The sequence below is a fragment of the Peromyscus eremicus genome, chromosome 4 (assembly GCF_949786415.1).
Source record: "Peromyscus eremicus chromosome 4, PerEre_H2_v1, whole genome shotgun sequence".
Classification (NCBI taxonomy): Eukaryota; Metazoa; Chordata; class Mammalia; order Rodentia; family Cricetidae; genus Peromyscus; species Peromyscus eremicus.
Genome location: NC_081419.1, coordinates 93,703,433 through 93,825,328, shown reverse-complemented (window position 1 = coordinate 93,825,328; position 121,896 = coordinate 93,703,433). Strand labels below are relative to the sequence as shown.

The 121,896-nt window shown below is 51.8% G+C and overlaps 4 protein-coding genes across 6 annotated transcripts; 1 reads left to right on the top strand and 3 right to left on the bottom strand.

Annotated features, from left to right (window-relative positions):
• Nucleotides 1-3,375: 3,375 nt before the first annotated feature.
• Nucleotides 3,376-48,279, top strand: Sptbn5 (spectrin beta, non-erythrocytic 5). The gene is given in 66 exon segments (XM_059261180.1): nucleotides 3,376-3,495; nucleotides 3,655-3,822; nucleotides 6,489-6,605; nucleotides 8,215-8,372; nucleotides 8,778-9,006; nucleotides 9,822-10,453; nucleotides 12,047-12,185; nucleotides 12,302-12,534; nucleotides 12,785-12,938; nucleotides 13,040-13,240; nucleotides 13,351-13,608; nucleotides 14,735-14,861; nucleotides 15,734-15,822; nucleotides 15,905-16,048; nucleotides 16,764-16,916; nucleotides 17,211-17,341; nucleotides 17,572-17,811; nucleotides 18,143-18,430; nucleotides 19,347-19,587; nucleotides 19,713-19,852; nucleotides 19,987-20,086; nucleotides 20,617-20,787; nucleotides 21,078-21,242; nucleotides 21,633-21,847; nucleotides 22,111-22,297; nucleotides 22,531-22,731; nucleotides 22,960-23,076; nucleotides 24,151-24,296; nucleotides 24,680-24,815; nucleotides 25,024-25,169; nucleotides 26,387-26,501; nucleotides 26,583-26,693; nucleotides 26,904-27,086; nucleotides 27,385-27,588; nucleotides 27,732-27,881; nucleotides 28,312-28,416; nucleotides 28,787-28,954; nucleotides 29,411-29,560; nucleotides 29,654-29,845; nucleotides 30,072-30,152; nucleotides 32,535-32,650; nucleotides 32,748-32,862; nucleotides 33,600-33,713; nucleotides 33,841-33,959; nucleotides 34,172-34,337; nucleotides 34,512-34,700; nucleotides 34,938-35,015; nucleotides 35,546-35,718; nucleotides 38,449-38,539; nucleotides 38,638-38,784; nucleotides 39,592-39,729; nucleotides 39,818-40,074; nucleotides 40,258-40,444; nucleotides 40,677-40,889; nucleotides 41,772-41,968; nucleotides 42,098-42,302; nucleotides 42,552-42,746; nucleotides 42,824-42,976; nucleotides 43,255-43,472; nucleotides 43,606-43,750; nucleotides 43,931-44,107; nucleotides 44,211-44,315; nucleotides 44,939-45,007; nucleotides 45,231-45,332; nucleotides 45,444-45,517; nucleotides 47,594-48,279. Coding segments are annotated over 66 exon segments (10,752 nt in total). The 5' UTR covers nucleotides 3,376-3,384; the 3' UTR covers nucleotides 47,607-48,279.
• Pla2g4b (phospholipase A2 group IVB) lies at nucleotides 47,968-57,302 on the bottom strand. Its single transcript, XM_059261184.1, has 20 exons — nucleotides 56,024-57,302; nucleotides 55,305-55,371; nucleotides 54,905-55,041; nucleotides 54,634-54,765; nucleotides 54,305-54,345; nucleotides 54,115-54,157; nucleotides 53,793-53,847; nucleotides 53,416-53,546; nucleotides 53,127-53,210; nucleotides 52,840-52,877; nucleotides 52,025-52,160; nucleotides 51,301-51,437; nucleotides 50,830-51,052; nucleotides 50,574-50,691; nucleotides 50,166-50,303; nucleotides 49,938-50,042; nucleotides 49,582-49,761; nucleotides 49,231-49,397; nucleotides 48,653-48,839; nucleotides 47,968-48,557 (listed from the first exon to the last, which is right to left on the bottom strand). Exons 1-20 carry the CDS (start codon nucleotides 56,087-56,089, stop codon nucleotides 48,346-48,348), a joined length of 2,397 nt encoding a protein of 798 aa, XP_059117167.1. The 5' UTR covers nucleotides 56,090-57,302; the 3' UTR covers nucleotides 47,968-48,345.
• A 133-nt stretch (nucleotides 57,303-57,435) lies between these two features.
• Nucleotides 57,436-63,624, bottom strand: Jmjd7 (jumonji domain containing 7). 2 transcript variants are annotated; one of them, XM_059261185.1, is made up of 8 exons: nucleotides 63,547-63,624; nucleotides 59,814-59,967; nucleotides 59,480-59,733; nucleotides 59,117-59,173; nucleotides 58,611-58,706; nucleotides 58,345-58,421; nucleotides 58,000-58,159; nucleotides 57,436-57,896 (listed from the first exon to the last, which is right to left on the bottom strand). In XM_059261185.1, exons 1-8 carry the CDS (start codon nucleotides 63,608-63,610, stop codon nucleotides 57,808-57,810), a joined length of 951 nt encoding a protein of 316 aa, XP_059117168.1. In that variant the 5' UTR covers nucleotides 63,611-63,624; the 3' UTR covers nucleotides 57,436-57,807. The 2 variants fall into 2 exon arrangements, with proteins under 2 accessions (XP_059117168.1, XP_059117169.1); XM_059261186.1 differs by having other exon boundaries at nucleotides 59,141-59,173.
• Nucleotides 63,625-63,737: 113 nt separating this feature from the next.
• Nucleotides 63,738-119,130, bottom strand: Mapkbp1 (mitogen-activated protein kinase binding protein 1). Of its 2 annotated transcripts, XM_059261182.1 has the most exons (30): nucleotides 118,336-119,128; nucleotides 92,209-92,300; nucleotides 80,113-80,175; nucleotides 79,760-79,817; nucleotides 78,793-78,963; nucleotides 78,300-78,437; nucleotides 77,921-78,103; nucleotides 77,257-77,417; nucleotides 76,218-76,407; nucleotides 75,572-75,718; nucleotides 75,181-75,356; nucleotides 74,406-74,497; nucleotides 73,686-73,811; nucleotides 73,298-73,368; nucleotides 73,040-73,161; nucleotides 72,495-72,570; nucleotides 72,271-72,382; nucleotides 71,881-71,944; nucleotides 71,517-71,651; nucleotides 71,211-71,347; nucleotides 70,987-71,042; nucleotides 69,594-69,830; nucleotides 69,248-69,414; nucleotides 68,925-69,070; nucleotides 68,640-68,834; nucleotides 68,386-68,470; nucleotides 67,859-68,142; nucleotides 67,036-67,632; nucleotides 66,540-66,625; nucleotides 63,738-65,959 (listed from the first exon to the last, which is right to left on the bottom strand). In XM_059261182.1, exons 1-30 carry the CDS (start codon nucleotides 118,450-118,452, stop codon nucleotides 65,732-65,734), a joined length of 4,512 nt encoding a protein of 1,503 aa, XP_059117165.1. In that variant the 5' UTR covers nucleotides 118,453-119,128; the 3' UTR covers nucleotides 63,738-65,731. The 2 variants fall into 2 exon arrangements, with proteins under 2 accessions (XP_059117165.1, XP_059117166.1); XM_059261183.1 differs by lacking the exon at nucleotides 67,036-67,632 and having other exon boundaries at nucleotides 118,336-119,130.
• Nucleotides 119,131-121,896: the final 2,766 nt, after the last annotated feature.

The window sequence follows — 121,896 nt, the reverse complement described above, 5'->3', positions numbered from 1 at the left end:
AGTGACCTGCTTCCTCATCATCCGTTCATCTTCATCCATGATAAATTCAGAACCTTATGGTCCAATCACCTCTCTGTCGACCAAGCCTTCAGTCCATTTCATATCCAAACCACGTGCCACATCAGCCCAGTTTTCAAAGACGCCATCTCAGAGTGTTTACATACAGGAGGAAAGGCAGAAGTATGTCATCTGCGACTACACAACTACTTCATGCTCTCCCTGATTCCAAAGACCATGTTTGGAACCACCACATGGCATCGGATCACAGGAGCCTCTGCAGGTGAGGGGAAGTGAGCACTTCAGCTAGGTCCTGCCATCCTCACCTGCCAGTGGAGTCCTGCTGAGCCCAAGGAGGAAGAAACTGCCCTTGGCCATGTGGACATGCCCCAGATCGTGGAGTAGGCAGATGGCCCGACAGTATCACCTCATGCTTCAACATAACAGCAAGACCCCAGAACGGGGAGCCTGAGTTTATTCAAGTAACCCTGGGCCCAGTTCAAGAGCATATCAGATTACGTAGTATTTAGCAACAGTAAATACACAATGCCTCTATTTTTTTAAATCTGTTTTAAAAGTGTCAATCCACACTGGCTCTGGCTTCTTGTAACTGTGCCCACTTTTCAAGAGGAAAGAGATCCCTTGGTCCATTTGAAAGGAGATGGAAGAGTCCAGAGAGTATGCCTCTTCTCCATGCCATCCCTGTGACCCCAATTCCTCGTGCACCCTCTCTGGGGAAGAGGTCTCACAGAGTCACATCACTGGACAAAGACCCCACATCACACCTCACCTGAGAAAGATTATTGAAAGCCCAGGCTGAAGGGACTGTGGGGACGGGTGCTGCTGGGCTGTGTGGTGAGGCAATGCTGAGCACATTCCTGAGATGCAGCCCTCTCTCCCACATGCATTTCAGGTGGGCACCACCTGTGCAGACATTGGGCGTTTCCCACTGTCACCCTGTACCCTTGTGATGATGCCAACCTGGGCTATCATTCAGCACAGCGTATTCCTTTTCATTATCACCCAGAACCATGAGGTTTGGGTACAGTAGACCCCTCCCCTCTTTCCAGGATGGATCCTGTCTAGCTTAAGCCAATTAAAGTATTTCATCCCTCTAGTCAGAGACACCAGTTCAAAAATATATTCACTTTTCCTAACTCAATTGTGAAGAGCCACCACCCCAACACTTAGAAAGATGTCCCATCTTCCCTCTTCTCTAGAACTATAATGTAAAGCAGGGGCCTTATTGGTACAAGGCTATAAATGGCATTGAGAAGAGGGGGATAGGGAGGGCGTTGGGCTGGCCGAAAGGAGGCATTGAGCAAGGCATAGGAAACCCAGATCTGCAGTGATGTCATTGGGGATGCTGGATCAAACAGCACCTGAAGGCTTGTTCCTGCTAGATTATTCTTCAATACACTCCATCTATATCACTCGATTCAGCTCAGATAGAAAATTCAGTCACTTGGAAAGGATTCCAAACCACACTGTCCTTTCACCAAGGGCTTAATCATTCACAGCCAAAGAGGAGTTGGTCCTTGTACAATCAGGGGTGGTTCTGGCTGCCACTGGGGCAGGGGGAGGTGTGGGGATGAGAGCAGTCCTCTAGTCCCAATCCAAGAACTTCTTTATTATTTTTAAAGATTTATTTCTTTTTATTTTATGTGTCCAAGTGCTTGCCTGTATATATGTGCGCTGTAGGAGTGCCTGGTGCCTGCATAAGCGAGAATAGTTCAGATGCCCTGGAACTGGAGTTTCAGGTGGCTGTAAGTTGCATGTGCTGGAAAGTGAACCCAGGTCCTCTGGAAGAGCACCCTTAACCACTGAGCCCCAGCCCCACATCCAACAACTGAGCAGTTGTTCTTTTCAAACCTATCAACAAGGAGTCATATAGCTCTGTCTGGCCTCAGACCTCACATCACACAAACCCGGAGGGGCCGAGGATGGATCCCTCAGACCCGGAAGGCTTTTCTGAAAGCTTTCCCTTACAGATGAGACTGGGCACCTTCAGGGTGGAATGCCTGAAGACGAGGCTTCCCTACAAAACAGGGATTGGACCTGAAAGGCTGTGCATCTCCTCCAGAGTCTTCCTTGGAGCTGACCGTGGTCAGAGGAAGCATGCACACCTGCCCTGGGGTTGCATACAACTAACTAAACTTGGGCCCACAGTCTCTGAGATGGAGGCTCCGGGAGGGGGTACAGGGAGGTGTCCCTGTGGCCAAGGCTTATGAAAAGAGAGAGCAGGGCCTCTGGCAGACAGCATCTGGGAAGGGGTTGTTGGTTACAGGGGAGCAGTAAGCGGGAGCTGCCCCCCCCCCCCCCAGAAGCTGTTTTCCCCGGTCCTCTTCCTGTCACAATTCAACAGTCACCGGCTGCCTTCTCAATACTTGGCTGAGCTGAGCTTGTCCCCCAGATCTGGTCAGAGCCTGAGAAGCTGAGCACAGGATGTCACAGCTCCCTGTGGCTGTTCTCAGGTTAGGGAGGGGCTGTCAGTCAGTTCGTTCCTCCCGTCATCCTAGGATGGGGTGCAAAGAGGAGGTGCATCACAGCTTTCATCCAGAAGCCCTGACCATTGATGCCTCCTTCAGACTTCAGCATCCTGCAATGTTCTCACCAGAGCCAACAAGACCATCGCACCGGCACCTGCTAAGCAGGGAAGCAGCCAGGGGGTGGGGTAAAGAATGAAGGAGACCCCCTTCCAATAAGCCAAGCACATTCTTGAGCCAACCTCCTCCTGTCTGGGCTCCGCCCTGTGGCAGGTGGGAGGACAATGCTGCCTGTGTGCCATTACCCCTGACAGGCTGGCAAAGGGGAGGTTCAGACTGTGGCCCCAGCTCCAGCCTGACCTTTCTGGTCGTCTCTCTCCCTCGCTCCCCAGGCCCTGCTATCTTGTATCTCCATCCGACAGTGGGGCCTCCTAGCGAGGACCCAGACATCAACTGCCAAGGTGAGCTGCCCACCTTCCTTCTCCCTGCCAAAATTAAGCCAAAGAAAGGCGGCCAATGGCTGTGGCATAGGACTAGCGGCAGGGGTTCGGAGAAGAATCTGGAAAGTTGGGGGTGGGGTGGCTCTGGGTCATTCAAGTGCAGGCTACCAGTCAGGCTTCTTACCTGCTTAGGTTCCGACATAATTCCTACCCTTCATGGGGACCTTGGCAGGACGGGGCCCCAGACTTCTGGCAGGAGGTTCATCAGTACCCACAGTGCTCCCGAGCCTCCATGCCCCCACCACCTCCAGACACGGGGAAATGTCCAGTAGCCATTCACCCTCAAAGAGCTATAGGTTCAGAGGCTAGTTGTCCCCTCAACCCTCCAGCTCCTTAGCAGCACTGTCCCTGAGGAGGAGGCCCAGGCCCGCAGCTCAGCCCTGCTGAGTCCAAGTTTGGCAATGGACTCTGAGTATGAGATTGGCCATGTCCGCAAGCTCCAGGCTCAGCACGCACAGATGCAGGAGAAGACCTTTACCAAATGGATCAACAACATCTTCCGACTGGGCCGGGTAAGTATGGCCTGGGTGCCTCCAGTTCTGGCCAGTGACCTGGGGGCCTGCTGTGGGATCCCTGGCCCGTAGCTGCCCTGGCCTGACCTCCTGCGCTTTAAAACGGAGTGAGCAGGAGATGCTGGGCTGACCCCACATCTGCCCCAATCCATTCCCCAGGTGGGCATCAGGATCCAGAACCTGTACACAGAGCTTGCTGACGGTGCCCACCTACTGCGGCTGTTGGAGCTTATCTCTGGGGAGGCCCTGCCAACGCCCAGCCCAGGCCGCCTGCGTGTGCACTTCCTTGAGAACAGCAGCCACGCACTGGCCTTCCTCAGGGCCAAGGTTTGTTCTGGGAAGGGGGTTCTGTGTGGACAGCTGGGTGAGCAGCAACCAGAGGTCATCATATGAGGGCTAGGCCTCGGGCCGAGCAGGAGATCTGGGCCTGAATACCGGAGGTGCAGCCGAGGCTCAAGAGCCAGCAGCAAAGCTGTCCTTGCACGGTGCACTTGACTTAGCCGGCCACCAGCTGGCCACAGCAGGAACAATCTATAGCCCTATCAGGACTGAAAACATCCCCGTCTGATAAGGGAGGATTGCAGCGTTCTTGGCTGAAAGTGTCTGAGTGTTCTTAATCTTCTCATTTCTTAATCCTGGACATATAGATCCAGAGTGATTTATCAGGCAGGATCCATGGTCAGCCAAGTAGCCGGGCCCAGGTGTGCCCACAGGAGGTTGGCATGGAGAAGGGTTTCAGGAGGGTACCAGAGTCACCTGGGAAAGACACAAATCAAAGAGAGGGTCATTAAAAAGAGGCAGGAGTTCCCACGGCACAGAGGGGCCCTCGTGACAGCGCCACTGGGCTATGCAGGACCCTTTTATATTGACGAACTGGCCTTGGGAGCTGAAGATGGGAGGTAGCTGGCCCAGAAGTTGTGAAGCCATGGAGTTGGCCCAAGCTGGGCTGAGCCGAGGTATGCCTGGCTCCTGTGTCCTGATGGAAGTGACATGCAGCACCCTAGAGCCGAAAGCAAGGGAGACTAAAGCCGCTGGAGTGGGAGAACTGTGGTTCCCCAGCACCTAGAGCAGCAGAAAGCCGGGCCCTGTTCAGATCCAGCGACAATGGCCCTATGGGCCAGCCGTCCCCTCCAGGAATCCAGATGGATGTGAGGCCTGCAGCTCTTCTTGAGCTGGTGGTGGCGGCGGTGGTGTTTTAGACAGGTCACATGTGCAGCCTAGGCTACTCAAAACTCCTGTGTCATGCTGGCCTGGAACTCTTGACCCACCTACCTCCACAACCCAAATGCTGGGGTTACAGGAATGTACCTCCACACCCAGCTTCCTTATGAGTTTGTTATACAGCAGGCCATTGACCCTTGTGGAGGTGATATCCTCGACTCTCTAGCCATCCGAGGCGACTGTAGTCAAGACTGGATGAAGGAGTTGCCCCAAGCCCAGCTCAACCACAGCTTTAATTCCCCTAGAGTCAGTTGTTGAGTAATTCCTAGGCTGGGTATGGTGGTTCCCATCATTAGTCCCAGCACTAAAGAAGCTGAGACAGGAGGATTTCAAGTTGGGGCTACCCTGGGTAACACAGAATAATAACATCTCAACACCCATATGCACAGACACCACCACCACCACCACCACACCAAAGTCTGTATATTTGCTGGTTTCCTCCCATCACGATCAAGTTCATTGATCAGCTGATATCGCTAAACCTGAAGCTGGGAGAATTGATGCTGGCGAGCTGGAACAGACACGCTCTCCTTTAGCCGGGTGTCACACCTCCACGCTAAGGTGAATACAGAGGGATGAGTGGGCCAGGGAGAGGGGGAGGTGCAGGCTGCATTCCTCAGAGACCTGTGAGGTACAGCGGAGTGCACCCACAAGGTACAGTGCTAGTGAAGATCCTCTCGCAGGCCTGGTGAACCGCTCACAGCTGTTCTGGTCTTACAGGGCGTCTCTCCTTTGTTCGTTCAGGTCATCGTTGTGACCTGGTATATGCCAGTAATAAAATTCTACGAAGAACTGAGGATGTAGTGGGGAGCGAAACCAGCACCCCCACCGTGGGAGTAGTAGTGTATATTGGGTGTCTGTTTATGTAGTAGGAGACGGAGCAGGTGCGTGTGTCTAGGTAGGAGGGAAAGTCACGGTTTCAGCTTCAAATAAGATGGTTGAGATGGGCCATGTGGGCAAAGCGACACCAAACTGGAGGCTTAGAGGATGAAAGGGGAGTAATCGTGTGGACATCTGGGGGGTCATATTTTCAGACAGCTGAGACAGCCAGCCTGTGCCAGGACTCTAAGGCCTGTGTTAGAATCAGGCACCGGGGTTGCCACAAGCAAAGCCAGAGTCCTGATCTCAGAATTCTTCTGCCTTGGTGCCATATGATTCGGTAGAGAAGATGGAGCCAGAGGGTACCAGGCAGATCCTGTGAGTCCCTGCTCTATCTGTCCTGAATTAACCAGCCCTCTCCTCTAAGGAACAAGATCTAGACCAGAGGTTTCACCCTTATGCTCACAGAGCCATCCACTGTTTGCTCAAATGCAGATTCCAGGGCCCGGGCTCTAGAGAATCTGGATGGACGGAGTTGGGGACCCTGAATTCCTAATAGTTCTGTTGGAGTTGAAATACTGACTGAAGACTGAGGTTTGGGGGTGATCCAGGGACCCAGTCACCCCCTTGAGATTCGGTGGCAATGGGAGGAGGAGGCGCAGACACTGGCTGTTGTCTACTTAGCTCACTTGAGACCCCCCCATTTCCACGTATGAGGGTCCACTGCCCAGGCTAGTTTACCTGCTTCGAGAACACCGAGGGAGACTTGGACCAATGTCCCAACTCTTCAGAAAGCTGTCCTTTTCCTGACATTGTCCACTGCCTGCTCTCCCTGGAGGACCTCTGGCTGGAGGAGGCTGGATTCTAGGACCTTCCAATCTCACAGCCTCCTGGAGTCCAGGTTTCTCAGGAACATAGGCTTCACAGCTTAGCCCAATCACCCATGCCCACAGGTGCCCATACCCTTCATCGGGCCAGAGAACATTGTGGATGGAGACCAGTCACTCATCCTGGGACTCCTCTGGGTCATCATTCTGCGTTTCCAGATTTCTCACATCTCCTTGGACAGGGTATGTCTCTTTCTCCAGTACCTCATGGCCTAGCCCAGCCCTGGCTTCACCTCAGGCCCCTCAGGACAGAGCGGTTCCACCCTTGGTGTTCATTAAATGAACGTTCACTCTTCATCTGGGGCAAAGAGCCCAGGATGTTGCCATGTGCTGACATAAGAAGTAGTCAGGACTTCATACTGACTGGGGACAAGTCACTCACTGGTGACAGGCAGAGTGGCTGGCCACCAACTGCTTCCTTTCCTGGTTTGTTGTTTGGCACTGAATCCCTGCCTTCACTACACCGTAATGCACCAGCAGAGGAGATTAGATATACAAAGGGGCCCTAGCTCAGAGGTTTATGAAGTCCCCAGGATCTTGAAGACCACTGAGGCAGTATTTTCTATGTCTCTATCTTTTGCTATCTCTCCTTTCCCCCTCCACCTGAGTCAGAAAATACAAGCAGAATGTCCTTATATCATCAAGTTTCTGTTTTATGATTTCCAAAGCACCACCCCCAACTCCATGCCAGTGAGTTGGACAAGCCAAGCTGGAGAGTGAGACCCTAATAAAAAAGTCATGGGTCTGAGACTTCTGGGAGGCCTCTCAAACTCACCATGAATTGGCTCAGTGGGTAAAGGCACTTGCTGCTAAGCCTGACAACCTGAGTTCAGTTCCCAGCGCCCTCTGCAGCCACCTCAGGCCCTCTCCCTGATTAGCTGGGATCCCGGACAGTGTCCTGTTACACACTTCACCGGCCCCACCAGAGGAAATGGAATATATAAAGAGACTCCACCTCAGTGGTGTATGGAGGTGTAGAAGTACTAACAGTGGCCACAGAGGACAGAGAGCTGAGGTAAAAAGGCTTGTGCCTGGGGTGACAGGAGTGTAGTGAGACCCACCTTCTCTTCCGTGAGGCCTCAGGTCAGTTAGCTTCATGGCTGGCCCATCAGAAGACTTGTTGGTTAGTGAAAGGAGCTGACACATAGTTACTCTTCAGGAATTAGCTTTATTAGGAAGGGCCTTGAGGTGGGGAAGTATGAGAAAGAAATATACTAAATATAGTACTAAACATAGTACATTACACTAAAAATACAACGATAGGGAACTAAAGGGGGAAAAAGAGACTTTCTTTTAAAACCTGGAGTGGTAGACCATAGGCCTCCTCCTTAGACTTGATCTCATACCCTGAATTGGATCACACCTCCCTGCCGCTCCGTCTGGGACAGTTATGGAACAATCCTGGCCGCATATGCTATACTGAACTAAGTCACCTGCTGCCAATCTTCCCACCATCCCTAAAAGGTTATATATATATTTAAAAACCAGGTTTTCCCTTTGTCCTGGGGATCTGTCCGAGATCTGTCCAAGGGATCCCCTTGGGAAGACTGCTTGAGCGTTTAGTCCAGAGATGAAGGCTGCTATCTGAAGAGGTTCCTTTGGCCTTTCCTCATCATCCCTTCCATGGGGAGTCTCGGTGTGCCCCTGCCCCCCCCAATCTCTCCCTATCACTCGCATTTTCACTCTTAATAAAGCCCCATCCAGGCTTCAAAGCCTCGCCCTTGCTGCGGCCTGCAGGCTCTGATACCTTCCGCCCACCCAGCACATTGACCACACGACCCTGTCCCGCCAGGAGGAGTTCGGGGCCGGTGCCGCTTGGCTGTCTGCTAAGGAAGCCCTGCTGGTGTGGTGCCAGCGCAAGACGGGCAGCTACCCCAACGTGAACATCACTGACTTCTCCCGCAGCTGGAGCGACGGGCTTGGCTTCAGTGCCCTCCTCCACGCTCACAGGTGCATCCGCACACCCTCTGCACCCCTGGGCCTGGAGAGAGAAGGACAAGTGGTGCCATAAATGGAAAGTACCTGGGTTCGATCCCTGCTCTAGACCTGCCCCTGCTCCTTCCCTTAGGGGCCAGAGCCAGGAGCTTTGCCTTTGACCCTCGCCTTCTCTACGTCCTGTGCTTTGTTTCTTCCCTGTCCTCTCTCTAGCTAAGGTCTGCCCTTTGGGGATGCCCTACCACATCCTGGGTCCTAGCCCCTCTGCTACATTAACTCTCCCTCCCATCAAGCTTTCCTGTACTCCAGCCTGAGGCTCACAGAACCATCCGAGGAAAACACTGTCATAATAAGCAGTGGATGGTTGATGTAAGCCAAAACATGCCGTTCTTCTGAGGAACCTTCCTGCTCTCTGCCCAGGCCAGACCTGCTGGATTACGGCTCACTGAGTCTGGATCACCCTCTGCACAATCTCTCCTCCGCCTTCCGAGTGGCTGAGCAGGAGCTAGGCATTGTTCAGCTGCTGGACCCTGAGGATGTGGCAGCCCCGCACCCAGATGAGCGCTCCATCATGACCTATGTGTCCCTGTATTACCACTACTTCTCCCGGCTGCACCAGGGCCAGATGGCCCAGAGGAGGCTGGCTAAGGTTGGTGATTGGGGGCGGGGGTCAGGTCTGTCTGACTGGCTGTCCCTATGCCTTATTGTCTTCATGGCCCTGGCCAAATTGCCTCACTTCTCTGTGCTCCATCTGTGACATTGTAGTTACCACTCCTGACTGATGGAGGCTGTTCTGAGTGTCCAAGGGAGTGTTAGTAAAGTACCTAGCATGATTCCTGCCATACATGAGAAGCCAGGGGAGCAGTGGCCCTGTCTGGCCCTCTGCCTCCACTGCCCTCAAAAGCTGTTCAGCTTCTAATGGGATTAAAAGGCTTAGAGAACTAAATCTTGGAGGACGGGCGTAGCAGAGGCTCTGTTGAGCAGGTGCGGCACGGAGTCCATGCTTTTGGGGGGCTCTCTCACACTATGGAGGCGATGGCAGAGTCTGAGACCCGGAAGGGCGGTGCTCAGGGTTAGTGTCCTAATGTTGGTGTGGGGTCAAGAACTGGGAGCTGGTTTAGGGGGTGGGGGCACAGGGAAGAAGGGACAAAAAGGCTGAGTGGGGGGAACGGCCTGTAGGGTCTCAACCTGCACATGAGGCTGAAGGAGCAAAATCAGATGGAGGAGTGCAAGATGTGGTCTCAGTCCAGTTGTCGAGCGAGTATTGCAGACTCCTGGGTCTGAGTGTACAATGTCCCTGACACTCTGCGGGCTGCGAGGGGGCATATTTTTGTGCATCCTCAGCCGACAGAAGGAGCGCCAGCCTACCTGGACGGCTCTGCCTGGCACTTCGCGCCCAGCAGTGGGGTTTTCGATCTGAGGCCCGCCCCAGGTGCGGCTGACCAGTGCTCTGCCCCTCCCCAGATCCTGCTGCAGCTTCAGGAGACAGAGGCACTACAGGCTGAATACGAGCAGCTGGTGGCTGACCTGCTCTACTGGATTGCAGAGAGGCAGATGCAGCTGGAGGCGCGGGACTTCCCAGACTCACTGCCTGCCATGCGCCAACTCCTGGCAGCCTTTGCCTCCTTCCGTACCCAGGAAAAGGCACCTCGGCTGCAGCAGCGAGGAGCCATAGAGGCCCTGCTCTTCCAGCTGCAGACAACACTCCGAGCCCAAAACCGAAGGCCGTTCCTACCTCGCGAGGGCCTGGGCCCTGCAGACCTGGCTCAGCGCTGGGCGGAACTAGAGAGGGCAGAGGCCTCCAGGAGCCAGGCCATGCAGCACAGGCTGCTACAGCTAGAGCGACTGGACACTCTGGCCCGCCGCTTCCGGTGCAAGGCAGCCCTCCGGGAAAGCTTTTTAAATGAGTCAGAGCAGATGCTAGACCAGGCCAGAGCCTCCCTCATGGAGCCAACCACAGGGGAGGCAGCCACTCAGAGGCTGAGCATGTTAGAGGCTAGCATCCTGCCCCAGGAAGGGCGCTTCCAAGCCTTAGGCGAGATTGCAGATATCCTGCAGCAGGAACAGTATCACAACTGGGCAGATGTGGCCCACAGGTGAGCTCCAAGCAGGAGAACCCATCCTCACAGCAAGCCAAAGCCTCCCCACCACCTACAGAAGAGTGGGGTGGTCTGTGGTTTCTGGGTTCCTGCTAAAGAGATAATCCCATGGATGCACAGATTCACACCAGGTGCCACTTACACTCTGCTCTTTCTGGCTAGCCTCTCAGCAGTCAGCACACTCACCAAACAGGCATTTATTTAGTGTCCACTGTATCCTACACGCCATTATCAAACATTTAGCAGTGCCACGGGCAAGCAAAAAATCCCTCCTGCCGCTTACAGCATCCTCACGGAAAGCAAGAAAGAAAATAAATCAATTAAGTATGCGAGCGCAGTTTAAAATATAGGGGCTGGGCCAGGTGTGGTGGGGCACGCCTTTAATCCCAGCACTGGGGGGGGGGGCAGAGGCAGGAGGATCTCTGTGAGTTGCAAGGCCAGAATTCTCTACAGAGCAGGTTCTAGGCCAGCCAGGGGGCTACCTACTGAGACCCTGTCTCAAAAAACAAACAAACAAAAAATTAGGGTCTAGAGTCTACCTCAGTTGGTAGCATATGTGTAGGATGCACAAGGCCCTTGGTTCAGTCCTCAGAAAATAAATGGAAGGAAAGAAGGAAGGAAGGAAGGAAGGAAGGAAGGAAGGAAGGAAGGAAGGAAGGAAGGGAGAAAGCAACCACGGGACTATGAGAGGCCAAGGCAGGAGGATGTGAGTTGACTTTTGAGTAAAGACTGGAGAGAAGTGAGCATGCTGGTTGTGTATATATGGGGGGACAGACTGTCCTGAGCAGAGGGAATGGCAAGAACAGCACCCCAAGGTAGTTACACACCTTTCAAGATTGAAAAGTGGGGGTGGGGCAAATGACCAGTCACAGGAGATGAGGGAGAGGAATGGAGGTTAAGCTGGGCCTTAACTAGTAAAGCAAAAGCATTTTGGTTGATTTTTTTTCTTTTCCTGAGTCCTGAGCAGAGGGGTGCCACACTCTAAGTGTTGGCCTGTAATCACCTGCAGGCTGTGCTAGGGCGGGTTGAAGGGGTAAGGGCTGAAGTAAAGAGCCCATTATGAAGCTGGTGTAGAGTCCTGGGTGGAAGGCATCAGGATGATGAAAAGTGATGGCATTCTGAATACCGCTTTCTAGTTTGCTTTTGAGGCCAGGTTTCACAGAGGCAGAACTCACTATATAGACTAGGCTGGCCTCATAAAACTGTGGCAATTCGACCTCTCCTCCTGTGTCCCGGGATTACAAGTGTGATAGCCCAGATCAATGGATATATTTGGAAGATAGGGCCAAACAGGATTTGCAGACAGATCCAGGGTTAAGAAACAGAGCTGTCATAGTTTCAGTCCATGTGCCTGGAAAGATAGTTTTCATCCATAGAGATGGGGGCTAGACGTGAGGGAGGTGAGGGTCTGCACATCTGAACCTCCCAGGCTCCCTCTGACTGTGAACACTCTCCCAACCATCTGTGACATCTGTGTCAAGCTGTTCACACCCATACCCTACCCTGGCTCCCCAGGTGCCGCTGTTCCAGGCCAGCCAAGCTCCCTTGCCCCCAGCCTGCTGGAGCTTGCCCTTTCCTCCTGTTATCTAGGCAGAAGGAGATTGCCCGGCGCTGGCAGAAGATCCTGCAGTGTCTACAGGAGCACAGGAAACAGATGGCAGGCTCACGGGCTGTGCTGAGCCTACTAGAGGAGGTGGAGGCTGCCACTGGCCAGCTTGGGGAGCTGCAGGTGGGCAGATCAGCCAAACTCTGGGAGTCTCCCCCCACCCACCCTACCCCACCCCGCACTGGTGCTGCTCACAGGTTGGGTACCTAGATGTGCACTGACCACTCGTCTCTGACCAGGTGCTGGCCAGCTCCACAGTCTATGGGCAACAGCCAGCAGAAGTAGTGTTACTGCTGCAGAGGCATGACCTGCTGGAGGCCCAGGTCTCAGCCCACAGGACGCAAGTGAACCGTCTTGCCCACCAGATGGCACAGCTGGACTCCTCCCAGGGCACCAGTGTGCAGATACTTCAGACTAAAGCCCTGGCACTGGCCGAGCTTCACCAGAGCCTCGTGTCTCTTGTCAGAGCCCGGTAAGAGGCCGCTCCAACTCCTCACCCATCTGTAGAACTTTCCTTGAAACTTTAATTATCTCCTGCCAAAGCAGAAATCCTGGTCTGGCAGCTTCCTCTACACTGCTCCTGAGCTCCCAAGCATCAGTCTTAACTTGTTAAGCCATTCTAGGGGAAATCCTGCCTAAGGGGCGTGTCTGATGCAGGTGGGCAGACCCTCCTCGTATTCTGCTCTTCCCCAAACCCTTATCATGGCCCTTCTGACCCTCAGACGCGGCCGACTGGAGCAGACTCTGCAGCTGGCACAGTTCCTGCACAGCTGTGAGGAGGAGGAGGCCTGGTTGAGGGAGCACAGACAGATCATGGAGAAGGCAGCCCTGGGCCGGGACCTCACTCAGATCTCTACCGCTCTGCAGAAACACAAGGTGTCCACTCTGTGACATCCCGACCTCCTTGCTTGTCAGGCTTGGAACTCTGGGCGTCATCCTCTCTCTCCCTTCACAACCCACACCCCTAACCCTGCTAGGTTCTGGAAACCGAACTCCATCGCCACCAGTCTGTGTGTGCAGATCTCATGCAGAGGGGACGCAACCTCAGTGTCAGAGGGGCCCCGACACAGCCAGATCCTCTGGAAAGGGCAGAAGCTGTGCAGGGAACTTGGCAGTTGCTCTGGACGGGAGCCACAAGGAGGCGCGCCCGGCTGCAAAGTGCACTGTTGGTTGGACAGGTAGAACGTGTGGGGCGGGTTCGTGGGGCGGGTTCGTGGGGCGGGGCGCGTGGGGCGGGGCGCGCGGGCACCTGCTCTCTCTCTCTCAACCCTTCCCCACCTCCCCACAGTACTTTTCTGACTCAGCCGAGGCAGCTTCTTGGCTTCTCCTATGGCAGAAGCAACTGGAAAGCGCATCCTGCGGGAAGGACCAGGCAGAGGCCGAGGCCCTGTTGCAGCGCCACCTGCTCCTGGAGCAAGACGTGCGCGCCTTCGGGGCGGAGCTGCGCGAGCTAGAGGATCGGGCGCGGGCTGCTGCAGCCCTGGTGTCACTCAAGGTGCGTTCCTGAACCTGGAAAGGACTCAGACTCATGACTCCTACACTAAATGTGAGGCACACGCTCCTCCCTCAATGAGGGTCTTTGTGGTCCTGCCCAGAACTGGTCGTGCACTCCACCCCCCACTCAACCCCACCCCTGCTCCCATCCCCAGTCTCAGGTGATTTGGAATTCTGTCTGTGTACACCAGTCAAAGGCATCAAGAATAGCTGGGCTTGGCTCAGTCTGCCCAGCACAGTTCAAGAAAGTTCTCCCCCAAAGCCTTATTTTCACGACCCTTCACCCTGAAGTCCCTTTTGGGTCTCTGATTTGACAACCCTAAAGATGCCCCACATCCCTCTCCCCTTCTCTGCCCAGCCCTGCCCCATGCACTTTTTAAGCTGCATTTAGGGCCTCCAAATTGCTTCACCTAACCTGACCATAAAATTGGTAGATGGATGCAGGAAAGACCTTGGCCCAGCCTGCACATAGTGCCTCACACTCCCAGACCTTCCTGACCCATGTCTCCCTATTCCTTTGTGTTTACTCCCAGATTGCATGATTAATAATTTTAAAGACAGATCTCTGTGTTAGCAAGTTTCTAGACCACCACCACTCTTTACAAATAAGCTAATCAAGGTGAGATGGGGCAGGCGGCTCCCTGAGGACCCAGTGATCCCTGGCAAAGAGCCCTTTTGATCCTTCGTCCAAGGCTGCTTCTAAACACACACACCCTCCGGACCCCTGCGCCTGTGAATCTTCACTCCTAGTACTTACATTACACCAACACAATGCTTTTGGTACAGGGGATAGTGGTTTCTTCCTGCTCTGTGAATCCTGCCTTTCCAGTGTGTCACTTATTAATTGATGGGAGCTATCCCATCCCTTTTGTGTGTTCTCTGTCCCCATCTGGTGCAGGCAAAGACAGAGATCCCAGGCTCGGCGTTCTGGCTTTGCTTTTCTCACTATGGCAGGAGAGGTTTAGAGTCCGCCCTTCTGCCTGGTGGGGAGCCACTTGGTCGCCTAAGCAGAGCCTTTGCCCCTCTCTACAGGAGGACCCCCCCTTTGCCCCTCTCTACAGGAGGACCCCCCCTTTGCCCCTCTCTACAGGAGGACCCCCCCTTTGCCCCTCTCTACAGGAGGACCCCCCCTTTGCCCCTCTCTACAGGAGGACCCCCCCCTTTGCCCCTCTCTACAGGAGGACCCCCCAGAAGACCGGAAGAAGCTTGACAGAGACGCAGCTGGAGAACCTCGGGGTGGGACCCGAGTTTTAGCAGCAACAGGCAGCCGATATTCACACCAGCAGACCCCCCTCTCCTCCGGAGGTACAAGGTCATGACCTTTGTGTGATCCTGAAGTCTATCAGCAATGAGGGCAAGCATCTTCCGCACCCCAAAACGAAATGGAAGGAGTTCAGGGGAGGCCGTTTTGAGCTCTGCAGAGAGAAGTAACTGGAGCTATCCAGAAACACGCTGCGTTGCTCAGAGCAGCACGTTCCTGCTTCTAGACAGCCACAGGAAGGCAACTTTCACACCAGCAAAGCTTGGATGAGATGGTCACCTCTGCTCCGTGGAGCTTGAAATTCTCTGGGTCCTCCTCTGATTTTTTGGTTTCTTCCTTTTTCTGTACCTACTCTTTTACAGTGTCCATGACCCATTGCTGAGTAGTCTGCTTGCTGCTGCCGCTACCCACACTTGCCCAGGGACAAAGAACAGAAATAGAGAGATGGGGCACTCCTCTACTCACAGGGAGGGGTGCTAGCCCGTGCTTCCTCTCTGCCTAGCTGCTGGCCACCACAGTGCTTTGCAAATGCTCCTTCTTGGGCAGACTCCAGCGGGCCTTGTCTTGCCCTCTTTAAATACCCAGACCGTCTGGCCTTTCTTCCCCCTGGACACCCATGGTACTTATTTCACATGACAACATATCTTGCCTACTTAAATATATCCTTGGATAGTGTTCTACCTGCTCTGGGTCTGCGAGCTTTGCAGTCCTGAGAGACTCATGAGCCCCAATGGGAAGGTCCAGTCTCAGTCCTTTTAGCCTCTACAAGCTCTTCACATAGGACCAGGCACAGGGAAGCAGTGGGTACCGAACCACCTTGGGCTACCTTGTAGTGAGCCTGAGTAGGGAAGAGGAGGGCCCCAAGCAGCCCTTGAATCCTGTCCTCTCATAACAGTGTGTGTCTCTTGACTTCCAGAAGAGGCCCTGAATACTTGGGAGACGAAAGACTTGGGGAACAGCCAGAGCAGGGCACCCATCATCTGCAGCATAGAGCAGAACCCCCAGGTATGACCACAGGCCCAATCTTGGTGGAGATCTGCTACTTGGTAGGAGCTGGGTGTGGACACACTGCCTTCCTTCTGCACAGGTGGAGTCTGCCCTGAGCCTTCTGGGGGAAGGCCCAAGGATGACTCTCCAGAATGAATATGACTTTGATGTAGACTCCAGCACCATACTCCAGGCACAGGCTCACTTGAGCCAGAACTATGAGAACCTACAGGCCCTGGCAAAGGTAATGCTCTTTGGTCAAGAAATGTCCATAGCTAAGCATGTGGCATACGTCTTTATTCCCAGTTGCTTCCAAGGTAGGAAGATTGTGTAAATCCAGGTGTCCATGGCCAGCCTGGGAAACACAACAAGATGAAAAACTCAAAAAAGTGAAATCATGCTTGCCTGGCATACTTGAGGTCCTAGGGTTCAATCCCTCTACCAGAAGAGAGAGAAGGGATGGGAGGTTAATCATACCTCTACCATAAGCTAGAGCAATGTTCTCAACCTGTGGGTCATGACCCCTTTGGGGTCAAATGACCCTTTTACAGGGGTCACATATCAGATATCATGCCTATAAGATATTTACATTATGATTCATAACAGCAGCAAAATTACAGTTATGAAGTAGCAATGAAAATAATTTTATAATTGGGGTCTCCACGACATGAGGAACTGTAGTAAAGGGTCACAGTATTAGGAAGGTTGAGAACCAGTGAACCAGAGCCTGTCCATGATCCCAGGAAAAAGCAGTGACTGACCTGTTCCCTGCTCTAAAGGAGCTTACATTATGACCAAGATGTCAACAAACCTTTAAATGGATGTGGTATGGTTGTGGAGTAAAGACTTGCTCCTCCTAGTGGCTTGGGATAGGCAAAGGGACACCCAGGACCTCTCTGAGTGCCCTCCCTCCTGAGGGGGCGCTGACCCTTCACCCTGACCCTGGGCTGCCTCTTCAGCTTCACAGGGCCCAACTGGAGGAGACAGCAGCCCTGTTTAGCTTCTACAGCTCCTGTAGGGAGCTCCAGTCCTGGCTGGAGGAGCAGACAGCCCTGTTCCAAACATTGCAGCCCCAGGGTGACAACTTAGAGGTCACACAGCTCAAATGTGAGGTAAGCCGCTGAGCTAATGGAGACTGAAGTTTCCACCACCCTGGCATTGCTTCCGCCTCCCTATTACTCAGTGTTTTGCTCCATTCTCCACACTTGCTCTGGTCCTGTCTGGGGGGGGGGGGGTCCCAAGGCAGCAGGCCTGACTCTGAGAGCTCGGGACTCAGATGCTTTCCGTCTCAAGGCGAGCAGGATGAGTGTCTTAGAGCCAAGCATCCCAAGGCCCTTTGTGGTCCAAAGGAAGGATGGAGTGAGCAGAGCCTGCCTCCCAGGGGTCTGGGTCCTCCTTCTCCTCAGAACTTTCTCATGACCTTGGCCATTGGAAAAGGCCACTGGACTGAGGTCCTCTGCACTGCTGAACAGCTGAAACAGAGATGTCCAGGGCACGCCTTGAAAATCCAGGAACAGGAGGAAGACCTGAACCAGAGGTGACAATGAGGGGTGGGGATGCAGGTAGGGCAGGGCCCTTGCTTGGTGCCTCCTACCCTACCAGGTGGAGAGGCTGGATGGTGTCAGAGACAGTGAGGAGCGGGCAGAGGACCACCAGCCTAGAAGCCTCTGTCCTGCTGGGCTCTGTCTAAGGCCTCAGATGGGTAGGTGTCATTGGATGGATGGGAGGTGTCCTTGTGATGGATACATCCCTGTATCCTCTGCTCAGGTGGCAGCAGCTGGAGGCCCTGAAGGAAGAGAAAGGCCTGCAGCTGACGCACAGCGCGGAGGTGTGCCATCTTCTACAGGAGGCTGAACCCACACGAGCCCAGCTGCTAAATGTGATAGGCAGGCTGGAGGTTCTGGGGCCAGGAGGCTCTGAAGACAGCCATCGTACCCTGCAGCAGATTCAGCAGAAGGTCTTGGGACTGGAGAAGAGGATCTCCTACCTCCAAAGAGCATCCGTAGAGTACGGCCAGCTTTAGGATGGCGATGGTGGCCGGGGAGGCAGTGAGGGCAGCGGGAAGCCCGCGTAACATGAGGAAGGGGCAGGAACTGGGGTGGGGAGAAGACAGCCAAGATGGGCTGTTGGAAGAGGGTTGGCAGAGGCATTCTCCTTGTCCTTCCTTCAGAACCTGAGAAAGCTTTGGATTGGGTGTGGCTCCCAACTCTCAGAGAAAGGGAGAGATCCCCAGATCATGCTGCTTCTAGCTAGGGGTGGGGTGGACGTTCAGAATTGTCACCCCTTTCCCAGGAGACACAGGCCTGGGGTACTGACTGCAGTGGTTAACCTCCTGCAGGGTGATGGAGTCAGGCCCCCTGGAGGGCCACCTGCTTCAGGAGCAGGTGCTGATGCTGCGGGCTCTGCTAACACAAGTACAAGGGCGAGTGGCCCGGCAGGTCCAGGTCCAGACTGAGGCTCGGGGCCAGCGCGGCATCCTCCAAGAGAGCCAGAAGTTGCTTCTGTGGGCGGAGGGCATCCGGGCTCAACTGTGCAGCGAAGGGGAGCTGGAGGATGTGGCCTCAGCCCGGGAGCTGCTGAGGAAGCATGGAGGTCTACAGGAAGAGACCTGCCTGTGGCAAGAGAGGTCAGGACAGGCCTGGGGGGGGGGGGGGAGTGAGTTTATAAAAGGAAGGTCAAAAGCAATGGGATCTCCAGGGTCACGAGCCGGGCTGGTATCTAGCATGGCACTGCAGACAGGTTTTCAGGAGATACCCTGGCCTACGTCAGGCAACTTGCACGCTTTGGGAAGGGCCCCCAGACACTCTCCTTCAGGTGTGACAATGGTGCCCCCCAATCTAGCTTCCTATTCTGAGCAGCGCATACCCTGCTGGCCTCAATAGTCAAAGGGCCCAGTACCCACCAATGGGACTAAGATTTCTACCTCCTCACTTCCTTCAGAAGTGATGTACAGCCCCACGAGCAAACAGAGGCACCATGTACAATCCTCAGGCTGCCTGCCCTCTGCTCCAGGGAGCCTGACAGGTATCAAGTGGGCCCTGAGAGACGGACACGTGCCTTCCCCTTGTCACACACACACACACACACACACACACACACACACACACACACACACACACACAGAACTACTTTCGGGTTGCAGCGCAGAGGAAACGCTAGCTTTTCCTGCCTCCCACAGTCCGGCCACCTGTCTCCAAAATGCGGGGGCAGCATCCAGCCCGAAGGGGCACCTGTTCTGCTGGGTCAAAGGTTCCAGTGGCCCTGCCAGCAGGCATGTGTGGATTGAGAGATTTTTGTTGAGTTGTATCGTCCCAGCATGCCACTCGCCATCTACAAAGAGTGTGATGTGGGTCCTGGGCAGTCCACTGGGCCCGCTGCATTCCATCCTATTCACAGGCCAGGACACAGCTGTTGGGTGAAAAAGCGAACCAATAGGACTAACCGGCCCGCCACCCTCACTTCAGAGCTCTGTGATGAAGGGCTGGAGGAGCTGGTGAGGAGGGCCAGCTGTGTTCTGATGCTGTGTCTGTTGTTTTACACAGGCTGCGGCAGCTGGAGGCTCGGGGCCAGCTGGTGGCAGTCTCAGACTCCCCACAGGCCCAAGAGGCAGCCAGTGCCCTAAGGCTCCTAGGCCGGCAGGGCCAGCAGCTCAAGGCTGTGTGGAGGCAGAGGCAGCAGAAGCTTCGGGACAGGCTGGAGCTGCAGAGGTTTGGCCAGGAAGTGGATCGTTTCATTGACACCTGTGCCAGCCACGAGGCCTTCCTGCACCTGGACAGTCTGGGGGTAAGGAGTTGGGGAAGTAGAACTGTCATCCTACTGCCGCTAGAGGGAGCTGGCCTCCTTGGGTCTAGAAGCCAGGGTGGGCAGGAAGGCCCGGAGGATGAGCTGACCTCAGGTCTCTGCACCAGGAGGACCTAAGGGTGGCCCAGAGCCTGCTGCAGCAGCACCAAGGTTTTGGGTGGCTCCGGAGCACCCTGGGATCTCGGGCTGAGGCCCTGCGGGCCTGTGGAGAAAAGCTGCTTCTGAGCCAGCACCCGGCTGAGCACAAGTGAGCCATCTGCTGCTGCAGTCTCTCTGCACCCGGACAGACTGCTGCCCCAGGCCCGGTGGGGCGGTGTTCCCTTGGGCTGGGGGGCAGGGGGCTCAGGCAGGGAAGAGCCTTCTCCTCCCCCTGTTCTCCAGGATCAGAGAGCTGCTGCACAGTGCCCAGACACAGTGGACCAGGGTCCAGGAGAGGAGTGAGCAGAGAAGGGAGCAGCTGCTGGCCTCCCTCCGATTGCAAGTGAGTCCCTAGGCTGCAGGAGACCAGTCCACAGCTGCACTGAGGCAGGAGGATCCTGTCTACTGGGCACTTTCCCAACCCTTGGGTGTTTCCAAGAGGACGCTGGAGCTGTGGTCACTGGGCTTCTCAAAGGACCCCTTGACCACCTGCCCCTCTCATCCTACTACATACCCGCCCTCACTTCTGACACGCCAGGGTTTGCATGGGTGAAGGGAAGGAGCTACAGAGCAGCTTTGATGCTTGTTCAGGCCCTAGGGCCAGACCAGGCCTCCAAAAACCTCAAACCATTTAGATCAAGAACCACATGAGATCTGGTGTCGTCTGTGGGGTGGGACCTGATAGGCATTTCTCTTTCTGGGCACAGTGTCCTTGCCCCATTTGGGGATCAGCAAAATCCAAGCTCTACCGCTCCTGTACCCAAGAATTGGCTCAGGGTCCTGTTTTTCCCCACAGTGCCCTGCTCTCTAGAGGTAAGTGTACCATCCCTCCCCCTGGACCCTGAGACCCACCATCTCCTGGTTCTCGGGCAGGAATGGAAGCAGGCTGTGGCGGAGTTAATGCTGTGGATGCAGGAGAAGTGGCCCACGGTGGCTGATGAACCCTCCCAAGCATGCAGCAACATTCTGAAGGAACTCAAGTGGCACGAAATGACGAAGCGTGAGCTATCAGCTACCCGTGGGTACATGCAGGACCTACAGCAGGTGAGGATGCTTGAAAGAAGTGCAGGGCCCTCTTGTCTTCTGATTCCCAGCTCTGCCTACTTCTATGGAGCACAGTCGCTGGAAGAAGGGTCCCCTCTGCCTCCTTCACTTAGCTGGGTGTCCCCCTAGATAGGCACCTAAATCAGCTCAGAAAGCCGCCACTATTCCAGGGAGCTAGTAGAAGACAGTTGTAGCCAGCAACCTGCTTTTCGCCCCTGGGTGCAGCATGCTGTGGTTGGTGGTGGTCCTGGCAGCTCAGCAAATAGCCCGGGCCTTTGTCTCCACTCCAGGCTGGGAGAGAGCTGTTGCACGGCCACCCGCATGCACAGGAGGACATACAGGCCAGACTCCAGGGCCTGAGTCACAAGTGGGAAGAGTTGGACCACAGGATGGCAGAGCAAGGGGACAGGCTGCTGCAGACCAGACGGCAGGGGCAGCTCCTGGAGCTACTGCAGGTCCCTGGGGAATGTGAGATGGGGGCGAGGACACAGAGGGAAGACCAGGCTTGCCTGGGAACAGGCAGAACAGAAAGAGCTGGAAGAGTGCCCCCCCCCACACACACACACCATGAAGTCCTGTACAGAGCTCTGGCCCAGAGTAAAGCATGGCTTTGCCCAGCAGCAGGCCACCACCAGAGTAACTTCCGTGTGTCTAGCATGTGATTATCACAACTTCCTCCAGAGAGGAAGGTGCACAAGGAGATGGTTTGCACACTACGAGCTCGGAGGACATGATGGGTCCCTGGTGAATCTGGGGCTAGGAGCACTGTAGACTTCGAGCCCCGGCAGGGTTGCCTGCTGAGCTGCAGTGGAAAGGTGAATGCAGCCTCTTGCCACCCTCTCCAGGATGTCAGGGAGATGCTGGAGCATCTGGAGGGAGCCCTGCAGACAGCAGAAACGGGACAGGACCTGTACTCCAGCCTGAGGCTGCAGAAACAGCACTGCCAACTGGAGGACAAGAGCCAGGCGCTGGCCAGCAAGATGGCTGCCCTCATCTCTCAGACCCACAATGCGTTCACTTCCCTGACCATCCTGGAGGAGAGCCAGAAGTGTCACCAGAGGTGGCCATTCCATCTTCATCTCGAGGGCCATGCTTCCCCCTCCACACACGCCTTGGGAACCTAAGGACTGAGTGGCCCCTAAAGGACCTGAGCGCATCCAAACCTCCTTCCCTTCTGAGTAGTCATTCTGGGGTGGGGCGGCCTCACAGGTTTCCCTCTGTTCCCTGGTTGTTCTTCATGGGTCCCTGGTGGGGATGAGGAAAGGACCATGACCTTGTCTTTATCCTTTCCCCCAGCCTCTTCATCTTTTCTCCTTCTACCAGGTTCAAGGCCCTGCAGAGCAGGCTGGCCACCCGGCGCATGCAGCTGCAGGCCTCAATTGAGCTGCACCAATTCAACCGCCTTAGCAACCTGGAACTCACATGGGTGGCTGAGCACGTGCCCAGTACCAGTCCCACCTGCCCTGCCCATTGCTGGCGCGATGTCCAGCCCCTTCAACGCAAGCACAAGGTAGTGTCACCTGTTCCCTCCCAGGGCCCCAGTATCTCATCCCCAGAACTTAGAACCCCCCCCCCCCCCCCGTCACTACTCAGGGTATCCTGGCCTCAAAATCCTTCTTCCTGGGTGTCCTGATTTCCAGATCCACTTTGCTCCACTTGTCCTTAGCCTGGTGAACCTAGCGACACATCGACGATTCTAATCTGGACATGTGTGGCTGAGAGAATCCCATTGCTCTGTGGCAGGTGCTCCAGGCTGAGGTGAAAGCTCACGTGGGACATGTGCATGGAGTACTAAGTTCTGGCCAGAGTCTAGCAGCCTCTGGGCACCCCCACGCTCAGCACATTGTGGAGCAGTGCCGGAAGTTAGAAGGCCGCTGGGCAGAACTGGAGCAGGCGTGTGACGCGCGTGCCCGTTGCCTGCAGCAGGCCGTCACTGTCCAGCAGGTAGGAGACAAAGAGGGTGGGGTCTGCAGAGCAGTGGAAGCTGGACCAGATGTGGGAGAGAGGAGTTGTGGGACCTTCGTGGAGGGAGGCCAGTGATGGGAGCTCTGTGCCAAGTTAGCTGGTTCCAATAAGGGTCCAGAAGCCTCTCTGCTGGCTGCTGGCGACCAGGACAGGTGATGAAGGGTCCCAGCTAAGATCACTATGGTAAGTCAACATCATTCTTTGCAGTACTTTCTGACTCTGTCAGAAATAGAGACCTGGGTGGAGGAAAAGTGGCCTCTGGCGAGCAGTCAGGAATTTGGCGGTGATGAGACAGCTACCTTTGGGCTCGTTAGGAAACACCAGGTACTGTGTCCCGATCATCCCCATGTGAGTAAGCAGACCACAAGGAAGTCGGCCACACTCCAAAGGGCGCATCCTGCTTCCTGAGACACAGAGCCCTGCTGTTTCCTTCCTGAACACATGGCTAGCCCCATCCGCCACCCACCCAAGTCCTTATTCACTCTCATCCCCTGAGCACACACTTCTGCCAGTACACCCCAGCCTTGTGACTCAGGAGTGTGTTTACCTTCTGTGGCCTTCCTGGACTTGCCTCTCCATGCAGACTTCGGGTGCCTCTGTCTCCTCATGCTTCATCTCCTTCCCAGGACCTTCCTACTCCTCAGAGTCACCCGCTTCAGCCTGCCCCTTGTCCTTCATATGTGTCCTGCTATAGGGCTCTGAACATCATCCTTTTGTTAAACCACTCGCCACCCTTAAACCTGTCTCCTCCCACAAGCATCCCTGGTAGGAAATAGGGAGGCCAGAGTGGATTCCTACAACCATCAAGCTTCAAAGCCTCAGCCCCTCTGCATTCCTGCTTCTTGTCATGGAAATGTCCTCCTGTCTGGATACTTTCCTGCATGTTCCAGTGGTCACTGTTTTGTGGTGTCTTGGGGCTGAGGATCTTCAGTGAGCTATTCCTGAAGGGTATGCCTGCAGGCTTGGCCTCATGTAGCCTCCCTGTGCCAAGCATGCAGAGAGGCTTGCTCAGTTCTGTATATTTTTACATTTTGATATTGGGGTCCAGCATGATGCCTCCTGGACCCCCCTTTCCTTGGCCCAATCTTCCCACCGTTACTCTTTCTGGCTAAGTAGTGAGTCTTCTGAGGGTGGAGACCATATCTTCATTTTGTAAAACAGTAAGTGTGCCATCAGTATTGGGTAAGTGGGTAATGTGTGGTGGGTGAAGCTGAGTGGGTGGAACATGGATAGGTATATAGATGGACGAGTTTATTGGGAAGTCAGTGAGTTGAGAGGTAAACAGATGAGTGTGTGAGTTGTTGAACGAATGCCTGGGGGGATGAATGTGTAGGTTGTGTAGGGGGTAGATGTATAGAGAGATGAAGAACCACCCGGTCTGGATTCTTACATTGGCAGATGCTGCAGCAGGAGTTAGCTCTTTATTGGAGCTCTGTGGAGGATCTTGAGCAGAGATTCCAGACTCTCACTGGATCTGAGGCCTCTGAGCAGCTGGGTATGGTACGGGAGCGATTGCAGGCATTACAGACGCTGGCAGATGCACGGTGAGGAACACTATGGACCCTCATCAGTAGGCACAGGGGCCCTAACCATAGCTGACAGTCCCCTGCCATGGCCCTGTGATGGCAGGAACCCAGGCCTTTAGGATGCCCCAGGAAAAGGCTGAGTTTTTGTGTTACTTGCCTCTCTATAAGCTCTTCAGTAAAGGCTCCCATAGCAGGAACTTGGGCCCTCAATTCCCAGCTCTCCATCTCTTGCCAACACCCTCTGTCCCCTACCCTGGCCTTACTATGTCTTCTTCCCAAGTCAAAGGCTTGGGCAAAGATCATGAACAACCCCATTCTTCAGCACCCGCACCCTCACCCTCAGGTCCCCAGGGAGACGAGCAGACAGCTAACATCTGGGGAACCCCTGGCTGTCACCATAGGGGCCGGGAGCTGCACGGGACCCTGAAGCTACATGAATTCATGAGAGAAGCCGAGGACCTGCAGAGCTGGCTGGCTAGCTGGAAACAGGTGGCCAGAGGAGGGGACAACTTTGGAGAAGACCATGAGCGTGTGCTGGTGAGGGGCTAGAAGCAGGGAAGACACAGGAGGCAGGTGATGGGTGATGGCAGGGGCTAGTCCTGCTGGGCTGGAGGGAGAATGCACAGTGGAATCATGGAGTATGCCTTCGGGGTGGAGTGTGCCGGGACTGTGGCCACACAACCCCACACTGTCCCTGAGTACCTGGACTAGGGCCACCCTGTCATCTACTCCCCTCTCTCCTCAGCAACTCTGCACTAAGTTTACAGAGTTTCAGAACCAGATTGAAACCGGTGCCCTGCGAGTAGAGACCTGCCAGCAGCTGGCAGAGAGCCTCCTGGAGTGTGGGCACAGTGCCGCACCCAAGGCCCACCAGCGGCAGCAGGATCTACGGTGAGTGCGATGGCCCAGGCAAGGGTCTAGGTTTGGAGGAGGGTCTAGGGAGGTAACACAGGGTGCACACTCTGCGGGTCACAGGGCCCTGCTTGCTCTGCTAGAGAGGGCGAGGTCCCTGCAATGTCAAAGCCTCCACTGTGGTCTGTGGTGGAAGATGAGGCTGGGGTTACCAACCAGATACTCCCAGCCCCCCAGGGACAGTTTCCCCAATTACTGCTGCCTTAGACATGGAGGAGGAACTGTGGAAAGAACCTACCTGAGCTAGAGAGGAGACCTTCCATGAGCTCCGAGCTCCAAATTCCCATGCTCACAGGCCTTCCATTCACTATTCTAGGTGTCCACCACCTGCTGGTATGGGTCCTTTTCTAGCCTGTGAGCTTACAGCAAGGTCAAATCTTCTCCTGACCCTCAGCATAAAGTCTAGCCTGGAAGAAGCCTTTGAGTACAGGCAGAACATGGAAAGGGGGAAATGGAGGGAAGATAGGGACTCTCTGCCCAAGGATTTGTAGTGGTGTCTTATTTAGGATTTCTATTGCTGTAAAGAGACACCATGACTGTGGCAACTCTTATAAAGGAAAGCATTTAATTGAGGCTGGCTTACAGTTTCAGAGGTTTAGTCCATTATTATCATGGTGGGACATGGCAGCATGCAGGCAGACATGGTGCTGGAGAAGGAGCTGAGAGTTCTTACATCTTGATCCCAGGCAGAAGGAAGTGAACTGTCCCACACTGGGCATAGCTGGAGCATATATAAGACCTCAAAGCCCGCCCCCACAGTGACACTTCCTCCAACAAAGCCACACATACTCCAGCAAGGCAACGCCTTCTAATAGTGCCACTCCCTATGGGCCAAACATTCAAACACCTGAGTCTATGGGGGCCATTCCTAATCAGATCTCCACAAATGGGATTGATCGACATACTGAAAATCAGACATGAAAGATGGGGGCAGAGTTAGACCAGAGAGAGCTGTGATAGGCTGAGCCCGGCAGGACAGCGCACACGGCTACACTCCCTGTGAAACTAGAGAGGCTCAGGGGAAGGGAACAAGGTTTGTAGGAAGGGGGAGCCAGAAGCAGGAGGCTCGAAAGACAGGCCCCCCCCCCCATCATGAGCTTTGGGCAATCCATGGGTTCCACCCAGAGAGGAGAGAGCTGATCAGACAGACCAGACAGGGATGCAGGCTGACCCATGGCTGCTCTTCTGTGTGGTAGGGCTGCTTGGTCTGAACTGTGGCAGCTGACCTGTGCCCAAAACCGCCTGCTCCATGACACAGAAACCACCCTCCGAGTCCACAGAGACCTTCTAGAAGTTTTTACTCAGATTCAGGTATGAACTCTAGAGGTGGATCTCCCAGGCTCAGTGCCCCACCCTCCCTTCCTACCCTGCTCTGACCCTTTTCTACCCTAGGAGAAAGCTACAAGCCTCCCTAATGATGTGGCCCAGGACCTGCATGGGGTAGAGAACCAGCTGCAGAGACATGAGAGGCTGGAACGTGAGCTGGCAGGCCTGGAGCAGCAGGTAGGTAGGCTGCTAGCATAGCCCTTCAGGCCCCTACAGGCCGTCCAGCCTGGCGCGTTTGTTCTTCCCGTTGGGCCTGCCCTGCATGGCAGAGCATGGCCCAAGAAGTTCCCCGGCTTGAGTACTCAGACAGGGAACGTACCTTGGGATGCTCAGGTCCTTCCACCTCTGTGAAGAAACCGTTCTCCTCTCCTACCCCTTACCTGCTAGCTGCAGGAACTGTTGAAGGCTGGAAGCGGGGTACAGAAGCTGTGCCCAGGTCCTCGGGCCCTCGCCACTGTCCGGCAGAAGCAGCAAGCTGTGACACTCTCCTGGGAGGCCCTCCAGCTGCGTGTGGAGCAGCGCAGGGTCCAGTTGGAGCGAGCACACCTCCTGGTCCGCTTCCACACAGCGGTGAGGGCTTTCTCCTCTTGGGAGGGGCTCAGGTGTGCACAGATGTGTACACGTACCGAGGCCCTCCGGTTCTAGAGGGAAAATAAGTGTGGCCAGAAAGGGCAAGAGCAAGGGTCTGTAACCCTGGAAGGACTGGGTTGGGTGATGACAGAGAATCCGAGTGACAGAGACCTGCAAGTCTCACCAGAAGCCCTGTCTCAGACAGCTTGATGTCTCTGTGTGTCCATGGGTTCAGGCAGGCTACAGTTCTGTGCCACCAGCCCCGTCTCAATGGGGCCTCGTTGTCTCCCGGGGTCAGGTGAAGGACTACACCTCCTGGGCGGCCAGCATACATCAGGAGCTGCAGAGGGAGGAGGGCTCCAGGGAACCCAGCAACACCCTGCTCAGGCTCAGAGCCCACCAATGGCTGCGGGCAGAACTGGAAGCCAGAGAAGAGCTGCAGCAGCGGGCCGCTAAGCTGGGCCAGCAGGCACTTCTGGCTGCGGGGACACCCACTAAGGAGGTGGGCGCTTTGCCCATGCTCCCAGCCCACCCTGTCCTCCCTTGGGCTGCCTCCTGCCCACCCCACCGCCTCTTCCCCAAGGCTTCCCTGGGGATGTATTAGTGGCCCTCCCCAACCGCACCTTTCCACATCCTCATCTTCAGGTCCAGGATGCGCTTCAAGCCCTACAGGAGGAACGTGACCAGGTGTTCAAGGCCTGGGCACTCAAGCAAGAGAAGCTGCAGGCCACGCTTCAAGAACAGCGCCTCCTCAGACAGTGTGATCACCTGGCGACGATCCTCACAGCCCAGGAGGCAGGTCTCACAGCCCCGACTCGAACCCTCCTCCTCCTCTTCCGTACCTCTGTCTGTTCCTCCCTTTCTTCCTGAGTCGTTGGCTTTTTCCTGGACATGGAGCCTAGGGGCTGTGGGTGAGTCCTCCGGTGGCTAGTGTAGATCACCAGGGCACCATGGCCTCCACTAGCACCCCCAGGCCAGATCTAGCCCCGCTCTTGCCCAGCCTAGACACTGGACTGAGACCCATGAGTTGGATAGAGACGGCCGATCATCTCCACTTCGTCAGAGGTTGAAGTGTTGCCGGCCTCCCACCTGGGCTCCTGTTCCCCTCACCTCTCCCCTGCCCACGTGCGGTGTTCCTCTCAGCTACTGAGGCCCCAGGGGTACCGCCTCGGTAGACAGTGCTGGCAGCCTTCCGTGCCTCTGACCTTACCACATACTGATCTAGGCCTTCCTGAAAGCCGGTGGCCTGGGGAGCTCAGTGGAGGAAGTGGAGCAGTTGATTTGCCAGCATGTGATCTTCCAGAAAGTGCTTGCTCTCCAGGACGAGAAGGTGATGGGCTCAGGGAGTCCTGAACACGATGATGGGGGAGTCCTCAAGAGGGGTGCGGTGGCTGGGTGTATGCCCAGAAACAGCGCTGGTTTTTATGTCTGTGGAACTAGGGGTGGAAGTGTACATATATACGGCTCAAGAAAAGCCCCAGCCTGGGCTGCTCCACGCTGCGGGGGCCCAGGGAGCGTTCACTGAGTGTGAGGTCGCTGAACGGAGAGTGGCTCTGGCTATCGCCGGGGCCACCAGCCAGCCCTTAGCCCTGAAGAGCTGAGGGAAAGTCAACGGCCAGGTTGCCAGCATAGAGCGGCTGAGTGCCAGCATAGAGCGGCTGAGTGCCAGCATAGAGCGGCTGAGTGCCCATGTTCCACAGGAGGCAGCCCTGCGTGAGCAGTTGAAAACTACCCCGAGCCCTAAGGGGCAGCGCCTGGTTTACCGCGTGCTGGAGCATCGGGCTCAAGTGAAGGAGCTGGCAGAGAGCCGGGGGCAGGCCCTGCACGCCTCCCTGATGATGGCCAACTTCACCACGGCCGCAGCTCAGGTCAGAGGCCCATCCCCTGCCTGTTGCCTAAACCTTAGAGTACATTGTGCAGTTGGAGGTGACATTCAGACCACAACACTATGTATGAGGAGAAAAACAGGTTTGGGGAGTTAAATGGCTTCCTGGGGGCCATGGAGCCCGGAACATTTGATTTGGAGCCCCTGTGGGCTGCGACCCATCTGTGTGCTGAGCACTGGCAGAGCCAAGCAAATAAGAGTTATAGGAAGGGAACAGGTTCCTGGAAACAGACTCCCATCCAAGTTCCTTGCTCAGCCTGGCCTGGGGCGTGGCTTCCTGCCTAGAACCCTGGTTCTTGTTTACTGCATACTGCTAGCTCTGCCCCTGAGGCCAGTAGCCCACCACCTGGATTATACTAGTGTGGAGCGGGAGTGGAAGGGGGTGGGGATGGGGCTTCAGGATGGAGCATCATAGGATTTGGGCCCCCGTCCCTACCAGGTTGAGGACTGGATCCAGGAGCGGGTCCAGCAACTGAGAGCCTGGAGCCCTCTTGGAAACCTAAATGATTATCTGAAGCACCTGCAGAAACACAAGGCCTTGGAGGCTGAGGTCCGGGCCCACGAGCAGGTCATGACCTCTGTTGCCAAGGTAACCCCAGCCTCAGCCCAGCCTAAAGTGTTGATGGCCAAGCTCTCAGATAAGAAGAAAGGGGCTGAGCGCTCCCCTATTCCTGTCTCCCAGCAAGGTGAAGGGTTCCTCAGACAGAGCCGCCCTGGGACTGGAGAGGTCTCCCAGAAGCTGAAGGCCCTGTGGGAGCTCTGGGAGAAGCTGAGGCAGGCAGTGACCCTGCAGGGCCAGGCCCTGGAGGACCGACGCAGCTTCCTGGAGTTCCTGCAGAGAGTGGACCTAGCAGAGGCCTGGATCCAGGAGAAGGTGAAGGCTCTGAGCGCTGAGCAAGGCATTTGGAGGCTGGGGGCTGAGGCTGGGGATCAGGAGCCAAAGGATGGGGTGGGGAAGAGCCAGGCATGTAGTTCTCTGTCTCCCTGATGGTAAGGGCTTTAGTGGGAAGTCCCAAGCCTCCACCTGCCCTGACGCTGCCCCAGCTACAGGTGCAAGTGGCCAGCGTTGAGCGTTGCATCCCCACCCTTGGCCTCCACAGGAGAGGATGGTGAACAGCGGCGACATGGGCCTGGACCTTGAACACTGTCTACAGCTCTGCAGAGAGGTCCACGGGTTACAGGTGAGAGGCTGTGCTCGGGAGGGTTGGCACAGAGAGGTCCACGGGTTACAGGTGAGAGGCTGTGCTCGGGAGGGTTGGCACAGAGAGGTCCACGGGTTACAGGTGAGAGGCTGTGCTCGGGAGGGTTGGCACAGAGAGGTCCACGGGTTACAGGTGAGAGGCTGTGCTCGGGAGGGTTGGCACAGAGAGGTCCACGGGTTACAGGTGAGAGGCTGTGCTCGGGAGGGTTGGCACAGGATCTCCCATTGGGAAATTTGTCCGGTGGACTCCAGAATCCAGAGAAGGCTCAAGCTCAGCTTTGCACTGCTTGGACACACTTAGGCAAGTTCCCTCATCTGGCCAATCCTTAGTTTCTTCATCTCTGAAGTGAGTAGCATGTCTTCCTCAGAGGTGAGGGAATGCATGTGTGTGGTGGTGGTCACATGATTCTACACCTGTAATCTGATGCCTCTCCTGCGAAACTTGGTAGTCTGGTTTGAGTGTCATGGTAAGAAGCAGAGGTGGGCATGGATCTGCTGGGCAACTTCTGCAGTTCTGTGTTTATACAAAGTTGTGATCCTAACTTACTATTTCAAAATTACTAAAAAAGGTACAGCCTGTGCCTGGGTGTGGTAGGTAATCAATGCCTTCCTTCAGTGTGAGTAGTTCAACATCTCCTTGTTGTGGCCACATCATGAGACCCCCAAGCAAAACCACCACAGAGCCAATATCTGATGCAAGTACAAAGGGGTTTATTGATGACAAGCAAGCCCGGGCTTGGCAGGCATCCAACACACTGGCTAGCCAGGTGAAGGAGGACCGCCCTGAGCTCTCAGAATGAGGGGTTTTTAAAGGGAAAAATCGCAAACAGGGTGGTACAAGCCTTGATGTCATATGATTGGGTGAGGGTATGTAACCTTTGAATTTACTGATTAGGGGTTATAGTTATCATTTTGGGGGCAGGCCTGGACAAGTCCCAGGCCTTGTCCTTGAGCTGCCATGGAGGCTGGCTGGCCTAGCATGTATGAACTATGGGGGCTGACTCAGTGGCCCAGGCTCTGTCCTTGAGCTGCCATGGAGGCTGGCTGGTCTAGCACATTCACACTGACCCATGCACGTAGCTCTAAGTTGGTGAGGGGTCCCGGACAGTAAACAACTGGCTGAACCTTGAGTGGTCAGAGTATGTGCAGAAAGGGAGCTATTGCAAGGACTGTATCTTTTGTTCATGGCCCTCCCAGAAACTGCTTGCTCAAGTCTCGGGAAACTGAAATTGAGGCCTGATCCTGAGAGAAGACTGAGCAGCCTGTGTAGTGGGTAGCCATGGTGTCTGCTTGGTCCTTTCATCCTCACCCACACCACTGACCAGAAACACCCGGAATCTATTTCTGTAATACAGAGGGGGCCTTGGCAAACACATTCGTAAGCAGGTGTTGAAGGCGCTGCCCTCGATGCAGGTGTATGGGATTTTGGTAAAGGCTGCAGTCTTAAACCCAACACGTCCTTAGCTGCTGATGGCATTTGCTGGATGCTGTGCCATATGGTACAGCAGGAAGGGGTGCCCTGGGCCCGAGTCCTGACCTGCCATGAGTGAGCACCATGACCCTCTGAGCCCTGCTGTGCTCCGGGATCACCTCTCAGATGAGTTCAATGGTACAAATGTAGGGAGCAGGCAGCCTGTGATCCACCCTGCTGGGGCTCCCCTCCCTGAGGGCCTGTAAGCCAGCCTGTGTCCAGGCTCCATTTTTAACTTTAAACACTACCCATGGGTCTGTGTCCACCTTCGCCCTCCTACCCAGTCCTCATTCTGAGAAGCCCATTTCCCCGCCTCAAAGCTGAGGGGGTGGTCTCCAGCACCTGCCACTGCAGAGGAAGCAGCCACCTCCCACTCCCCAAATCTGCTGTGGTTGCGGAAATTCCTTCCCGGGGGAGACATAAGCAATATCTACCTCTTCTCCCAAGGCCCCAGTGACAAATCAAGACATGAGACAAAGTTCGTTCTGGGGTTTATTGGGCTTCCTTACAGAGCATAATAGAGGAATGTGGGTACTCCTCCCCCAACAAGCTGAAAAGCTTACTCAGAAGGGATGAGCGCTCTGAAGGAGCCCCTCCCAAACTCTTCCCAGTTTATACGGGCTAGCCTCTTCCCTAGCTAAGGCAGAATTACACACAGCAGATGCTATGGAGCACCTGGATATTCAGGTGAGGGTCCTGTGACCCTCCCACCCGTCCGGGAGGGAGTATAAAGGGTCAGCAAGCCCAGCTGGGATGATCCTTGGCAAGAGGCACAGCTGAACTCCTCAAGATGGTGATTGCTTTCCCAGGGGACAATCACAACAGCTATTCCAGGAGGAGGCCTTGAACAGGTGGTGCTAGTTAGTGTTCGCACCTCCCCCTTCCCCATAGGTCACAGTGGATGACACCTACATCGGGAGAATCAAAAACTTGTCACCGCAGCTCAAGAACCCGAGCCCTGAGGAATCTGAGACCATCTGCCAGCGGCAAAACCAACTCAACAATAGGCCAGTCTCAGACGGGGCGAGGGGGGCAGCCGTGGGGCTGGAAGAGGGGGCTGGGTGCCACCTCGGGCTGCAGGGTTCACCCCCATCCTCTGGTCAGGTGGAAGACTTTCCATGGCAACCTGCTCCTGTATCAGCAGCGGCTTGAAGCAGCCCTGGAGATACACACGTTGTCCAGTGAACTGGATGACCTCACTGAGCAGATCAGGGAAAAGGTAGGTAGTGAAAAGTCCCCTGTGCACAGAGTTGGGAGTGACATGGAGTCTCCCATGACCCCAATCCCTGGCCCACCTCTGCTCTTCATCTGGATCCCACCAGGAGTCCACCAGGGAATCTGAGGAGAAGCGTACTATACCCGCCCCCACACACATACCTGCAGCTCCCAAGCCAGGCCCCCTGCCTCTTTCTATCCCAGATGTGGGATGGGTCTAGAGGCCAGAGCACACCTGTTTTCCCTGGACCCTGAGCGAGTCTAGAGCCCAGAAGAGGTTTGGCCCAGGATGGTGTCAGTTCCCACAGAGATGCAGGTGGGCTAGAAGCGGTGAAAGTGCAGCTAAGGTCTCTGCAACCTGAGAAGTTCTGTGCGGGCCAGCATCCTCATCCACTGGATCCTGCCCTCACAGCTAACGCAGGCCTCTGCCCTCTGAGATCCCTCCCCAGAGGGAGAGTCAAAGAGACCGTGCCGGGAAGCGCCACACACACACACACACACACACACACACACACACACACACACACGTCTCACCAGAGGAAAGTCAAGACCCAAAGTCCTGCCCCAGAACTCCTGTTCCTCTGGTCAGGGGCAGGGCCCTGCTCCCACCCTGTCAGCAGGAAGGGATTCATGCAGGGTGCTTGCATTCTGCACTGCCACCCTTGGTGACCAGGCTCCTGTGGTGAGGGGACAGCTGAAGCTGTGGCCTAGCCTGTAATGGTTCCCCTCCCACCCTCCCAGGAATCCCTGATCCAGGCCCTGGAGAGCACAGAAGATTTGGAAAATGTACAGAGGCTATCATGGAAACAGAAAATGCTACAACAGGGAATGGGCCTCATCCAGACTCAGGTGGAGGTGTGCAGTTGGGGGACCCAGGCCCTAGGTACATCCTCGGGAGCCCTGGTGGATTCCTGAGAGCCATGTGCTAAGACCCACGTAGCCCAGGCCCCTGCCGCCTAGCCTCTGACCTTTATCCCTACAGTCTCTCGAGGGTAAGGTTGGCCGCCTCTGCAAGAGAAGACCTGAGGTTGCCCACAGCCTCAGTCATAAGCAACAAGAAATGATGGACAGCTGGTGGAAGGTCTGGAGCAGGGTCCAGAAGTGGTATGAGTCCCTGGGCCTTAGTCCCATGCCTAATGGTGCCCTCCAGTTCCCAATCTGCACTTCTCCTTGGCCCCACTTTCTCCTGAGCGTCCATACCATTTACCAGTTAATTCCCAGCCCGCAGACCTTCTGTGCTGAGGGATTAAAGGATACTGACATGAGGGAGAGGAGGCTCCATGATCCTAGAACTAACCAATGAGTCCTGTGAGCAGGAGGGAGTCACTGGATGTGGGCCATAAAGTTTGGAAGCTCCAGATGCTGCTGCGGGATCTGCAGGACTGGGCCCAGGGACTGAAGGCTCAGATGGACATGCGGGGCAGCCCCTGCAGCCCTGAGAGAGCCCTGTACATGCTGCAAGAGCACCAGGCATACAAGGTGAGCCGCAGTCCCTGTCACCCCTCACTATGCCCCCCTCTGACCCCTACTAGGACCTTTCTCTGTCTCCTGGCCAACTTCGTTCTTTTCCATCCTGCCCTCTCCTTCCTGCTGGACCTCTGGTGACCCTGGGAGGCCTCAGCCCACAGGGAACTGACCTCAGGCCTATTACAGGTCGAGCTGGACATCCAAGCGGACAGCCTTAGCCTGGCCCGAAGCATGGGCCAGCAGCTGCTTGCATCTGGATGCCAGCTGGCTTCTGGGATTCAACAATCCCTGGCTGCTGCAGAGCAGGAGTTGAGAAGCTTGGAGGAATCATGGCAGAGGCGGCGGCAGCAGCTGCAGCAGGCCCTGGAGCAGCAGGTGGGCCCCAGGCCAGCTTTCAACCTACCCCACTATCAGGACCTGTGGCGTCTCCACAGCCCTGGTCAAGGCCAAAGCTGAAAGGACTGCCTTCCTCGGGTATTCCTGCCATTCAGCCTGCTCCTGTACCATGGAGCCAGGCCCCTGGTTCTCCAACCTGAACCACCAGGAAGGTCACACACATGCCTGGGTAGTCACTGGGCCCCCTCCTGACTTTCTCTTGTCCTTTTTTACCAGTCACTTCTGAGCTCTGTGGAAAAGATGGAACGCTGGTTCGACAGTGAGGAGTCCTCTCTAGTTAGTGAGGGACTGGCGGTAGGTACCCAGCAGGGGTTGGGAAGGATGGACGAGAGTCAGCCAGAGCCATCAAGCTCTCTGGGTCAGGGTCTTCCCCACGGCTGAGCAGTTACCATCAGTGCTAAGAGTTCCTTGGCCCCTTGGGTAGGGCCCATAGGGTGTGTCTGAGGAGCCGAGGGAGTGAGCTTATGGTTAGGCCGGTCGCTGCCTCGGATCTCCCTCTTACCACTGTCTTTGCCTCTGTCCTCACTCCAACATCGTCTCAACCCCAGTAACAGGCACTCGTAACTCCCAGAGACCTGGGAGAATAATGAGGGCCGGCATAGTCTTTCTCAGAGCATAGGGGAGAGAGGGAAGCCCTCAGCCTGCCCTGGAAATGGACACAGATGGTCTGCCCCTATCCTAAAGCTAGAAGCAGCCTTGTGGGGGTTGAGTAACGCCGTTGGGAGAACAATCACTTTGTGGAAAGGGGTTCTAGAGGGAAGCAGATGGATCAGGGTGGGGTGGGGGCAACCCCGTAGTCAGCATCAGCACCCCACTTCCATCAGGATCCCTCGGCCACTGTGGAGACCCTTCTGTCGAAGTCCAAGAGGCGTGAGCAGCACCTGAAGGCAAGGGCTGAAGAGATCGGTGCGCTGGAGGCCACAGCCCTCAGCCTGCACCAGAGTGGACACCCCGAGGCCCGCAGCATCCTGGCCAGGTGCCAGGCCCTACTCCTGAGGTACCTATGGCTCTGGGATGATGGGAACTGGGGGTGAGCTGGCTTGGACATCTATTATCCAAGCTCTTCCCTTCCTGTTCAACTTCTTGGCCCAACTAGTAGCGTTTTCCAAAGCCTAGGGTCAGAGGCTGGGAGTACCCACCACTCCTGCCCTGGCAGTGGGGCTACCTGTTCTCCATTAGACAGTGGCATCCATCCTTCATCCCAGCTTCATCCACTAAGAAACTCACACTAGAACACTGAGAGGAAGTGATTGAATGACATGGAAGGGACAGGAGCATGCTAGGTCAGTCCGGCACAGCCGCGGTCCTGAGCCTCCTCTAAGTGGTGGGACCTGAGGCAGATTCCCACTGTCCTAGTTAAGTCTTAAATCTGCCTCTGAGGGCCGTGGTGTCTTAACATGGTGCCTGTCCTTCCGAGTAGGCTGAAGATCTCTTATGGAACTGAAGCTCAGCCGTAGACGTGCGTGGCCTGCCCATTTCATGACACTAGCCTTGCCTTCTCCCTCATAACACAACTCCTCTGGCTCAGCTGGCCCAGCTCCTCCAGGGTAGAGACCAAGGCGGATACAGCCAAAAGCCACGTCCCAGACTGTGGGACTACCTTCCCGCTTCTGTGGCTCCTTGTGCTGGTGCTCCAGCAGGAGCCAGTATATCTCCTCTCGTTTACTTGTTGATTTGTTTATTTATATTTCAGGTGTATGCGGGTTTTGCCTGCATGTATGTCTGTGCACCATGTGCATGCCTGGTACCTCTAGAGGCCCGAAGAGGAGATCAGGTCTCCTGGAACTGGAGTTATAAGTGATTGTGAGCTGCCATGTGGGTGCTGGGAATCGAACCCAGGTCCTCTGGTTCTGCTGAGCCGCTTTTCAGGCCCCATCCCTTTCCATTCTTGCAGGTAGATTTCCCTGGGTATCCATGGAGGTCTGAGTAGACAAACAGCAAGTTAGTTTGCCAGTTCTATTACCTTAGGTGGTTCCTGACAGGTCTAGTCAACCCCAGCATGATGGCATTGACCTCTTCCCTCTCCCCAGGCTTGGGCCATACTTGGGAGGGTGTTCGGCCTTCACTTAACCTCAGGTTTCCCCCAGCTCCATGCCCTTTGGTAACACCAGTGAAGGGAAAAGCTGATGAACTGTTCATGGGCCCCCATGGGGTGGAGGTATTAGAACTTCATTCTGTGTGCATCTGCTAATGTTTTTAATACATTATTTCAAAGGTACATATAGGGAATATATAAATTAATATATAATGTAGCTTGCATATATCAAATGTTTTAAGTATGTTAAATATTAAAGTACAGAGTGTGTGTGTGTGTGTGTGTGTGTGTGTGTGTGTGTGTGTGTGTGAAGGACTCTTGCTCACAGCAATGCATAATCAAAAGAGTGGCTAAAGTCAGGCATGGTTGCACACACCTGGAATCCAAGCACTTGTTGGAGGAGCACAGGAGGATCGAGAGTTCTGAGGCCAGCTGGGGCCGCACAGCACACTTGAAGCCTGGCTGAGCTATATAGCGAGGCCCTGTCTTAAAAAGAAACGGTGAGATTCTCAAGATGACCCAGCAGGCGAGAGAGCTTGCCGGACAAGCTTCAGTTGCTGGAACCTGTGGAGGAAGGAGAGAACCAGCTTCCAGTTGTCCTCTGACCTCCACATGCACTCTGTGGCATGCACCCCCCGACACACACACACACACACACACACACACACACACATGCACCCCCACACACACATGCACCTCCCCACCCACCCACACATATGTTTATATCAAATCAAATAAAAATGTAACAATGGCATAAAAACAAAACAGTTCTAGTTGACTCAGGCCTATAATCCCAGCTGTTTGGGAAACTAGGCTTGCCTGGGCTATGGAGTAAATTTATGGTCAGCATCGGTAAGTTAGCGAGACCCTGCCTCACAAGGTTTAAAAAGCAAAAGTAGGGCTTGGGGTGTAGCTCAGTGGTAGAGCACTGGCCTAGCAAGAATGAGGTTTTAGGTTCAATCCCCAACACATTTAAAAAAAAAAAAAAGAAAAAAGTTGCGTGGACACTACATTAGTTTGGACTATTATAACCAAGTGCTACAGGCTGGGTGATATAAACCATAACAAATTATTTTCTCACAATTCTAGAGGCAAGAAGTTCAAGATCAAGGTGTTAGAAGGGTCTGTCTGTCTTTGGATTATGGTCTTCTCCCGTGTCCTTACATGGTCATCCCTTTGAGTGTGTCCTACCTTAACTTCCTCACACATAGACACCTGTCCTCTCAGATTCCAGCTGATTTATCTCCAGACACAGTTTCGTCCTCAGATTAGGGTTAGGACATGAACATAAGTGACCCTAATATACAGGGGAAGCACATGTGTCTTGTTTCAAAGGAAACCTCTGACTCAGGGCATTGTGATATGGATCATGAAAGGCTGGGCTACACACACAGACACACTCACACACTCACACATGGGGAGGGAAGGAACATGCACTCCCTTACACACACACAGACACAGACACACCCACATACATGGGAGGGGGGTGCATGCACTCCCCCCCTCAGACACACAGACACACTCACACATGGGGAGGGGAGGAACATGCATTCCCCCCCCCAGACACACAGGCACACACACACACACACACACACACACACACACACACACACACACACGGGGAGTGGGGGCACACGCACTCTCCAGTCCTGGCAGTTGAGCCTGGGAGTCCACGAGACCCTCTTCTTGCAGGAGAGAGGCACTCACAGAGCGAGCCAGGGCACGCGGTTGCCAGCTGGAGGAGCTGCAGCAGCTTCGGACTTTCTTGCAGGATTCTGATGAGGTTCCCACTGCTTGGGCTGAGAGGGTTGTGGGGTACACCTTCCTCGGGGGCTCTCCGGAGGTTAGGGAAAGCAGAGCCCTGTTCTGTCCTTGTGTTAGGTAGCTACGTGGCTGAGGGAGAAGAACCTGGAGGCTCTGGACAAGGGTCGGCAGGACCCAACCACGATACAAACGCAGTTACAGAAGCAGCAGAATTTCCAGGCCGTGCTGGATGCCAGTGTTCCCCAGCAACAGGAGCTGCAGAAGGTGAGGTTCCGTGAGGCTGAGGGGCCACAGCCCAGCCCCCGACACCCCTGCAGCTGGCTTTGAATCATAGTAGGGACAACCGCTGTCCTTTGTATGCTTTCTATGTGCTAGGCTGTGTACAGATACGCCCTCTTCAAAAATGGCACCTTTTTGATAATTTTATAGAGAGTAGATTGAAACAGTAAGACACAGCTAGCAGCCCTGGAGCTCAAGATATCAAAACAGAGTACCATTTGTGTGTTTGTTTGTTTGGTTTGGTTTGGTTTTAAACATCTCCTTCTCTACCCCAGGCTGGTTACTCCTGATATCAAGTGCTTTGCTAAGTAATTCCATGTTAGTTACCTCATTTAACCAATGTCATTGCTACTGCATTGCACAGAAAAGGACAAAGAGACTTAGCTTAAGAGACTTGTGAAGCTGGGTGTGGTGGCACACACCCACAATGCCAGCACTGTGAGGCTGAGGCTAGACCGTAGTGAGTTAGAGGCCAGCTTGGGCAGTTTAAGCAAGACCCTGCCTCAGAAAGAAAAGGGCAGGGAGGCAAAGAGGAAGAGCCAGGCTGGTGTGCAGGCCCATCCTCCCATCACTCGGGATTACAGAAAGCACTCCACAGCAAGTCTGAGGCCAGCCTGAGCTGGTTAATGAGACCCTGTCTCCAAAAAGAAGAAGAAAAGGAAAAAGATAGACAGTGGAAGGGAAGAGGGGATGGAAATTTGTCCCACATCACACAGTCAGAATGCAGGCTGGTCGTTGGTACCAGGGTACCAGCATCCTTCATCCAGGATGTATGTATAATGTATGGTGTAGGAGGGGCAGAGGCTGCTACACAGAGGCCACCCGGCCTCAGAGACCATCCGGGGGACACTGCAAGAACTAGGAGGCCTCTGGACTGAGCTGCAGGCCAACTGCCAGAGGAAGATGGCCGGACTCCAGGGGGCCCACAAGGTAAGGATGGACTATCAAGCAACTCACTAGACAGGACTCTAGGACACACCACCCCCGCTCTCTTATACTCACTTACATTCTGTCCCAGGCTCTGCATCTGCAGAAGATGCTGGAGAGACTGGAGAGCTGGCTAGAGTCTATGGAAGCGGAGCTGAGAGCCCCTGTCAAAAGCCAGGACCTGCCGAGGGTGGGCGAGCTCCTGGGGGCGCAGGGGGAGCTGGAAGCAGCTGTTGATAGTCAGACCAGGCAAGTGCAGGAGCTGCAGGGCCAAGCCCAAGCCTGCTTCCAGGAAGGCCACTGTCCCGCCAAAGGTGTGGAAGAGCGAGCCCAGCAGCTACTTCAGAGGTAGATTACCCAGAGCCCTGGTTTGATCCCTTGCCCTCCTTTGCCTGCCACCTTGGAGGGGCATCCCCCCTGCTCCACCTTCTGGCATGTGTTCTCATAGTGAAGCGCACAGAATAGATGAGCACTGTATTATAGTCTATTTTTTAACATGGATGGCTGTGGCGCCCTCTGGTTCTCTTTCAGGTTCCAGAGCCTTCAGGAGCCGCTACAAGAGCGCAGGGCAGCCCTGGAAGCCCAGAGCCTACTCTTACAGTTCTTCAGGGATGCTGATGAGGAAATGGCCTGGATTCAGGAGAAGCTGCCCTCTGCCACAGCCCAGGACTATGGCCAGAGCCTGAGCACTGTGCGGCACCTTCAGGAGAGACACCAGGTGCTGGCCCATGCTGGGAGGTTGGAGAGGGGTTGCCTCAGAGGTGCTGGGGACACCAGGACAGGGCACTGTGATCCAGCAAAGCCTTTAGGGCTTTAGGGCTTTAGGGATGCCTAGTTTCTTTGGAAATCCTGGGATGGGAATTCCTTGTAAGTATGTAGGATCTTTAGGCCCAACTCAGGGTGTGGGTTCCCCAACTGTTAGTACAGTCCTGGTCCTTCCTCCTTTGCAGAATTTGGAGAATGAGATCAGCAGTCACAGGGCTGTGAGCCAGGCGGTGATGGGTACAGGTCACAAGCTTGTGCAGGCTGGACACTTTGCCGCTGAAGAGGTGGCTGCCCGGGTGCAGCAGCTGGAGGAGGCTCTGGACCACCTGCAGACAGAGGCAGCACAGAGGAGGAGGATGCTGCAGCAGGCCCTGGAAGCCCAGCAGGTTTTGATGGAGGTGAGAGGATGCTGTGGGATGCTGCGATGTCGGAGCTGAGAACACGGGAAGTGCATGGGACTGAAAGATGGCCCCAGGGGCAGGCCGTGCATCCTCTGCTTCCAGTACGGAGCACACTGGGCTCATTTGCTTTACCTTCACTGTTTCTTCCAAACCTGGGTTCTCAGCTAGAACTTTGTCAGAATCACCTGGAACCGTCACCTTGCAACTCCGTCTGAGCTACCCCACAAACTAAACAAGTAACAAGAAATGTGAGTCATGTGCTCTCAGCACCTAGAAGGCTGAGCCATATCGTGAGACCCTATCTCAAAAAAAAAAAAAAAAAAAAAAACACAAAACAAAAAAAAAAAAAACACAGTAATTAGAAACCAGGGACGGTGGCTCATGATTACAGTTCCAGTATCAGGAAGCAGAGGCAGGAGGTCCACTTCAAGTTCCAGGCCAACCAAAGCCTACAAAGTGAGACCCTATCTCACAAGACAAAACATAATAAGAAATGAAAAGAAACCAAGTAAAGACTGTTAGATAAAAATTTGCTTTTATTTTTTAACATGCTTTTATTAGACTAAATAGCAACCCTGTCTCTGAGAAGCAAAAATAAGTTGTCTTTATGTTACATGAGGAAAAAAGGAAAGAATCACATGGAACCCTTATAAATATTGACACTCAGGGTCCTTCAAGTACAGTGAGAATCTTCTGGAAGGTGCTAGGAGCCATGAGAGCGCTCCAATTTTCCCATGCAGCCGGCTGAGGACACCCTCCCCCAATCCCACCCCATGTCCCCTAACCCCACTCTGAACCCTGAGGCCGGGAGCCCTCTGCCCATGTCTCAGAGTGGAGTGCCAGGCCCAGGAAACTAATTCCTGCTGTTACACTGCCTAGCTCCTGGAGGCAGGGTCCTGGCTAGCCGAACGGGGCCACGTTCTGGACAGTGAAGACCTGGGCCGGGATGCTGAGGCCACACAGGTTCTTCTGCGGCGTCTGGAAGCCACCGTAAGAGACTTGGAGGGGTTCAGCAGTCGCGTTGAGCAGCTGCAGCAAACAGTGGCCCTTCTGGAGAGTGGGCAGAACCCGGGCAGGTATGTCAGAGCTACACTCCCCCTGGAGAGGAGCAGAGATGAGGGTGCCCCTGTCACAGAGGCAGGGGATGCTAGTCCAGCCTGGAGAGGGAGGGCTGTAGTCCATGCTGCCCTTTCTTCCTGTCATAGTCCTAGGGTGCTGTCCCAGCTGCAGGCTGTGAGGGAGGCCCATGCACAGCTGCTGCAGAGAGCAGAGAGCAGGGGACAAGCCCTACGTGAGCAATTGCACCTACACCAGCTGGAGCAAGAGGCCCGGCTCCTGGATGCCTGGCTGACCACCAAGGTGGCTGCTGCTGAGTCCCAGGACTACGGACAGGACCCTGAAGGCATCCAGGTGGGTTAGTCCTTAGTAGACCCAGGGGAGAGGAGGGAGAAGCTTCTTTAGGTGAAGAAGGCATGTGTTTGAGGATGGGAGGGGGTTCTGAGGGGTGAACAAGGAAGCTGGAGGGTCATCACTGCAAGAATCTGCAGTTCTAGAACTCTATGGCTGAGTGATGTTGGGGCCACTCATGCTGCCAGGCCCTTAATGAGCCTCCAAGGCTGCTGGTAGAAGCTCACAATACCTGGGCTTCCATCCTTCCAGGTGATGGAAGACATGTTTGGTGCTTTCGGCAGAGAAGTCCAGAGCCTGGGCCAGGCCAAGGTGCAGACCCTGAGGGAGCTGATGGCCCCCCTGGAAAGAGGAGCACCCAGGTTCTACCCCCAGATTCAAGCCCAGAAGTATCGTGTCCAAGCCACTTGGGAGAGGCTGAACAAGGCAATCGAAGTCCGTAGAGAGGTAGGCCGTGTCTCAGGGAGCATGGAGCCATGGAGCATGGCACAGCCCCGAGCAGGCTCTCCCTCATTCTCTCCCAGAACCTGGCTGCAGCCCGTGAGCTCCAGAGCTTCGAGCAGGCCGCCTCAGAGCTCCAAGGCTGGATGCAGGAGAAGACCACCCTGCTAGAGGGAGAGTTCCAAGTCCACAGCCTGTCACCTACGCAGCTCCTGCAGCAGCACAGATGCCTGCAGGTAAAGGCCTCACCGGGGCTGCTCACCCCAACCCCACTCTTCCAGGCAGAAGGCGGAAGACCTGTGTGCCTCAGTCCCTCATCAGATGACAGGTAATGGTCGTTCACCTGGGAGCTGCCCCTGAGCCACTTCTCCAGAATATCAGACCACTCCTCCTCAGGCCAGGGACTTGGCACAGGTTTTAGAGCAGAGCAGAAGGGTCTCCACAGGCCAGGAGCCACGGAATGGGGAGCATGCCCTCCCCAAGAGTGAGGCCTGACCTCGTGTTCTGGTTGCAGAGGGAACTGGCAGCTATGGAAAAGGAGACAGCAAGAATACAGATGGAGGCCCATCGCCTGGGCCGGCATGATCCTGTGCCTCAGGAGGGTCTGGCCGAGTGGCTCACCAAGGTGCAGGTGGCCTGGGCCAACCTGGAGGCCAAGGTCCGGGGATGGAGCCAGAAGCTGTCACAGGCTACCCAGGGCCACAGCTTTCTTGGGCGTTGTCGGGAACTGCTGTAAGAAGGGGTCCCGTCGGACTGTTAGCTTAGCTCTGTCCTCTCCTTGCTTTGGGGGGGGGGGCAGCACTTTTGCCCTTGTCCCCCAGGCTGCCTCGCCAGCTCTGCTAGCAGCTCTTCCCTTGCCCGGCAGAGCGTGGTCTCAGGAGCTGGTTTCCTCAGAGGAGCTGGCTGGGGATGTGGTGGACCACGAAATCCAGGAGTGCTGCCTTCAAGCCCAGAACACACAGCGGGAAGGGCAGCAGCTGCTAGACGAGGGCCACTTCATGTCGCTGGAGGTGTGAATGGAGGGTGGGATGAGCCTCACTGCTGAGGCCTGGGAGCCCCCAAGAAGGGTGAGGAAGAGGGAGGTGAAGGAGGAGGAGGGAGCGAAGATCTGGGTTGGCTTGGCTCTCCTGCTAGCCCCGCCAGGATGGGAGCTCTGCCCAGGCTTTGGTGGCAACAGCCCCTTCCTGCAGGTGGAAGAGTGTCTGCAGGAGCTGGAAAGACAGCTGCAGGAGCTTCAGGCAGCATGGGCCCTGCGTGGGCAACGCTTTGAGCAGAACCAGGGCCTGCAGCAGCTGCAACAGAGGCTGGAGCTGGCTGAGGCCTGGCTGGCCTCCCAGGAAGGCCTGCTGCTGGACCCCAGCTATGGGGTAAGTGGAGGCAGATCTTGCTGTTCCCTGCTCACTGGCCCCTGAGCTAAGTGTGGAGGGCTGGCACCCCAGAGCTGAGCCACATACTGACTCATTCTCTCAGCACTCAGTGACGGACGTGGAACGTCTGCTCTGCAGACACGAGGGCTTGGAAAAGCTACTGGCGGCCCGTGAGGAGACGTTCACCCAGCTTCAGACGCTGACAGAGGTTCAAGGGCTGGATGAGGGGAGGCTGGGTATAGAGAAGAGACCTCTGAGGTGGTTGGGTGGAACAGTTTCTCAGTCTCCAAGTTAGGGCTCCTCAGAGCAGTGAGGCCTCGTGGAGTCTTCCTCAGGGTTTCTCCTTCAGGAAAACCACCACCCCTGCCACCCCAGCGCCCTGGGGAGAGTGTACCCCTGAGGGCTGGCAAAGACAGAAGACTCCAAAGCTGAAACATAATCAGAGAGGAGACCAGCACTCTTGGAGTGGGAGAAAACAGGGAAAGATTAAGATTATGGTGTGTATGTGCGCACACACACACACACACACAGGAACATACAAGCTGGAACAGAGCTAGCAGTCAGAGCCTTCCCGTGGAGGTTTTCTGAACTAGGGGTTGGTTGTATGTCTGGCTGAGATGAGGGACCTACTGTAGCCTGGTGTCCCCACCAGACCACAATTATCTCCCTGGAGCATGCAGCCAGGCCACAGGGGCTCAGGGTGTCCAGGGTCCACACTCCAGAGCAGGCATAGGGGACAGGAGTGCTGGGGCACACTGGAAATGAGGAATGGGTATCTCCCTTCTCGTGTGTGCTGAGCCTGACATCTGGACCTCCATCTTGTATTTTCAGGTGAAGGGCACTTGTGTCACTGAGGGGTCTGTGGAACTGAAGCAGCAGCCCCCCACAGACGGGAGTCAGGTGAGTGCATGTCCCCACTGCAGACAACTCCAAGTTCAGTGGGCATCTGGGCCTGGCACTGTGCCAAGCAGTAGACTCCTGGGTAGCTTCCTAGGTGATCTCCGGGAAGGCCATAGTTCCTATCCACAGGAGAGAGGGTTAGGGAAGGAGTTCCCATTTCCCATGAAGACCACAGGCAGTACTTCCCAGGAGAGGTCTGAGGCCTGGGCCTTCTTCCCCACAGTCCAGCACCAGCTCCTGGAACAGTAGCCATGGGACCTTGGCAAGCAGAGCCCTGAGCCTGTTTTCAGATATGAGGAGGGCAGAAGTACCAGGTGGCACCGGGGTAAGAGACCTCGGGCAACTAGAGACCAATCTTGGGGAGTGGGGAGACAGAGGTCCCACAGGGGAAAAGCTGAGGCACCCCCTGTGACCCCTGCACCTCATCTCTCCCCAGGAGCTGGCTTCCATAGCCCCCATTGTGCCTGAGTGTGACGGACTGGAGGGCAGGAAGCATACTTTCTCCACAAGGTGAGGATTGTAGGCCAGGTCTCTTGACGGCAAGCTTGGCTGAGGGGCTGCAGGGAGGCGGGCTGAGCGGCAGAACAGAATCTGTCTGCAGCACCGTCTGAAAAGCAGGCTGCAAACTGGCGGCCAGCCCGGGTAGCATGGTGGGTGGGCTGGAGGGGAAGGAAGGAGGTAGTGGGTGGGCCCCAAGTTCCTGGTGTTGCTTGGATTTTCTGTAGTTACAGGTTTTCACAGCTGCTATCTCTAATGTCTGAAAGTGGGACTTGATGATTTTCTCTAAGAACTGAACTCTGAGAGGTTGAGAAACTTGTCCAAAGCGACACAGCTAATTAGTAGCAGAGGTAGATTGTCCTGCCCTGTCCCCTTTGGAGTCCATTGGCCCCACCCCCTCCAGCCAGGAACTTGGTGGGTTCTGTTCCTTTCCGGACTTCACAGGCTGGTAACTCTGAATGCTATATGCTGAGAGGTCTGGACCGTGGCCAAGCTCCCACTAGCAGAAAGAACGTGCAGAAAATACTCTTTGCCATTTGTGCCTTTGTGTCCGGTGGGTTCTCTGTGGAGAGTGACGGGTACCAGGGGCTCCGCCCAGTCCCTAGCGCCCCTCCTCAGTGTTATCACCTCCCCTAGTCTCCACCCGAAGCCTCTCTTCAGAATCCCAAAGGGACCCAGAGTTTCTCCAGCACCTCCCTGCTCTGGGGTCTTGGTGGGGAGACTTCAAGGAGTCTCTTGGGAGTGCTGGGTGCCCCGCCACACTGCAGGCCACAGGAGGCAGGCAGCTGAGCCTCTAGGACAGGGACACGGGCCGTGGCTTCCAGGATAACCCTCATCCTTCTGTCTGCAGCCTAGAACCCAAGGCCAGGTTCCCAGCTGTGAGTGGAAATGCTGTGATCAAGTCGGATGCTGGTGGAGTGGGTTTTCTCTTAATGCTGACAGGCCAGGACTCAAGGCCCACTCTGCTGAGTGGGCTGGAGAGGCCCCACATGGGAGACCCTTGCCCTCACACCTCCACTTAGAGGTGACGGCAGGACCCAGGCCACGAGGCTCCCTTTCCCCACACTCCATCTCCCCCCTGCCCTCCCCACCTGGGGAGTCTCTGCTGGTGATAAGTCCTGCTCTAGCTATCCCGTAGGCAAGAGGCTCCCTGGGTGTCCAACCTGCTTTTTACTGGAATGCTCCCCTGAACTGTCCACCTGTCCTCACTCTCAAACTTCCATTTTCCTTCCTCTGAGGCAGCAAAACCTCAGCCATTGCTTGTGCCTCTGCTCTTAACCTCCATCCTGTCTTGATTCTGTCCCTGATCCCGGGGGACAGACTGGGCCAAGGCATCAGCGTGTCCAGGCCAGTGACAAGAAGTATAAAGGCCGAGGGATGAAGCCGGCTGAATACGGGCCCTTCTTTGGCATCTTCAGCCTCTTGTGGATCCCGGCTCCATTTAGATGATCATCCATCTCATCCATGTCTTTCCTATCTCCAGGCTAGCAGGCTTCAGGCCTCTAAAAATGGGGCACTTGGGGCATGTGGGGGAGGATTGAACACCACCCCCATGGGTGCCCAGGTCCAGTATGACAATGCCATACATCTAGACTGATGCACAGCTGTGGGCCTGGAAGGCTCTCATGCTCTAACAGGTGACAGCCACAGACAGCTGTGGTCTCTGGCACAGCAATCCATCTCTCTTGCAGGACGACTCAAGTCCAGCTTGAGTCAGATGGTGTGAGACCAAAGAACAGGGGCTTGTACTAGAGTTTCTGGTGGTCCTGGGAGTGAACTGAGGGCATCATGCACATCCTCTACCACTGAGCTATATCCTTGGCTTTTCCTTTACAACCCACTAAGTTGTCTAGACTGGCCTTGAACTCATGATCTTCCTGCCTCAGTCTCCTGAGTAGCTGGGATTATATTTCAAGCATCCCAGCTCCATTTCCAGGGCAGGCCCTGAGAACCACTTGCCTGGCTGACAGAACTTGCTGGATCATGAGAATCAAAGTTGTTACATCCCACTCATCTCACGTGAGGAGCAGGCGGGATGTTCTAGAAGATTCTATGGTGTATGGTCCCGAATCTCTGTTCTCCCAACAGGTCTGAGCCTTGAAATGAGTCCTGAGGCAACACCAAACCTCAGGGCTACAAGTGAAGATGCATCCTGGGGAACCCCTCGGCTCCTGGCCCTAGGGCACCTTCCTGCGGCTGCTCCGGACCAGAGAACAGCTCCTGACAGGATAAGCACTGCTGTGTTGTTACCAGCTGGGCCCGAGATGAGCCTGAACCTTTTAACTGGACCATGGCCTCACCCCAAGGTCTCTGTTTGGACAAAGATGGCAGTCTGTCCATCTGGACAGGGCTGGAACTTCCACGCTAGTGGCCTCTTGGAAAGGGTGACTTGGATGTCTTGCTTTTAGAGTGGAGCTCACGTCAAGTGCCCTGTGGAACTAATAGTCTGGTACGACAGATAATTAATCTTGGGACAGCGCCACCCAAGCACCTCCCGTTTATAAGAGCCCCTATAACATGTCACAGTGTCCTGTCATGCGACCAGCACGGCCCCATCTCTAACCTCTGAAGAGCCCCAAGTCCGTCCCATGGGTGAGCTAGGTCATTCCTAGTGCTAGGCCCCAGCAGCTCTACTTCAGGTTACAGTCTGACTCTGAGGGCTGCCGACAGGCTTAGTGTCACCTCTGGAGATCCCAGACATTATCTTGTGGAGTTGTGCCTGGACATCAGAGTCCCCAGAGGCTCTGGAGCACGTGGTGGTGCTGGTCTTCGACGCCGAGCAGCAGGGAGGGAGTGGAGGGTCAAAGGCCCCCAGGTGGGAACCCGCCAGGCCACAGCTGTCACTCAGGCCTGCGCTGTCTCCGCCGCTGCACGGCCTGGCGCAGGGCCTCCCGCAGCCGGTCCTGGTTGTTGCAGATGTTGTAATGTGTCAGGCGCAGCAGCTTGTCCACGTCCTCCTGGCTGTAGGTCACGTTTGTGTAGTGGTAGGGGGAGTCGGAAGGAGACAGGTTCACCTGCCCAGCCGCCTTCTCCTCCGGTGTCCGCGGCACCCCTGTGGAGAGAGGGCAGTCTGGTAGGAGGCCTGGGAACACCCCCCCCACCCCCCCGCACTGAGGCAGGTCTGGAAGGGAGGGGGCCGAGGCTCACCGGGGGCCGAGTGGTCCTGGAAGGAGTCGTTGACCAGAGGGAAGTGCAGTACAGCTGGGGCTTCGGGCTGGGTCGGGTCACAGAACACGTGGCACTCCTGAGGCCGGCGCTGCTCCTCAGGGCTGGGCGAGATGGGTGGGAAAGGGATGGCCTGCTCCTGGCAGAACCGGCTCAAAAGCTGCAGCTGCTGCTGGGCAGGCAGAGCGGGCATTAGAGGGCCCAGTGTGCTCAGTGCAAGGCCGGCTGTGCGGAGACTGCGTGGGCCCAGAGTCCCACGGTCTGACGGTACCCTCCCTCCCAGCTCCTCTAGGGCTCCCCTGTGTTAGTGGCCAACAGCCCTCGGAAAGTGGGGGCCATCTAGAAGCATCAGGTATGCCAGGACTTCTTCAGGGTCAGGGACAGTACAGAGAACCTCCCGGCTACTCAGCACCCCACTCCCAGAGCAGAGCTAACTTTCCCCAGTAGGGGGTGCCACTACCATACCCTAATGGAAGCTGGGCCAGATACTGGATCCTAAAGCAGGTCTCATTAGGTGCCTAGAAAACAGGCTACCCTAGATGGCCCGCCATCTCCCCAACCTGGAAGGCTCCATGAAGGTTGTAGTCCAGTGACAAGATGAGGTCCACATCCCGTGTTGGCTGCAGAAGGGGTGGGCAGCTAGTGTTGATGAAGTAACCGACATCCAGGAGGCAGAGATGGGGCTCCGTGGGTGTCAGCTGGTTGGGGAACCCATCCAGTTTGGTTGCTACAAAGGTTTGGGGTGGGAGAAGCATCATGAGCTGTCACTGTGGGTCCAGACCTCTTTAGGCCCATAGAAAAAGGTCCGTGGTCCCCGCAAATCCTGCCAGAGCAGCACATCCCAGGGGGAGAGGAAAGGGGGTGGGGGTGGGGAGCCTGGACCGAGCAGGGTGAGACGGTGGAAAGGGTACCTTTCCAGGTAGAAAAGCAAGGGTGATCGAAATAGTCCTTGTGGAAATGGAGGCCGCGCATGAAATTGTGGGTGGCCTGGGCAAGTGGCCGCTTTGTCAGGAGGTCAGTGAAGAACTCGGCAATCCTGCTACTGGTCGTTGGTGGTTCTGCAATCTTCAGATGGGGGACCTGCTCTTTGTCTGCACAGGCGAGAGTGGGGTGAGGTGATGGGGTGACATTAAGGAAAGAAGGCCTCTGGTCCTTTCTCCCAGTCTCCATGGTTACCCTAGAAGGTAAGCAGTTCAAGTCCACAGTGCCTCAAAGACACCCCCAACTGGCTGCCCATCTCTCTCCTGTAGAAAGCCCAGGCACCTACCCAGGCTGGCCTGATCCTGAGCCCAGCGGTCCCAGAACTGGCTGGGTTCCGAGGCCCAGTACAAGCTGTCTTGGAGGCTGGCTGCAAACAGGTTGCTCCAGATACCTGAGAAAGGGGCGTCAAGTGAAGAGTCCTGACTGCTGTTAGTCTGAACCATCCCTCCCTCTGGCTGAAGTGGGCAAGGAGAGGGCTCCCTCTCCCAAGCCCCCCATTATCTAGCCTCCTCACCTTCCAGGAAGCAGATTCGGGACTCGGGGAGCTGCTTCACCAGCCGCCCCATGAAGAACTCGGAGCCGAAGAGCTCAGAGGGGATGAAGGCCCCATACTTGGGAAAGCCGACTTCATAGGGAGAGAACTCACACCATTCTGTGAGGACAACATACACCTCAGCCACGGAGCCTAGGGGCTTGGGCATTCCGACACCCACCAGGGACTTTATTTCAGGCCTTGTAACCAGCAGGGGACTTGAGGCCTCTTCCCTCATCCCAAGGGGTAAAGGAGCTAGCTGGCGGGATGACAGTCTTTGGTACTTGGACCAGGAGACATGGGCATGAGATACACGTCTTAGATACAGGACTAGTTACAGGGTACCCTACCACCCTTAAGAGCATAGGCCCCAGTTCTGAAGCCACTCACCCCCAAATTCAAAGGTGGTCATGCCCCGCTCCTTGCTGTTGAGGGCACAGTAGATAGGCAGAGGGTTCTGGCCTCGACTCAGGGCCTCCCGTTGATCTGAGAGTTTGTGTTCATGAGGCTGAGGGAAAGAGGAGCTCGGCCTAAGCCCTCAGCTTCCTGATGCCGGGAGTCTTTCCCACAGATCACCCAGGGATGGGTCCATTTCCAGATGGCTTTGCCTTAGCTTTACCAACCCAGGGCCCACCCCTCCACCTACCTTATCATGCAGCAAGGCCTCATTGATGAGGGCCCACAAGTTGGTGAAGCAGCTCGGGTAGCCCAGGCAGGCACGCTCAGCCAGCTCCTGCCGGTACCTCCACAGCTGGCTGGGGGCCAATGCGCCCAGCTTGCTCTTTGTCACCTGGGTCTTCAGCAACTCGGTAGGCCCCGTCAGGTCCTTCTGAGACCACTCTGGGTCCTCATAGAGGTTGGCCAATGCCCTGAGGAAAGCCAAAGCTTAGGAGGAGGGAATGTGGTCACCGAAGGACCCCATCTGGACTGTACATGTCCTTGACTGTCTGGCCATCACTTCTGTTCCCTGGAGCACACTGCACCCTACTGCCAGCATTTTCCCAGCCCATGCAGTATGCACTGGGGTCTGTGGGGCTCAGGAAGTCCTTTCACTACATTCCCTCCCGATTCCCCTGGCTAGCTGCAGCCCCCAGCACTCAGCCCCCAACGCGCTCACCAGGTGGATCCTGAAGCCCCAGTGATGTAGGAGATGCAGTCCAGGAGACCAAGCTCCCTCAGGCCAGCCAGCTGACCATATAAAGAAGTCATGGCCCGGATCCCACCACCAGTGGCCATAACAGCAATCACGGGGATCTGGAAGAGGACAGCCAGGTTCAGAAAAGGCCTGAGGAATAGAGAAAGCCACACTCTGGGACGAGAACATGATAGTCCAGTGGCCAACCAGTCAAGACGTGATTGAGTCTTGGGACCAGCTCTGAGTTAGCCCTCTTGAGGACCTAGTCAGAAACAACCTCCCAAATGCCTCACTGCTTCAAACATCGGGGATCCAGAAGAATGGCCTAACAAGTGTTAGCCTACACGGGGCCTGAGATCACTTTCTGGAAGCCCCCAAGGCTCCTGCTCTCTGGCGCTGGGATTCATTCCCCTGGGAGCCAATAAGGGTGGTCTGAACCTCTGGGGACCATTCTGAGCCATCCTCATAGTAGATGTGTCTCATCAGTCAGGTGGGGGACCAAAAAACAGGAAACTCCCATCTGTGAGCTGCAGGTGCCCCATGTATCATCCTGATAACATCGAGGAAGAGGAACAGGGTAGGCAGGGCCTGCCAGGGACGAGCCTGAACTGACACCAGCTCTGGGCTGCACAACTCTCCCAGCACTGAGCCCTGGGCCTAAGCAGGCATGAGGAAAACTCCACCCACACGTGCTCAGCCCCCAGACCTCGTCGTCTTGCAGGTCTTGGTCCAGCTGTAAGGCCTTTTTCAGGGCAGCGGCCACCACCTGCTTCCTCCTGCTTAGAAAGGCCTGCTCCTCAGGGCAGAGCCCACAGTCCAGCCGCACAGCCAGCTCCTTTGGTCTGGGGAGAAGGAAGAGACCCAGAAGCAGTTCTCAGCTCCACCACAGAAAAAGAAACTGGTTCGCTTCACCTGCCAGACCCTTGCTCTCTCCTCCCTTCTCCATCCTCACCACCACTTGCTGTGGAGTGAGGAGAAGGAGAACCCAGGGCCATGCACACACGTGATTGTGGTAAAGCAGACCATGGGACTGAGTGCACCCAGGGTCTAGGGCTGGGCCCCACTTCCAAGTCAAATCTCTCCCTCACCCACAGCTCCAAAAACGACAGGGCAGAAAAGAAGGCCCATTGCCCCCACCTATTTGAAAAGCCCCCTCCCTCTTCTGAAGGGCATCTAAAGGTCCTTTCTCAACAGCCTCCAGGCCAGGGGACATCCCTCCCCCTTGCCCTCGTGCCTCAGCCTCCGGTCCTGTCCCTGCCTCCCTGTCTCTTATCTGGACAGACACTGATCTTCCCAGGATCACCGGGGTGCTAGGCAGGGCCCACCCCATACTGTAGCAATCCAAGTGGGAACATTAAGAACAGCCTGTCCACACTGACGCCGCCTCCTGATGCACAGCCCAATCACCCAGGAGCGCTGCATCTCCCCCCACCCCACCAGGCCAGACTGACCTTCACCACCACCCCCACACACACACCTGGGTGCTGCCCCTGCCCTCCCATTCCCCGGGTGGGCTCTTACCCTTCTTCCTTCTTCAGTTCCAGCCTCATCAGTGGCTCCTGGAAACCATGAGTACCATGATCAGAAAGGCTGGCTATTTCCACCCCACTGTGGCCTCAGTGCACCCCAGACCATCCCAAGAACGCTTGGGTGGGCCCCGAGCTCTTTTCCAGGGCCCACACTTCCACCCGCTGATTGTCTGGGGCATGGCCTGAAGGGAGAACCAGCCACAAAAGCAGGCTGATTGCTTCAAGGCTAGGCCAGTGACAGGCCCGTCCATGAACCTAGCTTCTCTGTGTGACCAGTACCTGGGACGTGGGGAAGACGAGTCGCACCAACTCTGAAGAGGGTAGGGCGCGTAGTGGTACCTTCAGCTGCTCCTGGGGGTCATCCTTAGGGGTGGGGGAGAAAGGACCCCCACGCGTCATTACTCCTCTCTTAGCAAAGACCCTACCGACTCCCTGTGGCGGGGCAGAACAGTACGGAAGGAACAGGAGGCTAACGTCACCCCCCAATGACCTGAGGGAAGCACGGCTCAGGTTGGGAGGGTGCTGGGAGGAGAGGGGGGCTCTAGGTCTCAGGAGCAAGGCATGCTACCTGAAGATGAACACTCAGGTCTCGCTCCCAGCAGGCTGGATAATGGAAGCGGTAAGAACTGGTGCCCACAGAAGCATCCTGTGGGCCCTCACAGGCCCCAGCAACCACAAGTTGAACTCTGCTCTCTGACCCTAGAAACAGGAACCAGAGTCAAAACTCAGGATGGGATCTCTGTCCACTAAATCCCGTATCAAGTCTGCAGGGAAGTCCCTCTCTGACATGGTCCCGGTGGAGAGATGGAGTCCAGGGGAGTCCCAGCATGGATTTGCCCCCCAACTTTTGCTACCTGAAAACAGCCAGTACCAGGTCACCTCCTTAGAAAGGAGGAAGAGATGGGAATAAGTGTGGAAGGCCTGCCTAAGGAGGAGGGAACTCACCCTTTGGGTCTCCTGTCTTCTTTAGTTGAACATGCAAACAGGAGAGCTCCCGAGCCTGTGGTCAAGAGATCCCCTTAGATACATGCTGCACCCCATCTCTGGGACCCTACATTGTGGGCTCCTGGTCCCTGCTCTCCAGAACATTCTTATATCACCCTCAGTGGCTAAGCATTTGCTTGAGATTAATCCCTTGGGGAACATGCATACCAATGTCCCCAACTCGGCCCACACGACCCGGGCTGTGGCGGGCCTACTTCAAGCCTGGGAGAACAGCACAGCATGAGGGATGATCTGCTAGGGGAAGCCCTGGGTCCCCACTCACCACTAAGATGCCATTGCTGATGAGCTCTTCCTCACAGCCTGTCCTGGAAAGAGGCCCCCAGTGACTCTCTGCAAGAGCCCAGGCACTCCTCCTCCACCAGGGAGGGGTACCAGCCTCGGCGAGCTGGCACTGCCCTTCCCGGAAGGAAGCTCTCCACGGCCACCCGCCAGGCTCCCCCAGCCCCACTCACAGAGTCTGCAGCCGAAATTCAACTTCCAGGTGCCCGTCGTCCTGGAAGAGAAGCAGGTTAGAGGGGCTGGTAACCCAGACGGCAGTGGGAGTTGCTGAGGCCAGAGTGATGGAGAAGGGCCCCTGTCCCTTTCCCGGTCACTCTGTCTGCACTCCTTGGACTGTTCCCAAGAAGCTGTGCTTCTGATCAGAAGGTGAGAAAGAAGTTGGGGACAGGCCTGCTCCTTGGTGAAAAGTTGAGGGGATGCCTGGGCCACTCCCTGAGGCAGGGGAGCCTCCGAAGCCCTATCCTCAGAATTGGGGGGCCCCACTCCCTGAGCACAGCTTTACCTGAGTGTTCAGTGAGAAACTCTGGCGTCGAGATTCCCCGGCTCGCAGAGTCCCTACGTCAAACAGTACTGACAGCATAGGGTCATCTTTGGTCAACCGGTCCTGGTCAAAAACTTTCAGTTCCATAACATTCTGGAAGAGGCAGAGAGAGAGGCAGCTTATATAGGAAGGAGTTGGGTGACAGGAGGATGGGGCAGGAGATGGCAAACTAGGAGCCAGGTGGCAGTCGGGCACAGGGAAAGGGCAGGGCCAGACTGGATGCCTGGGCTACCTTGAGCTGCCTGTGGATCCGGAAGTGGAAGTTCTGATTCCAGACTGGGTTTCTGCTGTTCTTGACTGTGCGTGTCTGGAGCGTGTGGCTGGAGGCCGTGGGCAGATCCAGAGTCACATAGCAGTCAGAGGCTGTCACTGCAGGAAGCAAGGGCACATGTCTTGTAATGATCAAGAACCCTTCCCGGCCCACCACTGAGTCTACTTCCTTCTTCCTGAGACATCCGGTCCCTAGGGCTGAGCCTTCTGCCACTTTGGGGACCCTTCTCTCCAGGAGACCCCTGCAGGACCTCCTACCAGCCCAGTCTTCTTCGTAGCCCCTCCCACCGGTGCTAACTACTCTCAGTCAGCCCCACCTGTCCTCTGGGCTCAGCTAAGTGCCAGGGAAGCAGTGTGCTTACCTAGGTCCTTGGAAGGCAAGCCATTAGCCTGGAGGACACGAACAGTGAGCAGGCATGTCCCCGCCACCTTTGCCTGCAGACAGACAGGGCAGGTTTGCTATAGGTGGATGGGGTAAATGTGACAGGGCCTCAGGGCAGGTTGGGACAATCTCTCAAGGTTTAACTCTCTACCAAAAGGACCAGGTCCACCTGCACCCATCAGAATCCCAGAGTGACAAGAGACATTGTATCTACACGATGACACCTTCTCATAATTAAACACCATACTGTGCCAGCTCCAAACCAAGGGCTTAGCATATATTTACTAAATTGTCACACATCCTCTGAAGGGTGCTATGATAATGACCAACCATGAGAGGAAATCGAGGCCACTCTCTTGAGGCATAGTTAGGACCGGAACACAGGCAAGCTGGCTTGTTAATGGCCCACACTATTTCTGGGTATGGGCTTTTGTCTTTTAGCCCATTACCTCACCATCCAACCCTAATCCCACCAAGATGCTTTGAGGCTGGTCTGAGTGTCAAGGGAAAGAGAGGAATACATTGGGGCTTAGGCACCATGAGTGAGCTGCCACCTGTGCCGTCTACCCCATCCTGGGAATGGATTCTGCAGGATCAGGATAGCAGCTACCAACCCAGACCACCCCACATTGCCATCTTCCAGATCTGATGGGGGTCTCCAGAGCTCCTTCCCAATCCCCTGCTTCTGGAGATGTGGACACTTGCCAGAGTGCCAGGGCAGAGGAAGCCTGTGCCACCTGGTCCTTCCTTTTGGTCTTCAGCCATATCTCTGGAAAGGTGCCAATGGTCAAGTTCAGGGAGCTCCGTGGTCAGGAGCAAAGCTAAGGAAGTTCCCACATGCCAAGTAACCGAGTCAGAGGCATGGAGCAGCTACTTTTTTCTAAGCCCCCAGGACAGTGGATAAGATCCTCAGAGTTCCCAGGGTCCAAATCCCGGAATTTCTGCCTGGAACCCATTCCCAGGACAGACCTCCATCCCAGTTCTGGCCTTGCCCCTGGCTTCCACTCTGTCTGGTCCGGAAGCTGAAAAGCATCCCTCCCTCTGCTTAGAGAAGCCCACAGCTCCTCTTAGAAACCACAGCCACCAGGTCCTGGAATGAAATGGGAGCCCAGTGCCCTATGGAGCCTTACCAGAGCCATGAGACCAAGTCCACAGGAACAGGAATGATGGGGCAGTGGCCACGGGACCAACAACTGTCGGCTTTAAACCCAGAGCCAAGGTGAGCCAACTGCCCACACATTCCTCTCAAATCCCTCCCACAGAGTCCTCCGCTCCACCCAAGCCCCACACCCACTGCTGACCCAGCCACCTGCCCAGGAAGTGAGACACCTTAAGCCAATGCTGGAGTCAGTGACACCTCCTGGAGCTAGCCACAGTCTCCCTGAAGTCCACTGTCCCAACCAGCCCTAACTTGGAGGAGGGCTTTTAGGAGAATTTGCTGCCATGGGCTGAGCAGGTCAGCAGACCGTGGCCCGCCAAAACAGCAGTGAACAGTGGGGCTGCGCATCATGTCGTCGTGGGTCCTTTCGCAACCTCCCCAGTGCCAGTATGACAGGAATGCCCAGTCTGAACTGGAGCCCTGGGCAATCTCAGAAAAGTACCTCAGGCTCCATCACAACCTTGCAGGGGAGTGGCTTTCACATAAAACAGCCCTTCAAAGCTGTGCCTAGGCTGCCTCCACCCCTGGAGCTGGGTGGCCAGAGATGAGGCCAGTGGGTTGGCATGTGGGGATAGGGGCTCTCCCAGCTCTTTAGTTGGGTGAGAAGGAGTCTGGGTGTGGAGATCAACTCTTTCCTCAGAGAACAGCTCAGGAGGAACATGGTTCCCATCACTTCCTGTTCATACTTGTAGGACAGGGGTTACCTACCCTCAGGGCTCCAGACCCAGCAGCTTCCCTGGAGCTGAGGGAGGAAAAGCAAACAGTTTGGGACCAAGCTAGAGATAGCATTGGTGGCCCCGAGCCCGTCAAGTCCCGGCCAGCCAGGGACTTGTTGTGGGTAGCATCCATGCCAGGCCTGGATCTGGCTTATGCCCCTCCATCAGGACCACCTTGAAACTTTTACCTGAACATTTAAGCCCTCAGCAGGCCGTGGAAGGCAACTATGAGAAGAGACACATCAACGCCACCTTTTATTGACTGCTTCCTCTATGCTGGTCCATGTCTAGCCCCACAGCAGTCCTGGGAGCTAGAGCCATTATTATCTCCACTTTACAGCCAGAGGACCGATGCTGACACGCCCTGACTCACCCAAGGTCACAGCACAGGAGAGGCACTGCTGGACCTGATCCACGCTTCCTTGTCACCTGTGTGGCAACTTCCTGGGCACCCTCACCCAGACCTGCCTGGCATCTCCTGGTCCTCCAACTATATTCTCAGCCCATGAAGGAACCCAGGCAGCAGCCAGCGCATAGTCAAACTCTAGGCTGCTTCTAGAATCGACCTCCCACATCGGCTGTCCTTTGCAGTGTCTGTGAGGGTCCCATCAGTCAAGGCCTGCGGCCCTAGTGAGGGAGTCCACCAGCTGGAAGTAACTGTACTTGATGTCATACTCCATGTCATACCAGAAATTCACTGTGGAGAAGAGAGGGACCCGGATGTGAGGGCCCTTCTTTGAAGCAGGAGGCCCTCCCACCCAATGCCTTGTTGGGCCCCGGGTGCCCTGGGTGCTCCTTACCAGCAATGCAGCCGTGGGACTGCTGGACATGGTGGAACCACAGAGCCGGCAGGTACAACAGCTCACCGGCCCGCACTGTGCAGTGAAGGGCCCGTGCCCGGCTGTAACTGGGGTACCGGACCAGGTCTGGAGCCAGGGGGTCCAGTGGGATCCAGGGCACCTAGAGACACAGCAGCTGCCTGTGGGCCCTGAGGATCCTCAGATCTCTAGCTCTGGCCCCTCTCCTCCCAGCCTTGAAAAGCCACAGACTAGGGATTTTCAGAAAGGGATGTCACCTCCCCAGACCCTCTGTGCCTACTCCCTGGGAGCCTACCCTTCCCCAGAGCCCAAGAACAGAACAAACACCTTCTCCATGGCCTCCTCGTCCACCACCTTAAAAGTGCCCTCTTCAGTCAGCTGGTAGGTTGCTGGTGTGTACAAATCTGAAGGCAAGGTCAGGGAGATAAGTGACCAACAGTCTGTCAGGCTCTCCCTTACCACAACCAGCCCAGTGTCCCCGCATGCTGAGACCAGAGGGCTGGGGTCCTGAGGCTACACCTCAGGCCTGGACTCTTGGTGCTCGCCCGCCCTCCACCACTGGCTACCAGCTCCTTTTAGGCCATGTGACCTACCATAGGGAATGAAGGGCCGGTCACTGGGTGGATGTAACAAGAAGTGTTTCTCACCAGAGACCACACAGTACAGATTTTCATAGTGGTCCTTGTGCACTGTCAACATACGGAAGACCTGGAGTTGTGGGGAGAAAAACAGCCCGCCTGCCCTCAGCCCCACACCCCAACAGAACCTACAGTGAAAGGAAAAACCCACACAGGACCAGCGGTCTTGGGGAGACTCCGAGGACTCCAGCAAGCATCACAGAACTTGGCTCCCCTTCCTCAGGAGGGGAAGCAGAAGCAGCCCTGCTCCACTATCCACCTGACTTGAAGAGGCTTCTCAAAGAGACCTAGAGGGTATGGCGTACCCTGTCTCCAATGCCCCCACCATCAGGAGAGATCCTTTGTGGTGTCCTAGTCCCGAAATACCACAAGAAATTTGAGGCCAGCTACTCCCTCTGGGCCCACCTTTCTTCCCTCTAGCCCACCAGCTCCCTCCCCACTTCAGGAGTCCCCACACCTACAGGATGTCACCGCAGCTGCCTCACCCAGCCAGAAGTTCACAGCATCAGGCATCTTTCCTGTGGGACAGAGTTAGTACAGGGCTGAGGACCACCTATGCACAGGGCAGCTATTCAGAAATCCGGGTGGGGGCAAAGGAATGCCAAGGAGTCTGGGGCAAGGTGACACTGGAAATGTGACCCCTGGGGCAGAAGGGGCAGCAGCTGTTTCGGGGTGTCTGTTTTTATGTCAAAGCCTGGGGTCGGCAGGTAGGTGGCACCCGACCCCACAGAGCCAACACCAAAGACAGAGAATGAGTAAGCAAGCTGAACCCCCCCCCACCCCGACTTCATCCCCATGGCCTGCCTCTTGTCCCCTCCGCTCACCCAGTGACTCAGAGGCCCAGGGCACATGGGACTCGATGTCTGACAGAAGCTGGGGTAGTTCAGTGGGCAGATTGGAGCACTGCTTCTGCACATAGAGGACTCCTGGGTGCCAGGCCTGACCCTCCAACACATCCACCACATGGCTGATGGGCAGGCGACGTTCAGCAGGCATCACAAACCGGTCCCCTCGCACAGCATCCGCATAACCATCTGGGGTCACGGCCACACTCACCTCTGTGGAGCCCACTGTGGCTCTGAAGGAATGGATGGAGGCTTGGTCTGTAGTCTGCTGCTAACGGTCCCTGGTCCGTCCCACCCCAGAAAGGAACCTTACCTCAGGTAGGAAAGGGACCACTTCTGGAGGGCCGGCCAGTGCTGCAGGGCGTTTCGGATAACGCAGGGTCTATTGGGGCACACCCAATCCCGGTAGAAACAGAGTGGACTCGGGGGCTCATCCAGGTAGGGCACAACACGAGGTACACTGAGGTCTTAAGAAAAAATGGGGAGCAGGGCTCTGCAATCAGTGGTACCCAACTTCTGTTACACTTGTTTGCACAGGAAATCCTCTATCATGGACATCCCAGGCAAGGCTGCTGCTGACCACAGAAGTCTGCAGTTGATCCCTTACTTCCTAACCTTGGAGAAGCAGTTGCTCAGCAGCATCCATTAGGAAAGGGAGTCACTGAGCTGGTGGCCACAGGCTGACTAGGATGGAGCCTGGCTCTGGGATGCCCCTCCAATGATGACATTCACTGAGCATCTGAAACAGGCCCAGCATTGGGCCTGGTCGGTGTGGGTATCAGAGGATGATCCCATCATCTCAAGCGGTTCACAGCCTATCTATCCAGGGAGATAACTGACCAATGACACCACCAGAAGCCAGGCAGGGGCTGCACTGAGCTCTGGGTCTCATGGAACAGCAGCAGCATCCTTGGCCACCTAGGGCCAACAACTTGGGCACTGTGCCACCTACAGAGACATTTTAAGCAGCTCTGAGTCACCTTTAAACTGGGTGTGGTGGCTCACATGTGTAAACCTAGCACCTGGGGGGTGGCAGCAGGAGGATCAGGAGTTCAGAGCCACCCTCAGCTATGAAACAAGTTCAAGGCCATACTGCATGTGTGACAGGACACCTGACTCTGAAATCTCTTTTGGTTTATCCTACCCAATCCTGCCCTTGGCCTAGCTATTTCTAAGTCCTGTTGATTCTACCCTTTTTTCTCTTAAAACCACCCTTCCCGTCCCTCTGCTGCTTTGGGTCCAATGTCACACTGATAGGCCTCCTTCCCTGACCACCCCTTCAAACTGTCACTTGTTAGAAACCGTCTTTACCTCCTTGCCTATTTAGTTTTTCTCCACAGATTTATCATTACCTGGCCCTGTGTATTTTTTTCCACTCATTTATTTATTATCTGTCTCTTTCAGCAGAATAGAAACATCACCACAATGGCTGGAATGACTGCCATGTTTCCTGACATCTCTAGCGCCTCAGCACACAGTAGTTGCTCAGCACCCAGTAGGTGCTCAGCAAATACAAAGTCAAAGGAAAGTGCCCCACACTCCGGCTGGATGGTTGCTGCAGTGAGCAATCTGGTCCTTCTGGTCGAATTCCACTCCCTTTCAAGAGCATCTATCATCTATCTGAAATGCAATCTCATCTTGTCATACACCTAGTGAAGACTCCTTGGATGGCTTACTGCTACCCCTGGCAGAATTCAGTCCACCTTGGCATGCGTTCAGGCTGCTCCATGACTAAGCCTAGCTCACTTTTTTTCCCAGTCTGATTTGTTCCTGTGTCATGCCTGACACTGACCACATGCCCTCTGCTCTGGCTGGTCTACGTTCCTGCCACTCACTGTCTTGGCTTTTAGGAGGGCAGAGCGCTTTGCTTTGTTAACTTTCAGCCTTAATGTCTGACCGAATGCTTTGGTCCCAAGCAACAGTTACTGCAACCCTTGACAGATGTCTATGGCATTCATTTTACTCCTGAGTTCATGCTCACCCTAGTTACATCTCCATTCTGACTACCCTCCCTTGCCATCAGTCAGAAAGGGAGTATCTTTAAATTGGACACTGGAACCACATGGGAAGACATTGGTGGGCCCAGGAAAACTGCAGAGAGCTCAGCATGTACTTGCTACCCTGAACAGGGGTAAGAATCACCAAGCAGACCTGGGAGGGAGGAACAGGAACCCCACAAAGCAGTAATCTTAGAAGGGAACTGGGGCTCAGAACAACTGAGTTGCTCTTTGGGATTGAATCCAGGGCCTCCTACCTGCTAGGAAAACACCGCCACTGTGTTACTCTACCCTAGAGTTTAAAAATGTGTAGAAACTGTTTTGTTTTGTTTTGTTTTGTTTTTGAAACAGGGTTTCTCCATGTAGCCCTTGCTGTCCTGGAACTCTCTCTGTAGACCAGGCTGGCCTTGAACTGAGAAATCAGTCTGCAGCTGCCTCCTGAGTGCTGGGATTAAAGGCATGTGCCACCACCACCTGGTGTAAAACTGCCCTTTTCTATCCTTTGGATTTTCTTTAACTATACCAGTTTTATTTGTTCACCATTTCCTTTAGAGAATGCCTACATCTTTCCCTTAGAGCTTCAAACTGAACTCCACATAATTCCTTTGACCCAGCAATTCTGTTAAGAATTTAACTGACAAAAATAAACATGAACACAGAGCCTGCTCCAGGCTTACAGCCCTTGCTGTTCCCTATACATTACAGGTACACACCCTTAGTGGACCCTGCAACCATCCTCTAAACCACTTGGGACACAGCTGGGATGCTCACATAATTGTTTACTCCCTGAGAATTGAAGTTGTATGGAAACAGATCGCTCGCGCTCTCTCTCTCTCTCTCTCTCTCTCTCTCTCTCTCTCTCTCTCTCTCTCTCTCTGTGTGTGTGTGTGTGTGTATGTGTGGGGGGGGGGCTGTATATGCCTGTGCATGCATATACAGAGGAAGGTGGCATCAGATGTCTACCATTTCCACTTTATTTTCTGAGACAAAGTCTCTCACTGAATCTGGAGCTCAGCAGTTGCTAGGCTGGCTGGCCAGCAAACCCCTGGGGTCCCCTAGTCTTTGCTTTCCAGCTCTGGAACTGCATCAGACATATAATCATCAGGTGGATCTGAACTCAGGTCATCACGTGCTTAAGCACTTTACCCACTCAGTCATCTCTCCAGACTGTTTCTTTAATGAGATAACCTAAATACCCCTGGGCTGGTGAGATGGCTCCGAAGATAAAGGCACTTATTGCCAAATTTAAAAACACTGAACACACATTCTGGCACATAGAGGTACTTAAATTTTGTTAAATGAACAGTCAAGTAGTTGCAGCAGAATTATTGAAAACAAGAGGTTAAAACACCTGCATTCCTATCAATAATGGGTGCACTGGTTCACAGGTGTGAAAATTTGAGACAGAGGCACTTGAAATGCCCTCTAGGACAGTGCAGCAAAGTATGCTTAGCAGGAACAATAAAACAGAGTCCTACTGGACAGACAAGGGGCGGGAGTGAATCTTACTTTATTTACATTGCGCAGAACTGCCCGCACTGCTGTTCAGTAAGAAATGACTTAGTAAAAAGGGGGAAAGAAGGAATGACGTAGTGAGGAGCAAAGAAGGAACCTAACACCTAGTAGCGGAACAGCCAATATTGCTTGGGTGGGTCTCTACAATCCTCAAAGCTTGGAGTTCGCGTGAGTGAACGAGGGCAGTCGCCTGCTTCTCTCCTCAAAAGTCACCAGCATCCGGGACATCTGAGGTTAAAGAATCTTCTGTACCGAAAGGGCAGCGACGCAGAGCACAGGGACTCAGCACCTGCTGGCTTTGAGAACGGCACTACGACTACCGCCGGAGCTGCGCTGGGCCTTGAACAAAACCACAGCTGCACCCCATGAAGGCACCAGGCCGTGCAACCATCAGCTGAGGACTCGTCCGCTAGCTAGACGAGGGTAACATACGAAAATGTGTGGCCACCAGTCGGCGACTCGTGCACACAAGACCTGAGTGAGTTCCAGTACCCCAGGCTCTCTCCACGCTCTCTTCGCGCGGACGCCACTCACCGCGAGCCGCCGCCGGGAACTCCTGCAACGCCCTCCGCACCGTATCCAGGGCCGCCTCCGCCATGACGCCCGTGGGGAGAGAACCCGTCCCTATTTCCGCTCTAGGCTCGCAGCCCCGCCCCTATTTCCGCCCTCGCCCCGCCCCTCAGGAGGTGCGACAAGCGGCGCTTCCTTCGGATTTTGCTAGCCAGTTAACAAATGATTGTGTTTATTGACAATTTCATACATCAGTACAAACGAGACGTTAAAACAGCCCCACCCCGTACAGCCGGGGAGGAGACAGGCGCCACAGTATAAAAGTTATAAATAAGGGGCTTTTCAAAACTGGGATGGGACAGATCTGGACGTGGGCGGCAGTTGCCAGTGGCCTCAGACATGCAGAAGGAACTAAGCGCCGCTGGCCACAAGACCACATCCATGCAGGGTAGAGGCGCAGGGAAAAGACCGGCTCCCTCGAGAAGGGCAGGCTGGCCAAGGCCCTCTAAGAACCTGGTGGAGGTCAGGGCAGCCCTATTGCTGTGGGCGGATTTCTAACCCTCTGGCTGACAAGGGGTCCAACCTCAGCCACTACTGTTCTTTGGGCTAGGAGTTTGGCCAGGCAGGTGGTACGGAAAAAGGAAATACATGGTTTGGATGTAGTTAGGGCACTCAGGCAGAACCACCAAAGCTAAGCACCCATTAAAACCGTTTCTTTCTAGCCTCTGCCTCCAAGGCTTGGAAGGCGCTTGGGCAGGTGTTTGCTGTCTAAACCTGGTGAAATGTCACTCTGCATTACCTGATGCAGAGGGAAGGAAGGCCCAGAGACACATACTCACTCCAATTCTACAACCACCTCACTACTTGTTCCTACCTACAGCCTGCCTATCCCTCTCTTTAGCCTCTAACAATTACCATAATTCTGTCCCCTACCTCCACCACCTACCTGTCCACCTACACTTTTCCAGTGTGTCTCTTGCCCAGAACCTCCACTCCACGATCTCCAGTATCCAGTATCTCTGGGCACCCAGCACTTCCTTTGAAAACAACCTTCCCCCATGAGTCAGGTGTCCCATAGCCATCTCCTGTCAGCCTGGCTGCAGACACCAAGATCCCAGAATTTTAGTGTGCTCCTGTTCATGTTTCTGGATAAGAGTTCTAACTAAGCCAGGCTAGTGAGGCTGAGGCCAGATGTGAAGAAACCAGGTATATACTAGCCAGGCAAGTATTCTAACAATGAACACTCAACTTTGTATACATTGTGTGTGTGTGTGTGTGTGTGTGTGTGTGTGTGTGTGTGTGTCCAAAGTCCTAGGAAGGTGGGCCAGTGCCCTGTAAACCATGAGGGAACTCCCAATACAGGTTTCTGATTGCGCATTGCCCAGGATAAAGGAGAAAGTGGTCCCTGGGGTCTCAGTAGTCCTCTAGGGACTAGGGTTAGAGAATAAGGAAGCCTAAGGGCTGAGGAAAGTAGGCCAGGCTTTGTGTTTGCCAACAGAGGGCTTTACTGTCCGGCAGCAAAATCCCACAACTGGCTCCACAAGGAAAAAAAAAAAAAGGATGAGGGTAGAAAATGCTGGGGCTCTCTTGCAGGGAGAACGGGAGTGGAATGTGGGGTTCAGGTCCTGATACCAACTCAAGTCTTCTAAGGGCTGGGAATCCCCTGGAGGGCCAGGCAGCTCTACCTTTCTCAACTGCCAGGAATTGGGGAAAACCACCCCTGCTTTGGCAGCCAGGAGTGCAGCTGGTGTGGGAGTAGAGGTAAGGGTCTATAGTTGGCTTTAGGGCCTAATAGCACATCGCCTTTTATCTCTACCCCAGAGTACCCTGTGTATGCTCCACCCCAGGGAGCTGATCCCTGAAGTAACGTCAAATGGCTTCTAAGAAGAGAAGGCCAGCCCTTCCCAATGTCCCCAGATGAGGCAGGCTGTCCTCCTACCCCTCACAGCACCAAGATGACATAGACTCAAGACCTGCCCTGCTAGGAGCCACTGGAGGGCTTTAGAGGCAGGAGTTCTAAGAAGTGAGGCAACAGTCAGGGAAATAAATTAATAAATACAGGGGCCCCGTGAGGAGCAGCTGGGAAACTGCTTTGCCTCTGAACACTGATCCCTGCTCTCCACTCCAGACATTCTCACAGGTTCTCATGAGTGGAAGAAGGGCTACAGTTGGGAATGGGGAGCATTTCTCTTGGGACAGGCTTCTGAACTCAGAGTCTGCGCTCCATACGCCGCTCCACAGCTCGAAGCAAGAGCTCTGAGTACTGCTCCAACAGGGCGTGAGTTTGCTCAGCCCCCACAGCCCCAGGGCTGCCACCCGGGCTGGACAGCGCAGCCCCAGCCAGGGCCTCTAGCTCCTGCCGCACTGAAGAGAAGGTGTCTCTCAGGAGCCGGGTGATACGACTGTGCTCGGCTGAAGGTGTCTTACAGCTGGTCACCTGCAACAGGAGCACTGCGAGTGAGGTGAAGAATGAGGAGAGAAGGTGCTCCATCTGCGCCTGGCCTGCCCGGAAGGGACTTACAACATCAGAGTGACTGAGTACAGTCAGTCACTCTGGCGGGTAACCCAGATGAAGGTCCCTTCAGACTAATAAAACCATCTACTTCTTCTTGATCACTTTTCCCAACAACTCACACAGGCTGCACTTTCTCTTTCAAACATGGGCACTGTTCAGTTGTTTCCTACATCTGAAGATCCCAAACCATTCTGGGATCTGAAAAAGCACACTAATAACAGTTACACTGAGACAACAGGGCATGAATCGGGATTTCTGAACTAGATGATGTTCTAAGCTACAACCCTGTCTTGAGTGTTCCAGTCCTTACCAGAGATGACCATAGGTCCTGGGGGTGAGGCCTAGCCTGCCCTCTGACCTCCCATCTAGTCTTCTCCGAGTACTTTTGAGGGCTCCCCCCAGGATGTAGGAGAGCCCTTACTGTTCCTGTTCTAGACACTTGGCTGTCAAGCAGGAACACTGCCGACAGGCTGTCTTCCTACCAGTTGCTGCCGACACTCACCAAGCGGTAGAGCTGCACTGCCTGGCGAACATTCCCCTGGAGCTCGGCCACAAGCTGCTCACATTGTTGCAGGCTCAAGGCCAGTTCTGAAGGACAAACAGCAGTGAGGTCCAGCTGCTCTTTCAGGGCTCTCAGAGCAGTGCTGTAATCCCCACCAGCCCCCACCCAGACCCCGTCCCTGCCCCTGCCCCATTCTCTTCCAACACCTTTCCTGACACCACACAGACAAAGCTAAGAGGAAAACACCAGTCCTCGCTCTAGCCCCAGAGCCAGCCCCCGCATCCAGAACACACTAAGGGGTTGAGTAGGTCACAGGGAGATCATGAAGGGTGGCAGGAGTGTCTCACCATCAGGGGTGTGACTTATGGCCCAAGACAGGAGCAGACAGGACGAAAAACACCAAAGGCTGGACGCACATACATGAGATGGAGCCAGAAGGTGGCCAAGAGACAGGAAAGAGGATGGGTGAAAGGTGAGACTGGGGAGCTGTGCGCACCTGAGTCCTGGCTCAGGGCTGCCCCTGGCCTGGTGCATTCCATGGGGTTAGGAGTCTTCTCAGGGGATGGGGGCTGCAAGCTCTCAGGGCCTTGGAGGAGGTTGCTGACCGGCAGTTGCTGGGCACAGGGGTGGATGGGGCCAGGATGAACCTGGCACTCTGTCCTAGGTTTAGGAGTGGTACCCTCCCCTAAACAGGCCCGCCTTTCAAATGTGGTGTGAGCCTTTCCTTGGCCCACCAGGGAGCCGGACTGTTCTGCTTCCGTATGGACTCGGCCTTTGGTTACAGGCGAGAAAGTGGTCAAAGCAGGCCGGTCAGGCAGCGGTTTGGGGATGTCCAAGACAAGGTGAGCCCGGCTAGGCAGCGCCAGCTTGTTGAGTGGTGAGATTCGGACTGGTGCAGGAGCCTGAGGTGCAGCCGCCAGGCCCAGGTTCTCCCCGACAGAAATGCTGCGAGCTAGCTTGGCCGTAGAACTGGTGGTGGGGTTCTGGTAGGTGTGGGGTTGAGGTGGGTAGCTGTCAGCTTGTGGCAGGGATCCTAAGCTGCCCTGGATCTCCACCTCCCGGGAGGGCAGTGAACGTGATGAAGGCCCCTCATCTGCATCAGAGACAGCGACAGATGTAGGTCAGGGTGTGAAGAAGGTAAGTCAAACGCCAGGGCTCAAGCCCTAGCTGCTGCTTTCCCCTGAACATGACCACTAAGGGACATGCAGTGGCAAGCACGGGGACACACCAGGACCACACTAGGCCCACACTCCTCCAGCACGCCCATATACATGTCCCACATTCCCCACATCCTGGAGCAAGCACACCAGGTTCCTCACCCTGTGGTACTAGACTGTGCACAGACTGGGCTTTCTGGAGCCCAGCTAAGGGGCGGGCTGGAGCCATTTTCTTGGGGGCCCAGCTGCTGTCCAGGTTGTTACGCCGCCGTGGCAACAGCACAGGAGCCACTGGCTGGGGGCCGGAGTTGCCAGGAGAGGGTTCCACTTCTGGGGGTGCTCCTGGGGGAGTGGCACCACTGCCTTTCAGCTGCTCACCAGATACCTGTGACACCTGGTCAGGTCTTGATGTCAGGGCCACGCTTGGGGAGGATAAAGATGGCTCCCTACAGGGAGAAAGCGTTCAGAAAAAGGTCCAGAGAAGGCTCGGTGTCTTCCTCCAAGATTGCCAGATGCTCTCACAAACAGAAAGGCACCAGGAGAGGACAAGCACAAAGCAAGACAGGGTTTGGGTAAGGCCACTTGTTCCAAAGCCAGGAGTACAAAGTACCCTTAGGGAGAGCAGGAAAGAAGGCTACATACTGTGCCAGGAGCAGGGGCCCCAGGTCGGCAGAGCCATGGGGGGATACCTGAGTGGGGAGGTCTGCACTTGCAGCAGGAATCGGGATGAGATGCTCCGAGACTCTGTCCTTTCTACGACTCGTGCTGGACCCCCTGCAAGAGGCACAGAAATCATGAACTGAGTCAGAAGCTAAGTTCTTGCCCCAAGTCTTGCCTCTCCAACAAAGAAACTTCAGGCTGCCTGCTGGACCCTCCCTCTCAGCTAGGCATAGAAGGGAAGGGGCCAGACTCCACCGACTGAAGGATGGCCCACTGACCACACCTGGAGCAGCCCCATTGGCCAAAGTCTCAAAGTGCTGTTTTAGAAACTGCTCCTGATCCGGGGTATGAGGGCTGCCTTCTTGTAGCCCACAGAGGCCAGTGCCTCCCTCCTCTTCCTCTTCTTCATCACCCTCGGCTGGCTCTTCAAGGTCTGAGGAGATGCCATCCACACTTAGGGGCTCTGTGCTCTCAGAGTCTAGATGTCGGGGAGGGGAGAGGCATCACACTGTACCCGTCTGTCACAGGTCTGCCTCCCCTGCCTCCCCTCCTCATGCTGCAGCCTTACCTTCATTGGGGTGTTCAGGGCTGGAAAGCCGGCTGCTGCTGTAATCCACAGAGCATGCACTATCAGGACTGTGCTTTTCGGAGCCCCTGTTCCCTGGGTAGACTCTTCCTAGGGATCCTCTGGTTGGAGCCTGCACCTGGAACGCACTGTTAGGAAGAAGCAGCAAAGGAACGACAAGACAGTGAGCACGGGTCCGCAGCTCCACTGAAAGAATGAGGTGGCAGGCAAACCCTGAGTGGCCTGGAGGCCCACCACTGCCTAACAGAGGGAAAAGACCGAGGTCTGCAGGGCCCCGTGAGCTCTGGCCAGGGCACAACCCTTGCCTGGTATCCATGGTGGGGCTGTCACTGGGTTCCGGGTAGACAACACCATCTTCAATGGGTGCAGGCTCCAGATCTTGGGCAAAGACTCCTTCCTCTTGTGACAACAATTGGATAATGTGGGAGCAGGAACAGGGTTGGGAAGCCTGAAGCCGAGGGGCCTTTTCACTCTGGAAACACAAAGAAAGGGGCACTTCTGAGGGTTGCCGACGTGAGAAGAGGGTGCTGAGAGGAGACAGAAGTTGGCAAGGATTTGGTGAACACCAATTCTGAGGAGGCAGAGTACTCCAGCTCTGGGAAGAGGTGGCAGGAAGCCAGGCTGGGCTCTGGCTAAAGAAAGCTAGCTCACCTGGCCAGCACATGAGAGCTCCGGGGCCTGTGGACCATGCTTCACAGGACCAGATGGGGATACAGCCAGTGAGTCCTGGCTCGGGCCTCGAGGGCTTGGGGCCAAGGTCTCCAGCTGTCTCAAGTCCAGCATGGAACGAACACTCAGCTCCGCACCTGGCTGGGCCCAGCGCCCTCTTCTTTTGGGTCCTGTGTTGGCTACAGGAGTTGGGCCCAGGAACTCCATGGTCTCTTGTGCCTGGTGGTTGTAGGCAAAGAAGCAGCAGTAATTAGAATCACACTGCCAACAAACAAACGTCTCTGTACATATAGTTTGCATGCCCGGCACCTTTCACGAACTAGCTCATTTTATCTTGACAACAATGTTAGAGAGATGGCAGCATCATTGTCCCGGGTCTTACATGTGACGGAACCAGAGCACATAAGATTTCAGTGACTAGCCCAAGTCCAAGTAGGATAGTAAGGGGCCTGCAGGCTAGGCTGGCTCTAGAGTACATTCTAGACCCTCAAGATAGGAACCTCTCTAGTTTCTGCCTTTACCTGGTGTCTTATATAGTCTAGAGCTAGGATTCTCAACAGTCCTATCCTCTGAAGACACCCAACAGAAACCGGAGTCCCTTCACAGCAATAAGGACAGAGGAACAGTGAAGGACTGAGACCCCAGCATGGCCAGAGAGCACCAGGTTCCATATCACCAGCACACAGTGCTAGACTCAAAGTCCCAACGTGGACCATGTGAGGACGGGGCTGCTTTGGAGCTTGCTGATGCTGTCTGGCCCTCTCTGCCACTCTGAAATCAGAGTCACAGCAACAGGTCTTCCTGTGCCTTTCCCTGTGACTGTTCTGAACTCACTTCCTCATTGGGGTCTTCAGAATTATCGTTTCCCTGGATGTCCGCCTGCTGGACCCTTGGTTTTCCTAGACATTCATCCTAACCATGTGACTCACAGCTTCTTTACTCCTCCCTCACGCTGCTTGTTTGTTATGGTTGCTTGGCTTTGGTGAAGCAGAGGTGGTGGCGCCCGCCTTTAATCCCAGCACTCAGAGGCAAAGGCCTTGGATCTCTGTGAGCTCCAGGCCAGCCAGGGCTACAGAGTGAGAGCCCGTATGAAAACAAAACCAAGCTACTCTCGCATGGGATTCCTCCCAGGCTCCTGGCAGATGAGGTGGACACCTCCTCTAGTGCAGCTAGTCATCTGACACAGGAAGACAGACTGGTGCTCCCTCATCCCAGACAGACCAGCTGCCTGACCTCAGTAAGGCCTTCCTTGGAAACAGGCTGGAGCAGGTAGGCAGGTCCGATACCCAAGTGCCTCACGAGGCCCAAAGGATTCTGCTGCTACCCTCCTCACTTCCAATAACCTTGGAAGCACATTTCAGTGATGGCCACTTACCCGACTCATTTCCCAGTGGGACAGGCTTCGGAGCAAGGCTGGACTAGAGACCGAGGCTAGACAGAAACAGGCAGTCAGAAGTGTTTCCTACCTACCCACCTCTGGGACCTTCCCCTGTGTGATCCCTGTGATGGCCCAATTTCCCTAACCCATGGTCCAGAAGGGGCTTATCTAGTCACTACACCAGCTAGTGCCTGTCTACCTCACACCCGACTGCCACAAACCTCGCTCTTTCTTGGTACTCTGGCCAAGAGTGGGTAGGGCTGGCAGTTCTTCCTCTTCAGTACCCTCATCTTCTCCCTCCTTGTCACTGTCTGATGAAAGAGCTGGTCCAGAAGGGGGTGCCACTGGGGCCTGGGGCCTGAGTCCAAGACAAGAGCGTGGGGAGAGGAGGTTCACTAGGGGAAGAACCGACATGATGGGCTTGTGAACGAGAAGGAAGGTCTGGGGAGACACGGTGAGGAGGAACAGCAGGATCACACCACACTATGTGGACAACAATGAGCCGGGCCAGTCCCTGGCCCACTTACCGCTCGGGTCCAGAAGCCCTTTGGGGAGAGGTCGGTCCTGGCGGCTTGGCCCCTCGCTGACGCTGGCGCAACTCAGCCAGACGCTGCCTCATGCTGATGGTCATCTCAGAGCTCAGGCGCCAGACAAATATGCAGCTAGGGTGAGCCACAGCACTGGGTGAGGGCTCTGAAGGCAGCAACCCCCTCACCCTATTTCCCATGAACTGGAAAAGAGATCCAAGCCACCCTCCACTACCAGGTCAGGCTCCACCAAGAAACGTCCCTATTTAGACCCACCTCCCAGAGACATCCTGAGAGGAAGGGAGAGGAGGGGCAGGGTGGCAAGAGAAGACTCTGCCTCTCAGGGAAGTTGGCTTCTGCTCACCTGTCCCCTGACACAGAGATGAGATGTTTGCAATCGTTACTAAATTTCATGCCAGTGACAATCTCTGTAAAGAGTAAAGAATACGGTCTATGAACTGCCACGGAAGCCGAACCAAATTCCTGCCTGTTCTAGCAGTGAAGGTGGGCACTGGCTGGAGGGAGGGTCAGATCCTATCCACACTTAGGGGCTTTGTACTCTAAGAGTTCGGATGTGGGGAAGGGGAAAGGTACCAACCACACTGTCCCCTCTGCCAGGAGGGCTTCCTAGCCTTGCTTCAGTCAACTGAGCCCTCCCAGGGTAGATGGGCAGAGTCACATGGTGACCAGATGGGCGCTAACGGACAAGGGAACAAAGGAGAAATCTGAATGGGGAGGTAGGTGCTGCACTCACCTGAGTGACCAAACATAGTGGCCACACACTCGCCTGAGGAGAAGTCAAAAATGGAGAGGTTCTTATCAGAACAGCTGGTGGCAATGTAGATCCCCGAGGGGTCTGTCTGCACCTGGGAAGACACACGGAGGGAGGGCAGAGTAGGAAACGGCCACACCCTCTTCATTTAGTACCGCTCTATCCCTGAGCCTTCCGGTGCTATGCTCAGCCCACGGGGCCCTTACCTTAATGAGAGTGCCGTCCTCACCCTGTGACCCTTTAAACAGCTTCTTCTGCTTCCCACTACTGATGTTAAAGATCCTGTAAAGGAAGGCACTTGTTCACATTAGGTGTGAGCATCAAAGCACACTCACTCCCCATGTGTTCTGGGAGATCCCTCTCACCACCCAAGGTCTACTCTCTCAGGTAAGGCAAAGTACTTTGTTGCCTCAAAGACGCTCAAAAGCCTGGACCAAAAGGCAGATGTGGGGACTGAGCTGCATGAAAGAACGTGGTCCAAAAGTCTGAGAAGTGGAGGCCAGCAAAACGACCCAGAGAGTAAAGCCACTTGCTGCCAGGCCTGATGACTTAAGTTAGATCTCCAGAGCCCATGTCACAGTAAGAGAGAAACCAGTCCTGAAAATGGTCCTCTGATGTCCACATGCTCACCGTGGTAGTCCTCTGATGTCCACACGCTCACCGTGGTACATGCACATCCCTTCCCTGCCGCCCCCACAAAATAGATAGATTAAAAGTGAATTTTTAAAAAGTCTGAGAAGGGAATGCCCACCGAATATTTCGGTCTTGGCAGCCGATGGCCGTGTACTTCCAGCTAGGCTCCACATCCATGTCATAGAGGGTTGTCTTCCGTACCACGTGGTGCGTTCGAGTAAACTGTACTCCTTCTCCAGACTGCAGTAGGGAGCACGTGGGCAGACCACATCCAAATGCATCACCAGGTCACAGAGCTTGCTTTGTCTCTCTTCACCTCTTGTAACCTGAGACCGCATTCCCACCCTGCCCTGTCAGGGACACCCAGTGGCCTTACCTTCTGTGCAGTTCTGAAGTAAATGCTCTTGTCCGCGCCACAGCTGATCATGCGCACTTGCCCATCACTGGCTATGGGGGACAGGGACCTGGCTGCTTCCATCATCTGAAGGCAGTCTTTCTCCTGCCTTCCCTTATTTCCCCCAATCAAGCTACTCTACATGGTGGACCAATTAAAACAGAATGCATTCCACTAAGCCTATGTCCTCCTCTTCAGCCACCCGGTCTGACTCAGAGTCCCCTAGACTGAAGGTGTGTATTCCACCTGTCTTCCCACCTAGCCTCATGACTCCCAGGTACTTCCCAATACTTGCCCCCCACCAGCAGACCATAGACGTACAGCAGGGGGTAGGTGGAGGGCCGTAGAGCCTCAAGTTCCCAGTTCCCACCTGCAAACTTGACAGCAGTGATGGAGGATGAATGCTCATCCAGTGTCTGCTGTAGGCTGTACTCCCGCCCAGCATCCAGCACGTGGATCAGACGGTCCCGGCTTGCTGATGCCAGCAGCTTCAAACCTGGCGTTGGAAGAACACCATCAGCTCACATGAGCACGCTCTTAACTATGCCCAGTAAAGAGCCCCAAGGGGATGGAGTCTCATATCCCTAAAGCTCTATGAACCATAGAACAGGGATAGAGCTACCCTGTAGTAGTTTGAAAGAAAATGCCCCCCCAAAGGGAATGGCACTATTAGGAGGTGTGGCTTTGTTGGAGTATGTGTGGCCTTGTTGGAGGAAGTGTCTCTGTGGGGTTGGGCTTTGAGGTCTCCTTTGCTCAGCTTCACTCAGTGTGACACTCAGACCACTCCCTGTTGTCACCAAGATGTAGGACTCTCAGCTACCTCTCCAGCACCATGTCTGCCTGCACACTACCATGTCCCACCATGATGATAATGGACTGAAGCTCTGAATTATAAGCCACTTTATAAGGGTTGCTGTGGTCATGCTGTCTCTTCGCAACACTAGAAACCCTAACTAAGACATACTCTCTCTCTTCTTAAAATCCTACAAAGATAGAATGATCCCAAAGACTACAAGACTCAAGATTATCAGAAGCCAAGATAGGTCTAAGGGACAGGACAGGAGGGGCCTGTGCCAGAGCTCGGCCTTACCTGTGTCTGGCTTAGAGTACTCCAGGCACAGGATCTCAGAATCATGGGCTTCTACCTTTAGCATCTCACTCAGAGACTGCAGTTCATGTACCCTACAAAGATGAGAAACCACTGCAGGCTGTAAGAGGAGAGACCTCCTTCTGTTACACCCTCCCCCACCTTTAAAAAAATACTTTTAAGCTTAAGGAAAATTTTCAAATAGTACAGGTGTTCTATATTTCCCTTGCCCAGTTCTTCTTAATTAACATGCATAACAACAGCACATTATCAGAACCAGGGCATTTACTATTAACTAAATATCATTTTCACATGTCACCATTTTTTCCATATGTCCATACTTGATCTAGGATCTTACAGAGTCCAAATTTAATTATCACTCCTCTTTAGTTTCCTGCAGTCTGTGACAGTTTTTCCACCCTTCCTCACCCTTCATGACCTTAACATTTTTGAAGAACACTGACAGTTACTCTGTTGTATGTATCTCATTTGAGTCTCTCTTGAGTGAAATGAGTTATATGCAGTTTTTTCAAGAACACCACAGAAACAATATTATGTCCTTCTTAGAACCCTGTATGCCAATGCATAGCTGTTAGCTGTGCCCACTTGCTTGAGATGGCTTTTCCTGAGCTCATTCTTTCCCTTCTAGGGAAGAAATACTTTGTTCCTGAGGTTTTTGGGGGTAGACAACCCCTCCTAAAGCACTGTCCTTGAGGACTCAACTACTCTAGCCACCATGGGGGGGGGCAATCAGTACCTAGTGCAGAACTAACATTACCTAAGCGTCCCCATGCGGTCTCCTGAAGCTAGGTGTTGTCCATTGGGGCTGATACACACAGAACGGATGCCTACTCGGGGATCCATCAGGGACCCATCAACTTTGTCTCCTCCAGGTAGCTCAGTATCCAACAGAGCCTGAGTGTTCCCATCCACATAGATGATCTTAATGAGATCCTAGTGGGAAAGGTGAGAAGAGATGGGTAAGGCAGTCGCAGAGGACAGGTACAAGCACAGAAGAATGCTGGCCAAAAATCAACCCGGGGCTCATAGAGCCCAGCCAAATAAAAGCTGAATGATCAAGACTGGGGGGCCAGTTCTTGAAACAAGGTCAGAATCTATAGACATGGGGGCACTAAGTATGAAATGGGGGGCCCAAGCCTCTGGCTCACATTGCTGAGGATGTTTCGGTGCAGGGTAGAACCATGTACTCCAGAGCTCTCTGTGTTCCACAGGCGGATGGTGTTGTCTGAGGAGCAGGTAATAAAGGAACTGGGGGGCAGACAGGCTTGATTACTGTCCTTTACTTCGGGGTAGATCTGAAGGGGCAGAGGGAAAGAGTTAGGCTTCCATTTGGGGGCAGTTTTGCCTGTTCACCGATATGGAAATGGGAATGAAATCTAAGACAGGGCACTAAGACTTCGCCAGATACCTGAGGCGTAAGGAAACAAGACAGTACTATCATATACACACATAGTGAGAAAAATCCCATGAACCCAGTGCCCTCTATGTGCCATAATGTCTCAATTACAACAATTGCATGAATTGGGTACATCATTTTACAGTTAAGGAATCTGAGGCTTGGTCAAGTTTAGTAACTTGTCCAAGATCACTGAGCCCAGGATGAGGCAAACCTCAGGCTAGGTAGAGGCACACAAGAAGAAGCCTGAGACACACAGGCACTAACATTCAAACTCAAGCCCTAGGGTCCTTAACAGGGAAGCTACTGAAAACAGGGAGGCAGAAACCTAAGACTGTACTTGGTGTTTTCTATTTTCTGTTCTCACAATGGTATTCCAGCAAACCCATCCCACATACCTCCACACTCCAGACACAGGAGGAATGATACAGAGCTGAGTACACCTTGCCCACTTTCTTGGGGTCCCTCACATCCCAAACATAGATGCTGTGGTCATTGTATACACAAGATAGCCACTGGTTAGCTGGATCAAAGGTCAAGGCAATGGTGTCTGGGTACCTGGCATCAGCCCCTCCAGAGAAGAGGCGACTGTGGGAAAGAGGGCAGAAAGTTACAACCAAAGAAGGGAAAATGCACAGGGCACTGTCTCTAGACCTACAACAGACTTGGAAGTAGATCTGAGAAGATAAAAGCAGTCCCGAGAGATGCCACCCAGCAGCTGAGCCAACACCAGCTGCTGAGCATGGTGTTTTCCAGAGGAACACAAGTTCACAGACCACCAATATCAGATGAGGCAATTCTGGGGTCACAATGGGACACAAATCTAGATGGTTCTACAAGCATTTCTGCATAGAAATCCAAACAAGACCATCATAAAAATCACAAAAATGAGGCTGGGGATATAGCTCAGTGGTAGAGCACTTGTCTAACAAGGGAGACCCTGGGTACTATCTCCAGTACCTCAAAATCATCACCATCATCATCATCATCATCATCATCATCATCATCATCTACTGAGGGCACGTGCCTAACCATAAAAATGACGAAACATCACCCTTTCCTTTTAGCATGATTGCTGGCTGTGCCTTTACCACAGCACACTTTACCCTCCCAATTAGAGATTATCAAGGTGTCCAATTGTAAAATTATCCCCATTTCCTTACATCATCCAACTAGAAGACTTCAATCCCTTGAGTTATTCTTAAGAGCACATAAAACAAGCCCAGATTTTATAACCGCTCTTCCCAAGACTCACTGAGATATTCTGTGGTCCTCTATGGTATTCAGTCTCCTTGGTTCTGACAAACACCAAGGAACCCAAATTTCTTTGTCTACAAAGGTGTTCCAGGTGATCTTTAAACATTGACATACTCTTCATTCTGTTCCCTGAAGTCTAACTAAAGCCCTGAATGGGATAGTGGGCCCCACATTGCTCACCTGGCCTCAGTGATGCTGGCAATGTCTGTTCCTAGGGCATGGGGTCTCGGTAGGGTACTGAGGAAGTGCAGGTTGGAGGGATTGAAAAGGCGCACGGTGCCATCGGCACAGCCACAGAAGATGTACTCTTGGCTCACAGAGATGCAGTGGGCCACAGTGGTCTGTGGGCAGAGCAGCTCAGGTCAGCAAGGGCTACCCTCCTAGTCAGCCTTGTTTGATCCTTGACCAGCCCTCTGCAAGGCCACTTATCAAAAGGGACAGGCCAAGGCAGGGGCAGCCCCTCAGCTGTCCAGAGATGCCCTCCCTCCAGTAGCATGTGCCCAGAAGGCCTATCGCCCTGCACAGTTGGGAAGTGGGGTGAAAATTGAGGACCCTTCTAGGCATCAGAGGGACCAAGATGCTAAGGTAGGAAAATCCCAGAAAGGAGAAAAAACAGCCTGAGGAAGAGAGGAAGGCCTAGGAGCACTTACTGTGAAGCTGTCAGTGTTCTGAGCACAAGAGGAAAGCAGGGGAGAGAGATGAGAAAGAACAAGAGGAAGTAGTCATACAGATCACGGGACCAGCCTTGGGTCTCCTGGAGTCCCCTTCAGCATGCACAAAGGCCCAGCCCCAAGTCTAGAGCCCCAAGGCCAGCTCTCCCCTAATTTGAGCCTGAGTTACTTACTCTCAGCTCCACCCATTTGTCCAGAAGCCTGCGATCGCTGAACTCGCACAGCAGCCCAGACGACGTGATACAGAAAGTGCTGTCAGCCTTTTTCCCTCGGCCGCAGGCCACGTCAGTGAACAGGTTGTTCCGCAGTTCGCCCAGCAGCCCTGAGCGGCCCAGCAGGGGCACAGTGGCATTCACCTGTGGAGATATGCACTCCATCCATCTACTCCTGGAAATGAGGTGCTCAGGAGGAGAGGGCAGGCACAAGCTCCCCTGTTCTCTGAGACTACTCCTCAGCCCAGGCAGATCAGGCCCATCCAAAACTTGTGACTGTTAAGCCAGCCAAGGGCAGCTAGCTGGAGCAGTATCCAGAGGGGCAGAGTCTCAGTCTCACCTTTGAGGTCTTACTGTCATCAAGATACCAGAATTTGATGTGCCTGTTGCCTGCGGTGACAAAGTAGCTGCAGTCTTCAGAAAAGGACACTGCTGTCACCCGACTAGATACTTTGTTGGAGGCTACAACGATGTTTTTCTGGAGGGAAAGTCAAAGGAAGAATCAAAGCTCTGCCCCTCAGGACTAAGAAGGGTTCTGAGGATGGAGAAGAGCTAGCAAGAATTTCTACTTGGAACAAAACAAAACAACTTTCTTTCTAGTATTTACTAAAGGAATTCAACAGTTTAATCCCTCAGGAGTATGGGAAAACACAAGCCAGGCCCTCTAGCAGCACCCCTGGCACCCAATGACTATTCTCTACTTCAAACAGTTTTCAAGAATGAGATGGAAATCATTGAAGTAAATGAAGTTGCTCAGGTCAGCAGTTTCCTGACCCCCCACTGACACAGGAACCTCACGAGAATGCCAAGGCCATGCCACCCAGCCCACTCACCTTCCAGGCCCACACGTTGACAATCATATCATGCTGGTAACCCACAGACACAATGTACTTGGCACTAGGAGAGAAGGCCACACAAGCCACGCCATACTTATGCTCCTGTAGCTCTGCCACCTGGCTACGTTCAGCCACATCCCAAACCCGCACGGCAGGCATGTGCCCACTCTGTAGGAAAGCAAGAATGTGAGTGAGAACTATGGGAAGGTGTTGTGTAGCCTCCTTGGTCCTTAACCTCCTCAGCTCTGAAACACTGCTCCTCCAATGGGTCTCTGCTCAATAGCAAAGAGCAAGACAAAGGCATAGAAGAGCACAATAAATATCTGAGGACACCAGTGCCTAGGACGAGAACTAGCCCAGGACTCTGGATCCAGCCAAAGCTCCCTGAATGACTCTGGTAAGCAGCCAGGCCTACAAATGTGTACTAGCTGTCTACTACTATGGCACTGACTGTCTCCTTCTAAGACCAAGGGCTGTGTTCCTGGTGTGCCCAGCAGGGGGCATCTGGAGATAAGAAATATTTTAGGGTGGTGGTTTTCAAAATGTGTGTCCTGAACCATCCTACCCTGTTAGAAGCTAGAGGGAAGAGCAGGTAAGAGATGACTTCAGCATGTAAAGGCATTTGACACCAAACTTCATGATCTGAGTGAGATTTCCATGCCCCCTTACCCACACAAATAAATGAATAAGTTTTTTTGTTTTTAAAAGAAAAGCTATCTGGGGAATCCCAGGTTATAGAATCAAACAACTTTGGAGCAGGGGCCCAGCTGTGAGCACTTTAAAAAGCCTTCCCAGTGAATCTGATCACACTAAAGCTTAAGAACAACTATTTAAGACACAGTAGAAGCCGGGGTATCAGTCCAAGAGGCAAGAGTGAGTGCCCCTAACTGGACACAGGATTGTGGCTTTTTGCTGAGGGCAGGCCACCCATAAGCCACAATATGGTTGCCTGTTCCTCACTCACCTCTCCAGTGACCAGGTATTTGCCATCAGGGGAGAAGGCGAGGGCAGTAATGGTTTTCCTGCAAGAGACAGGGCAAGCTTGGTTGGACCTAGTCAACTAAGCACCTCACCCCCCACAGACAGACAGACAGCCTCTCTCTCTCTCTCTCTCTCTCTCTCTCTCTCTCTCTCCCTCCCTCCCTCCCTCCCTCCCTCCCTCCCTCCCTCCCTCCTGCATAGTTTCCAAATGCAAGGCCAAAAGACTCCAGGGTATATGTGACACTTCCCTATCTGGCCTCAGGGCCAAACCAGGTCCTAGAGCCTGGGATCTCCGGCCAAGGCCTTCTCCCAGCCCCTGGGGCCACGCCCACCTACCTGGAACTGTTGAGGATATGGTACTGCTTGTGTTTCCGAGGACTGAACAGCACAACCACACACCTGAAAAGACAAGTGAACTGTTAGGGTTAGCTCCCAACCACAGCTCCTTCAAGCCCACCTGGGACTTCTGGTCACCCAGCAGAGGGAATAGGTCAGTCAAGCTCCGAGTTTCTCCACCCCAAAGGGCCTATCTCAGCAGCTTCAGGTGGAGAAAAGGGCTCCATGGAAGCCCATTCACCCGGACCCTAAGTACCAGCCCCATCTCTGATCATACCCACAAAGGACAGCAGGGATACAGGCCTTCCCACAACCTTTGCACATATCCCAGTGAAGGAATAAAGATGGAAGAATAAATGTGATTTGATTAGTCAGGCTTCAGCTTGCAACCAGTTCTCAGGCTTAGAGCCACGTCTTAATCATTGTTATAGACAGTGTGCCTCCACCTATTGAGTAAGAAAGAACATGGGGCTATGCAAGGCACTAGAACTGGAGGTAGGCCTAATAAACTGCATGTGGACAGAGCAGAGACAGCTTGAGAGGGCCTTAGGAATGACTTGAGAATGCTACAGAGCTCCCAGCTGAGTTTCAGGGCCTAAGCAGGGCTTTCTGACTACCAGAACAAGGCAAGTGGAGATTCTGGCCCCATTTCACAAAAAAAAAAAAAAAAAAAAAAAAAAAAGGGTTGAGACAACCTTTCCACCCAGGGGACAAGGCTTCCAGATGGGATCAGATCCAGACTGACTGTCCAGAGGCAGCTCTGGGGGTGGGGGTGGGGGAAGCTGGATGGTAGAAATCAGCAGCAACAAGCTAGAGGCTAAGAGCCAGCTAGTGTTCTCAGCAGGCTCCTTGGTTATGAGCAGGCCCTAGCCTGGTGTCCAGCTGTCAATCTCTTAGCAGGAGCAAGGCTGGAGGCTGTACACCAAAGAGCAGGAGGAGGAAAGAGCAGACAGAGACGTAGTGGGAAACTAAGCAGAGGTGCACGCTGGTAACAAGTACTCAGCATCTCAGGCTCAATAAACTAATCCAACAGACAGAGCCCACATATTCTCTGGAGACGCTGGCCCTGTGATGGGACCAAACATCCAGAACTTCCAGCTGACCAACAGATTTGAAGTCCCGAGTCTCATCACCGCCAATCCCCTTTACCAGACCTTCCTGAGCTGTTTTCCTTCTCTTACCCTCATCCCCACTCTTTCCTGTTCCCTTTTCCCTGTTCCTCTCTCTTTTCACTTCCTACATCAACTCCAATCTCCCAAGTCTCCTTCTAAAGTGCTATGGTCAGGGTTTTAAGTATGACAAAAGCCATGTTCGGGGCATACCTGTCACCCCAGCATGTGGCAGGCTGAAGAATCAAGCTTTGATTTCTTCAAATGTGCAATACATCAAGTTTATGGTGGTTTGATTGAAAATGGCCCCCACAGGCTTACACAGAGTGGCACTATTGGAGGTGTGGCCTCACTGGAGTAGGTGTGGCCTTATTGGAAGAAGTATGTCATGGGGGGTGGATTCTGAGGTTTCAAATGCTCAAGCCAGGCCCAGTGTCACTCTCTCTTCCTGCTGCCTGCCAATCCAGATGTAGAACTCTCCACTACTTCTCCAGCACGGTATCTGCCTGTGTGCTACCATGCTCTCCACCATGACGATAATGAGGTGAGCCCCGATGAAATGTTTTCCTGTATAAGAGTTTCCGTGGTTGTGGTGTCTCTTCACAGGCACAGAAACCCTAACTAAGACAGTTCAAAGATGGACTGGGCTACAAAGTAAAACTCTGCCTTAAGAACATAAAATATGACAAAACCCAAAATGGCTCTGGAAATTTTGTACTCTATCACTTCTGAACAGGTGTATGAAAATATGTCAGTTACAATTCAATACTATTCAGTGTGTGCAAAATAATATCCTCTAGGTCTGCTATCATTGATTGATAACCCACAGAGTTTCCTGGAGCTACTGTTTTCTGACCCCCCATAATCTGCCCAGAGCTGTTCAAGAGACCTCTCTAGGCTCAGCTCTAGTAAAGAGAGCTAGTCTGACAGGTTACGGCCACTAGCTCTCTGACTAGTAACAGATGAACAAGGGCAAAGGGCTTCCGCTCTCTGAGATAGAGTCCTCTAACTGACACAATGCAGCCAACCACACTCCACATGCAGAACAAGTCAGTGTTGGGGGCTCTGCCTGTGGGTGTTCCCGTAAGCCTATCAGCCTAGAGCAGCTGGGTAGCTTTTAAAGGGCAGTGCGTCAGACTGCTTAAAACACTCCAACCTGGTGTGGTGGCATACACTTATAATCCCAGCACTTGGGAGGTAGAGGCAGGAGGATCAGAAGTTCTGTCATCCTCATCTATACAGTGAGTGTGAGATCAGCCTGGGCTGTATAAGATCCTGTTAAACAAAACAAAACACCAAAACCTTTCTAGTCACTATGTACAAATCTGAGTCTTCATGGAATACAATTTCTTCTGTATCCTCCATCTCTTAAATTCAAGCTCACAGGGGAAAGAGGAAGGAGAGCAACAATGTGTGTGTGTGTGTGTGTGTGTGTGACAGTGCAGGCAGAATGATGAACGGCTACATGCAGATGAGCAGACCCTACTCCCTCCCCTCCCTTTGTATCAGGTAACAGGAAACTTTCAGGCATGGCAGGGATGGAAACACACAGAGAGCAGCCTTTCCTCCACATGGTTTTGGCTTTTTTTTTTTTTTTTGGTTTTTCGAGACAGTGTTTCTCTGTGTAGCTTTGCGCCTTTCCTGGGACTCACTCTGTAGACCAGGCTGGCCTCGAACTCACAGAGATCCGCCTGCCTCTGCCTCCCGAGTGCTGGGTTTAAAGGCGTACGCCACCACCGCCTGGCTCCTCTAAATGTTTTACTCCTATTTATTCAGACTGGAAACTAACCCCTCAGAGAGGAAGAGAGAAACAGTGAGAACACGCGTATTTCCCTAGGGAAGAGCTGCGCCCATGGATTATACATGCCCAGCTCGCTTAAGTCCTTCCAGTACACAGGAGGGCCTATTCTCAAAACTCCTAGGAACCTCTTTGGTCTTCTTAGTGAACTGTGAGCAAGCGCCTCAGTCAAGAGGGAGAGGAGTTGGGGCACAGTTGGCATCAGCCCTTGGCCTTCACTTCCGATGTCCTTGCCCAGCAGGCTAAGCCCTTGCAGCCATACTCACTGAAATCATCGACAACAGGACTACTGGGCTGGGCTGGCCTAACAGGCTGACTCCTGTAACTTAGAACTTGAGGGCACAGAGAGATTGCTCATCCTCACAGAGGGAGGGTAAGTCCCTTAGGGCCTCAGTTCAGGACACTAGTGCCAGGAAGGGCCAAGCCCTTGACAGTCCCAACCCTGCACAGGCCCAGGCTTGCTCCATTCTCACAGGATCTATCTTCTACCATTCTCCATCTTCCAGAGGCAAGGCCAACTGAACATCAGGATGAGCCATGAGTGGAGCAGCATATACATGAGCAGGCCCAGGTTGTTCAACAAAAAACAATGTCTCTTCACATTTCTTTCAGGCTAAGTAAAATCAGAAGGGCCACATGGAGGCATACTGAAGGTCCCTTCATGCATGACTCAAATGCTACCCGGTAATCCTATTATTAAACTTCACTCCCCACATTCTTTTTTTTTTTTTGGTTTTTCGAGACAGGGTTTCTCTGTGTAGCTTTGCACCTTTCCTGGAACTTGCTTTGTAGACCAGGTTGGCCTCGAACTCTCAGAGATCCGCCTGGCTCTGCCTCCCGAGTGCTGGGATTAAAGGCGTGCGCCACCACCGCCTGGCGGCTCCCCACATTCTGTACTGCACTTTACCACCATTACTTATTCCTTCTCCAAAGCATGAAGCTACTTCTAATTTTCTACATAATTCACTTTGTGAGGGGTACTATCACTGCATTTTCAACTCAGGCAAGATGCAATTTTTGTGTTGTGTTTACTGTTAAGTCCCCAGTCCAGGAAGACAGGCACTCAGCATTTGTGGAAGGTGTAAATAAATCTTTAAGTCACTTTAAGGCCAATGTGGAATACATGAGAGCCAAAGAAAGGAAGTGAGGAAGGGAGGAAGAGATAGAAGAGAGAGAGAGAAAAGGAAGTTAAGAAAGAAGGAAGAAAGAAAAAACAAGCATTAAATCACTAGTCACAAGCCTCCAAACTCTGCTGAAAAGCCTGTCAGACCTATGACCTAGACCACAGGGACAGCTCCATGGTTCTCCCATATTACAGCCAGAAGTCACTGGTGCCCAAGGGTAGTATAGTGGTAGAAGATGAAGACCACTGCGGTCAGACAGACCCATCTGTGAATATACTGTGTGCCTGGAACTTGTTTCTTTACTTTCAAAAACCTCAGTCTCCTTATGTGTAAAGCAGAAGTTCCTCACAGAACTGTTGTGGACACACCAACCAGCATGGTGTTCACTACAGTCATTCCTGTCACCTTCACAGGCTTCAGCCTCACCACAGTGACATGTCTCTTGGCACGTCTAAGAGTTTCCAGACTGGTTTATCTGAGGAGGGCAGACCCACTCTGACTGCAGGTGGCATTAGCCCATGAGCTGAGCATGGATTTCATCTCTCTGCAGTGTGCTCAGCTGCCTCACACCTGCTGCCATGGCTTCCCCGCCATGATGGGCTGCAGCTTCAAACTGTGTCTAGAAATAAGCTTTCTTCCTGAAGCTGCTCTGTCATGTATTCTGTCAGAGCAACAAGAAGAATAGCTGTTTAGTCACTGTTCTGTTGCTGTGAAGAGACACCATGACCACGGCAACTCTTTTTCTTTTTTTAAAGATTTATTTATTCATTATGTATACAGTAGTCTGCCTGCATGTATGCCTGCAGGCCAGAAGAGGGCATCAGATCTCATTATAGATGGTTGTGAGCCACCATGTGGGTGCTGGGAATTGAACTCAGGTCCTCTGGAAGAACAGCCAGTGCTCTTAACCTCTGAGCCATCTCTCCAGCCCCCACGGCAACTCTTATAAAGAAATCATTTAACTGGGGCTTGCTTACAGTTTCAGAGGCTTAATCCATTATCATCATGACAGAGAGCATTGTGGGGCAGTACGGCACTGGGGTGTAGTGGGTAGCTGTTCTAGCTATGACCTTGAAGTACATGCTCCTGGGGCGTGGCTGCTGGGGGGGGGGATCCTTAAGACCTGGGATGCACATACGCAGCTTGCTCTTCGCTCCCTCATGGTTTTGGATGCTGGAGACAGACCAGGAGAAAGAACAGCATGGGACTGTGCTTCAGCCTTCCAGGACCCTGCAATAATTCCTCTGTTCTGTATTGTGAGTTTTGTTTCTCTAATAAATTCCTTTGCCCTTTAAGCAGACTCCGTAGATTGCTAGCAATATCTTTACCCATTATCTGGTGCCCAACACGCTCCCACGTGGGAATGTGGGTGAGCCATTTGAGGCTCTTTACCCGTGCAGATAGCTTCCACGATCCCGCTCACAGACACCTTGAGCAGCCCGCTGTGATCTGCCACGGCAGCTCAGACCCTGCTTTCCTATATCCTGATCCACAGGCAGATAGAGACTGGGCCTCAAAGCCCAGCCTCGATGACACACCTCCTAATCCTTTCAGCCAGTTTCATTCCTGGTGACTCAGCATTCAAGTATGGGGCCTATGGAGGGCCCTCTTATTCAAACCACCACAGCAGATGATAAAGTAAACTGGGACAAGGGGGTGCTAGGGTGAAACTTCAGTGGTTCCTAAGGTTTGCCCGAGGACTGTGGAAGTGGACAGAGCTGCAGGCTAGAGAAGCCCTGAGGTGCTGTAAGCAGAGCTTGTTAGACTAACCTGGGGAGTTTGGAAGATCAGATGCTGAGAGAAATATGGCAGCTGTGGCCTGTTCATAAGGACTGTCTCAGGAACTGGGCTAGAGGCTATTGGTGTTACAATTGGCAAAGAATCTAGCTTCATTTTGTCCGAATCCTGAGAACTTGAGTGCAGCTGAATTCAAAAGTAACGGACTAATCTGCCTTGCAGAGGACTTTCAAGACATGACAGTATTCAGGCTGTGTTAGGTTTACTGCTCACTGCTCTGATCCAGGTCTGCTGGAGAGAGAAAAATAAGTATGGCAGAAAGGTATAGAAAATGTGTGGTTTGGCAAAGGCACTTGAGAGAGCTTAAAGTTGTGGATACAAAGGATGCAAAGAAAGCAGTTGAAATGGTTACAGAATGTCCTGCTGTACTTGGAACACTAGCAAAGGTACCCTGAGGGCAAGACCTCACCCACTAAAGGTCCATCCTGTAACTGCAAATAAAGGCCACCTGGAGAATGTTTCCCCAGGACAAGCTTCAAGGCACACGAGGATTTGCAGCTGTGGTGGGAGCCTGGACAAGCTACACTTCACACTAGAGCAGAACCTGGCAGCATGGTCCCTGTGCTGCTGGTTTTCCAGGCATGGAAGAAAAGCTGCAAAGGTGAGGGGGTCATGGAGGCTTTCACCAGAGTTCCAGAAAGCTACTACTACAGCAAGCAATGTGCGGCAGGGCTCGGGTGCCTGCAAAGAAGCCCCTAGAGGTCACTGCATGAGCTGGGAAAACGAAGCCTAAATTCCAGTGAAGACCCTAGGATATTGGGGATATCAAGGCTAAATGATATCTACCTAGAAAAGCAGCAGACACAGAGCGAAGCTGGCCCATGAGAGACAGGCAGGCAGCAGAGCTGGGGAGACTTTGGCGTTGTCCAAGCTGTTGGAGCTCAAAGGACTCCACCAGGAGACGCAGATGGTGGGTCTGTAACCACAGTGTTTGCTATCCGCTCTCCTGGGCTTCGGTCTTGCTTTGGGCCTATATTTTCTCCCCTCCCAGTCTTCCCTTTTGCGATAGGAATATTTCTTCTGTGTCATTTATATTGGAGTATAAAAATTGCTTTTATTGCCGGGCGGTGATGGCACACACCTTAAATCCTGGTACTCGGGAGGCAGAAGCTGGTGGCTGTCTGTGAGTTGGAGGCCAGCCTGGTCTACAGAATGAGTTCCAGGATAACCAGGGCTATTACTCAGAAAAACCCTGTCTCGAAAAACCAAAAAAGAAAAAAAGAAAGAAAATTGCTTTTATTTTAAAGGGGCTCATAGTTAAGAGATTGCCTTGAGTCTAACAAGAGACTTTGGACTTTTGAAGAATATTAAAACTGTTAAAGACTATGGAATGTTTGAAGATGGACTAATAAAGGTATTTTTGAAATATGAGATTAGAATGAGACAGGGTGTCATGGTAAAATGTTATTATTTAAAGTGATGTGTTTGAGTGGAAAGATAAGAGGTGGGATTGTGATGCTTTATCTTGTCAACTTGACAGGTTTAGAATCACCATGGTGACAGGTAATGAATGCTTCTTAGCATGTCTACGGGGTGTTTCCAGAAAGATTTAATTTAGGGGAGGAAGCCTACTCTGAACATAAATGGCACCATCTCCTGGGCTGAGGCCCTTGGCTAAAGGGAGAAAACAGGCTCCTGCCAGAACTGTCTCTCTGTATCTAACGTGACACAATGTATCCTGCCACCTCACGCCCCATCACCATGACTCCCCTCCATTTTGGACTACACCCTCAAATGTGAGCCAAAACAAATCCTGAAGCTGCTTTGTCAGGTTTTTATTTTAGCAATAACAAAAGTAACTAATATAGTGTTCTTGGCAATCTTCTTGAAGGGTAACAAGGAAAAGACTATCTAAGAGGTTACCTTTTGTAACAGGAAGCTCCTATGTATAGCATTCCACACAATGCTTTCTACAAACTACGGGCTGCTAGTATCATCCAGAAGATGAATTATAGACAATTCCCCCATATTTTCTTTAATTATTCCAAGAGATAAAGTGGCTAATGCGTGACCTGGAGCATCCTGGTTGCTGTCCTCTTGATATACCTAGGATTCAATGCCTTCCAAACAAGTCTCTTAGGTCAGGCCATGCAATCCATTAATGTCTGTTTATGGGACACTTTACAAACCTCTCCTCGAAAACATGTGAAAAAAAGACCAGTGTTAACCCATGACTTACATGGCTAGTAGTATAGGTGTATCAGGGTCATTTTCTCCGCCCAGAGGACTCCAAAGGTATTTCTTTCCTCAACAAGAGGCAAATCCTTGTGAGCAGCAAGATTTCAAAGTTGGGACATAATGATGGCTCCTAAGTTCCCTGCTTCACATTCACTCTAGATTAACCACTAGCTGACTAGTTCCTGTAACAAAACCATTCCTCTCTCTCTTAGAATCTTTGCATCTGACACTTCTTCCATCTGGAACACTCTAACATCAAGTCTCACATACTGCTTTCTCCTTGTCATGATACTATCAGTCCAATTCCTCCCCACCGAGCCCTGACCACTCAATTACATTTTTCCATTTTTTAAAAAATTTACATGTGTGAATATTTGCCTGCATGTATGCATAAGCACCACATACCTACTTGGTACCTATCTGCAGGGGCCAGAAGAGGGCACTGGATCCCCTGGAACTGGAAGTACAGACAGTTGTAAGTCACTATGTAGGTGCTAGGAACAAAACCTAGGTCCGACGCAAGAGCAGCAAGTGCTCTTAACCACAGAGCCAGCTCGTCAGCGCCCCACCCACCCAATCTAACACTAGCCTCCTCTTTAGCCCCCAGCCACTCCTGTGCTGTCTCTTCCATCACCCCGACTATTCAGAGGCTTTAGCATTCTCTGATCCTCTCTTGCTCCCTTAACTTCTGGAACTCAGTTTAGGAGAAAATTCTGTGACTTCTCACTTGTCAATTTTATAACGCTGGGATCTCAGCATAAATTCCAATACGGGCACACTCAGGAAAGGAGTTTCCCTCTTCCCTCCACTGAAAAACCAAGAAGCTTCCTCTTCCTGGTATGAAGGTCCAGTCTCTGCAGTTACTCCCCCAGTGGTCAAAAAGCACTCTGCTCAGAGCACTCACGGGCTATGCTGGCATTGGGGCCCACGCCAAGCAACTCAAAGAGTCAAAGAACTATGAAGCCAGCCAGGGGGGAGGGTCCAACCAAACCAGGTCCCTCAAAGAGACTGCAGGAGAACTACACTGGCATCCCGAGGTAGGGTATGTGATGGTTAATACTGATTGTCAGTTGGACAGGATATAATCACAATCTATAGGAGACAAGATCTATAATCATGTAGGAGACAAAACTCTGTGCAAGTCTGCAAAGAGTTTCTAAACTGGGTTAGTTCACGTTGTAAGACCCACCCTAACTGTGGGCAGTACCAATCTGTGGGCTGGGGACCAAACAAACGGAGAAGGCAAGCTGGGCACTGGCCCTCCTCTCTGTTCCCGACTCTGGCTGCACTGTGACTGGTGGCCTTATGCTCTTGCTGACACGCTTTAAGAAGGAGGGAGGGTTTGTTTTAGCTCATAGTCTGCGGGTACCCCTAAGCTGTGCTTGTGACTTATTTTGTCACAGCAAGGAGAAAGGTGGTGACACAGGAAGGCTTCAAGTATGACGGGTGAGCGGCGGGCTTCCTGTGGGACAGTAAGTAAGTGAAGGCTCTGGAGAAGGGAAGCAGGAACCACTAAAACTGGGGGGTCTTGGCCCGGAGACACCATATTCACTCAAATCCCACCCACCTCTGCCTGACCCATGCTGCCCACCGCCGCCCCTCCCCGCTTCCCCGGGCTGTTTCATTTCCTCTCAGAAACTTTTGTTTTGGTTTGATAGTTGCTGCTAGGCCTCTGGGAGGATTCTGAGTTTTGTTTCTCTTCTTGTTTCTAGGATACCTGAGCTGGCTCCTAGAGCAAGAGCAGCAGGAACAAGTGTGGGGGCTGAGGGTGGTGCTTGGCAAAGGAGGGGGAGAGTCTGCCTGCACTCACATAGACTTTAGTGGTTCCCATGGACCCTAAGAGCACAACAGTGAGCGCCACCGCCACCGCCGCCACCGCCGCCACCACCAAAGCTGAAGCCGCCGTTTGCAAAGAGAGAAACCAAAATTCTCAGAAATGCACAGGTCAGAGAACAGCTTGGGAGTTTGCCTAGGATTAGCCAAAGCCAAGCACACTCAGGACATCTCCTGAGAGACACCATACCCAGCCCAGGAGGAGGATTCCCAGGCAGCATACTAGGCTGCAAGTGTCTATAAAGATAAGCACACAGTCCAAAGCTCCAGGCCTGGCATCCAGGGGGAGAAGGGGGCAGAGTTCCACATTTCCTAAGGCAGCACCCCAAGTTTTCCTGCACAGACTCTATCTAGTCCCAGCCCCACTTCCAACAAGAAGGGACCTGGTTTTCCCTGGCAGGGGCAGGCAGAGAATGAGTGGAATTCCCCTGGGGCAGGCAGCACTAGGTTATTTAGCAGGGCAGGCCTTTCATTGAGTCACCTGGGGGAGGGGTGTCCAGTCTTTGCCAGGCTAAGCCACTGCAGCAACCACAGGGTCCTGACTATGGACACTAAACACCACAGGTCCCCTTAGGAGAGACAACCAACTCAGAACCCAGAGGCAGCAGTCTCCCTGCCACAGACTAACCTGTCCATAAACTCTAACGGCAGGCAGGCAGTCTGGAGAAAAAGCACGAAGTCTGGTCTTTTTCCCTACTCTTCACCACTGAAGGGTCAGCACTCTATGGTCAGGCTGCTTGGACTTAGACCCCAATACCGACACTGGCAATGCGATTTTGAAGAAACTGCTTCACCTCAAATCTCGGTTTCTTCCCCTGAACTATGGAGTCGATAACATACCAACCTCAAGCTCCTATGCTCAGGTGCTCCTCCTGCCTCAGTCTCTCCGGTCCTTAGTACCACACAGCAGTGCACCCTACTATCTGGAGTTTCTGGTCTACAGTTGACTGTGGTGATGGCTGCAAAGCTCTAGAAAATTACTCAAATTCATTGAGTCGGATCTTTATTTTGCTAGGAATCAGAACAAAGGCCTTGAGAACAGGCAAGTACTCTGCCAGTGAGCTCTGTCCCAGCCCCGAGTTAGACATTTTAAACATTTGGTGTCACATCACAATAGACCCATTAAAAATCAGAAGATAGTATTAAAAATGGTGCTGGGGTGGGCCAATGGCGCAGTGGGCAATGAATCTGTCTATGGATCCGAAGATGGTGCTGGGGTTAAAAAGATGGCTCAGCAGTTAGGAGCACTGGCTGCTCTTCCAGAGGACCAGGATTTGATTCCTAGCACCCACATGGTGGCTCACAACTGTCTATAATTCCAGTCCCAGGGCACCCGATGTCCTCTTCTGGCCTCCATGGCCACGGGGCACACACATGGTTCACAGAGTGTAGGCAGAACACTCATACACATAAAATAAAAATAGTTTTTAAAAAAGATGATGATGGGAACCCTGTATAAGAAAAGTACATATCTGCATGTGTGGATAGGAAGGAATAGTAAGATGCCCAAATACCAATCAGTGCAGGGCACAGCAAGGACAACACCCAATAAAAGAGTTTTTACTTAGACTGCATTTTCTTCACAGAAATGACATCAAAACATTAACATAGATGTATCTCTCAGAAGATTCCAGAAACCTACTGTCCTCCTCAACTGCTTTAGCATAATGGTAATTGACATTCTTCTCCTGAGGCTAAGGGATGTCACAGAGAAGAGGGTGGGAAGACCGGAGGAGCCTGAGGCAGTGGAGCCCGAGGCGTGGATGACTTCAAGGAAACTCGGTTCTGGATACAGTACACGTGAACTCACCACAGCTGTGGCTGTGTTCACACGATCTGAGTAAGTTCAGCCCGACACAATCCTACCATGACAGGGTAAGGGGGGCGGCGGAAGTGGTGAGAGATGGGTTCAAAGTCCCACTCCTAACTGAGGACCTATCGGCATTTGACAGCTGCTGGGGGAGGAAGAATCCATTGGTAGGTTGACCACATCCAAAGACAGGCCCCACACCCAAGAGTAGTTAGGCAACACAAATTTGACTTCCTGGGTCTTTAGAGAGGGAGATAGAGAAGGAGAGGGCTACGGAGAGGAAAAGGGGCGGGGCACAAAGGTGGACGGATAAGAAAGTGGAGTGGACCTAGGGGTAGTGGGGGGTGAGTATGATCAAAATATATTATATGAAATTCTCAAAGGATTAATAAAATGTTACTTTAAAAAAAAAGCTTTCATGCAACAAGATTTTTGAAAAGCACTTACCCAGCGGGGTAGGCAACTAAACCTGATCGGGGATCACAAGCAAGTCCTCTGCCTCCAGATACTGTTATTCCCAGCACCTTCTCCAAGGTCACCTGTTAGAGCCAAACAGAGAAGTGACTTGTTATAGACACAGCAGGGCCGAGAGGGAGGTGGTAACAGCATGTCCAACACCTCCGCAGCACTGTTCTCTGCCTACAACCTTAACTTCAGGAAAATGAGCCCATGACTTCTTCAGACTCTGTTCTGACCCAAAGCCTACAGATCATATGAGGAAGTCCAGCAGTGAATATCACCTGCACTTAACAGACTCCACGTGTGGTTGCCATGGGACAGAACATGAAAGGGTTGAAGTACAGGTCCCAATCAAAGAGGACCAAGCATTCTCTCAATGCAAAAAGATACTAAGGCTAAGCTAGAGATTGGGATCTGGGGTCTATGGGATTCACCTGAGATCAATGAACTTCAAGCCTTTGCAGGCCACTGTGCTCTACCTACCAACAGTCAGAAGAACGTTAGGTATCAATTAGGTAACTCGGACATCCTTGATCTTTGTATCCCATCACGTGCTAGCCCTCCATCAGAGGACTCCACCTCTTCACGTCTGCCAGTTCATACAGTCTGTCTAGGAAGCCAAAGCAGGGCTTAATGCTGTGTTTTGCGAATCACAGATGCTCAGGGTACTCTGATTATTGTTATTAAGCCACAACTCCCACAGAGATGAAAGGGAAGCCTGTGTAAAATGCTGGGAGAGTCTGAGAAGACATGACACATGAGATATTCACCACCTTCACCAATGGTGTTGCTGTCCCACGTGTCTGCAGGCCACAGGACCCCCACTAGACTAACCTCAAATTAATTCATCGGTCTTCCTGTGGATGCAGTCATGTGAGATCATACTGCCCTATAACCTCATAATCGTCACTCCATGGCACTCTGTCACACAGTTTTTCTGGTTACTCCAGACCCAGTCCCCTCCGGGGCTGTCTGTGCTTCCTGCATGAGCCTTCCCTCAGGGATGGCCTTGTTCTTCCTCGACTTAGAGTGTGCTGCTTCGCATGCAGAATGGCCATGTAAACAGTGTACTCTCCTGTGAAAACTCAGCCCTGGAGAGCCCTAGAAGCCCAAGGAGTGGTGCAAACCAGAAACATAGGGCAAGCTAGAGTCTACTGTGACAAGCCAGCTTCTACAGTGGGGAAGCCCAGAATCAACCAGAATAGTTTCTGGATATACCTTTTTTTACTGGCCTAAAGAGAGGAACTGTTAAAAGTACTTTTAGAGATCATGTTTAGACTCTGACCTCCAGAGGTCCTCTGACCACACACATTCACTGTGGCACATATGTGCACACACAATTAATAAACATTAACAACAACACAACTGAACTCTTACCTCAAAAAGGCCATTTTATTTTTAATTAGGTGGGAAAGAAATGCTCTGTGGTTGATAAAGACTAAAATAAGTCTCCCAAGGTAGTACAGTTAAAACCTATAGTCCAGTACAGTCTAGTACAAAAGGCTGGGTTCAATCCCCAGCAACTGAAAATAAAACAAAACAGAGAAAAAAATCTGAAAGAATGCACAGGTATAATTACACATCTGTAATCTCAACACTTGGGAAGCTGAGACAGGAGGATTACTATGAGTGTGGGGCCTGCCGGAGATATAGAGTGAGTTCTAGGCCAGCCTGGGTTAATGAGCTATCTCAAAAAACAAAAAACAAAAAACAAAGCCGGGTGGTGGTGGTGCACACTTGGGAGGCAGAGGCAGGCAGATCTCTGTGAGTTCGAGGCCAGCCTGGTCTACAGAGCGAGTTTCAGGACAGGCTCCAAAAATTGACAGAGAAACTTTGTCTCGGAAAAAAAAAAAGCAAACAAACTAACAAACAAAAACAGCCAAACAAAATTCTCTCAGAGAGTTCTCTAAGAGTCATTAAGGATACAGGTGAAGGGACACAGGTGAAGAACTCCAACACATGTTTACTCACCGGTAGCCGTGGTTTAGTTACCAGTACATCAGCCCAAGCACCCAACTGTTCACTTATCCGTGGGCCCAGCTGAGGTACTACACCTAACATGACATAAGCTAAAGTTAGCCTGCCTATGCTAGACATTCTGGATAGTGAGTCTGAATTTCTCCTTCCATTCTTTTCCTCAGTCTATCGACTCACTGGCTCCAGTCACCTGGTACTGACTGCAGAGCACAAACTCACCCTAGGGGTCTACGGCTTTAGTATCCCAGATCAGGCTCTTGGCACTATGCCTTTAACTATCCCAGAGGAAGGGGTGTTCTACAACATTCCTATTGTACGTTCTGCCTAAGACAGAGAAGAAAAAGAGGAGCCTAAAGCCACTGTGTCCCACATAGAATGCAGAGGTCATGGAACCAAGTACAGGTCTACACCTCCAGTTCTCTTCAAACTAATATCATTTGAAGCAAATCCTTTAGACTCAAATGTGTACAGTCCCTTACCCCCTATGGTTCAGTGTTGGCCCCAAAGACTCAGACCAAGCCTGCTGGTTCTCAGCTGCCCTTCCCTCTCATAGGAATGTGAGTAGAGAATCCAGTTCTATAGAGAATCTTGAAACTAGTTTGCAATTTTCAACAAGATAAAGCAAAAAGGTTCAGTTTATGCAGACTCTAAGACAAGTTTTCATAGTAAAAAAAGAGAAACATTTTTTCCTATGATCCATTCATAGTAAGAAACAGTGATCCATTGTGTATATACATGTATGTGTATAGGTAAACAAAGCTGAAGTACAACTTTCATAAAGCAATATTTAATTACAGTATATTAATATACCTTATATATACTCTAGTATATCCTTTTAATTTTGATCATGTCCACTTTATCAACTCCATGACCGACACATGGGTTGGAAGACTAAGTTTGGGAAGCCTGCCACACACCACTTCTTCCCGCCAGGCCTAGGCAACAGGCTAACCACCGAAATCTTTCTATTTTGTCACTTTCCTCAGGGCTCTGCACAGAGGAGCATACTTCCTGGCTAGGAATCCCACAGGCAGGAGTTTGCCTGGGCTGAAATCTTGGCTCATTTTCAAAGGGTTTCCGGGTTTGGGTTTTTCTGGCATTCTGAAGTAGTCATCTAAGGGAGGGGAAGCAGTTTCCTGTGGCTCTCTGAAGGGAGGAGCAGAGGAAAACATTCAGGGGCATCAGCTGGTTTTTATTTTATGTTCTTAATTCAAACCAGCTTCCTGTTTGCAGGGAGGTTTGGGGCTAAGCTCCTCTCTCAAAGGATCGGAGAATCTCAAGTTCTTTTGAAGTCGCAGGCTCGCTCTGCAGTACTCCAATACAAAGGACTGCAAAATGACTCTCCCCATTGACAATGATTTGCCTTCTCCTCTCTTCAAAGAGGTAGTAGAGCTTCCCCCTGCTCTACAGAGTGCAGGTAAGCCTGGACACCAACACCTAATGCACCAGAGTGCCATCAGTGGTGTGCAGGGTGGACCTGCACCAGCTCATCAACATTGATAGGCACAGCTTTTCCCACAGCCGGTAACAGTACTGGGAGTCTTAAGTCTCTCAATGGTGGGAGTACTTCACCATGGCAATCAGCCTAGGATTCGCCCCCATTCTCAGGGACCCTGCAGTATAAACTAGTGCACCAATGAGTTCCAGTGACTATCATCTTTCAGCTGAAATATGACTGTACCTCCCAAATGTTCTACCAGCTTCAGGCCTTGCCTACTACAGTCTTTTCTCAAAATGGCAGATCAGACTGGTTCTTTTAAACATAAATGAGACCATGTCATTATTCAAATCCTCCCAATGACTCCCATTTCCCTTAAAGTTCAAATTCAAACACTTGGACTTAAACTTAGAAAGTCCTAAATCACTCAGCCTCTGGCTATTTCTCTAAGATCATTTCCTATACTCTCTCTTCGCTCCCTCCACCCCAGCCGCCTCAGTCTCCACAAGCACCGTAAGCAGACTCTAGTGTCTCCTTCACGTATGCTATTCCTTGGAGTCAACAGCTCTTCCCTTAGCTATTCTTACAATGACCTATTCGGGCCTTTGCTCAGAGGCTGTCTCCTCAGAAAGGGCTTTGCAGATTCTCGGTCATCGTTTCTGGCCTCTCCTCAGCTTCACTTCCTCATAGCATACACAGGCAGGTAAGACAACCACCTCAGCTCTGCCCATCACACAGGAGCCCTCGAGGACAGAGTTTAGACTCCCATCACTTATTCATGTATCCTAAGCACTTAAAAAAACTAATTTATTTTTATGTGTATGAATGTTTGCATGCATGTATGTATGTGTAAAACATGCATGCCTGGTGCCTGAGGACATCAGAAGAGGGCATCAGATCCCCTGGAACTGGAGTTATAGACAACTATGAACTGCCATGCGGGTGCTGGGAACTGAACCTAGGTCCTCTACAGTGTTCTTCATCACTGAGCTCTCTCTCCATCTCCATCTGCAGCACTAAACCACACCTCCCACATAAGAGGCACTTGACAGTGAACCTACTACTACTGTACTGCCAGACTGCAGAACATCAAGCTGTCTGCTAAATTCACATTTCTCTACCTGTTGATTAAGAGTAGCCCTCAGACCTCATAAGTGACATTTCTTTGTGCAATGGATGGTGATTAACTCAGAACTAGCCAGGCGGTGGTGGTGCACACGTTTAATCCCAGCAGGAGGCAGAGACAGGTGGATCTCTGGGAGTTGGAGGCCAGCCTGGTCTCCATAGAGAGTTCTAGGACAGCATAGAGAGATCCTGTCTCAAGAAAAAAAAAAGAAAAAGAAAGAAAGAAACTCATAACTAGTCAAAGTACAGACAAAAAAACCCAGTAGAGTTCTCAGCTACAAATGGTACCCCTAATATCACACACACTGGCCAAGACTAAGGGACCATCCTGAAAGGAGGTGCAAAGATTTTAAGAGCCAAAGGCTGGGAAAGATCAGAGCAAAACAATGCTTTCTGGACACAACAAGACGATTGTGCATGAGCTCAGAGCAGCTGTGGTGTCTACACAAGACCTGCCAAGATCAAGCCAGGCGACATTCTAGCATGTGGGAAGAGGGAGCTATTGATGATTAATGGCTTCTGTGGGAGGCAATGTCAGGGTTGTGGGGTTTTTTTTTTTTTTGTTGTTGTTGTTGTTGTTGAGATAGGGTCTCTCTACAGAGCCTTGGCTATCCTGGAACTCACAATGTAGATCAGGCTAGCCTCACATTTAGAGATGCCTGCCTCTGCCTCCTGAGAATCAGTTTTCTTTAAGGGAGGTTTACCACATTTCAGGGGATGGCCCCATACCCCTAAGTATGTGGGCGGCACAAAAATGACTATGGATTATCAAATAAAGGGGGCATGGAGAAATGGAGGATATATCTGGGAAGAGTCAGAGAGAGGACCAGAGGGGAGTGAATAAAGAAAAAAAAAAGAGGCACTTGCTAGATTTGATGAATTGTGGCCATCGGGCAGAGGTTTCAGGGACAGCAAAGGATCAGTCATGAAAAAGCCCCGAAAAATCGGGGTATTTCAGTTAATAGAGAGGTTCTACTCTAAAACTGGCTGTGCGCCATAGTTTTTTGTTGTTTGGTTTTTATACTCCAACCAAACTCCCCCTCCCCCCATCCACTGCACTCCTCCTCCACTGTTTCTCTTCAGATACAGGCAGGCATCCCACGGTTGTCAGCCAGCCATGGTGTATCAAGTTACAGTGAGACTGGGCACCTCCTCTTCTACTAAGGTTGATGAGGCAATCCAGTAGGAGGAATGGGTCCCCAAAGCAGGCAACACAGTCAGAGACAGCCCCTGCTCTCACTGTTAAGAGTCCCACATGAAGACCAAGTTACACAACTGTCATATATATGGAGAGAGAGAGAGAGAGAGACAGAGAGACAGAGAGAGAGACAGAGAGAGAGGGTCTAGGTCAGTCCCATGCAGGCTCCCTGGTTCAGTCTCTGTGAGCCCAGGGTAGTTAGTTCTATGGGTTTTCTTGTGTTTTTGTCCGATTGTCTGCAGGCAAGCCTGTTGGGTATTTCTTGATCAATGATTGACGTAGAAGGGCCCGGCCCACTGTGGGTGGTGCCATCCCTAGGCAGGTGGTCCTATGTGGTATAGAAAGCAAACTGAGCAAGCCAGTAAGTGGAGTTCCTCCATGGCCTCTGCTTCAGTTCCTGCCTCTGAGTTCTTGCCCTAACTTCCCTCAATGATGAACTACAACTGAAAGTGAAATAAACCCAACCCAGGCTGGGGAGAGGGCTTACTGAATAAAAGAATGTGCTGCTAAGCCTAACAACTTGAGTTTGATCCCTGAGACCCACAACTGCATCAGAGTAAATCCACTGCTCTAGAAACATCATCCCCACAGAAGCAAAGACTCAAGAACAGAGCACCCACTGTATATCCTGCCATGATCTCCATAACCACAATGCCGTCTAACGCTGGAAGGGCACCATGTAAGAGCCTGAGCCAGCTCTTGCTTCGGCAGGTGGAGAGTGTTGAAATGGAGAGAGCCTTTCCCAGCCCGAAACCGGGGTCATCTTTCCACTGAAGCCAAGCTCCTGGAGGGCAGGGTTCTGTAGTAGCTGACACACCCACCACTCCCAGTGTGAACTAGACATAGCATATCCTCAAGAGAGAAGGGAAGTAGGCAACATTTCCCTCACTCTAATAAGATAAAGGGGTAACTTTGTAAAAGCTTATGAGAGAGAGACAGAGGAAGAATGAATAAAGTCTTGTGTTTAGGTGCTCTTCCGGCTCTGGTTGAGAGTGCAGGGGAAACAAGTGGTTCAGAGGTGTAAGACGCTCACTAATTCATACTAGATAAAACTGTACTTTCCACTGCAACTTAGGAATAAGACTTGAAATCAATTTAGTTAGTAATGGATAAACAGAACAAAAATAGACCATGCAGAATCAAGTTGCAAAATAAAGTATATTAATGGGTGTTTTCAAAGTCTGAAAGCTGGGGCTGGAGAGATGGCTCAGCTGTCAAGAGCACTGCTGCAGCTGGGCGGCGGCGGCAGTGGCGGCGCACGCCTTTAATCCCAGCACTCGGGAGGCAGAGCCAGGTGGATCTCTGTGAGTTCGAGGCCAGCCTGGGCTACAGGGTGAGTTCCAGGACAGGCGCAAAGCTACACAGAGAAACCCTGTCTCGAAGAGCACTGCTGCTCTTCCAGAGGACTCAGGTTAAACTTCCAGCACCCACAGAGTAGCTCACAACTGTCTTTAAGACCAGTTCCAGGAAATCTGATGCTTTCTTCTGACCTCCAAGGGTACTGCACACAAATGTTGTAGAGACATACACATAGGCAAAAATACTATGAAATAAAAATAAATCTTTTTTGAATTTTCATATTTTTAACTTATGTGTCTGTGTGCAGGTGTGTGTGCATGAGTGCGGGTGCGTGTGCATGAGTGCGGGTGCGTGTGCATGAGTGCGGGTGCGTGTGCATGAGTGCGGGTGCGTGTGCATGAGTGCGGGTGTGTGTGCATGAGTGCGGGTGTGTGTGTGTGCATGAGTGCGGGTGTGTGCATGAGTGCGGGTATGTGTGCATGAGTGCGGGTGTGTGTGCATGAGTGCGGGTGTGTGTGCATGAGTGCGGGTGTGTGTGCATGAGTGCGGGTGTGTGTGCATGAGTGCAGGTACCTGTTGAAGCCAGAGGTGTCAGATGGCCCTAGAGTTGGAGTTACAGGTGGTTGTGAGTCCTCCTGACATGGATGCTGGCAATCAAACTCGGGGTCTCTGCAAGAGACCAGTGTGTGCTCTTAACTGTCGAGCCATCTCTCCAGCCACAAACTGTTTATCATTTATTTGTTTATTTATTTATGAGTCTGGAAGCCACTAGGATGCTATGGGGATCCCATCCACACTCCTCAAAACCATCAGGAATGGTCTACCACAGAGTAATCCGGTGCGTGACAGATCACAAAAAGGACAAAGTCCTCGACAATGAGACTGGTGACATCTGGACAGGTCCACAGAACGTAGTCTGGCCTATGAGACAGAGTGGGGACTCGGGGGTTCCTCGGTATTTAGAGATGAGGTTTCCTTCAAGACTTTGAGGCTAAGCATTGTGGCACACACAGAATTTATTTTATTCTATTTATTTATTTTGTGTGTACCTATGTACCATGGTGCACATACATCATTAAAAGGAGAACTTGGGGTTGGGGATTTAGCTCAGTGGTAGAGCGCTTGCCTAGCAAGCGCAAGGCCCTGGGTTCGAACCTCAGCTCCAAAAAAAGAAAAAAAAAAGAACTTGGGGGCGTCTGTGCTCTCCCTTCACCATGGGAGTCCTAGGGCTCAATCCTGGCTATTAGGCTGAGCAACAAGTGTCTCTCTGCTAAGCCATCTTGCTGGCCTCCTCACGGGACTTTGACAGGTGAAAACACAGAAGGAATTCTCAGAGGAAGCTGTGTGAGGAAAAGTCTCATGATGGCAGGAGACAACAGAGACGGTAAAATCATGCTCCAGAGAATTCTAAGTCTAGAGAGGTAGAATGCAAGAGGACCAGGAAGAATTTGCTCGTCTAAGGTAGATCCTGGCTGGCCTGATACTTGCTGCATAGTCCAGGCTGGCCTGATACTTGCTACATAGCACAGGCTGGCCTCAAACTCATGGCAATCCTCCCGCTTTAGCCTCTTGAGTTTTGGGGTCACAGGCATGTGCCACCATGTCTCGCTCTGAAAGGACCTTGAGTGCCAAACTAAGAGGGTAATCTTTAGGTCCTGGGAGACCATGGGAGGAATCCAAGCAAAGCTCCAACATAAACCTACACAGGAGACAGTTCTGAGGCTGCCAGAATAGCTCAGGTGAGCAGTAATGAAATCTAGACAAGCATAAAGACAGTAGCAGGGGAACAGAAATAACATCCAAAAGCCACACAGCAAATAAAACTGGCAATAAATGGGCACTGTACAACTGTGGAGGAAAATAAAACAACTCTGAACCTCAGAACTAGCAAAGTAAAGCAGTGGCATGGTCAAAAGCAGGACCCAGGTCTACCCAAGGGGCAGGGCATTATTCTGTCGGGGTGCTGGGGGTATTTAGGAGGAACCACGGAGCACTCCATTCAGCAACATAAGCAGGACAAATGCTTGGGGAGTTAGGACTAGAAATATTCAGTGATAAGTATTCCCAACAAGACAGGAGAAGACAGAAAACAGGGAGGAGAGAAACTAAGCAGAGCTTTGGGGGAAACCCACTTTCAGTCTGTGGAAAAGATGAGGTACCTGGCTGTAGAGAGGGAGAACCAGGAAGCCAGCGGAGGGAGGGTTCCTCCAAGGGAGCACCACCCATCAACATGAGTGCTACAGGAGGCAAGACTAGAATTCTTCAGATTTCAGAGCCATCCACCCCAGTCCCAAGAAGCCCCAGGCTGTTAAAGGAAACACAGCCCGAAGTGTGGGGAGGGCCTCAGCTGTTCCCAGCCAAGCTCTCAGCCTCCCTCCTCTCTGGCTTGCTCACTTGCTCTGATAAAGAGGGACTCCTCGCCTGGACCAGGCATAGACTGTAAAGGTTTTCACTTTCTTTCTCAGTGTGAGGGACCACCACACCGGGAGTCGGCCCATGCTATGAAGGGGCTGCCCCCTCATGATGGGGAATTAAGGAGCCAAAATCGCTTTGAAAAAGCCAGGGTCATCTAGGATTTGGCTGGCCTCAAACTGGTGAAATCGCCAACACCGCGAGGAAGATGCTATCTGCTTTTGTTGTCGTCTTGGTGGCCCAGCTTCCTTCTCCCTCCCCCACCCCCATTCAATGCAAGTGATGAACCCTGGGGATGTAAGCCATCCCAGACAAATGGTGGCCTGTTGCTTTCATAAACAAGCATGCCAGAGACGCTGCTACCTCTCCCCAGCTTCCTAGAAGTTAAGAAAAACTGTTTACAGTCTGCTGTCTATTCTCTACACTCTAATCCCACAAAGCACATTTCCCACCTCCAAGTCTAAGAACTGCCACTTATACAAAAGCTACAGAGGAGCCCATGGCCAGCAGGCTTTCTACAGAAACTTAGGCAGCTGCACAGAGACCCAGTGACCTGACCTGGGAGACAGAAGGACTCTGGCGATTCAGAGGCCAAAGTGTCATCTGGTCAGAGATAATTAAGAGCAAAAAGGATCCTTCCCGGACAGGCAAACAGACCTGATCTTTACTTACTGTGGATGATTTAGAGTTGCACTATCTTCCACAAAACCCACCAGAGACCAGTGACTCCAGTACGACAGAAACCAAGCTTTCCTGATCAACAGTTCAGACTAGTGGGGCTGAGTCGATTCTCCTGTGCTGGGATTAAAACAGCGTCAGCTTCTAGGGAAGGTCAGCCTGTTACTGCATGAAGAGATAATACTAGAGAACCTCTCTCTCAAGTCCCTGGAGACCAGCAAACTAGAACAAAGGTTGCCCAATCTTAGGCCAGCAATCGAATTACCTCAAGACCCCCCACAAGGCCGAGCCCTCGCCTACATCCCTTGCCCCTGTCCTGTGAGGTTATGTGCATCCACATGCATGTGGCCTCCTCTTCTATAGCTTCCCACCTTGTTTTCTGAGACAGTCTACTATTGAAGCTGGACCTTGCTGATCCGGCTGATCTGGCTGGCCAGCGAGTCTCAGGGAGCCAGTGCTGGCACAGTGTGCGCCAGGGTCCATCTTGTTAAGTGGGTGCTGGGGATCACACTCAGATCCTCCTGCTTGTGTGGGAAGCATTTTACTAACTAACTGACTCACCTCCTTAGCCCCCACCACTTTTTTTTTTTTGAGATAGATCTCTCTGTGTCTAGGATGGCCTAAAACTCTGGGACTCCAACAATCTTCCTACCTCAGCCTCCAGGTGGCTGGAACTACAGGTGGACAAAACCATAGCTGTTTTGCAAGGTTCTGAATAAAACACGAGAAAGGGGTTATCCATCTGCATGCTAAAGCTCTCCAGAGTCACATCTGAAGTTCCTGCTCCTTCTGGGGTTCAGAGAGAAATGCTTGAGGCCAGGAGCTGTAGGTCAGCCTCAACAACATGGAGGATCCCTGTGTCAAAAAAGAAAACAAAAAAAGAAAGGCTTCCCAAGTGGTTCTAAGAGTCAGGATTTGAATCATAATATTTATTTATTTATTTTTTTAAATTTTAAGACAGGGTTTCTTTGTGTAGCCCTGGCTGTCCTGGAACTCACGCTGCCTCCCAAGTGCTGGGATTAAAAGTGTGTGCCACCACCACCAGGCTTGAACTATATTTAAAGCATTTTGCCATTTTCCCCAAATCTTAGCCCCTGCTGGGACCAAGAGGAGAAACTAGCACTTCAGATCTTGAGCCAATACCTGAAGAGACAAAGGGTCTGTGCAGACCAGTTAGTTCTACTGTAACCAGAGCTACCACTTAGTGAACACATAACCTGCCCAGAACTGCTCTAAGCACTTCACACTGAGTATCTAATGTACCACTCCTCACAACTTTATGAAGGACTAGTAGTATACCCATGTCACAGGTAAGTAAAATAAATGGAAAAAAATGTTAATAAATGAATGAAGGGATGGATGGATGGATGGATGGATGGATGAATGAATGAATGAATCAGGTAAACAGTGAGTGTAGACCCAGGGTAGCCTGGTAGCAGAAACCACAGTGTCCTGAGGCAGAGGTTTGGATTTTTCAATACAAACAGAATTAGGAGTTGCCATTTCTGTTAGAATACACTAGGAGTCACCTCACCTTTGAGTGCATAACAGGGACAGGCCTGAAAACCAAGGAGGCTGAGGGCACATGGGCACAATGACAGGCATGCCTTTGTGGTCTTAGCTACTTGGAAAGTTAAGAAACCCAAGATTTCAGCTGGGCGGTGGTGGCGCACGCCTTTAATCCCAGCACTCGGGAGGCAGAGCCAGGCGGATCTCTGTGAGTTTGAGGCCAGCCTGGGCTACCAAGTGAGTTCCAGGAAAAGGCGCAAAGCTACACAGAGAAACCCTGTCTCGAAAAACCAAAAAAAAAAAAAAAAAAAAAAAAAAGAAACCCAAGAGTTCAAGCACAGCATGGGGGTTGGGTTGGGGCCGAATATGGTGATACACATTTGTAATCCTAGCATTTTAGAGACTGAAGCCAGGAGGACCATTTGAAGCTAGTTTGAAGCTAGCCTGGGCTACGTAGCAAGCAGTGAGTTCCAGGCCAACCTGTCTCAAAACACAACAAAACCACTAGAAAAGAGAAGACAGAGGGCATCAGGATAAAACAGGTAAAATACATGCTTCTTATGCTAGGTTCATGATTTTGTTTTTGTTTTTGTTTTTTTTTGTTTTTTCAAGACAGGGTGTGTGTGTGTGTGTGTGTGTGTGTGTGTGTGTGTGTGTGTGTGTGTGAAGCTTTGTGCCTTTCCTGGAACTCACTCTGTAGACCAGGCTGGCCTCGAACTCACAGAGATCTGCCTGGCTCTGCCTCCCAAGTGCTGGGATTAAAGGCGTGCGCCACCACCACCGGCTTTTGTTTTGTTTTTAAAGATTTATTTTATTTTTTAATTAATTAATTAGTTAATTGTGTGTGCGCTCACGCACATGCCTACAGAGTCCACCAAAGGGTTCCAGATTCTCTGGACTGCAGTTATAGGTAGTTGTGAGCTGCTTGACAGTATTGGGAACCGAATCCTACCCTCTACAAGAGCAGTGTGCCCTTTAACTACTGAGCTATCTCTCCAGCCCTGGCTTTAATGTTGGTTTTTTTTTGTTTTTTTTTTTTAAATATCACTACTTGGACTTAATGGAGTGGCGCATGCCTTTAATCCCAGCATTTGGGAGACAGAGGAAGGTGGATCTCTGTAAATTTGAGGCCAGCCAACTTACTACATAGTAAGTTCCGGGACAGCAAGGGCTATGTAGAGAGACCCTGTCTCAAAAAACAAAACAACCAAAAAACAAAAAAGTCACACTATCAGTAGCTGAGATGTCTATAAAAATGGGTTCTGGCCTCTCCTCAGGAGATGGCTGCAAAGAGATGAAAGGAGGGTTCCTAATGCCAGGCTGCCAGATGTGCTCAGAACCTGGCCGTGTCTGGACCGTGCTGCAACCTATGGTCATCTGAAGACACCTGCTTCCAAGGTAACTGGTGCTGCAGTGTTAGGAGAGTGTGATTTTCTATGCAGATGAAGGGTGAAGCAAGGGAGCATCAGCCCAAGGGAGAAGGAATGAGGGACTCCTGCTAAGAGCCCAGTTACAGCACAGTCACTGTCATGTGCCCAGTAAGCAGCCTTAACGGCACAGTGCCTGGGCAGAGGAAGCCTTCTGACCCTCTCTTACTTTTCCATGGTTACCAGAAAAGCAAAGAGAGGAGATTGAACAGGATGGGGGAGGGGATTTTTTCCCCTCTAATGTCAGACTTCTCTATACTAAGACCAGAATCACAAAGCTCTATGAACTGAAGTCCGGTCCTCAAAATAGCCTAATTAAAGCCAGATGTGGTAATATACACCTGTAATCCCAGGGAGTTAAAGGCAAGAGGATGAGGAACTCAGCTACAGAGTGAGTTTGAAGGCAGCCTCAAACTACATGAGACCCTGTCCCAAACCAGCAACAGGAAGGGGCATTTACCAACCACGCAGCCTCGTTGTCTCCCGTGATCTCCTGGTATGCCCTCTGTCAGCAGGGAGAGTACTACAGTTCCTTGCCAAGACGACCTGGGTAAAGGGAATGTGTGGCTGAGAAGATGGGGGTGGGGAGGCTCTAGTGCTGCAGCTGTCAGGCAGACTTGGGCCTCAAGACTCCTTTCCATATCCCAAGGCCTTCCTCACTTTCCCGGATGTAGCAAGAGCTTTCATATCAAGCCCCTCCTGTGGACTTTGCCCTTTCTTCTTGCTCAAAAGCTTTCTGGGGGTCCTTGTTGCCAGCTAAATAAAGTGTAGATATTTGCACTTAGTATCACCAGCCCCTAAATCTAATTCAATTTCCTGCTACTCACCTAAAAGAAACATTTGTCATTCCAGGTTATTCATTATTCCCAAAAAAGAGCCTCGGGGCTTTAGCTTGTATTTCTTCTCCCAACACATACCGGAATCCTAGCTTTCATGCACAGACCAGTTCAAAGGTCACACTCCTGCGCCTGAACTTTCAGTGGTCTCTCTGAGTGTTGAAATTATGGGACATTTTCTTCATGATTCTCTTTACATTACCCATGAGTAAATTCTTTTTACAAAGCATGTGCCACTTAAAAAGCATCAAAATATTTTTATCCATTTATTTATTTTCTGGCTTTTCAATACAGGGTTTCATTGTAGAGCCCTGGCTGTCCTGAAACTAGTTCTGTATACCAGGCTGGCCTTGAACTCACAGATACACCTGCCTCTGCCTCTGCCTTCCGAGTGCTGGGATTAAAGGCATAAGCCAACATATTTGACTCACATCAAAAGATTTTATTGACTAAACATCAACAAGAAAATATTTCTAAAGATATGAGAAGTAAAGCATCTCAAATTCACAAGGCTATCCCAGATTTTCAAGAAAAAATTCTGAAAAATCTATTTTTATTATTTGTGTGTGTGTGTGTGTGTGTGTGTGTGTGTGTGTGTGCTGGAGTATGTGCACATGAGTGAAGGAGCACGGGGGGGGGGGGGGGGGGAGATGTCAGGTTCCCTGGAGCTGGAGTTATAGGAGTTACAGGTTAAGAGCTGTGCTCTTAACCACTAAGCCATCTCATCAGCCCCAAGAAAGTATTTTTATGTCCTATTAATACTAATATGTATGTTATATATTCCGAACCACCAAGCTCATTATAACCAAACATATTTTCAGTAACATCTGTATACAACCAATAAATATAGACTTTTGAACTTTATTTTGTTTGGTTGTTCGAGGCAGGGTTTCTCTGTGTAACAGCTCTAGCTGTCCTGGAACTCACTCTGTAGACCAGGCTGGCCTTGAACTCAGAGATCTGCCTGCCTCTGCCTTAAATGCTGTGATTAAAGATGTGCGCCCTACCACCACCCAGATGATTTTGAACATTTTGTATTTAAATTTTGAAACACATTTAAATTTAAAAAAAAAATCTCATCTTTACTATCTTTTCCTCCTTACAAAAATAATGAAGGCTTCTTCAAGTCTTACAGAATTTCAGTGACAGTTCCTATAATCTAACTCTCCCTGAGGTAACTGATACTCACAAGTGCTATTTATAGCCTTACTTTTTCTGTGCATATACTACTAGATATGGATGTCCTCACAGAAATGTGAGTGATCATTAGGACTGACCACTCTTGTCAGCAAATAGAGGGAATCTCTTTTCACACAATTATGCCATTCTGTCCAGCGCTACTTGAAGAACATCAAAGAGTTCACTATTATGAAAAATGAAGTGTTTCTTCTAGTGAGTTGTGGTGATAGATTGTTGTAATCTAGGAAATAAAGCTTGCCTGAAGATCAGAGGAAGAGCTAGCCACAGAGTTAGCCATAGAGGTCAGGCAGTGGTGGCACACACCTTTAATTTCAGCACTTGGGATCACACACCTTTAACCCCAGCACTAGGAGGTTGAGACAGGAAGTGGTGATATGGCAAGGCAGAGAAAGGAATATAAGGCGGGAGGAGACAGAACTCGAGCTCTTCCAGGCTGAGGAGCTGGTGAGGTGAGAGCTGGCAGCTGTGGCTTGCTCTGCTTCTCTGAAATTTCAGCTTTCACCCTGATATCTGTCTCCAGGTCTTTATTAAGACCAATTAGAATTCCTGCAACAGTGAGTATTACAGATTACACTAGATGCTGGATCCACAGTACAAGGGAAGTGTGACTGTATCCATAGCCTCACATCTTCACGCAGTCTTAGTGGAGGTTTGAGATGTGTGTGTGTGTGTGTGTGTGTGTGTGTGTGTGTGTGTGTGTGTGTGTGTGTGTGTAAATGCTTTCTTCTTCTTTGTTGTTGTTGATCTGTTTTGAGACAAGGTCTTCCTGAGCCCAGGCTGGCCTCAAACTCTTGACCTTTCTGCCTAAGTCTTAGAAGTTCTGAGACTCCAGGGATGCACCACAGACATCAGCTCCACCAAATTATTTCAATAGAAATTTCACTACAGTAACAAATTAGAAACTTAGTGGGTTATAAAATTAATATGTTTTCACACTGACTTCAAATTCTTAGACTGATGCTTTTAATCCCAGTACTCAGGAGGAAGAAGCAGGTAGATCACTGAGTTTGAGGCCAGCCTGGTCTACAGAGTGAGTCCCAGGACAGTCAGGGCTACACAGAGAAACCCTGTCTTGAAACAACCCCTCACCCCAAAAAATTTCTTTGACTGAAATTATAGGACTGATATAATTCTCAATTATTTCAATACAAATGAATTAGCCTCCCCTAAAGAAAAATTATTTCTCTACCTTGTTGAAGGCATTGCTACTACAAAACCCATTTATAACCCCAGTAGCTTTGATCTAACATGGAAAGTTAGGGCTCACCCCTACCCCTTGAACTCACTGGTTTGACTTACTTTCCATGTATGAGTGTTTTGTCTGAATACATGTCTGTGCACCACATGCGTGCCTGGGTGTCCACAGAGGCTAGAGGTGGGTGTCAGATCCCCTGGAACCTTGAGAATTACACAGATGGGTGTGAGCTGATATGTGGATCTGGGAGGCGAACCCAAGTCCTTTGAAGAGCAGCCAGTGCTCATAATCATAGAGCCATCTCTTCAGGCCCTAGTTTGGCTTTTAATTGTAACAAACTTATATATTGAGTATAGCATAGAAATAAATGATAATGTAGTTAGTATCAAACAGAAACTGTGGGTTGGAATGCTGACTCGGTGGGAAAGAATGCTTGCTAGACAAGTATGAGGAGCTGAGTTCACATCCCCAGCACCCACGTAAAGAGTTGGTGTGATCCTGTAATCCTGGCACCATGTGGGTAAAGAGGAGACTGCTAGGGAATGTTGACCAGTGGGCTGGTTCCAGGTTCAATGATTTTGTCTCAAGGGAACAAGGCAGAAAGTGATAGTACAGGACACCTGACTTCTCAGGTCTCCAAGTGTGAGCAGGTGTACATACATGTGCTCATACACTACAAACACAAAGAACATGACTAACCCTTTCAATTAGTACTACTGACACAAGTTAAATCATTGGCAAGGAAAAGGTACTAAGGAAGTGTTAAATGTTGGAACAAAAGATACTGAACCTACAAAAGGGTACTTCTCACAAATGGAAACTAGAAGGAACTGAATTTTACCAGCAAATTAGAACAGAGTTCCTTGACATTCTACAAATCTTTGTGCTCTGTTACTATTAGCAACCCTTACAGCTGTGAAGTTATTTGGGTCTTGTACATTTCTCTTTCACTAATCTCATCTAAGCCTCACGACAGCCCTGGAAGGCAGGCCTGGGTGTGAGCAATGCAGGGGAGCACGGCCTGAGACCCACGTTTTTGCACTTACAGTGTGGTCACACTTGACTACTTAAGAGAAGAAATCAAAACCATACAGATCTGAGGTCAGGTAAGGGCAGACATCTGCTCGAGGAAATGTATAACCCTGGAGCCCATGCAGATAAAGGGAGTCAGGTGAGCAAGTGGCCTCGTTTCTGCTCGTGTTCAAATTCACCCTGTCCTGTCATCATCCAGGTCAGTCCTTGCTTGCATGGCGCATTTGGGATAGTTTTTGTTTCTCATAAAAATAAAGATTTCACTCAGCATCCTCCACGATTTAAAAAACAAGTTGGTTATAGCTAAAACAACAAACAGGTACAGCTGGAGGGAGCTATCCAGCATTACACTCAGCTCTCCTCAAGAACACGAGAGATGCGATTAGCCTGCCAAACCACCTCAGATGAAAACCCAGCCACCCCGCTGCCACAGAGATGACCAAGGTCTCCACTCCGCACCAATGCTAAAAGCAGCAGCAATTGCTTGTGGCTTACAGGCATCTGGAACCACACAGCTGCAACAACTTGCCAGTCATTACCCACAGACCCACAAGTTAAATGCTTCCTAACAGTATCACCGGGCAAGCTGTGGGACAGTCAGGAGAGCAGGTGGCGGGGGGGTGGGGGGGTGGGGTGGGGTGGGGGGTGGTGGGGGGGGTGGTGGGGGGGGGTGAGAAGAGAAGCAAGAATACAAACAGGCAAAGGTTACTAGAGATGGCTGTAAAGCAGCAGCTGAGAAGTTCATTACACTGACCTTTCCACAGGAGATTATGGAAAAGAGTGAGCATGTGTGTTCACAATTGGTTTTTTTGTTTTTGAGATTGGGTATTATGTAGCCCAGGCTAAATTCTCTATGGTCTTGATGATAAGATGGATGATCTTGAAGTCTCCAGCCTCCTGTTCCCACTTCCCAAGTGCTGGGATCACAGGCCTGTGCCACTATACCTAGTAAAAATGTGTGTTTAAAACAAACAAAAACACACCTTCTCCAACCCATACACTGTACACTAGCTATAGCAATGGGACGCATTCTTTTGAAAATGAAGATTCTTCTGGAAGGAATACAGACTAAAGATTAAGTTTGGGCTTTGAAGCTTCCTATATCCACTCGAACTGTCCTCAGTCCCCATCATGCATGGTGGAAACAATTATTCATGATATACTATTATGTCTCTTAAACTTTTCTGTGTGCTATATTTCCTGTATCTTTCAAAGTTTTGTTTCTCTGTTACATGCCAGCACCTGTAAGAGGTCAGATGAGCATGTGAGAAATGGCCAGAAGCACCACTAAAGTCAGGCAGATCTCAAAGACTGAGAAGTGTATCGCCTCATCAAGTGGAAAGGAATGCTCAACTCCCAAAGCACAGGGTGGGAGGTCTGGCTCCCAGGTACAGCACTTGGCTATTAGACCAAGGCCTTGGGTCCTAACCCCAGCACCAAAAAAAACAAAACAAAACAAAAAAAAACAAAAACAAAAACAAAAATTTCCAAAGAACAACAACAACAAAAAGAAAACTCCACAGACCCTCCTTTCTCGTGAAGCCTCTAAAAGAGCACTTGACAACGTGTGTGGAGGGTAATATCAGCCATATGGCTGCAAGAAGTGTTCCAAGATCTTAAGTAAATTTAAATCTCAACTGTGAACGAAGGAAAGAGAAAGCATCCTCAGTCTCGTTTCAGTTAGGGGAGGGTGAGATGTGTGAGCTTATAAACCCAGTCTTCAACAAATGCTTCTTACACACTAGGAAAGTCTGAAAAAGCATTACACACAGTTTCGGCTGCAGTGAGATGGAGTACTCCCCAGCAGTCTAGGAGGAGAATCTGCACTGGGAACCCTTCTAATGTCCTTCAAGACCAGGGTAAGAGGCATTATGAATGCAACTGGTATGGGGGTGCTCCCTGCACTCCTAACACACAGTAAGCTAGAGCAGCAAGAGGGCTGTGAGTTTTAACCCAGCCTACAACTCTTAGGCAGGATTTGTCCCCCAAAAGTTAGAGCAGCCTATGGGCTCGCTGTTAAAAGTGCCGAGTAAGGACGGATGTGGAAAAATATCAACATTCAAAATTCCCAATCCTAAGGATCCACATTGCTCAGCATGGCTGTTAGGCTCACTTTTACTCTCCCTTAACCAACCCCTACCCCTTTTAATTTTTAAATTTTAAATATGAGCTAACAGAATTAAGGGTGGGGGGTAGCACAAGCCTCTAATCCCAGCAGTGGGAGGCAGGGCTGAAGCATGAAAACTACCTGAGTTCAAGGCTAGCCTGGGCTACACAGGAAGTTCTTGTCGTTGAGAAAAATAAATAAGGCAAAGCCAAGCAGAACAGCTGCCATCTTCACGAGATCAGCCATGCTTGCAAGAGACCACCACCAAACCGTCTGTGGTCTGCTGATGTCCTCTCTGAGAGGAGTGGGAAGGTCACTGCACCTTCTCCTGAGACTCCAGCTGCTTCGCTGCACCACCCAGACACTTGTACGTGATTCTGCCTTAATTGCATGTGCCCCATCAGGTGTCAAGGTGTCTGGGGAGGAGCTAGAACATTCAGGCTGGGGAAGGTTAGTGGGCAGAGCTCTATCTATGAGGCTATGGAGACGCCATCATTGACGTCCTGTTAAGACTTTCCAGTATGGCAACTCTGGGCTTCCCCCATTCCTGTCACCCCTTCCCCATGCTCTGTAGCAAGCACAATAAACTTACTGGCTCCCCAGGGTGGAGTCTGGTGGAATGTGACTTTGGTTTCTCACTGGGACTTTATGAGGAAGGAGTAGGTGCTGTTTATGTCTCCCCAGGGATGGAATTCTCCCAACAGTAGAACAGTAAACACCAAAAAAGGTGGGTTAGCCTTGGTCTGCGCTATATGAGCACTAGGGAAGAGCTGAGGAACAGCAGCTGACAGAAAACCCTTCGCTCTGCTGAGCTGAGAAAGGAGCAGAAAGAGGAGGCTTAGCTTGTGGCAGGAGTGCAAACAATGTCTAACATAACCAAGCCTATTGGAAACACTGTAGCTTTTCCCTAACAACACTGCGGCCTGAACATGAAGAAAAACCATCAGATACTCTCAGGACAGCTTGATAGCCGATGTTCTCAGAGAAGCTTAGTTTGAATAAACACCGTCCCAGATTTCAAGCCCTTGACTTCTCCAAAGGCCAGAGACAGCAGTTCCAAGCCCAGCGAGAGTCAAGGGGCTGGGGGTGGGGCAGGGAATCAGGCCAAAGCCTCCCATCCACCTGTGTTTCCTCAGGCATCAAGAGATGAAAACACACAGGTGACAACGGGAGGTGACGTGAGAAATTCCAAGGTCCAATCCCTAGGAACTCAAGCCATTCAATATGGTGAGGGAGGAGCTTGAGGACATGATATAGTGTGGTGGCAGAGTGTTTGCCCAACCAGTCTCTGGGTTTAATCCTGGCACGGCAAAAGAAAAAAAAAAATACCAAAGGCTGATCCAACAGGATAACTTGGCCTAAACAGCAAAGTGAGAGAGGGGCCAAGGAGGTGAGCAGAGCCTCTGGAGACACTCAGAGGCTCAAGAGGCCAGGATATTTTTAGACAGTAAAGGAAGAGGTGTCATCCTCTCTCAGTAAGAATCACTATAAGGCTTGGGGCTCCAGAAGAAAGGTGAGCAGACAAAACCCAAGAGGAGCACTGTTCAAGCATTTCAAGCTCCTTCACAAGCCTCAATACCAGAGCATATCACAGCCAGGCATGGCGGCAAATGTCAACAATTCCTGCTCTGGGGAGGCTGAGGCGGGAGAACAGAGGGCTGCAGGGAGGGATGTGCTAAGCTACTGGCTGAGAGACCTCTATTCTCGGTCATCTATCCCAAGAGGAGAGTTCAGAAAGTAGGTATCAAACAATAAATCTGTTCGTTCCCAGGAGTGAAAGTAAACCATCCCTGGAATGGTGAGCTGCAGAACTCCTGGGCTCCTCAGATGCTATCCTCCAGTTTCCTACTCTGATTGGAAGGGAAACTCCTGGAGAACTGTCTCAGTAAGACAACAGCTGACTCCATAGGTCTGAACTCATGGCAGTGTAACTCTGTTAGATCCACGCCAATACAGTTTACACAGCTATGAATCTACAAGACAGAGAAGAATAAAAAACTATTCAAGGAAAAGAGCGTATGTCCCAAGCTGGACGGATGTACTGTCAATAAGCCTCAGTGAGAATTTGGGTATGAAACCAACAGATGTCAGTGATACAGTACTTAGGCCATTAGTACTATAAATGACAGTGAGCTTCTGATAGAACTTAATATATACACAGCTACCAAACTCCACTCCAAGAGGCTCTGACTCCCTACAACGAGAATGGGTCCTGGAACAAGGTTTACTTTCTTCATTTCTTGAGACAGGGTTGCAAATAATCCAGGTTGGCATCAACCTTCCATGTGCTGGGATTTCAGATGTGTGCTACTCTGCTTGGTTTATGTTGTGCTGAAAATGGAGCCTAGGATTTCATACATGTTAGGCAAGCATTCTAGCAACTGAGCTGCATCCCCAGGCCCCAGAATGCTTAATTTTTAAATGTTAATAGCCTGAGGCCCTACTAACCATTCTCCCAAGCTGTCAGCATCAAGTTAGAGCTTATGATTTACCAATGCTTGGAAAATAAGTATGCTTCCCTCTACCAAAAAGGCAGAAAAGGCTTTTGATACTAATATCTGGGCTCAAATACTGAACAAAGGCTGAAATTAGATTATCGCTAGTCTTCACTCTTTTATGAATCCTACCTACACACTCTTCTTAGAGCTACCATATATTAAAAGGTCCAAAGTAATACCATATAATTATACAGGAAAAAGAACAAAAATAGCCATGCAATTACAAAGCTGGGCTAGAAGAAAATCTGAAGAAATAATATACAACCTAGACTAGATTAACAGTGACTAAGAAAGAGGATTTTAAAACGACGTTTTAGTACAGGAATCCTTTTGTGTCCCTAACTTCAATCCTGCCTGCTCAGCTTAAGTCCATTTCTGTCTCTTGTAAAAATAGAACCACCCAAGCTCCCTCTACACAAAAATCTTCAGAAACTTTAGGAAAAGAGGGGGAGAGAAAAGGATTAGCTACCAAGAGCACACACATTTCATTCCTAAAGAAAACAGCCTCCGCTGAGAGGAGGTGGGGGTGACAGGCATACAGGGCTTGGGCTTGAAAGGGTCTTACAACCGCTCAGAGCTTCAGCTTCTTCAAGGATCTGCAGACCTGCCATGACACCTCAAGCCAGTCTTCCGAACTGACACTACTCTAGAAAGCTCCTTCCCTGTGAAAAAGCTTGATAAAATCTCGTTGCTCATTTAATTTCCCTGTAGTCATCAAACCCAGCCTTCACTACTGGCTCTCTTAGCTTAGCTTTAAGCCACATTTAACCATATTTAATGGCTCTCTCCTGAATAAAAAGCCCTTAAGGAGCAGTGCCCTTTCTACTTCCTTTCAACCATTTCATTTCTTGGTTTTGACTTCTCAAGAGGACCCAGCTCTTCCTGATCATTTCTTACTCTTTTGGACGTCCAAGTTCATCTGCACGGACATCTTCGTCTCAACCATGTACTCCTTTCCTACTTGCTATGTAGTTTACAGTGTAAAGAAAATGTTCCCTGTTGCCTTTAGAAAATGAAGGCACGGGCTGGAGATATGGCTCAGCAGTTAAGAGGACTGACCGCTCTTCCAGAGGTCCCGAGTTCAATTCCCAGCACCCGCATGGTGGCTCACAACCATCTAGAATGAGATCTGGTGCCCTCTTCTGGAGCACAGGCACACATGGAGACAGAACACTGTATACATAATAAATAAATAAATCTTTAAAAAAATGAAGGCACATAAAAGGACAACTAGAGATTAGTTTCAAAGAACTAGTCAGAGAAGTCCCTCTGTTCTGGAAGATATGGAAATGGAGCTAGAAATAAGTGGATAATTCTGTAATACAGAATGGTATGACCCAAAGTAAGAGAATCACAAGTTTGAGGCCTGCCTGGGCTACTAGATAGCAAGACCTTGTCTCAAGAAAAAAAAAAATTAAAACAGGAGGTTACCTGAGTTAACAGCTGCATATAATGCCACTCTGATTCCTCCTTCCTTATCTCCCAAGTGGCATGTCTTTTTATCTTCAAGTTTTGTTTCAAGATTAGCTATCACAGCCAGATGCAGTGGTATATAATTGTCCCAGCACTCAGGAGGCTGAGGCAGGAGGATCTCCAATTTGAAGCTAGTCTGGGCTACACAGGAAGTTCCAGGCCAGCCTTGGCTATATTGAGACCATGTCTCATAAAACAAACAAAACAAAATCAAGTGTCCATGAATCCATGCCACAATTATCTTAGTTAGCATGTATTAGGGAAACTCATGGGCCAGGTCTTATGTGGGTCATAAAGCAAGCTTTTACAGTAACTTCACTGAGGAGTATTTGGGAAGGTCATGTATCAGGTACACAAAGACAGCTCATGCTCTGTCACACCATTTAAAAGGTCAGCACTGACTTCCCACTTGGAACAAGGATGTTTAACGGTGATGCCAGAGATGGTTTTCTTTCACTGTTTTCCTAGAGTAACCCTCTCTTGCCTCAGGACTCACAGTTCAAATATCCCTTCATCTGTCAAGTCTTTCCTAATTTCCTGCCCCTGTAATTCCATTGACAACTCAGTGCATATTTCTAGAACAGCACTTACCAAACCTGGTTGTAATTATTTGTTTACATGTCTAATTTAGCTATATGCTCTTTGGTGGTGAGGATAATGTTTTATTCATCACTGGTTATTCACCCAAGAGGCACTCAACAAATGCTTGTTGAACGTTAATGATGACAGTCACGGGACATCTTAAAGAATGGCCATGGTACCTTCCAGAGTCTAGACCACTTCATGGTAAATACTCACACTACTGGCTACACTCCCATAATGCATCCCTACTATGTGTACCAATCTTGGCCAGAAAAGAGCCCACAGATAGGAGGAAAATTGGTCTAATAGTGCTACCATGAATCAGCAAAGGTGCCCATCGTGGTGGTACATGTCAGTAGGATATGCTGAGGAGGCAGAGGCAGGAGGATCAGGTGTTGGAGGGCAGCTCAAGCTACATCTTTAGGGTCAGTCAGGTGGCTTGGTAAAAATGCTTGCCATGTTGATCTCCACAACACCATGGCATATGCACACCTGCACTCACATAGCACAATATAATAATGATAAATAAAAGTTTTAAAAAAAAAGAATGGGCAAAGAGAATTGTTTCTAAGTTGGAGGGCTCATTCTTCTGCCTCTAGAGAATAGGAACAATTATTAATAAGAGTCCTTGAAAGGGGCCCTAATTCCATCATCATAAAAACATGTGGCAAGTTTTAATTCAATAGAATCCCTGCTAGAATATACAGGAAAGCTGTTCACCTTACCAAAGTCAATTACAGCTCTGCTAAGGGACTCCATATGTCCTCCCAGAACTCTGTCATGTTGTACATTAAACTCTAAGTCTTTCCTCAACAGGTTTGCTCATCTCTGCAGAGTCACAGGCAAGGCATTAAAATGCTGCTGTCTCAAAGGACTCTGTCTTAGCAATCCTGCACTACACAAAGCTATTGTGTTTACAGGCTGCTAATAAGACACAAAACCTAATCTGATCCCGTGGGAACAATGCTCAAGATTCCCTCAGGGGATTAAATAAATGTATTCTACTTTTGTATGCCTAAAATTGTGGGGACCAGCAAAGCTGAATAAAGCCTCAGCTGGGCATGCCAGGATCCCAGCACCCAGGATACTATAGTAGGAGTTTGTGGAGTCTGAACTGGACAGGACTATGTAACAAGACTCTGTTCAAAACAAAACAAAACTAAAACCAAATAAATAAAAAACAAGCCTAAGGACCCAAACCCAGACAATGGAAGACGAACATCTGCCCAGAAAAGGACGCTGGCATACAGTAACCAGAAGCAGTACACAAGCGCAAACCAGGAAAGCTGTCTTTCTGGCACACATTTGGCTCCTTCATGTTATCATGAGAAACCAAGAAGTTCCAGTTAAGTAAATTTAGGTCTCTTAAAGAGATTAAAAAAATTGTATTTATTTCTTTGTGGATGTGCACGTGTGCATGCACATGTGGAGATCAGAGAGCTACTCCTAAGAGTTGGTTTGCTCCTTCCATCACGGGGGTCCAAGGAATCTAACTCAGGAGATCATCAGGCTTGTGGACAAGTTTCTTTACTAGCTGAGCCACCTTGCCAGCCCAATCTTCTTCGTGTTTTTTTAGACAGAACAGGGTCTCACTATGCAGCCCTGGCTGGCCTGGAACTTCTTATATAGACCAGGCTGAGCTTGCCTCTGATTCCCTAGTGCTAGGATGACAGGCATGCATCACCAAGCTTGTCATAAAATTGTTTCCATATCTCAGATAAAGTGTTTTAGTATATTTCTTTTTGCAAGTATAGTATGGCATAACCCCAACTGTTACAGTATTACATCCACATTAGTCACAGCTGGGTCTTTTACAGGATATGTGATCTAAGAAGAGAAACTGAGTCATAACATGTCAACTTGCTTCCCCAAGCACACACTTAGTTTGAACTGAGGTCCTATGCACTTCTTCCCAGGGCTGAGTCTCAGCATGCCCACCCCACGCCTGCTGTTCTTCCAACTTCAAATCAGCTCGTCATAGATAAGCACGCTGGATCTTTTAGAGCCAACAGAGGGATTTCATTGTCTTCCCTCCCCCCCCCCCCCACCCCAGGAAAGAGAAAGGTGAAAAAGGAACGAGGTGCAAGGGAGGGTAGAGCTGGAAAGAAGTGGCTCCCAGTAGGACTCACCTTGGAGCTGAGGTCTTCTCGCCGGTTTCCTGCTTTACTTCTGCGTAATTTGATGGATGGGGACCGCAGCAAGTTCTTGATGCGGCTAGTAATGGTTGACCCTTCCCCAGCCATCATGAGGAGGAGCCCCTAAGGACAGTCCCTGGCCTAGCCTTAGGACTTGTCTCAACAGTGGCACTGCCTTCTCGCTCAACACGGCCTTCGGATATGCACTTTCACTGGCCTGAGATGGCAGAAGCAACCTTGGCATCACAGTAGGTGTCTTCTGCCTGTCAGTCGCTCTTACTCTGGGCATTGCCCTGTCCTTTCTCACTCCTCATCCCCACCCTTGCCTGCTAGATTTTTTAGGAAGGGAGGACGACCCCCTAGAGTGAAGAAATGTCAGGCCCACGCCAGCCAGAGGCGTCTAACTAAAGAATAGGATGGGCTCTAGGGGCTTGGCGCCGGTTATAGCCCAAGAGTTCCCATGGTAACTGCGGTGTCCAAGGGAGGAGGCCGCCGAAGCCACCCGAGCGGTCCGCAGGGGGCCGGGGCACCGCGCTGGCCGCCGCGGCTCGTGCTGACCCGATCTGATACGGGAGCCTCCCTCCCCCACCCTGGCCTTGGGAGCTCGCTTCCAGCCCCCCACACCCACCGCCCGCTCCAAAAGCCCCTAATACTCGTCAGCGCCCCCGCTCGCTCAGGCCCAGCTCACAGCGCCCTCGGGCATCACACTCAACGACTTCAGCTCCGCCGCAGCAGCCGCAGCAGTAGCAGCTATGGTGGCACCAGCGGCTCAAAACGCGAACTAGAGCCTGGGCCGAGCTGCGCCGGGAGGCGGGGCCTAGGCGAAGGGGGTGCGGTCCGCAGCAGATCGGTTCTTGATTGGACGAGCGACGCCTGTGGGGGCGGAGCCAAGAAATGAACCGTAGAAGCAGAGGGCCCGGGATTCTGCACAGTGTAATTGTGGGTACCGCTCTTAAAGGAAGGTCAACATAACATAGCTTTAGAATTGAGAGAACCAAGCCTTTTACGGTATTATCAGGCCTGGTCCCCCAGAGAACTTCCCAGATCCCCAAAATGATAACCACGCCCCCAGGCCCAAGGTTGATATTTGATAGGCCTGAGACCATGGCTGAAATTTAATTCCTAACTCATTAAAAAAAAAAAAAAAAGGTTGGGATGCAGCCAAAAGAACTCCTTTCCACTTCAAGTGCTGGGATTTCACACGGTTGGAATAGTTTGTGATTACGGCCAGCCTGACACGTGGAGTAACTCTGCTCACACACTTTTGAACTGAACAGCCTGTTAATGATGGAAGACTCAAGCCTCCAACAGAGCCTTAGGTAGGCTGCGAACAGAGAAAGTAAATGAATGCACCTATGATACCATCCATCATTTCCTTAGCTGCCAACGTCCTTACAGCACTTTATTCACAGCGTTAACGGTGTTTTGCTACTCCAGATCTTTTCCCAGCCTTGTCAAAATTTGCAAAACACCCCTAGGATGACACGGATATCAAACTTGCTGCTATCCTTGTTGTTGTTTTCTAGGTCATGGAGCTAGGAGAAATAGTATCACATACTCATGCTTCACAGATATGTAAGTCGGTTTATGTTTAGAAGCCCTAAAATTTCCCATCTAGTTACTACTTTAAGAAATTACCTGGAGGTGTGTGTGTGTGTGCGTGGGGGGGGGGGGTGTGCTGGACAGATGGACCAGAGATTAAGAGCACTGGCTTCTTTTCCAGAAGACTCAGGTTTAATTATCAGCACCCTCGTGGCATCTCACAACCATTCCAGGGGATTTGTCGCCCTCTCCTGGCCTCTGTAGACACCAGGCACATGGACGCACAGACATAAGAGTAGGCAAAACACCCGTTTACATTTTTTTCCTTTTTTTAAAGAAACTGCCTTCTGAAAAGGATAGCCTAAGAGTGATGTGTCTCTCTCCCATTCCAGACTTTGAGAATTCCTGGAGAAGATGGTGGTTTTGCAAGAGGGAACAATCCCTAATATCAGTGTTTAGCGGTATTTGCACAACCACAGATCAAACAGGAAAGTACCTGTGTACTACATAGTTATGTATTAAAAGCAAATGTATAAAGCTCACAGATTGAAATGGGTATCAGGGATGCTACCAATTGGCAATAGTAACCAGAGGCCTAAGGCCTCTATCCTTTCAACCAAACATTATAGCTCTAATGAAACTGAGACTTGCAAATTTATTGTCTAAACCTGAAGTCAGGAATGATCATATAACTATAGAAACAGCTGATTCTCGGCACTGTTAATAATCTGTGATTTGGCCTCTCCACGGAAGCTACTGTAACACTAATAAATGGCGCCACCTGGTGTTTTCATTTGTGTTCTACAGACTCTGGTCTTCTCTGACCAGATCGTTAGGCAAATTTCTGTTTACTAACAGGTATTCTCACTTCTCATTCAATGCTAGTAAATGGGTTTACAAAGTATAATCTCTCATCCAAAACTACATTGCGTTAGCCCCTTAGACACACACACACACACACACACACACACACACACACACACACACACACACCTTATTACTCTCATCTGATCTGAACTGCATGGGCAAATCTAAGTGCTTGCTTTCCTTGTTTAAAGATGAGACTCATCTAAGTTGAAAAACCAGAGAAAACATGAGGGATTATAACTCTTGAAATTGGTATTTTCAGTCTAAGGCCAAAAATCACTTTTAAAATTCTTCCCAATCCAAGCAAAATGTCTAGGTATCATGCTGCCTTTGAGCTGCTAGTATGGCAATAGGTTGAAAGTGTTCTTGTGTTTCATGGATTCCTTAAAACATTTCCAAGTGCAACGTGAAGAGAAGCGGTGACTCCCTTTACTCACGCGTCACCCTACTCTCCAAGGAGCAGTTGACCTCCACGGGGGTGTGCTGGGTGTGTGTGTCCAAAGCAAATACACATGGTGTTCAAGATTCTAAAAACTCCGTATGTTTGGGAATTTGATAGTAGTCTTGCTTAGAATTAGTAGATCAGATTTTAAAATTCATCCTAGGCAAATAAGGTGCAGAGGTCCTGGGATATTAACATGGTGGATTTGCTCATTAACTCAAGTATTTATTGAGCACCTTTACATTCAAGGCACTGTGAGAGAGCTGAGACCAATGAACGCAGTTGGAAACAAGAGATTTCAAGTCAGTGCTTCCAAAGCTGCTTTCCCATTGGGGGGAAAAGAAGCTTTTTTTTTTTTTTTTTCCTTCTGGAACTGAGGATCGAACCCAGGGCCTTGTGCTTGCTAGGCAAGCGCTCTACCACTGAGCTAAATCCCCAACCCCAAGAAGCTATTTTACGAGCAGGTTACAATGACAGAATAGTTTAGATTTGCCTCCAAGTTTCCACCTTCTTGTTATCGTTTAGCCTCCTAATCCATATCCATCGCTGCTGCTTAACTCTGTAAGTCAGTTTTAAATACACCAAAATTAGTTTTTTAACTGTATATGAAATTATTTTAATTCCCAATATGCATAACTTTCATCAACAGGCAATAATTTATCTACCTTAGCTTCACTATGTTCCTCTGGCTAGCCTGAAACTCA

What these genes read in the sequence shown, in the direction of transcription:
- Pla2g4b (XM_059261184.1), bottom strand. Translation starts at nt 56,089, where the DNA reads ATGGCTGAAGACCAAAAGGAAGGACCAGGTGGCACAGGCTTCCTCTGC. An exon ending in GCCCTGGCACTCTGGCAAGT is followed by an intron (nt 55,372 to 56,023) that starts GTCCACATCTCC and finishes CTGCAGGCAAAG; the next exon opens with GTGGCGGGGACATGCCTGCT. An exon ending in GTTTCTCACTGAACACTCAG is followed by an intron (nt 54,346 to 54,633) that starts GTAAAGCTGTGC and finishes CTTCTCTTCCAG; the next exon opens with GACGACGGGCACCTGGAAGT.
- Mapkbp1 (XM_059261182.1), bottom strand. Translation starts at nt 118,452, where the DNA reads ATGATGGCTGGGGAAGGGTCAACCATTACTAGCCGCATCAAGAACTTG. An exon ending in AGGGCTTCTGGACCCGAGCG is followed by an intron (nt 71,348 to 71,516) that starts GTAAGTGGGCCA and finishes TCTTGGACTCAG; the next exon opens with GCCCCAGGCCCCAGTGGCAC. An exon ending in GTGCAGACCTCCCCACTCAG is followed by an intron (nt 68,143 to 68,385) that starts GTATCCCCCCAT and finishes TTCTCCCTGTAG; the next exon opens with GGAGCCATCTTTATCCTCCC.
- Jmjd7 (XM_059261185.1), bottom strand. Translation starts at nt 63,610, where the DNA reads ATGGCGGAGGCGGCCCTGGATACGGTGCGGAGGGCGTTGCAGGAGTTC. An exon ending in CTGGGCCTCTGAGTCACTGG is followed by an intron (nt 59,174 to 59,479) that starts GTGAGCGGAGGG and finishes TCTGTCCCACAG; the next exon opens with GAAAGATGCCTGATGCTGTG. An exon ending in GGCAGCTGCGGTGACATCCT is followed by an intron (nt 58,707 to 59,116) that starts GTAGGTGTGGGG and finishes GTATGTTGACAG; the next exon opens with TGCACAAGGACCACTATGAA.